The 121,990-nt window shown below is 37.3% G+C and overlaps 7 protein-coding genes, 1 long non-coding RNA gene and 2 pseudogenes across 11 annotated transcripts; 6 read left to right on the top strand and 4 right to left on the bottom strand.

Annotated features, from left to right (window-relative positions):
* Window positions 1–911: 911 nt before the first annotated feature.
* LOC116305141 (uncharacterized) lies at window positions 912–27,122 on the top strand. Its single transcript, XM_031714985.2, has 14 exons — window positions 912–1,124; window positions 5,386–6,481; window positions 6,822–6,913; window positions 7,392–7,514; window positions 8,570–8,718; window positions 9,296–9,416; window positions 9,613–9,846; window positions 10,444–10,719; window positions 11,226–11,411; window positions 11,930–12,277; window positions 12,524–12,644; window positions 12,928–12,993; window positions 13,463–13,655; window positions 24,333–27,122. The coding sequence occupies exons 1-14, from the start codon at window positions 1,071–1,073 to the stop codon at window positions 25,099–25,101; spliced, it is 3,828 nt and encodes a 1,275-aa protein (XP_031570845.1). The 5' UTR covers window positions 912–1,070; the 3' UTR covers window positions 25,102–27,122.
* A 952-nt stretch (window positions 27,123–28,074) lies between these two features.
* Window positions 28,075–34,658, bottom strand: LOC116305138 (succinate--CoA ligase [GDP-forming] subunit beta, mitochondrial). The gene is made up of 11 exons (XM_031714974.2): window positions 34,558–34,658; window positions 33,789–33,936; window positions 33,438–33,537; window positions 32,925–33,015; window positions 32,318–32,470; window positions 32,096–32,185; window positions 31,714–31,810; window positions 31,135–31,296; window positions 30,491–30,633; window positions 30,159–30,279; window positions 28,075–29,473 (listed from the first exon to the last, which is right to left on the bottom strand). The coding sequence occupies exons 1-11, from the start codon at window positions 34,645–34,647 to the stop codon at window positions 29,361–29,363; spliced, it is 1,308 nt and encodes a 435-aa protein (XP_031570834.1). The 5' UTR covers window positions 34,648–34,658; the 3' UTR covers window positions 28,075–29,360.
* Window positions 34,659–34,727: 69 nt separating this feature from the next.
* On the top strand, window positions 34,728–38,262 carry LOC116305135 (transmembrane protein 243). Its single transcript, XM_031714971.2, has 4 exons — window positions 34,728–35,142; window positions 35,745–35,795; window positions 36,614–36,712; window positions 37,658–38,262. Exons 1-4 carry the CDS (start codon window positions 35,092–35,094, stop codon window positions 37,772–37,774), a joined length of 318 nt encoding a protein of 105 aa, XP_031570831.2. The 5' UTR covers window positions 34,728–35,091; the 3' UTR covers window positions 37,775–38,262.
* A 1,450-nt stretch (window positions 38,263–39,712) lies between these two features.
* On the bottom strand, window positions 39,713–53,810 carry LOC116305136 (uncharacterized). Its single transcript, XM_031714972.2, has 15 exons — window positions 53,694–53,810; window positions 53,268–53,499; window positions 52,793–52,917; window positions 51,427–51,667; window positions 47,069–47,145; window positions 46,482–46,560; window positions 46,099–46,320; window positions 44,986–45,139; window positions 44,676–44,750; window positions 44,272–44,340; window positions 44,119–44,198; window positions 43,858–44,022; window positions 43,053–43,327; window positions 41,781–42,192; window positions 39,713–41,494 (listed from the first exon to the last, which is right to left on the bottom strand). The coding sequence occupies exons 2-15, from the start codon at window positions 53,446–53,448 to the stop codon at window positions 40,791–40,793; spliced, it is 2,859 nt and encodes a 952-aa protein (XP_031570832.2). The 5' UTR covers window positions 53,449–53,499; window positions 53,694–53,810; the 3' UTR covers window positions 39,713–40,790.
* On the bottom strand, window positions 47,706–50,238 carry LOC116305137 (cytochrome P450 10-like). The gene has a single exon (XM_031714973.2). The coding sequence runs from the start codon at window positions 50,025–50,027 to the stop codon at window positions 48,393–48,395; it is 1,635 nt and encodes a 544-aa protein (XP_031570833.1). The 5' UTR covers window positions 50,028–50,238; the 3' UTR covers window positions 47,706–48,392.
* A 2,097-nt stretch (window positions 53,811–55,907) lies between the features above and the next one.
* Window positions 55,908–57,743, bottom strand: LOC148908871 (uncharacterized; annotated as a pseudogene).
* A 140-nt stretch (window positions 57,744–57,883) lies between these two features.
* LOC116305142 (uncharacterized) lies at window positions 57,884–95,892 on the top strand. 3 transcript variants are annotated; one of them, XM_089035577.1, is made up of 45 exons: window positions 57,884–58,087; window positions 58,180–58,209; window positions 59,119–59,235; window positions 59,720–59,818; window positions 65,905–66,141; window positions 67,591–67,686; window positions 68,381–68,447; window positions 68,550–68,656; window positions 69,270–69,356; window positions 69,429–69,487; window positions 69,921–70,061; window positions 70,719–70,781; window positions 71,248–71,353; window positions 71,965–72,051; window positions 72,852–72,934; window positions 73,898–73,991; window positions 74,458–74,511; window positions 75,088–75,189; window positions 75,689–75,817; window positions 76,581–76,715; window positions 76,826–76,954; window positions 77,435–77,569; window positions 81,787–81,885; window positions 82,380–82,469; window positions 83,524–83,583; window positions 83,978–84,085; window positions 84,334–84,381; window positions 84,971–85,030; window positions 85,375–85,422; window positions 85,966–86,055; window positions 86,288–86,371; window positions 86,899–86,961; window positions 87,420–87,527; window positions 87,857–87,946; window positions 88,409–88,461; window positions 88,665–88,734; window positions 89,001–89,096; window positions 89,303–89,392; window positions 89,832–90,036; window positions 90,624–90,678; window positions 90,979–91,099; window positions 91,459–91,557; window positions 92,270–92,289; window positions 93,085–93,196; window positions 94,821–95,892. In XM_089035577.1, the coding sequence occupies exons 1-45, from the start codon at window positions 58,037–58,039 to the stop codon at window positions 94,854–94,856; spliced, it is 4,113 nt and encodes a 1,370-aa protein (XP_088891703.1). In that variant the 5' UTR covers window positions 57,884–58,036; the 3' UTR covers window positions 94,857–95,892. The 3 variants fall into 3 exon arrangements, with proteins under 3 accessions (XP_088891703.1, XP_088891704.1, XP_088891705.1); XM_089035578.1 differs by lacking the exon at window positions 58,180–58,209; XM_089035579.1 differs by lacking the exon at window positions 59,720–59,818.
* An 809-nt stretch (window positions 95,893–96,701) lies between these two features.
* Window positions 96,702–107,676, top strand: LOC116303081 (uncharacterized). Its single transcript, XM_031712531.2, has 16 exons — window positions 96,702–97,296; window positions 97,549–97,614; window positions 98,226–98,321; window positions 99,028–99,260; window positions 99,805–99,886; window positions 100,473–100,649; window positions 101,053–101,406; window positions 102,513–102,624; window positions 103,710–103,781; window positions 104,213–104,284; window positions 104,539–104,619; window positions 105,297–105,356; window positions 105,884–105,961; window positions 106,543–106,614; window positions 107,264–107,329; window positions 107,593–107,676. Exons 2-16 carry the CDS (start codon window positions 97,551–97,553, stop codon window positions 107,672–107,674), a joined length of 1,701 nt encoding a protein of 566 aa, XP_031568391.2. The 5' UTR covers window positions 96,702–97,296; window positions 97,549–97,550; the 3' UTR covers window positions 107,675–107,676.
* A 1,029-nt stretch (window positions 107,677–108,705) lies between these two features.
* LOC148908870 (uncharacterized) lies at window positions 108,706–110,882 on the top strand. Its single transcript, XR_016120842.1, has 5 exons — window positions 108,706–108,710; window positions 108,977–109,045; window positions 109,680–109,751; window positions 110,315–110,386; window positions 110,810–110,882. It is a non-coding gene; the product is annotated as an uncharacterized LOC148908870 (long non-coding RNA).
* An 87-nt stretch (window positions 110,883–110,969) lies between these two features.
* On the top strand, window positions 110,970–115,936 carry LOC148908869 (uncharacterized; annotated as a pseudogene). The gene is made up of 7 exons (XR_016120757.1): window positions 110,970–111,035; window positions 111,866–111,940; window positions 112,471–112,649; window positions 113,409–113,549; window positions 113,651–113,946; window positions 114,165–115,463; window positions 115,588–115,936. The product of XR_016120757.1 is annotated as an uncharacterized LOC148908869 (transcript).
* Window positions 115,937–121,990: the final 6,054 nt, after the last annotated feature.

Below are 121,990 nucleotides of genomic sequence, written 5' to 3'. Positions count from 1 at the left end.
TGATTTAAGAGTGTTTTCTTAATTTTCAGTTGACTACAGAACAGTAGAAAGCTACTATAGTACTAGACTGCGTAGCCAGGCGTTCCCTGTGGGTTTTGGGGAAAAAACACGTTTTATCGGGGAGCAGGAACCATGATTAATAGAAAAAAGATGATGATGATGAAATGACAATGATTTCTCAAGCTCTCAAGCAAAAAAAAAAAAAAAAAAAAAAAAACTTTTAACGGGGCGCAGGAACCGTGATTAGTAGAAAAGTTTCCCCCTTCGACCCTTTGTGACTTGCGATGTTCTTTTATGAAAAAACATAAAGGGTTTTAATGGATAAATCAAGGTTTGCAATCTCGTACCCAGATCCTGCGTTTCTTCTGGCCTGCGGCGAAGAACGAGGCTCTGGCATAATCCATTTTCATTTAAGACCAGGATTTCTTGGACTTCCGGTATAAGAGCGCATACGTTAAAAGACTTGCCAAAAATTAAAAAAATATGTTCTCGATTTCATCGGAAGTAAACACAGACCTCTGTTTGAAAGCAGGTTTGAAAGCATGATTTTCATTGATTATGTTTCACTTTCAGAAAACTGCGCATGCGCCAAAAATGAATTATGCCAGAGCCCTCGTTCTTTGCTGTAGGCCGAAAGAAACGCAGGCTCTGGGTCATATTTATGCGAGATTGGGTTAGTCAGTCGACCTATTTGGCCGATTTCCATATCTATGAGATAAATACGTGAATTCAATTCAGCATAAGCCAGGTCAGATTGACGGTAAGAAGCGAAAAAAGAATAATGAATAGAAACTGATGGAAGAGGAAATTTAAAATGATTGTGAAAGAATTTTTGTCAAATTAAATTTCCGAAAGAAAAATATAAAAGGGGCTACCTGTGTACTCTCTAGCGCTCCCTTTGCGCATGCTCAAGAGGGCCAGCTGGAAAACATCTCGTTGGCTTCTCAGTTCTATGGAAACAGCGCCAGTAGAAGCAATAGAAATGAAGTATGGCTTCGTCGTATTCTAAAGGAACATCTAAAACTTAATCTCAATCTACAACGGTCTTCTGTAGACCTTGCCAAAGACATATGGGTTTAAAGGAGATTATTCTGGAGAAAAATGTCAGCTTAGAAGAAGCAAAGGTGAGCGTAAACGACTGTAATACATGTTGCTATAGTTTACATTTTGCTAAATAAAGTCCAGATATTGTGAGATAGTGATCGAGTAAAGGAAGGGAACACTACTAACCAGGATCGACCTTTGTTGCTATTTATAATGTAGTAGTGCTGATGAGTTGGTGCAGTCGGGAGCGAGTTTTATCGTCAAAATCGGCGATAATATTCTCGATCTGCGCAATGTTAATTCTTGCGAGTTTTTTTTCGGCCAACCTCCTGTTGTTTTTCGTAATCGCTGTCAAGTTAGTACCGATCGGTCCTCAGCTCTATTAATTCGGGCTGGAAAATGCTTAGTCTAACTATTAAAGTACTTAGAGTAGTATACAGACCGCTTCAGAACTTTTCAATGATTCCCATTAAAAAGGTTTTCGATCGATTTTTGAACCATTAACTTTCTGGAGAGGCAGGGCTTATTTGAGGCGATAGTGATTTTCCCCCGTTAGATCCAAATCCCTACTTTCTCCAATTTCATTTGATCCCTTCTTGACACTAGGAATGCTTGGGGCTGTTTATAAATCAACCAATGTTTTTTTTAATACCATTTCTTCACCGACTAAAAAGACCAAAATCTATAACTTAATTATCAATTTTGTGTACGATTGGCGTAACCATGACGAACTCCACTAACAAATAAGGCTTACGCCAACTTTATTTTGCTGTATTTGCTTTCTACAGCGAGTACTTTTTATGGAATTCCTCATATTTATAACTTAGATGAAAGTACCAAATCTTAGCTACTGTATGGATCGGAAACTTGGTTTAGCGTTAATCCCCTTGACTTTCTTATATTCGTTGTTGTTTGTTTACTACACGAAAGGAAAAGTTGCCCGTGTTTCATCTTCCCGAATGTTTACTTTTGAGTGGTATCTAGACTGACCCATAGGAACAATGTATATATTATCAGCTTATAATTTGTATTTCTGCTGTTCCTGTGGTCATGAAATCATAGGAAAAGATATTTCACTATGTGAGGTATAATTACATTTAGAAAAATATGGCTAAGTTTGTTTTGATTAGAAAATCACCATGTTTTCTTAAGCTTAATCCTGAAGAAACATGTTTAGAGTTTATGAACTCAAAATTCAAAAATAAATGCTATATTTTCTTAGAAAATACGTCCCTTCATCTTACTTCTCCATATCAAAATCCTGATTGATTATATACTGTAGTAATGGGGTATGATTTACATTTCTTTTAGTGCAAAATGAATTGATGGGACCATAAAGCCATTACAACACAGTTGACTCAAAAGGTGTTACAGCTAGATCAGCATTCTTTCCTTTAATTAGAAAATAAATGAATTTTCAAATACATCTTTTTGTTAAAATTCATATTATTCAAAAGTAACGGGAACGTGCTCCATCAAGAAGTTTGTTCCATTTTTGTCATTTCTTCAAATCATATAAATAATAATAATAATGGCTATTTATAAGGTGCCTATCCAGATATGCTCTAGAGGCTTAGGAAGTTTAATAATAATGATAGAGAAAAGAGAGAGAGAGAGAAAGAGAAATAACAATAGATAAAATGAAATAAAAACAAACTTACACATTAGTAATGAAATCAAAAGATGCAGTATTACATCCTACTTGTACATTCAGTATTGTCGTAATCCATACGTCGGTGTTGCTAAAATCCATTAACCTTTTTAATATAAAGAAACAGGTGAATTGCTTTAATGGCATAGCAAAACTCAAACGCCAGCATCTGCTTTATTCTGCTATATTCTTTTGTGCCTTGTTGGGAAAAACATATTCATTTTGGCCAGATTTAATTGAGTTTTGAATTTAAAAAAAAAAAAAAGAAACAAATATTTAATATTTTCCCAAAAAAACAACTTACTACTGTTAGTGGGTTAAAACCATAGGGATATTTAGGTTGAAAAAAATATAAGCCATATATATTTATAAAAATCATTTTCATGTTACTGAGAGCAGGAATAAGTTAGTAATCTGTGGATTCCAGGGTATGAAATAGTTGAATTTATATGTATAATCAAATATCTGATGAATGCTTTTTTTCTCAATTCACAAATTACCGCCATATTTGCATAATTTCTTTACGAGCTAACACTACAAGCTAACTTTTTAATTGTAAAAATACTCTTCAATTTTGTTGTACTTAAATGATATATTTCCCGCTTTAAAGTAATAAATTGTTTCAAAGTTCTAGCCTTTGTGAAACAGAAAGCTAAAAAGCAGGTGTTGCTTTGGGTATATACATTTTATAAAGTAAAATATTTGACAGTAAAGTGACAGAAAATCTATTTTCTTGTGAAATGAAATTTGTCCAACTTGACAATGGTTTTATAACATGCCTTTATAACTAACACAATAGATAATCTGGTCTGATCTGATCTGGGAAGACAAGTGGCCTAGTGGTGAAAGCACTCACATATTTTCTCCTGAGCTTTGAGGGGTTTTCTCTCTGTTTTCCAAGTTTTTTCCCCTCCATAAAAATCAACCCCTCAATTTAAACTGGAATCCAGTGGAAGTAGAGTCGCTTTGTGGAATCCACTGTTAATTCCCATTATTTATTATTTGTTATTAAACCTATTAACTTTGAAGACTACTGATTTGCCAAATGAAATGCCAGCTCATTGTGTATAGTAACTTTTATACAAAATTTTAATTCTTTAAAAAAATTAGGTGCTCAAACCAATATCACACTCTGTCAATCTTAACTGGAAAATAAATAATATTTTGACCAATCTGCAACTTGATCAAAATTGAAGATTGTTTGTTTTGTGAGTAAGCTGATTATCACCTAACCTTATGTAAATATATATTTGTCTTTCTTGATATTTAGCCACTGGATACTATTACTGAAACAAAACAAAACAAAACAAAAGGACATAAAAAAAGCAAAAAAAAAAAACATAACAAAAAAAATAAATAATCAAAGCAAAACAAAACAAAGGCAAAAGAAAGAAAGAAGAAAGCATGGATATACCTTTTTGTATTGTTCAATACTATGCAAGTTTATTGACATTTTCAAACCTGAACTCAAAACATTTTTATTTTCTAACTAAAGAATTATTTTACTCTTTTGTACTTTATTTATTACTAGTATTATTATTTCTGAACATTCTACTGTAAAAGCATTGAGACCTCCCTTAAATGCATTCAAGAAAGTTTATATCATCATAATTCTCCTTTGTTATTGATCAAGTATGACATTTATGCCTTATATATTATCATTGTACAATCTAAATGTAAATTTTGAAATAATCAATCAACATGAGTTTATGCTACTATCTACAGAGGAAATTTTTTCAGACCTCCCCCCACTTCTCCCATAAATTTCAATTTTCTTCCAACTCTGTAATTTTGTGGAGGTACAGGGTGTATACAATTCTGGAACTACGCATTGAACATTTAAGGATTTAAAAAAAGAACATGTTGATGCTTTGGCTATAACTACTAATGATAGCATTCATGTTAATGATGACGAAAGTTACTTACATGTATAGCTTTAAAAAAAATGCATACCATAAATTGATGTTCATTACATGTGCATGTACATAGCTGAATAGTGACTTAGCTGAATAGTAAATTCTCAAATGTTTATGGCTCAAGATAATAAAATGTTAATAGAGAAATATTTTTTGTTTTTGTTCATTTATAAATTTACCACTGCACATAAAATTTAAGAATGTGATTCTCTTTTTTCTTGGGATATTTTCCTTTTATTACTTCAATTCAAGTTGCTCTGGTGATTATTGGACAAGGGACTATAAATTTTAGGTTTAAATGACTATAATTAGGCAATGTTTTGAAGTAAACAATGTTGTTGCTAGGATACAATTTGTTACAATATTGGCTGTCTGGTAGTATATGTATTTTGTATCTTTTATGGTTGTTTGCTGTAGTTTAAAAAAAAAAAAAAAAATCTACAAAGCTTTTCGCTGTTGTATCACAGCATGGGACAATCACAACAGAGCTAGGCTCCAAACTAAGTGAAAGCCCAAAGATTGAATTAGAATTTAGAAGTTGATTTTTGAGGAGGGAGGAAAACCGGAGAACCCGGAGGAAAACCCTCGAAGCACAGGAGAGAACCAACAAACAACTCTACTCACATACGACATCGAGATCGGCAGGACTCGAACTTGGGCCGCATTAGTGAGAGGCGGCGAATTAGCAGCGCACGCCACCGGTGCTTCCCTTTAGTTGTGTCATAAATAATTCCTTATGGATAATTGATAAGAATATGTTTTTTTTTCTTTCAGAAACTACTTGAAGAAAATTCTTCATCAGAAAAGTTGCAATTACGAAACTGCACAAAATTAACCTATGATGATATAGTCTCTCTTATTGAACTTATAAACCCAGAATTGACTGCACTTTCTATAAACAGCTGTAAATATTTTAATGATGAATTGTTGGACAAAATTGTGGATCACTGTACCAGACTGTCTTGCGTCACATTTAATGGAAATTTTAAAGACATAACAAATGTAGGAATTGGAAACTTGACAAAGAAGTGTCATGAGCTAAAGTCATTATCAGTTTTATCTTGTGAAAGTGATGATGCTGATGACAATGATGGAGAATGGACAATTGATGATGGTTTACTATCTGCAATTATTGACACAAGAGAAATATCTTTAGAACACTTCGGGCTATCTGGCTTCAACAATATTACGTCTGATGGACTAAGAAAATTTATCAAGCATATTTCTGGATCTTTAATCTCCCTTGACCTAAGTGAACTTCCAGCAATAACAGATAAATTATTACATGATATTGCTAAGTTATGTCCCAAATTGACAAGTATTAATTTTGGATACTGCAATCTTAAAGACAAAGAAATTGAAAGCTTTTGTTCCAAATGTACATTACTACAATCAATAGATTTATGTGGTTGCAATGAATTGACCGACAAATCTGTGTTTTCATTGTCAAAACATTGTCATTCTTTGAAGATTATAAAATTAGGCTGGTGTCTGAAGATAACAGAAAAATCATTAGAAGCTCTTTCGACAAACTGTCTTCATCTTGAACATATAGATATTCGACACTGTTCAGTAAAACACATACCTTACGACTTTGTAAAACTGTCTTTTTTAAAAGAACTTCTCGTAGAGGGCTGCACTGGACTTAAATGTCCTTCATTGGAAGTGACAATGAAAGGAGTTTCAGCTACTAAACAGTTTTTAGAAGACAGTAATCTACATTGTATGTGCAGATTGGCATTTATAGGGGATGAGGGAAGTGGTAAAAGTAGCTTATCTCTATGTGTAGTAAGTTCTTCTTTGGCTGTTGCTGATTCTAGTACAGAAGGGGTTAATGTTTCTAGATGGAGACCGTTTTCTGGGAAAGAAGGTAGGTCTCTTTTGATTGATAAGCAAGAAAAGTGTATAAGTAACCCCTATTTGCATGTACTTTATTTGTTTTATGGTACGCAGAAAAAAAAATTGTGTCCAATAGTAACGATGAATCTATGTCCCAGTCAAAGCTAAGAAAAACGATAAATTTTACCCTTAATCGATTAGGCACTTACAGATATTAAAGTGAATACTCTATCTCTTCATTCAGAGATTTAATATTTCAATTGGCATCTTACTTCTTATTCCTCTTAAGAAAACAATACTTTCAATTTCGTTTTTTCTTATTTATGCAATTTGGTTTATTCTAACCTGCAATTTTTTTTAAACATAAAAAGATGAAGCAGTAGACAAAGACACGCTTGGAATGCCTGTGAATGATGAATGCAAAGACTTAACAATAGAAGTTTGGGATTGTGGAGGCCGAAAGGTTTGAACCTATTTTATGCGTTTTTATTGAAACCTAAATTACTTACAACAAAGACTAAACTCTAAAAGATTCTTACAGTAAAACTAAGAAAACTGAGAACACCTAAAATATGCCTGAAATGTGAAACGTGTTTTGACCAATCTCATGTAAAAATAAATTCATATCTAATTATTGTCCTATGTAATTCAGGTCAGAACACGATGTTTAACATTCGAGACATATTTTCACGGTTTTCTTAGTTTGAGGTGTAAGATCTAGAGGAATGTTAAAAGAAATTATAAAAGACGATGTTGCTCTGCCAAAAAAGAACGTTGTTCAACGTCAAATTCATAAAATGGAAAATAAAAATACAGTTCACTTCAATAACATTTTATTTAATTTGCCAGTCTAGCACGGCAATTCTACCACTTATTCAGTTCTATGTAAGAATGGACTGTATAATTTTGTAATTCCACTTTGCAATTTTTATTTCTTACAGTGCATCCAAGGTCTTCATCCACTATTTTTTACAGATCAAACACTATACGTCCTAACGTTTGATATAAACAATCCAATGGAAATCAAAAATATGCCAAACTGGCTGTTCTTGGTTCAGACCAAGGTGTGTGCAAGTATTTTTTAATGTTGATATCTATTTTTTTGTTAATACTCTATTGTAAGCTTATTCATTGAATCTTTCGTAAATACGATTTTTATTTGTGCCGGTCTTCGTCATTTATAGCCATTATTTTGATATCTATGGTTTCTTTTTTCGTATCTAATGTCTACTGACATTCTCATGAACTAAACTAATTTTGGAATCCAGTAACTTTCGAAGCATATATATTAGGAATAATGTGCGAACTTAATTGTCACTTGTTGACATGTAGTCAGAATATTAGTTTTCGTTGAGAAAAAGCCTTCTGTCGTTTTCGCAAGTCTTTTTTTTTAAAGGAAGATAAGATAAGTGCACTAATGTCCGTCTGTCATTTCACTTCATGCTGGAGTGTTTTATACGAGCAGTAACTTGGAAGTATTGTCTAAAAAAATAGTTTTTATAAAAGAAAATAAGCTTATTAAGCATACATATTACCTTCATTCCTTTTTGAATGGGTGGACCTTCTTTTTTCCATCTTTTGAAACCAAATGAATCAGTTTTGTTGACAAGTCCTGCTGGACGATTTTTCGAGGTAAATCATGTCTACTTCCTCCTCCAGAGAATAATCCTTTTTACCGTAACTAATTCCTTAACAATAAAGACTAAAATCTTAATAAAAAACTATTTGAAAACTTTATCGTTGAAGAGTGAATGAAAAAATCAAGGACAGACAAATGGCTTTCCTTTTTTTCCTGATTGACAGCTCTCGCCATGGCAACTAACTTTTTGAAGGGCATGTCCGAGGTTTAGCGCATGCGTATTTGGTCGGAAGCACGAACGCGTACGCGTCCTTTGGCGCCAAAATGAAAGTTTTCTATATTTTAGAGTTTTTCCTTTTCCAAACACTTCATTTGAGGCTAAAATATACCCCCTAATCGTATGTGATGCTTGTTAGTTTAGCTATTTTTTCACGTAAAAAGCCGTTTAACGAAAGCCCTCCCGAAGTCCAAGAAACTCTATTTGTTTTAGGAGTGCCAATGATTTATTTCTATTATTGTCATTTTGTTCTTTATATTTAGACCCCAGGTTGTCCGTTGATAGTCGTTGGAACGCATGCCGATGGATCCAGTACAGACTTTTCGGAGATTAGCAAGCAGGTATTAAATACCCTTAAAAATGCCGAAGAAGAGCATTATCTTGAAGTAAGAGCCGAACTTGACGTACTAAAGTAAGTACCGATTCCGGCAAATTAAATAAAATTTATTATCATATGACCCGAATCTGCCCAGGTGCGCGCCTATAAAAAAACCTTAAAAAACCTTCGGGAAAATGGCGTGAGCAGGGCCTTACGAATGCGTACGGCCCTGCTCGAGTCCGCGCGCTTTCTCTTTTTTAGATTTTATTTACTACTTCTTCCTTTATTTTATTTTATTTTTTATTTTTCGTGAGGGTCATATGATAAAATGCTTGTTGTATATTGACTGAGTTAGGTCGGGCCGTACGGGAAAATATTTGGCTCTCGTAATCAGGAATCGCATGCTAAAAATACCTTAGCCTTGCGCGCGGAGCTAAAAATAGATTTTCAAAAAACTTTCATGGTTACAGACTCATATATGGAAGATGTGCTCTCTTACTTAATATTCTCTTGCTCTCGGTCATTTGTACGGCATCACCTCGAGCCAAATATTTTCCAGTACGGCCCTCCCGCTCAGTCAATAAGTACATAGTACTCGTATACTCCATCACTAAGATATGTCAGGAAGATAAAGAAATTAAAAGTCAGAGTATGTTTTTTTTACTCAAAGGACAACAGGCAAACGAGAAGACTCCTTTATTTGTGCACGAATACAAAAATTGGAACAGTTGCTGAATTGCAGACCGCGATTACCTGACAAAGTATTGTATGTCAGTTCTATAAAGGGAAAGGTAAGGATATGCCAAATTGTTTATATTTAGAGAGCACATCCCTCCCCAGATATTGGTTTTTATCCCACAGAAAATACCAACACTTTAAAATTTTAACTGGATGCGGATGCGGAGCACCTACCTCGTTGACTATAAATCCATTTAACTTTGGATAATTTTTCCAGTTTACTGAATTTGATATTTTTTTTCTCTACAGGGAATAAGCGAGGTGCAAAATGAAATCTTCCGCCATCTTCTAGATCCATCATTATTTCCACACCTGACGGAAAAGATCAATATCAACTTGACTTACCTTTACTCAGAGGTTCTGAGACTCAGACAAGAGAAAATTGTTGTGATTCCTTGGGATCAGTATTTGAAATTGGCTTCGGAGTCTGGGATCACAGATCCAGAAGAAGTGCAAAGTGCAACAGCAGTATTAGAATGCAGAGTAAGTTTACCCTGACTCAACAAATTCAAAGCTACCATTGATTGCCTTGATAAATTATCAAATTTCTCTAAAATTTATTTACAGATACTAAAACACCCCCTCCCCGTCCTCAATGTTGTTTCGCCTAACGATTGGTTGCATATGAGCATTCGTTTATTTAACATTGCTAGGGGGATTGGGGTTGGAGGAAAAAAGTTTCTTTCTGTTTGAATAGACCCTTTTCGAATTCCAAATTACCGCTGTGTTTCTTGATTACAGACTCGTTTGCAAAGGGTTAGCCTCGAGTTTGTGCAAAATATTCACATGTTCCAGTCAAGGTCCGTCGAGTTTCAAAATGTTTGTATTGTTGAAATTGTGCATTCTTTACTTTTCTGTTGGTATTTGTGAATATTTAAACACTGATACGAGGTTAACCCTGTGCAAATGAGTCTGTGATCAAGGAACACAGCGGTAATTTGGAATTCGAAACTGGTCTATTGGACTTCCTGGGTTGTCCAGTTCTCGAGGTTTTTTTTTGCCTATTATAGGCGCGAAATGATTTGCGGCCGGTTTTGAACAGTGTTCAAATGAAATACTTATTCACAACTCTTATTCCAGGGCTGTATCACAGTATTCAGAATTCCAGCACGTACTCAGGATCTTGGCCCAACTCGAACAGTGTGTGTTAACCCAAGTGTCTTATTGGATTGTTTGGCATGTATGCATAACGAAACGGAACCACGGGAATTCGTACCACGGTTTATTAAGGCGGGGTTCCTCGAAAGATTCTGGCCTACCAATACCAAGCCTAATGACTGGACACTACGTTCGGCCATAGATGATATCGTGTCAAAGGGACTCATCAGAGAGGCTGTTATACCGCTGTGTTTTCAGGTTAGAAAACATAAATTAATTAATAAAATAATTAATCATTAATCATACACGCTATATGACGGAATATGAGTACACCACCTTCCAGTCTACACCATCTATACCAGACTGAGGGTATATAAGTACACCCGACCTTCCAGTCTCCTCCATCGTCTGATGAAAACTTGCAGTAGCAGTCGAAACGTCTTTTTTTAGCGGTCCAACCAAACTGCCACAATCGTGAGACAAATGAATATTAAATATAATCTTTGAGTTCTATCATAATATCCGAAGACCGACGGCTAACTGCGTTACTCGCAGTCACCGTGTAACATTCCTCGATCTTAAAACTTTTTTCAAACAATTTTTTGCTTCAAGTATTACCATGTAGCAGGGCTTACTGTGGTTTTGTCCTGGCTTGGGAAACTGCGTGGGACCTCCAGAATGATATCAGACACTGCATGAACATGACTATGACATTCATTTATTATATACACTATTATATACATTATTATATACACGTTATTCAGGCAATGCACTTGGAAGAAGAAGAGATGCTCAAGATCTTAGCCTTTTGTCGTAACATCGGGGTGCTTGTTGAAGGTGCACCTAAAGGTAGTTACGAGGTGGAATTGGTACTTGCCTACTACAAAAACCTTTCTGTCTTTAAAAGATATTTTCTTCCTCTTCAAAACAAATTGCCAGCTGACACCAAGGTTAGTACGCTATCGATATAGAGGTTTATAACTTAACTGTTATAAATCTCGTGTTCTGATTGGTTGGGAGCGTGTGCTTTATAAGAACACATAGCACGGGCACGCACTTTCAGTTGCGTTATTCCTATCTAAAATAACGGCTATTGTAATTTGTATTTTATAAAAGGAATAAAAAAAATTTGCTTGCTGTGCTGTATAGAGTTCTAAAAGACTTGGGGATTGGCAGAACACTCGAGAAGTGTCGAGAAGCACTCCACTACGCGTCGTGCTTCTAACACTTCTCTAATGTTCTGCAAACCCTCGCGTTCTTTATAACTGCGTACTGCACGCGCGCGCGTTTTCTATTTCTTCATTAAAAAAATTCCACATAATTCTATTTCTTCACTTTAGTACGCACTTATAGCAATTAAAATGCATTTTCTTTTCATTCGCTGGGGTTTAAGACATGCATGTTAGTCTCTCGACGTATTTTTTTAAACCGGAAATGGATTTTTAAGTCGCTTTTCTGACGTCCACAGACACCAGAAGTATGGCCCAGCGGTGTACCAGAGGGACACATTCAGGTAGGCTGGAGATTTAAATTCCCGGATGAAGTATCTTCCAACTGCTCTACCTTGATAATAGCCGCCTGTCGGAATTATAAGATGAGCAGCGACATCTACTGTTACTGTCAACGTTGTCTGGTGCTCAAGGTTGGTGACGTCATGGTCAAGATATCACGTGATGGGTCATACTTGGATATGATTGGTCGATGTAAGATATTGCATGGCAGCAAGCAGGCTCTCAATATGACTTGGTTTATCCTGGCACAGTTTTTTTACGTCACAGATACTCTTCTGTTAAACTACTCTGGACTCAGCCCGGAGGTAAGCCTTCCATATGCCTATAAAAAAAACAATCTAACTTTGGAAATGAATAGTAGAGTTGTGGTGGTGCACTTTCCCGCACCTCTGCGGTCTCAGTTTTGACATCTAAATCTGGTGCCATGTGTGAGCAGAGGTCTCTCTCTTAATTCTACTTGATTGTACTTTTCAGCGGGTTTTCTTGAGTCAGGGTGTGCAAGAGGCAATAAGCAACACATTCTAATCTAAAATTCTGATCGCTTGTTTTAGATAATGGTCCCTTTATATGGATGCAGTCGACCCAAGCACAAGTCGTTGTTCGAACTGGTCAAGGATTATAACGTCCAACCGAGTCATCTGGCCAACTATCGGTGGTTTCTACCTCCCGGAGGTTAGTTTTGGGTACATATATACGATTATAACATGCCCTATTTTTAAAAGTAAAAGCATAACTCACACTTGCAGAAAGGATATATAGGCATATCATCATACGTATAGCTGGTCTTTGAGATGTAAGAACATAAGATGTAACGCAAATTTTTAAATTTTTTGCTCTCGCCCCTGTTTTTACGCGGCCATAACGAAAGAGACCATAACCAAACCGACCGAACAAACGTATCCCGAAAAACCACTTGCTGCGTAGGCTAATCTGGTTTATGTGTTAAATGTATTAGGGCTCGATGCAGAAGAACATACACAGATTCCTTCCGATACGAGCACCTGGCTGGCAACTATTGCAAGTAAGTCTTGTGTACTTCTATTTTTCATCTTTATTTACTCTTTTGCTTTTTTGTTTCCTCCCTCTCTCTATTTCCACTGACCCATCTATCCCTTTCATATATCAGTCTATATTCATACATCCCTCTAACCAATCTATTTATCTATCCCATCTCATCCAACCTTACCTCCTCTCTTCAATCCATCTACCCATCCTTATCCTTTTACACATCTCTCCCTCCACATTCATACTTCCCTTTCACCCATCTATTTTTCCCATCCTCTCATCCCTCCTTCCCTCATGCCCTCCTCTCTTCAATCTTCCCATCCTTTTGTCACACATTCCTGCCTTTCTTTGAGTTTCATACATCCCTCTTACCCATCTATGAATCCCATCCTTTTATTCCATCTTTTCTACCTTGCTTTTCCTCATTCACACATTCGTTAACATTTGATACGAATAATCTGACGTCATGCATTTTTCCTTTAAAGAGAAATCCACACTGTTCATCAGTTACCAAAGCGACCACCAAGATGAGGTAAAACTACTTCGTGTGAGCCTCGAGCATTCAGGATTCAATTGTGTAGGAGAATGGACACTGGTTGGTCAAGGCCAAGAATTGACAGAGAAACGACGGCAAAGCATTATGGGATCCTCGTTGTTGCTGGCATTTGTTACTCCTGAGTAAGTACCAGGCAATAATCCTGGGGTTTATTATTTAGAACATTTTAAATTGGTTTATAATCATCATTATTGCACGCATGCCAAACTACTGTGTAATGAGGACATCATACGAAGGACGTGTGTGGAGCACGTGGGGGGCACAATGCTAGGTATTTGTTTTGAAAGGACGAAACTCGACTTCCTTGTTTAAAAAACATCTATGTGGAGGGAGAGAGAGAGAGAGAGAGAGAGAGAGAGAGAGTGTGTGTGGAAGGGGGGGGGGGGGGGGGCAAAAGAGGATGGGGATGGACATTTTATGCGTTTTTTCCCCTCTTTCTTTTTCTATTCCTCTAAATTACGATCCCATGGAAAAAATACATAGAGAAAGATATGATTTCACATCAATATATCATAAGACGATGATCTTCTGTCACTTTATCGAATTATATGATCATTCTACTCCCTTTTCTAAGCTAAGAGGTACATCTTACAATATTAATAATCTGGGGGCTCAAGGACAGCTGTTGTGTTGCTTGCCGGCCCCCTTCCTTCACTAACAAAAACCAAATCAATAACCTTCCTTTAGCTTCAGAACAAACATCAATTGAACATTAATTGACGAGAGACTTAAAAAAAACTCCTACAAATTTGTTTCCTTACCCTTCTGTTGCCGCTAGTGGTTATCTTTAGGTAAATGTTTCCTTAGCAACAGCAAACATATAGATTTATTCATAATATTGAATCGGTTTTGCTAAGCTTAAAGGATTATCTCATCGGTGTTTTATTTAACAAACGGTTTCTTAGAGAAAACACAGACAAATCTTTTATTATGCTGTTTTTCTGTTTCTGGATTTGAATAGAGTGCAACTTGACTATATTTTTTTCGTGAAATAGCACAAAAACTAAATACCACTAAGTACATCTATTTTTTCCCAATTGTTTCAAATTTTTGTACTAATGTTTTGTAATAATTAGTCTTCGCTATTTTCGGGTATATGTTTTGCACTATACTAAAATTCCGGCCTAAAATCTTTATAATAAGCTATTATTTCTACGCGTAAAAGCCGTAAAAACTTTACTATATATATTTTTCTATTGCCTATAATTTTATTAAGTACTACACGGCGAACCAAATAGATCGGAAACCATTTTATTTATTAAATAATATATTTATATTTTAGATATTTAGTGACCTTAGATAAATGCTTTTAAAAACCGGTTTACTACTTTTGTTTTAGTTTTGAATTAAAAACTTATCACCGTTGTCTGCCAGTGATAACATTTATGCGAAACCCCTCAAAAGGAAGTAAAAATAATCGCCATACCAAATGTTCATGGTAAACTGAAAATTTTAGATGAATTACTACAGACACATTTTCTATTAACTTAGAATCCCAGGGGGTCATTTCCAAACGACGCTGATTGGCTAGCGTTTGTAGGCGGATGTTGCAAAAATGATGTCAAAAATTACCGTATCTTATTTCTTGCTTGGAGTTGCCTTTCGCGTCTTCTTCAGTGGATTGATTCACATTCTACCTGGGTCTTTTGCGTTTGAAAAATAACAGTTATTTCGCCCTCTGGTAGGTACTTTATTCGTATAGAATTTAAATACTATAATTCGTAGAGTAGAGACATTAATTTGAGCTAAAATTTTGAGTGAATCTAGCGTTGAAAGTTCAGTAACATTTTGGCTTAGTGCCGATATTCTCAGTCTTCAGTTCTACACACAGAATTTATGTTTTATTCGCTTTGGGGAAAAAATCGTGTCTGGATTTGAGTACATGTTTCGAAGCGTTTTAGCCAGCTGTTTCATGTGCCAAAGGCCGAATAGAGTTACTCGTTTGTAATATTCAGTACTTATTAACTCACAAGTACATGTGGCTTTATAGTCGATGTTGGCATATTTTCCCGAGAAAGGTCTGGATTGATTAAATTTTCAGTTTGGTTTCTGTTTACTCTTTACAATAAAAGAGGAAAATGTCAGCAATTACTGCAGATAATAATTGCGAGTATTTGCTTAGGATGTTTGTGTTGATACGCTACTGTAGTTAGGGAAGACTTGTTTTGTTTGGATGACATAAACATTGTCTTTAGACTATGTTTTGGGTTTTTTTTTTTTTTTTTTGATACTTTTGTTGCTAGCATTACTGCATATTTCCAATTGAATGTCATGTCATGAAAAAATGTTATGACTGAAGTATCAACATCGATTATTTCCACCATATCTAAATTTGATTTCAAGCTTTGCGCGCTCGTCCGACACCCGCTCTCTCTCTAATTTTCGTCATCCGCTACACTCGGTTCATTTCTTACAGTTTTTCTTGTTATTTTTTTTACCTCAGTTTTTTATACCTTTGAATTTCGAATTATATTGACAAAAAATGGTTTTGTATTTTTCCACTAATAGCTTTTCTAGCTTACATTTGAACATAGTTAACTATGATTTTAAGGGTTAAAGTTAGTTAAATCCAGGAACAATATGAGCTACAACATAATTAGCGTGTAGAAAAAAAGTGTGATGGACACTATTGTGAAGCAAATCATTGTATAAACTTAATTCAATAGGAGGGCAATAAGGCAGCTTTCGTTATACTTCATCATTGCAAATACATAAGCCAGTGACGCTACTGCAACACGAGGACTAACTAACTTTTCTTAGTTTGGTGCTGTGAAATAAAAAGTATCCGCAGAACCAAAATGCATTGTCCTCTCGTTGTTTTGAAGCTGCTTTGACAGAGTGACTATAAAAACTGCTAAGTCGCAAGTTTATTTCCAAGTCGAGAAAGCCGAATGAGATTTCAATGGATTAAAATTAATACAAAAATTGGCCGGTAATGAATTAAGCTACTTTAGATTGACGTCAAATGCGCAATTATGCATAATAACAGACATAAAGCGTCGTTTAGACTTCAGGCCTACTGAGCTAGACTTCCATAGTTTTATCTCCAACGCTTATAAGTATTTCTATAAAATTTGTCCTTTTGCCCTTTCCGCGTCTCCGTCTGCCTCATTTTTTCTGACTCGTTGTGCTTGTTGTTTTTTACGAGGTTTTTTTTCTTAATATGTTTTACCCGGTGTAATCAATCGAATGATTTGAAAATCGAGTACCACATGATTGTATTCAATTGCATTCGGCCATCGAACGAAATCGAATGCTAAAAAAATTGTGAACTCGATTGCATTCGATTTCATTCGAACGTAAGCGAATGTGCGGTTGTGTTCGATTGACTCCAATCGGTCTTAAATTACAATCGATCGTAATCGAAACTTCGATTGTGTTTGATTGGCTCCAATTTTTATGCGAATTCGATTTCATTTGATTGCCAATTACAATCGAATTCTATCATTTGATTGGATTCGAAGGTTTTGTTCGATGGATTACTACGGGATTTTATAACCATGATGCTCGGTAAGGGGGCTCTTCTGTGAAGTTTACCCCATACGCGATACCACTACATGTTGTTAATAGACAAGTATTGATTTTAGTCATTATTCGTCTCTGAGTTTTTTTCAGTTATTATTATTAACCCTACGGCAATCATTTAAGCTAGATCGTTTCTTTCCGGAATTCTCTTCAACAGCCGCCTTCAGTCATCAGTCAGTCGCTCAGGGGGCTAATAAATGGTCAATGCTCTAAGCGTAGGATAAATAAAATATATGTTGTTTTTATTTTACGAGTACTGATCACGGCTGCAGAGTCTCAGACAAAGTAATTCTAGGCTGTAAATTTGTTCCGCGAAAATCAGCCAGAGGCTTATGAGACTGAAAGGTGTTCTCGCTGCTTTAAACCTCGCTCACCGCTGTTTTGAGGTACCTAGGTCTTCATTAATCCATCATTTTCTAGCCTTATACTACGCGCATGAGTGCTAACTCGACCCAGTTTTTTTTCTCAACCTAGGAATGGCTAATAAGGTTGCAAACTAAGAAAAGTGTATGGCTATGATGGTATACGAGGAGAATTATGAAACTGAAGAACAAATTGTACTGTCAGAGTACGAAATAGATGACATAATTTGAACCAATCATGAACAGACTGTACAGCTTGCGAGATCCCTATTCAGTTAAAAAATTCTTGGGTCACGGTCAGGGTAAGGCATGTGTATCACATGATGGCACCGCCAGTGCGTTTTGCACAGCCATATGAAATTGTTTTATTCAATCATTGGTTTGTCGTTATAGTTCAACCAAATGATAACAAACCCGACTCGTTATTGACTGAGACCTTGAGGGTATGCCAATATATTCAATTATTACAAGGTGCTCTATCCCTGATGCTTGCATTAGACAGATAATATTCTAGATTGTCTGATCACCTGCCTTGAAGTAGGCCAGACCACCACCTCATTCGGCTGATCAATATTCATTCAATAAGCTCATTTATAATCACCCACGTACATTCCCTTGTTTTCATTTTGCGAACTCATTTCAGTAAGGTTGCGATGAATAAAACTTTACTATTGAAAAAGCAAGGGAAAATTCGAAGGTTTTTGATAAAGGCTATTAGTAACCCAGACTGCCTTGCGGCCACTTATTTCAATTTTCCAAATGGCGGCGTGTGTTTTGTAGAATAAATAAACCAAAGTTGAAGTCAATCTTAAGGTCAAAGAATAGAATACCTACCTATTTCAAAAAACGTCAAGAGAATAGCAAAAAAGTTAATATCTTAATATGCCACCTTCGCGTGATTTTATACAATAAACATTCAGTCTCCCACAATTCAAATCGGTCTCTGGTTTCCAATCTCCGACCGACAACGGTTTTTGAAAAGGGGTGTATCTTTATTGTTTTATGCAGGATCATAAATTTTCATTTGGTTTTGACGTTGTCACAAATCAACATGGCGGTCACACTGGATCGAATCATAGTTAGAATTAAGTGAACAAAATTATAAATTATGAAGTTCACAAATTCAAATCACTTGATCGATATTCAGTCCTTCAAATATTTGATTTATGTTTTCCTGCATCCATCACTTGACATTGAATTAGATTGCTTTACATTTTGTCCACTTAAGTTTCTTTTTTGTGCCGTAAAATTTTAGTTTGAACTTCAGTAAAAAAGCTGAATCTTTGTTCCTTTTTTGGGCTTCTTCTTTAAGCTTTCAGTTTCACGACTTCCTACACTTAGGATTAATTTTTTTGAGAAGCTCAGCTTTTTTCTATCGAAACGAATCTGAATATTGGCCTTTGTCGTAAGCAAAGAGTTCTATATTTGCTGCAAACAAATTGGTGACGTCTTCTCACGGTATGCAAGGGCATGTTAACAGTGAGACTGGATAGGCTGAGAGTAAGAAGATTAAGTATGTATGACAAACATTTTTCTTAACTACCCTACTTGCAGCACATAAAGCACAAGAATCAATTTAGTTAATATACATAATTGTTTTCGGTGTCAGCTTTTTGAGGATATACACGTATACTAGATTTCCGGTAGCGTTTTTGATCGAATGTCAAGGCAATCAAGCTCATTTTTGGTTCGTGTTCAAGAAAGATATTTGCGAAAACCGTTGCAGCCCACAAAGGTGAAGTGACACGATTCGCAACCTCGATTTTCTCGCGTGTAACTTGTACGGTTATAAGTTTTAACAATATTTTGTTGCGGTATTTTGCTGGTTCGTAAACGACCTTCAAAACTCACAACTTTGCTGCCATCGATTTTGTTTTGCTGCGCGCGCCATTTTACAAGAGGCCCCACTTTTAGCGCAATAGTGTTGCGCAAAAAATCGTCTCGTGTAAAGACGCACGCAATGTTTAAAAGAAAAGATCAAATTAAAAATTAGCGTGCAAGCGTATTGCAAGAGTAGTGACCGGTACCTCTTGCCTAACTGGCAGCGAACTTCCAACTAATCCATAAAAACACCTGAGGCTTTTGGAATACAAAACCTTTGTAGTTAGTACACTGCACATTTGAACAAACCAATGTCAATTAATATCACATCAAAAAGTCCTATCATCAATTTCGAAAATCCAATTTTTCTTGTTTATTTTTTTTCATTATCTGTTCTAATTTCTTCTGTCAAAATATTTGACATATTTTTTTCTCTTATATGAGTCTCGAATATTTAAGCCTTGCAGCCGACTCGTCTGAAACATCTGTGCAAAATTTCATTACAGCTGTAAGCGTGTGAAACGGAGTTTCTAAGACCTTAAAACCATGGCAAATACTCGGCTACAAATTACATGTTATCTTCAGATAGTTTGCAAACATATTAAAAAAAAAAGGCTTTTGTATAGTTCCTGATTTATATATTCAATGTATATATTTTTCCAAATTTTTGAAAATTTTTATTCTTATTTTGAGATGTTTTAATCGCGCCGTTGATGCGTTTGACACTTCTATTCAAATACTCATTCTTAGCTGCGTTTCTCAACAGAGTGACTATCTTTGCTTATATATCGTTCCATTTTTGCGTTTTATTCAGTGTTTCTCACAAATTTCACATGTTCTTCACAAATTTAGTAAATTTATCAATTTTACATTTCATCATATCATTGTTATGTAATCGGAAAGTTAAACAGGTTTCTTCAAAAAAATTTCCTACTTTTCTCCTGTATAAAGTTCCCCTGAACAAAATTAATTTTGCTTACTAGAATAAGTATTTGTTTTTATGGTATCGCATGAAATTTTATTAGAAGCCCACAAGTCTACACTTTTCCGACAGCTTTATTGCGAAATTAACTCTCCGCGCGCTTCCAGATAAGGTCGATTCACTTGGAGCTTTTAAATCTTTCTACTAATGGCTTTTTATTCCTCCTCTTTTTTTCCTTTAACCCACAATTTCCCTTGATTTAAAACATTTGAGCTTGAAAGCGCTTTCATCAGAGCTGTCATCAGCGTAATTAAGGTCCTTGAAAGCTGCCAATCACTTCGAATGACACGCCTCCTTTGTGACGTCATTCTTAGTTTTTCAGCTGTTTCGCAGCCGAAGATTTATTGTCGCATAGAAACAGGCATTAGAGCGCTGTATCCAAGATAATAAACAAACCGATTGGAATATTTATAACGAAGATAACTACAAGTCTATGAGGAGTTTCACCTGAATATCAAGGAAATTTGAACGCTGTGAACTGGACTTGTCCGCAAAGGAGAAAACCTAGCATCGATAAACCAGCCCTAAGGTAAACAAGTCAGGATTTTTTCCAGTCTTTTTTTAAATTTTACCCCAAGAGTTTCTTTATTTCAATAAACCCAGGTCGGTTTGATCGAAGAGAAGTGTGGACAGGTCTTTGTAAAAGTGCAAAAAGATTCAAAGTATCAAATGAACGTAATAATTATTCGTAATCTAACGTGGATTCCTACTAAAGGTTTCTTTAATTTTTAGTTTTTGATCGATAAAAGAGAACCCTGGAGCCGTTTTCATCTTAACGGGATTATATTTATCAGATAGCCGAGACATATTCCAAAAAGCTAATCGCAATCTCAAAATTGGAATGAGAAATATAGAAACAAGAACTGAAAAGCAAAATATATTTTGATTTCTCTCAAGCTATTGATGGTATTAACTGTTTAGTTTTATGAATTTATCTTTTTCAGTTTCCTTTCTTTCGAGCATGCTTATCAAAGTATATGGATTACTTGAATAATCACACTTAACTTTTAGTCGTCAGTCCAGTCCAAGCTGCAATTCAGTAATTCGTTTTATAGTTTCGAAGTTTTTTCTGATGTAAAGAGAGATTCTGTATGCCAATAGTGAATCGTCCGACAGAGAAGTACACTAAATCTCGTGGAAAAGAAGAAAAAGAAGAAAAAGAAAAAGAAAAAGAATATGAGTTAAATTTGTTTTTACCAAATTCGTAAACACCATTTTGATCCATTCACATACGCTAAAATTCATTCATATACGAAAAAATACATTTGAGTTACCGTTAAAGTACAAAAAAAAAAAATATATACGAACTAAGCCATTCATATAGTTTCAATTTAACTCTAAAATCTTAACGAATATTATAGTCGACATTGAAATTTTAGGTCAGTCCACAATTTATAATTTAAAAAATAAAATAAAATAAATGAATAAAATAAATGTAAAATAAATTTAAATGTAGTATTTTCAATTTAGATGAAAGAAAACGGTGTTTTAAAGAATTTTCTGGATATCGTTTGTAATTTATTTACATCAGTTGTCACAATATTCATCAACCATTGAAAGTGTTTTCAAATACAAAGTTTCCATCTCAAACGCTGTCAATATGCAAACTCCAAAAATTACCATATAACTTGTTTATGTAGTAAGACCAAGGCAAAATGTGATTCAATAGAAAATACAATGGGCAAAAAATTTCTAAAAATATAGGTCAATATATAATTTCAAGCCGGCCGGTACTAAATGCTTCTTGATTTTACATCCGATGTTCCTGAATTTTCCTGTTTTCTTTCAAATAGAAAAGAAAACAAAATTATATATAGCTTTGTTTACAAATTTGTCGATGTTGTGCTGAAAATAGAGTTAGTTTATTAATATATCTTCGTTTCGTAACTTACACACGTTATATCATGAACATTTCCTGCTATATCGTGGGCAAGAAATAGAACGCAAACTAATAAGAACACAAAGCTACTTGTTCAAGATGTTTTAACAATTATATTTGGAGTTAAAAGAAACCAGCAATCTATTCGCAGTAGTAATTTAAATTAAAAAAAAAATTAATGTTAAATGTTTAATGATGAAAGTATAGTTTATAAACGAGTGCCATCTTTTAATGTAATAGGAATAATAAGATGTAGATGCTTGTGGGCGCATTTCTAGCCTCAATGCGCCTTACATGAGTGACAGTCTAAATACAAGAAGAGATAACTAGCTAAAAACTAGTGTGAGCTGCATCGGTCTTTCTAATGAAACAGTAATGATAAAAGGGTAAATTTTACACCGTGAAAAGATGAAAAAACTTACTGACGTTTCGAACGCTAGTCCTTCGTCGGAGTAAAAGAGGAAGAGGCGGTAGAAAGGAAGAAAGGACTAGCTTCCTAAACGTCAGTAAGTTTTTTTCGTCTTTTCACGGTATAAAATTTACCCTTTTATCCAGTCTAAACACAGTTATATACATTGCGTAACTTATTCAACTAAAATATTTCTTAAATAAAAATGTCTTAAGCTTGGTTTGGAATCCTGCCCGGCACATTTTCTTCTCTTTGAATATGGTCTGGGAGAGAGTTCCATAATTGGGGCTCCATAAATATCATCTAAAGCACTAACTTTTAACTTTATATATTATAAATTTTAGCAACATTTCACAGAACATTGTCCAAAGAACATTTTTTAATGTCTTTTAGCTATAAGTTATCTTTAAAAAAAACTACCCGAGCTTTTGATTCTTTTAACTACAAGAGACTGCTTCGTTTCCGATGATACTTGTGGCGTCTTGGCCTCTCATAAGTATGCTTGAACTTTATTTCCATGAACCACCATCTTAGATTTTCCGAGTAATTAGTTATCAATCAATCTTATTTTCTCTCGATCAAGGCCATTATTTATTTGTATTTGAGTCAAACTAGGACGCCATTATTTAAGTTGATTGAAAACCTTAAGCCCCGTATACACTGGCGATTTTTGCAGCGATTTTTGCTGCGATTTTTATGGCAATTTTCGGAAATATGAAATCTTTTGTCTCATCCTTCAAAAGAGACATTCGTCTATGAAAATCTTGGTATCCTGAAAAATTATTTACAAGTAAATTCTCTACCATTATTTATTATGGACAAAATCGCAGAAAAGTCGCAGCAAAAATCGCCGCAAAAATCGCTAGTGTAAACGGGGCTTTAAATGGCTGACTCAGCAAATTGTTCTTTAAAGACTGTTATGCATAATACTTGACTCTAAAGTCACGAAGCGCAGTCCTTTTCAGGATGTTTTTCTGTAGTATGATGTGATTGATAGCATCGTCTACGTCTCATACTTAACCATGTTGATACATAGACTTTTTAGTACGTGACATTTCGAACTTTGTTTTGCCAGTATAAACGCTCGTGATTAACATCGTGACATATTGTTTCCTTTCTTTCTGATTGCATCATTCAAAAGTAGACGTAGAACAGGCATTAGTTTTCCATTTGTAAAGGACATGTTTTGATAGTAGGATGTAAAGATAGGAATAGGACTTGTTTGACGTTTTTTCATATTGAATTTACGCTGGACTTTTCATTCCTTGTCATCTTTGCCATGTTTCTTTCTTTCGCTATTTATTTAATATTTTGTTCTTCCTTTCCTTTCCTTTCCTTTCCTTTCCTTTCCTTTCCTTTCCTCTCTTCTTTCTTTTTTCTCTTCTCTTCTTTTTTCATCTCAGTCTTGTTTTTGCCTTGTTTTTTATTCTTTCCTTCCCTTTCCTTCCCTTCCCTTCCCTTCCCTTCTCTAATATCTTGTTTTCTCTTCTATTCTCTATTCTTCCAGACTTTTCTCTTGTCTGGTCATGTTTTTTCTTGTCTTCTCATTTTGTCTTCCCTTCCCTTCCTTTTGTAATATCTTGTTTTCTCTTCTGTTGTCTTCCAGACTTGTCTTCTTTAATGTATTCTCCTGTCTTGTGTTGTCTTTTTTTTTTTTGTCTTCTCAGTTTTCTTCTCTTTTTTTTCTCTTCGCTTTCCCGCCCCCCCCCTCCGTGCTCCTCTTTTTTTCCAGTAGCCGTATTGCAATCTTTCAACTATGGGAAAACCATGTAAACGTAAAAGTGTACCCCTAATGTTGAGCTTCTTTTTGTTTGTCCCCAGTTACTTGAAATGGTCACGTGCCCAGCAGGACATCAATCTTGCTCTTGAGAATCACAAGCCAGTAATTGCGTTACTGTTCGACAAGACCAGCTGGCCCGTCGACAACGAGCTTGAAACTAAACTTAAGAGTCACGCGATCTGTTTGGATTTTGACGCTGGTTTTGGTGAAGCGCTTTCACACCAGTACGACCAAGCACAACTAACAAAGCTTGTCACGCAGTGTAACGGTATATTATACGGTACAGGAGATATACACCCACCGGAGCCTCCAGTTAGCCCCGATAACACCTTCCATATTCAAAACGAGAGCAATCTTAGAATTCTTCATCGACAGTCTTCGCCTACAAATCATAAAGAAGACACCAGAAAGACAAGCTTAATAAATCACGAGAAATCCAAGGAACTAGAAAAACGGGCTGAAATATTAAGCTTCTCGAAGCCTCACATAGCCGACATTGTGGAGCCCGAAGAAAGCGAAGAGACTCAGGTCCAGCGCATGGCAGCTAGTGCAGTTGCAGCCGCTGTTGCTGGAGCGACGGCGCAGCATATTTCAAAAGCGGACAATTCTCCTGAAGCAGTGAAAGCGGCTGCTGCAGCTGCTGAAGTCGCTCAGGCTGTTGTGGACGGTAATAGCGATGCTGCTGCTAAAGCCGTGGTCAAAGTTGCTAAAATCGTCGAAGAAATCTCGAAAAATCAATCACACTCAAAGCATATGTCGAATGGCTCAGTATCAACTCCTCCGCGGAGCTCAACATGTAATATACTATAATCAAGAGCCAGTAAAACACGCCGTCTTATTGTTAAAAAATTTCCAGGATGTATTACGTAAATCAGTTCTTATTCTCCGATATATATTGGACTGCTGTATAAAATATTCCAAGACCCGGACATATACACATCGTATAACGGTTATTAAAGATTGAGAAAGGCTATCGACGCGACTAACATTTTAAAAAATGGAATCAAAATTACTTTTAGTTTTGAAAATGAATACTTTTTACTTTTATCATACTGGAAAAAGATGACGCATGCGCAATTCAGCGAATTATCATCACATGATTGAAAATTGCTTCAAGTACTAGGGAGGCATTCCATTCAACTCCTGAAAAAGTCTAGTAAAAGGCTACGTCTTGATTATTGCAAGCTTCACGGCTTAGATGGAATCACTAGTATTTGAGGTAATACTGTTGATATTCTTATACATTAAGTGAATAGTTTGGCTTCGCAAAGAGAAACGCATTTAGATAATCTTACAGCATAACGAAAACTCTCTATTTACGAGAGTCACGTGATTTCCCCGCCTTTTGGCCTGAATGAAATACACTTATTTCAATAAAGTTAGTCAACTGAGAAGCTATAAAGCTGAGGCCGACAAGGATTATGGGTAGATTCATTTTACATGTTCAATCGCTTGATAACTGTTTATAGACTTACGAATCTTTTACCGGTTATAGTCTCACCTCTTCTGAGCATCATCGAGCTGCAGTTTGTATTAATAAAGCTTTGTATATATATGCTTTTTTGATATGAAAAGTTTCCTATGATGCTCAGTGATCTCAGCTTTCTAGGTTTTTGGTGACTAACTTTATTGAAATAAGTTTATATAACAAAAAACCGACATTGAAGGGGCATACGGAGATAGGAAACAAGTCATCCAAGATCTAAGAATAGCTGGAATGAATGTTGTTTCTTATTACTCATTAATACAAAGGTTAGTGTTGAGAAAATTATTGTTGTTTGTAGTCGACGAAAGCATTTAAAAAATCTCCATTAATTGTGTTTAGATATACCCACAGTTCCTTTCGGTCGTGCAATCACCGATCATCATTCGCCCTTTCTCTCCTTCAAACCCCTTCTGAAATAGCTGTATGTAACAGAATGGCTAAGATTAATTGACGTCTGGGTGTTTAATTCCGCCAATCAAAAACATATACTAAAATGCCTTGTATTTTTAAATATTTTTAGGATGCATTTTTATTTTTCGACTAGTTTATTAACTTTTATTTGGGCGAGAAATTGACCACGTGACCCTTTGTCTATTGCATATCTTAGAATAACCCCTAATATACATATTTTCGTTTTCCTCATTATGTTGGTCACAAACAGCTTTTTAATCAAATCAATCAGTTTGCCAGTATTTTGTATGGCAGCGATTTGAAAAGGCACTTGTTGATAGATAGTTTTGGATAGCATATTATATCAGACGTCGTATGACCTCATGCACACATGCATACATTAATTTTAGCCAATCTAATTTGACATAACTAGCTTTCATGTAAATCTGATTATTGTCGCGGATGCAGAAAAAGACCATTTTTCGAACAAAAAACCTTAGGTTTATATTTTGAAAACAAACCTGCATTCATACTTTTGATTTTGGTAAATTCGACCACTTTTCCGCACAACGGTGGGAAATGATTTGAATGCGCGGCTTATGTGAAAATCAACGTTTGACCTGAGCCTTACTCGTACAAAGTTATTTGCTACACATAATTGGTAAGGGCGTATAACAGCGCCTTTTTAAGTTTCTCATCCCCTTCTTCTTTCTCAAGTCCTTTCTCCAATGGAGTACTATACTTATAACTATAAATGCCTAAGTAATACAGCTATGTTTACCAATTCTTGCAGCGCCTTATCAGTTCGGTTACAATTGACCAAAATGAACATAAAATATGAACTAATATATTTATAATAATCACAACTCTGTTCTTCCATTCCTAATGGCATACATAATATCATATGAAATGTTAGATGTACATTTTTAGAAAATAAATCAAGATCTTAAGAAGAGGTATTTGCTTGTTACTAAAGGATATAATTTTGACAAATGTGATCTATGAGTCAAGCTCCAGGGCTACTAACTCTCGTTACTACATTATGTAGGCCCCGTTATAACCCCCCACCCCCACCCCCACCCCCTATCGCCTTACTCTTGCAAATGAAAAATATATTTTTGTTTGTCTTCGATGTGACTGGGATATTGAATATCCGGATATATAAAATAACAGTTGCAACAACAATTTTTATTTACACGAAACATATACATAGATAAATTGAATAAGTTATAAATATTGTGGGGGGGGGGGGGGGGGGGGGGGGGGGGGGGGGAGGGAGACATGCAAGAGAACAAACTCAGAGGTTAAACAAGCTCTTACTTCCTTAAAACGAAAGTGAGTAATATTTACATAAGCGTAAGATGTAACTTATAAATCTCGCGTTCTGATGGGTTGGGAGCGCGTGCTTTATGAGAGCACACAGCAAGTGCGCGCACTTTCAGTTGCGTCAGTTCCTATGATATTGTAATTTGTATTTTATAAAAGAATTAAAAAACTTGCTTGCTGTGCTGTGTGCAGTTATAAAGCACTTGGGGATTGACAGAACACTCGAGAAGCACTCCGCTACACGTCATGCTTCTCTGTGTTTCGCCAACCCCCGCGTACATTATAACTGCACACTGTTTTCTATTTCTTCTATAAGATGTAAGATGCCAGTACCAATTGTTTCAAGACCTTAACATGTAAAACCAAGGGAGCCACTGCAAATTTGTTGTTTTGATCAGTCTTTTCATCATTTAGGCTTTATTAAGGACATCATTTCTGTTTGTTTTGCTCATCGCTAGTTTTGTTCTCAGCGCTATTGGATATGTTTATTATTTAGTGAATGAATATTATTATTATCATTGCCATATGCAACTTTATATGTACATCGATTACTAAGATAACATTTAAAACTAACAAAAGAATAAAATACTTATCACACCTTTTATTTTCATTCATATGATTGACAATACAAAAAAGTAGCATTTCTTAATTTCTATCTTATTAATTTCATCTTAGTTAAATGTCATATTGATAACGCTTTCCCATGATCTCCTGGCTACACTGTCCAAAAAAATCGAGTTTTAAATGAAAAGGGACTAATAATAATAAAAAAAAAAAAACAAACAAAAAAAACGAAAACAAGAAATAAAAACAAAACAAAAAACAGAAAACAGAAAAACTAAACAAATAGCTTGTTTAAATCAAATTGTAAAATATACTAGTACTTTGCTGTCCACACAGCTAAAAGTTTCAGAACAAAATTGCTACAATTTACAATGGGCACTGTGAAGTGCAAAGATCTATAAATGTATGGCAAATTTTGAGCCAAAGTAGTCAAAATAAAAGAATTGAAGATAAGTTCCAAGCATTCATTAATAATTTCGCCTTCATTTATAAAAAAGTACTGTTCACTACGAATTATACAGTAATTCAGTGAACTTGTTTTATATACCAGTTTAAACAAAGTTATTCGAATTCAAGCTAAAACAGACCTAAAGTATGGAATCAAGGAAGGTAGCTCTTCATACTTCTCTGGTAAAGAAAACTCCAGGCATGACAAGTTTCCTTATATTATGTAGTTCCAGACAATATCCATACCCTCACCACGGAGGAAATCTGTAAAAGGACCCCCCTACCCCCAGGAACTTCCAATTTTCTTCCATGCAAACTCTGTAATTTTGTTCTTTCTCTAACCCCCCTCTCCCCAGAATTTCCAATTTTTTCCCTTGGTGGGTATGGATATTTTCTGGAACTACACATTTTGGCTTTAAAAAAATACATAACATTTCTGATAAAAAGCTTGAGTTGTCCAAATCCATTCATTCCATACCCAAGGTACTAATGGAGAAGTCACATGTTTTGATGCCACTCCCCTACCAAATTCCCAGTTCTTCTCAAGGATATTGTAACTGTATTTCTTTAAACCAAATTAGTTTCAAATATTTTCTTTTGTTTTGCCTCAAACAAATAAGTTTCAATATTATTATCTGGTCGTACTAGCTTGAAATTGAAACTACATACTACATTAAAAACCCCATGGCCTGGTTGTATGAAGGGTGGATAGCTCTATCCAATAGATAAATCCTTATCCAGTGGATAAGTCCATGCTCTTATCCAATAAATTTATCCACTGGGTAAGATTTACAGTATCCATTGGATAGTACTTATCCACCCTTTGTACAACTGGGAACAGAAGGCTAATAATCTTCTAATCACTGAGGCTGACTACAGCCTTGATGGCAGCATCATCCATATCATGAGCAGAAATCAATGGCAAACCACTTTCTTCTAGAAGATGTTGGGCTTTATCGACATTATTACCTGAATATTTAAGATAAAAACAAATTAAACATCAGCAACAATGTTTTTGAGACTAAAGAAGTAGAGTGGAAGAAAACCAAAGAATGCAAGACCAGCAGGGAGACCCTGCAGTGAGTTTATTAGGAATTTTCTAATGCCATATTTAACTATTGATAAAAGCCATCATTTTTTCCTATGATAAATTGGCTGAAATGCAATCAGCCATCACAATTGGAGCAGCAGCATCAATAGCAGCAGGACCACACAACAACAGCAGCAGCAACAGCAGCAGCAGCAACAACAACAGCAAAAACAACAGCAGCAGGACCACACAACAACAGCAGCAACAACAACAGCAGCAGCAGGATCACACAACAACAGCAGCAGCAGGACCACACAACAACAGCAGCAACAACAACAGCAGCAACAACAACAGCAGCAACAACAACAGCAGCAACAACAACAGCAGCAACAACAACAGCAGCAACAACAACAGCAGCAACAACAACAGCAGCAACAACAACAGCAGCAACAACAACAGCAGCAGCAGGATCACACAACAACAGCAGCAGCAGGACCACACAACAACAGCAGCAACAACAACAGCAGCAACAACAACAGCAGAACTAGCATTGGCAGATAAATCAGCAATGACAACAGGCGATTTATGGATATCATTTTTCAATACCAAACAGTCAGTTCTTACCTTCTAATCGAACTACTATTGGGACATCAAGTTTGAGCTTCTCATAGGCAGATACAATACCACTGGCAACTACAGCACAGTCAACAATACCAGCAAATATGTTTACTAGAATCACTCGAACCTGAAATGAAAATTTCCAAAACTGCATCACTGCCTTGGGATTCAGATGTTCAATCTCATTCTGGGGATCTGATGTTGGGTTCTGTTTTGGGTCACTCTTTATGCCTTAAATTTGCCAAATTATATGTTTTAATGGCTTGCAATCATTGCTAAGAAAAAACACACAAAAGAAAAGACATGGGATACCATCTAATATATTATGCAGTACACACCCTTGGGTCCTGGCTAACGATCTTGAATGCATGCAGCACTCCTTCTTCCTGGACGCCACCACCAAGATCAAGGAAATTAGATGGTTCACCTTTATGTAACTTTATAATGTCCATAGTTGCCATAGCAAGGCCAGCACCATTCACTTAAAACAGAAGTTCAAATAAGTAGTAAATTATTAATAGCATTTTTCATGGTTGATAAAAAATAAAGACATTGGTAAAGTGGTACTGGAGGCTAATTGGTGTCATTTTGCATCCAACTTCAAAACACTGGAAAAGTGTGATCGAAATGCAGACAAACATTGCAAATAAAGGCTTCAATTACATGGACAAGATAATAATAATAATAATAATAATAATAATAATTTAATATTTATAAGAAGAAAGAAGAAGAATATCAGTCGAAAAACCAGTTCTTTCATGAAATGGAAACAACAAGACCACAAAACATCGTTGCAGCATTTTAGCATGTGTGCTGGGCTTGGCTTGTCCTCATTTCAATCCCATGGTACACAATTGCAACGTCATCCATGGATTTCAAACACTATTGATTTCGACCCAGTCCTCCAACATGAAACTTGGGAATTTAAAAATATAACTCAGAGTCTTTAAAGAGGTTTAAATAACCCAAAACAGCTCATTACCTAAGCACGCAATGTTGCCATCCATTCCAATGTAGTTCAGGTCATGTTCTGCTGCTTGTACTTCACGTGGATCAGTTTCTGTGTTGTCTTCAAGAGCAAAGATGCCTTTTTGTCTAAACCTTGCATTGTCATCAAAGTTGAACTTGGCATCAAAGCACACCACTAGAAGATAGACAAATCAAAATCAAAATATCTAGCAGATTGATCATACGTATCCCGAGGTCTTGAATATACGGACCAAGGGCACAGTTTTTCCCTATCCGGATTGACTATAGGACTGTAAATAACTTATTTATTCTTTCCCCATATTTTTTACTTGTTTTTGTAATCGTTCTGTTTTGTTGTTTAGCGGCAAAGGATACCGGACCGTGAGTGCTGACTGATACTGACAAAATACCACCCACTCAAACAGCCTATCAGAACGCACGATTTTTTAGGATACCAGACCGGGAAAAAAATGTAAAGCTTGGTGCTTAACGAACTAAATGAATTACATGTATTGTGCTAGCATTGCTCATAAAACAACTCTATCAAGATAAATAATTATTATTTATTTATTATTTATTTTATTCCTGGTACCTTTTCCATCTGGAGTCAGTCCAAAAGGATTTATTTCTACTTGGGTTGCATCCACTTTAAGAAATAACTTGTAAAGCTTCTTGATTTGTTGAGCTGCCTATAGAAAATAGGGGAAAAAATAGTCTAGTATTGAAAGTCCATCATTATTAAGTTTACTGACAAGTTCTTATAACCACTACCACCACCACCACCACCACCACCACCACCACCACCACCACCACCACCACCACCACCACCACCACCACCACCACCACCACCACCACACTCCCACCTTTGCCGTCACTGCAGTCATTGCTGCCAACACCACCACCACTATATTACCAGCCACCTCTACCAACGATCATCACCACTAATAACAATAACAACAATGGGAAAGAAATACCTGTTCTTGTAAATTACCAGTGAATTCCAATTTGCCAGCCAACCATCTAGCATCTTTTTCAGACAATCCCTTCACAATGTCCACAGGAACCTTTGAAACATAAATTTATAAATCTTGTTAGCTCTATTACATGTACCATTATCATCATTAATGTCTTTATAATATACCATTTCTGTAAATTTTTTATACAGTCATGTATATTTCATTGGTATATCTAAGTACCTTGTATATGTATTCAGGCGTTTCCTTGGCAACCTCCTCAATATCCATTCCTCCTTTTGGGCTGCCGACTATTACTGGGCCATTAAAGTCTCTGTCCATCAGTATGGCAAGATAAGTCTCTTTGTCGATATCATATGCTTCTGCCACCATTACCTATTGGGATAACATCATGGAATATTGCATGAAAATATCATACTATGGAAATCATTAGCACCCATTCGTTTTTGTTTCAGTGCAACAGCTATCAAAATTTGTCATGTGATATCTTTTTTATGAGCTGCACAGAAATTTGATTTTTTGCTGCCTTCAATCAAAAATAATCAGTCGGTATCTTTCATATTTAAGACTTGTTGCAGTGAAAAACCCATTTCACGACAAGCTGTTGAAATGTCTGAGTTCACAGAATATTAAAAACTGCAGTAAAAGTTGACGCGTTCATGGTTCAAGTGTCCCCACTGTAACAAATGAGAACATTCTTGCTACCCAAAGTAGTTCAAGTAACACAAGATTTTATGCTGAATCTAGACTTGTGTTCCCCTCCCCTTCCTCCTCCCATTGAAATATCTGAGTTCACAGAATATTCTACAGTATTAAGTAAGTTCATTACCTTTCTCACTGGCACACCCTCCTCTGTCGTTTGCTTTGTGACCAGGTTGTATCCAAACATTTGTTTTGTTAGCTCTCCAACCTTCTCTGGGCTAAAAAAAAAAAAAAAAATATGCATAATTAAAACTTAGAAGCAATCAAGTTTATTACCTATCATTTGTGTAAAGGTCTTTGGTTCTGCAAAATGGGGATTGGACATCAGGCCAATTTAAGAGCTCTGACATTCAAGATGATATATATTTTTTTCATTCCACCTATCAATATTGCAAATAAAAAAGCTAGTGAGCCCCCTTAATGAGCTTTTGAATTTGAATTGGATATTAATATTCAGTTTATAATCCTTCTGGGTGTGAGAGTAACTTTTTTAACCCTTTTGGGTTTTCTCTCTTGCACTTCTTAATCTTTTTTTTTTTTGTATTCTTCATGCGAAACATAAAAACCTTCAAAACCTTTGTTCTTGGGAAAAAATAAAGAACATATTTGTATACAAAAAAATCTTTAAACATGTGCTTACTCTCTAGTTAAGTGTACTCCACCCTTGAGACCACTATTGAATGTTCCTTTGCCTCTACCTCCTGCAAGGATCTGAGCTTTCACCACATATTCAGCAGCATCTATATTCCAACATGATATCATTAAAAGATGAATGACTACTAAAGGCCAGTAGGTACTACAGTAGCACTGTTGTATCGAAAAAAGGGAAATAGGCTATTACCATAACCAAGTTAATCATTAGAGTAGGTTCTCATGTACCTTTATTTGATTGATGGTAGTCTATTTATTACTATCAATAACGTGGGTAGCAATGAAACAGTGCTAATCTTTTTCTAAACTAGGAAAGATTACATTGTAACTACAAGCATACTTAGTTCTTTAGATAGCTTGACAGATTCTTCAGCATTCTCACTGACTATGAATCGTTGAACATTAAGTCCATTATCTTGCATGATCTTCTTGCTTTGATATTCATGAAGATTCAGCCATCTCACTGGAAGAACACTCACAGGTGAAATCTACAAAGATTATATTGATGGTTACCATGGAAACTGTCATCCTTATACCTATTAACCCCACAAGTTAATATTGAGGTTATATGAAATCAATATGTGTAGCTATAACATACATTATTTGGTGGTTTTCAACCATTCCCAAGAGGATCAAAAGACAATGGTGGCCATGCTGGTTGACATATGTAAAAAAAGGACCTTATGAGAAGTCTTTTGCTATAAAAATACACCAGATGACGTAACGTGAAAACAAAGGATAACGATATACTTTTACAAAATATCAAAATACCTCTTCCCCCCTCCCCCCACATACAAAGCCCAAGGGGGCTGGTGTTGGGCATCATTGTGTACATAAATACACAAGTCAACAGCTAGCTTGATGCTGATTATGTATAAATCTTTGATGATCTTTAAACCTAAACATTAGCCTTAATTATCTTGATACTTTTTTGAAGGACCCAGCACAATCGCAAATAATACAACTCTTTAAACAATATCCGAGTAGAGTTATGAGAATATTTCCACATCACAATATGGATGCCACGTTTACACAAAATGCAAATAAAAAACAGCTGATTTCCAAATCGTATTACGACTGTTGGATTTCTAAGTTATATAGCGTCATACCTGCTTCGATCGGAGAATAGAATTCCTAAAAATTCCCGAGAAATTTCGGTATAAAGAAGGTAAACCAGAAACACGCGACAAAGCCGCCATCTTGGATTCGAAGACAGAAGTCTAATGCGCATGAGTAAGGGATCAATCAGCTGGATAGCGACATCGCGGGTTCAGGTATCAAAATGCAAGTTGGTGCACAAAACACATGACTTGATCATAGAAAAAGTTTTCGAAACATCAAGGAAATTCCCTACTGATTACAAAAATACTCCTAATTTACAAGCCTACCTGGGTCTTAAACCTTCGTTATACCAGCTTGCTAAGTTAAAGGACTATTCGAGGTGTTTTTAAGGAGTTTTGGATGCAAGGATTTGTCTGTACACCTCCCGAGATGTGATGATAATTTTGCTCCTGGGGATTGCTATATTTTGTCATGTTTGTATTTGCATCGTTTTAAAAAACTGAAAGAACAAATCAAGATTAACTCTTAGAGGATTGAATCCTAGACATCATTGGGAAGGCTTAACTTTTATTAAAGTAACAATGTACGATGCTGGGACAGATACCCCATTATTTGGAGACACGCGACCAAGGGTAGGTTTCGAACAACTTTAGCTTAACTTTCTGTTATATTAACATCAATAACTAGTATTCGTTTAATTTAATGGCTCTTTTCTTGGTGTTGAAAGGCACTTGAGGCATAAAGACAATGAAACAATAGCCAAGGATATAAATGAATTGTGGAGCTAAACAACACGTACAAATAAACAAAAACCCAGAAAATAAAGCTTGCTATGTACATCAAGAGAGACCTGATTTTTTATCGAGTGAATGCAAAGCTTACATCGTAACACTTGAAAATTAAATTTAAAATGTCAAGTCCTTGTTTTGAAATTTATATCATAATGATTGCAAGTTTTCTTGATTTAGAAGAAGATCTAAAAATGATACTTTCATTGATTACATACATGCGTACCAAAAAAAAAGTCACGTGATGTTTGCCTTTCATTTTTGTCTTTTTATTATCATTGTACAATTCGAAGGTACAACAACCTTTAAATATTTAAATTTATCATATGAGACAAGATTTTGTTTATTAAGCATTAAGTATTTATGAATATATCTTTATGATATTGCAGAAATCTTTAGTAATCCAGGCATTAAATAGCATCACATTTGTATTGTTTTTGATTCAGGATCGTTTTTTAAGCTATCTACTTGGAGGATTCACATGCATATTGGTATTAGTAAGTATAAGATATATTCTGGTTATCATTAAAGGTAGTGGGAGCTAGTTCAGTGTGTTTCGCTGGTGTTTTGTTACATGACCATTCCATCTTTCATTTCCTTCTCATCCTTTTGTATTCACTTCTCTTTTATATTTACTTCATCAGTTCACATCCTTTCTTTACATACCTTCCCTTGCTCTGCATCCCCTTTGTTCACTCCACTATACAGCTGAGGGCTTGAAATAATGGATGATCATTAGACAATGTCTGCTCAGTTAGAACTTGTCTGGTTAAAACCTTTCCTGGTCAGTCAATGAACCCTTCTTAAATGTATCTTGAATGTGAGGTTAACATGGAAATGCCACAAATTCCATCGAGAAAAAGTGTGATTTCTTTTATATTTTCAACCCTGTAGCTTCTCATCCACGATACTTTTGAGAAGGGTCTATTTGACCAGTAACATTGAGCAAGAAACAAGGTTTGACCGAGCTATTAAACTTATTTGGCCGGTAATCATGATCAGTGACTGACTGGCAATTATTTTACCCCTGTTGTCATTGCTATGCATTGATCGACACGACAGTGAGTCACAAAAGAGAAATCAGCTAGCAGTACACTGATGCCAGTCTGAGTAAATAAAGGTATGGATCAATTTATTTGATTGACGGCAGTATATTGCCCGATTTCCCTGTCTTGATCAGTGTGTAGGGATAAAAACAGTAGTAACCCCTGCTATACGTCAATTAAAAAACTTGTTTTGCTCGTAGTGGTCTGTCAGGCCTAATCATTTCATCGTTATTATTTTTGATCTCAGTAATTGTGTTAATCTTTTTCAGTTTACCTTCATAAGTTCCTTATTTCCTTGGCCTCCGCCATTCAAAAAAATCTTTCTAGCCATCGCCATCATCTTTGTTTGTATAGGAGAATTAGTTTTAGTAAGTATATGATAGATTTTTCTTGATTTTGTTGTTACAGTATATGGTGCAGTTACGTAAACCCACAGATGTACATAATACAGTATTTACGAATTTTTTTATGCCAGCTGCGTCCCCCCAGATATGTACATCTTTGGTATTTGTAATCTCTGTAATCCATGGTCATTGGTAATTGCAAATAATAGGGGAAAATCGTTTTTCTACCAACCTTAGTTATGCCATTTCTCGAAAAACTAAAATAGCACTGAACATTATTTCTTACTCCTCCAAAGGTAGAGAAATGGGGTTCGTTTGGACCATTAAACCACTCCTAGCAATGGGCCTAGTGCCTTGTAGGAACCCTGGGAAATAAGGATTTATAGTATTAAGTGTTTACATTGCACGGAATATATCAAAGATCATGCATGTGAAGGTTTTCATCAAGTATTTCTTGCCTCACAATTAGGTTCAAACCCTGTCATGAACACTGGCATATTTTTCTCAGGAATACTTTCCAACCATTACTGTGTTGCATGTAACCTTACTAGCAAATAGTTGCTATATACCTTTATAAAATAACTGTTATGAATGTCGCATTCTGATTGGTTTGGAGCATGTGCTCTTTGAGAGCATATTGCATGCATGCGCACTTTCCGTTGCGTCATTCCTATCTATTGTAATTTTTATTTTATAAAAAAAATAAAAAACTTGCTTGCTGTGTTGTGTGCAGTCATAAAGCACTTGGGGATTGGCAGAACACTCGAGAAGTGTCCAGAAGCACTCCGCTAAGCTCCGTGCCTCTCCTAACACTTCTCTCGTGTTCTGCCAACCTGTGTGCTTTATGACAGCACACAGCACGCGCACGCGTTTTCTATTTCTTCAGTAACTTTACCAGTGAGTAGTAACTACTTTTTTTTTTTATTTTGTACCATGCAATACAATTAATATATTTTTGTCTTTTTACAGATATTTTGGTACAAAAGAGGAGATTTGGACCCTAAATTTCGTAAACTCATACTTTTCAATTGCCTTTCATTAATCATACTATGCTTATCTGCTAATCTCTTTTACTATCCAAAATAGCCAGCCTTTATAGTTAACATTATATAAACATAATCCAACATTAGTATGATTTTAGACTTGAATATCAGAGAAAAGATGAAATTTAGAATAAAAAAAACGCTTTAGACACTCTTCTGCTCTGGCTAACTTTGGAAAACCTCTAAATCCCTGCCCAAGCAGTAGTTATTGCCTACGAATCACTGGTTGCTTAACCAATCACAGCATATGAAACTCTCATAATCACCGCCCGAGCAGTGGTTATCGGCTAAGAATCACTGGTTGCTTAACCAATCACAGCATGTGAAACTCTTATAATCACTGCCCAAGCAGTGGTTATTGCTAAGAATCACTGGTTGCTTAACCAATCACAGCATGTGAAACTCTTATAATCACCGCCCGAGCAGTGGTTATCGGCTAAGAATCACTGGTTGCTTAACCAATCACAGCATGTGAAACTCTATATTCAAGTTTAAAATTATATTCAAAATAAATATCCATTAACAAAGAAAGGATTCATTAAGGCAGGAAAAACAATGGGTTAGGGTCATGATATTATATTTACCTTTGAAGGAGAGTTATCGATTTTGTGATAGTCCAAATTAATTTTTCGACCCCCCCCCCCCCCCCTCGACCCCCCTCCACCTCTATAAAAAAACTGCTGTCAGCTTATCCAACCACACTTTTCCTCCTATAAAAAATGAAATCTTCACAATGAAGCTAGAGTTTAGATATTCATATTATTATATAGATAGAGTCTAAAATAAAACAAATAGTATATTTTCTACTTAACTTTTAAAATCTTAGACCCTGAGTTAGCTGACTTTATAGCTGGCTATGCCTCTAATCATTAGAGTGGTTTAAAACTTACTATAGCAAATGTTGTAGCCTGCCTACAAGTCTGAAATGTTTAGTTCCAGAAAATCTCCGTATCCAACCCATGGAGGAAATTGGAAATTCTGGAGGGGAGGGAAGTCACAGAAAAAACAAAATTCATACTTTGTATGGAAGAATATTGGACTTTCTGGGGTTAGTGGGGCTTTTTACAAATTTCCCTCATGGGGGGTATGGATATTTTTCGGAACCACACAATACCGTAGGGGAAAGGAAAGCAGGTCTAAAATAATGGCTGCTCAATGGCCAGACTTAGACCAATCTGCATTATGATCATTGGACCCGGGGGGGTTCTCCACCAGAATTTGGCAAGGGGTGTTCCGCTGGAGTTCTGAAAGGGGTACCCTGTTTATGACAAAAAAAACCAAATTTGTAGACCCTGTTTCATGACAAAAGATATAATTTATTGCACTGAGTTCCTGTTTCAATCATCATGTGTATCGTTTTTTTACAACCATAATAACCAGTTTCGGTCAATACGAAAGTAGAAACCCTGAATATGACAGGAAACTTGGGAAGAACTTGGAACTTGAGTGAAATTGCATACCCTGTTTATGACAAGAAGCTTGAAAAATCATCCCCTGTTCGGATCATCCCCGTATAGTCCATATATGGGAGTACCCCCCCGGGCTATTTGACACCATTTCAGGTATGGCTATGCTTTTTTAGTCAAATCTAACTAGTGGTCTATCAATGCTGCGTTCTGATTGTGTAGGTCCAGAAATTATCCTCAGCTCGCATGGTTATGTACACTGTAGCTATTGATTGGTTCAAGGATGTGCCATGTTTTTTTGGCCACATCTGAATCAATTCTAGCTCACTTGCACTTCCTAGATAAATAGAAGAATATAGCACAACCAAGCCAAAAACGTTTTCAAAACAAAACAAAAAATCAGTAAAAAATTTTGAGTTTCCTAAAGTGCTCAAAATACAGAGATTTTACATCACTAACAGTTAGTAATAAGTCATAATTAATAATTTTTAAATAACATTGAATTAGTTGAATTATATTTTTTGGGTTTTATCAAAAACTACCTATAGATCCAATTAAATCAATACACAAAAGGGTTTTGGTTTTCTTTGATCTTTAATTAATGTTATATTCATTTCATTCACCAAAAGATAAGAAACAAATGCTTTGCCCCTTTTAATAACACCAATGAATAATTAGACAAATTGAATTGAACTGGAGTTGAAGTCAATAATCCATTTTACAGTTCCATTCAGTGACCACAAATAATAGTTCCTAGCCGTGGCTGGAGTTTCTGCCCATAGGAAAACTACAGTTTATCATGCATGGTAACTCCAGCCTCCACTGGGAACTATTATTTGTGGACACTGAATGGAACTGTAAAATGGAATATTGGCCACCAGATTTCAATGATGGCGCAAGACTAACAGACTGTTTTGTATGATACTATACTTGTATCTAGTAAACATCTCAAGCTTGGGCAATAGTTTTTCATATTAGATGACAAGCTATTGAAACCAGCGTTTATTTGACGTGTATATATATGTCAACGAACATCAAGCCTTGATTTACCCTTTTTTAAACCAATTTGGGGGTATTGTATGTCTCCAAGGTGTATTTGCCCCAAGCATTCAACTTAGTATTTGAACTGCTCACAAATGTAATGAGTTCACATAGTTGGGAAATAAAGTTGTATATAATGTGACAGGCATCTTCGAAAAACACAAATGTTGAGCATCAAAGCACCAGTGTCTTTGCAGATAATATGGTTATCCATGGCATTCGTCTTCAACTATGACACAATCGTCTCCATCTTGCCCCATCATCCTCAAAGAATCAGGTATGCAATATCACCAGTTTCTTTGTCAATAACATCGTCATGCATGGTATTCTTGTTTGAATATGACAGAGTGTCCTTCATCTTCCTCCATTGTCAAAGATAATTCTGATGTGCTCAGAGTATGCTTTTTACCAATTTCAGTATCATCATTTACAATGGCATTCCTCTTACACTATGACATAGTCTTCTTCTCTATCTTAAGGTATGCTTTTACCAGTATCACTGATTAGCATCAATCCACGGCAATCCCCTTGCAATATGGCATAGCCTTCGTAATCTTGTTCCATCATGAAGCATTCTGTCCTATCTATCAGTGGTATTGGCATATAACATCATCATCCATGACATTCCTCTTCAACTATGACACAGTGTTCCCCATCTTGTCCCATCATCATCAATGAATCAGATGTACTTAAGGTTGCCATAGTAACCACTTGACCAGCGTGACTGAAGTCGGGGTGAATAGAGGTAACGCAAGCAGAAACGTCAGAAGACATGACAATGTCGTTACTACTTGAAGAAGGTAATGTTAACTCTACTGCATCGTCTGCTTGTGACTGGAGAAATTGCTCAGGGAGATCTGCTTGTGGAACTAAATCACTAGCTGATAGGTTTGGATTGCTGCTTGTCAGTCCATGCGAAACTTGCCGAGAGTCCAATTCATCATTGCCAACACCATGTATTGTATGATGGGACAAAGTGGTTGCACTTTGTAAAGAATGATGTACAAGCTCAGTGGAATTGCTGTGCGACCTCCTGAAGTTATTGGCGGTGGTTTGTGAAACGTCTGAGATTTGGAAGGAATGAGCAGTAGAACTTCCGATTGACTGAGTGTCAGTATTTGATTTTTGCAAAGCATGATGGGAGACTTGGGGGGAACTCGTTGATGTGCTGGTTGAGAAAGCTGCTGTGGAATACGTAGCGATTAAAGAAGAAAGGTTGGACACTTGTAGTATTCTTCCTTCAGGTAGTTGTTGACCACTCACAGCGGTGGCGCACAGTTCTGTACCATCAAGTGATTGTGCAATAGCTGCTGGACCTGTAAAGCAAAGGGTATTAGCAAATCTACATAGCTTCAACTTTATCAAGCCCTGAAACAACCTCTAACGACTGATCAAAACCACAGATCAAAACCACAGGCAAACTCACAGATCGAATAGTTGCGTGCGCAATAGCCTTGGGGGAGAAAGGAAAACTGGAACACCGAGAGAGAAACCGAACTCAGATCAGGAAGTCACCCTACAAACTCTAGCCGCACGCGATAATCAATCAGAAATGAGAGATGACCGTGCTAGTGCATGTGATAATTTCACCAAGCTAAGTACCTTGCTGATATTGTGTTGTATTAATAGGCCGATCTGTAGTATTCGTACTGATGTCCTCAGTATTCTGGGTTGTTAGTGAGTTGTCTGCAATACCGACCAGAACAGCACCATGATTGATCTCTTCAGAATTCGATTCGTGGCTGTTAGCACTGTCAATGAGTGTCCCTGTTGGATGGCTGGTAATGTTGACTTGGTTGGTTATTTGTGTTTGAAGTTGTTGTTGATCATTAGGCTGGTTCATGGAGACAGGGACTTCATGTTGTATTAAATGATGGGTAGCCTCCACAGGTCCAGAGATGTCTGTCTGTACGATGGCTTGAGCCAGTTCCGGGTTTACTTCTGGTAAGCAGCGTACTGAATGATGAGGATGAAGGACGGCCGTCATGACAACACCTTGAGGAGAGATTTGAACCTGGAAAAAAGGGAGCATGAGTTTTGCACAATTCACCATTTTTGCGCTAGCTGTCACGTGGTACAAATTGTATTGGATTGTGTTACGGTCGCCAAAAGATTCGGGCATGGTTCAAAACAATGTCCGAACTTTTTGGTGACACAATCCAATACAATTAATGACCACATTCTCGAACATTCTCGTTGAATTACCGTACAAATGTGCTGAAACTCTTGAATAGTTTATCGACTTTATTTGACTTGATTCGTGGATGCTTATCCTATAGTGTAATAGTGTCACCCTTTTTTAAAATATTTTTCCAAAAATCCTCTTGAGAGAGCTAAATCAATATGAATCAAATTCTTAAATTGTACATTTGTACGACAATTCATTTTAGAAAATTGCAAGGCACTACAAAAAAGATTAATTGTTTCCAAACCGGAGGCTTGGTCATGCTCATTCTAAAAACCTTGATTGCCATGGTATAAGACAACACATTTGTGAGACACAACAGACCCTTATCACGCTAGCGTAACATTAAAAGATTTTGATTTATCGGAAAAACGAGTCTACTTTTCTACTACTTTTCTACTACAAATTTGTCACATCGTAAAGATTGCCCTTCAAATGACATAGATATCAACTTTTAAAACTAAGAATTTTTTAATCCTCGTTCTTCGCCGCAGGCCAGAAGAAACGCAGGCTCTCGGTACGAGATTGCCTGATAACGAGCTTGTTAGCGCATGAGATGCGTTAGTGCCATACAGTTCTTTAAAAAAATGCTTAGATTAGAAATGCTTAGAATATTCATATGTTTATCAGTTTAAGAGTCTATTGACTAAGCATCATTAACCAAGCCATTCCAATATTTCTCTACTCACCTGTTCACCATGTACTGCACCAGTATCTACTTGACTTGTGTCATGGTGTCTTACTACTTCAATAGTGGGTTGCTGTATGATATATGTCTGTGCAGTAATCGAGGAAGGCTGCATGGAGTGAATTATATATGACGGCTGGAGCTGGTTGGCCTGAGTATTAAACACCCCATCGGGAGATGAAACGTTGTTGAGTTGTAAAACCTCGTACCTTCCGGGATTCGTCATTGCGTGTGTGGAATTATCGTCTTTTGTTACAATGGATCCATCACTATTCACTGAAATTATCAACAAACAATAGGTTGACTGAAGTCAGTAGTGTAGTTAGAGTCCCTGAGTTATAAGGCAGGGCACGCGTTTTTAGCACGGACGTTCCCGCCAAATCCACAAGAAGTTCACCAACATCGGAAGTCCCAAAATGATTTTTCTGTTATCTCAACTTGGAACAAAACATTTTTTAGCCACTTCAACTATGTTTGACAACTTAAAAAAAAAAAAAAAAAAATGGAAGCTTGAATATAACTGTCGTTCTACTCCAACCGTGAACTCTCGAGTTTATTTTATTTTTCATTTGTGTAATTATGCTTTTTTTTCTCTCCTTCATCATTTCATCTCATCGCTTTTATAGACTTTCAATACATGTAACTCAAATTCTATTTTTTTTAATTCGTTATCTGATAGGTTGACAAACTCGAGTATTCACGGTTAGAGTAGAACGACAGAAAAGGGGAAAGAATGTTGGGCGTTTGCCATCTCTACGCTATTGTTCATAGTATTGATTGAGAATGGGCCAAGGAATGAATCTCACCTGTTATAGTATGGGGAATATTAGCATTGTGTGCATTGGATCTTTCAAGATTTCTAAGCACTGATCCATATCCTTGTGGAAGCCTGTTCTTGTACCGTGATTCTTGTCTTTCTATTTTGGACTGTAACGTATCTACATAGTGAAGGTGCAAGTATCCTACTATATCTGGAATAGAGATCGAGAGAAACAACTTGGTCAATACTTAGAGGAATTATATAGAGCAAATTTTCGACAAAACAATGTTTGACGTACGCCACTTACCTCTAAAGCTCATATCATTCGCTGGAATATGTTTTTTCATTGCCCACCATTTGCTGCGAAGCCACTGCGGCGATCGGACACTGGGAATGGAAAATATTACTTAAGTGAAGGACAGTTTACGGGTAAAGAAATGATGCTCCTATTCTTATTTACCTTGTCCAGTTTGTCATCAAAGTTTTCCAATCAATGAGATTTTCGTTTTCGACATCTAATTCGTAAATCCTGGAAAGAGTGATAGAATGGAATTGGTTTGTTTAATATTAAAACCCACTTGGGAAACAACTCAATGGCTTTCATTGGGAATTGGACATTCGAACCTCTCTTTTTTTCTTAAAAAAAACGAGATTAAGAAGGAAACTTCGAAACGACTAATAGATGGATAGAAGAAGAAAGACGGGTCGGGAGGAAGGAAGGAATGGCGAGAGGAAGGAAGGAATGGCGAGAGGAAGGAATGAAGTAAGCAAGCAAGGAAGGAGGGAAGGGAAGGAAGAAAGGAAGGGAGAGAGAAGGGAAAACGGGGAGGGAAAGAGATATATATACATAATCGTACTTCATACCTGTTAATGAGTTTTATCTCGTCTTGTTTTGTCCACTCCTTGCCTCCTTTTTCTTTCCAATTCAAGTAATTTAACCTGGAAAAAATTCCGATACCAAAGGATTTGATGACATGAAGATTAAATCAAGTAAGATTACAATATTTAGAATATTTGCACTGGTGCTTTGAATTAGATTAGTTTTACAGACATTATAATAAATACTTTTCCTTTAGTATTTTCTTTTCGTTTTCATTTCTTTTTTTTTTTTTTTTTTTTTTTTTTTTTTTTTTTTTTTTTTTTTGAATATTATAGACTGAGTATCCTGACTAACCATTTCGACCTGCATTGCTTTTCTGATCGTGTTTCGACTTTTTCCGCCACAAGGGCCCATGAAATCCCAGTAGTGACAACATCTCCTGCTTGCGTCCCACTTAATTCATGTACCGCATTAGATAGACGTTCTTCTTCTTCTGCCGTCCATTTGCCTGTGAGATGGCAAGGAAAGGAAACAAACTTTAATCCTGTTAATTACAGCTGATTGGTCTTTATGATATCTATCCTGGCTTCACAGAAGATGCCATGCCTTGCACTCTAACTATACTTGTACAAAGCATCAATAAGCAATACTCTACCTGATCATAGTTAATGGAGCGGAATGGTTGGGAAACCTATTGTTCTAGGTTTTTGTTTGACTTTATCCATTGTTATATGACGTTGACCGTGCATAGAGAAGGAAAAATGGTTCTGTACTTTGTTTATGCTATTAGGGAATATAGAATTTTTTCCGTAAAAAATTGTTTTAGAATATTTATTATTTGTTAATTAATCCTATGTGACATTATTAATCGTTTATCGAAAAGGAAATTGCCTTTTTTCATGATTTCTTACTTATCATCTAGTAACTTAACTGTATCTGCGTGGAAATATTTATCCGCATGGTTTGTGGTCCTCGGATAAAAGTTTTCACTTTAAAAATGTTAAAAAATGAAAATAATAAGGAAATGCGTATTTTCAGCCATACTTGCTTTGGTTCGTCGTGCACGGTCAGTAGGGGTTTTGCGCCTTCAAAGTCGGTCTTCCCTGTGGATGAGTTGACTTTACTGACAATGTTTTGAATAAAATCTCTAATGAACAGTACCCCAAAGAGAAACTATTTACACTTCCGGTTGACGTCGCCGTCATAGATTTTGAAAATCTTAAAGTCCCGAGTATCACGTGATGGTACGGTTCAACCTCAAATGCAAAACAATACCTTTATTCTATGAAGTTTCCAAATCATTCAACTCCATTAACCATGAGCTGATTGACCTAATCTCTATTAGTGGCTTATACCTATCCTTTACAGAAGAGGCACTCCTCCCCCATAGGGATGCCAATAGTTGTGCAATCCTGAATACCCTCCCCAAACTATAGTCATATAATGCATCAACGTGCAACAATGTACCTGCTTGACAGTTCTCTTTCAGAAGTCTGTATCTATCCTTTACAGAAGATGCACTCCTCCCCATAGCGACGCCAATAGTTGCCCAATCGTTACCATATTTCTCCTTCAGTGACTTGAGTTGCTTGACTTCTTCAGGTGAGTATTTGCCAATGTAGTTACGTCGATCGTACATTCGAAGAACTCGACGATAGATAGCAAATAATGGGCGCTTTATTCCTTTAGCTGAAAATAACAAATTCAGTTGGTTTCACTATAAACCTTAACATCTGCGTGTGGGAAAAAAGACGTAATGTTAGAGAGGATGAAATATTTCTTACAAATCCCTTTGGAGGAAAAAAGTGGTATCAAATAGAGGACCTAGATTTTGCTTTGATATAATTTACCTATAGTCCTGTAAAAGTCCTTTCTGTCGTCTTTAGACATGTCGAAAATGATGATATTTGGATCTGCAATATTGTTGTCCTGGAAGGAAAACTTCATAGTTTAGCCTTTTCGAAATTTTTTTGTTTTTTTGTTAGCGTTTAGTAGCTTTCAATGTAAGAAAAATTTGCTTGACCTCCACTACTTCTCATTTACAATTTTGCAATTTTGTAAATTTTAGGAATCACGTATGCCATTTGCTGCATGTGATCTATTAAAAGCTTCCAGCTGAGTTGATCACGTTCTCTGAAAGGAATTATGGGTCAACTATTTTCATTAAGCATTTTCCGAGCATTTTCTGAGTCTACAATATGTAGACTTCTCTTGAGTAATTGAAAAAAAAAAAAAAAAAAACCGCCATAAGTTCGACACGATCAACTAAAAGAACGAAGAACTCGTATTTCTTAGGTTATTGTGACTGAACACGATGATGAATCCTCAATTGTGATTGGCTGACTTTGAGTTTGCTCTGAAGGTCAACTCAGCTGGTTTAAACGGGTTGCGACTTAGGGAACTGGGACTGCTGGGGCTTAATTTATCAAAGCCTTACTTTACAGTAATTGATGATATTTTCTTTCAGGATATCGTTCTCTTCTTTGGACCACATTCCTTGTCTCCATTTTACACCTGCAAGAAAAATTTTTAAAGGTGAGCGTTTTTCCTAGCCTACATAAAACCGAAATGGAGGAAGAGTGAGCTTTTGTTGGCCTGTGGATGACAATGGTTGAGATGGATGGGTGAAAAAATAACCGAAAAATGACCGAAGTAAACTACTTTAAAGTTTGAATCTATAATACCGTTGTTTCTTCTGAATTTAATTTAATTTTATCCGAGCATTCTAAAAATAGTTTTTCAAGCAGTGAAACAACAAGATGGACGAAATTTATGACATGCGTACAGCCAGCGTAAACATAGTGGAAATCACATGCAGCGAGCGAGCTAAAAAAAATTACAAAAAAAAAAAAAAAAAAAAGGTTCTCAAATTCTTTTCTAGCAAAGTCAACAAAACCACGGGCACTCTAAGATGTCATATATTCGTTAGAGGTATACAGTATATGGTTTTAATTTTTCAACGAAAAAAGTAAGAGGTTGCTTTCCAGATGCAACAGAGGCGCGCGAAAGTTTAATTTTTGGGCGGGTTCAGGTGAGAAAAATGATACAATGAAAAGTGAAATGGTCACGAAAAATCGATTTGAATACAGTATTTTAATACATTTAACAAAATTCTCCTGAAAGATTTGCTTCTAAGAACTAATACAAAATAAAATATAATGATAGGAAAATAGAAAGAAAGTTTTACAGCAAAACTTGCACTTTTGCAACACATTTTGTATGAATAATTATAGAGTTATACATATATAGTGATACAAATATAATGAGGTAAAAACGAGGAATATAAGGGGCGATTCAGTTGATTTTTTTTTTTTTTTTTGATTTACAAGGCCTTCCCGTTCATTTGACGTCTTTCACTTTACAGACACACGTTGAGTGAACTGCAAATACGATGTGTGGGTAACATCTTACTTCATATGTTTATGTTACAAAACCCTTTCAATTTTCGTTTCCCTTTATACTAGCTCATTCCTCACTAGATAAGTCAGATACATGCACGCCTGACTAACTGACTAATGATTGGTTCACCTGCCCATTAAACTTGATGTCTTACGCCTTACAAACATGATCCATCAACTGCAAATACGATGATAATCTATCTTCCTTCCAGTTTTTCTTAAACCCTTTTATCTTATTCATGCAAGTTCAACTTTTTTTGCTAAATGCACGAGTAATGGGTGCTGTATAATGAGTGTGGAAGGTGCTTTGTTAAAATTATATAACAGACCCAAGTATTTTTCATTTCTTTATGAGCTCGTATTCTAAGTGTTCCTCTTGATAAATTTGACTCTCACTGGGCGATCAGGGACAATGGCGCCTTGAGCTTCAGGTTCAACATCATCAGCATGAGGATACAACACCTGGTAATCTCGTACTATCCTAGTCAACAAAAGGTGCATCTCCAGTTCTGCAATCCGTCTTCCTGCGCACATTCGTTTACCAAAACCAAAAGGCAATGAAGCGAATGACTGGGGAACTCCAGGAGTGTGGTTATCAGTGTCTCTTAACCATCTCTCAGGGATGAATTTAGTTGCATCATTAAAAGAACTCTCATCACGACTCATGTAGTAGTAAAGTGCATTAACGTGGGTGCCAGCTGGGACGTGGTATCCCATCAACACCTGGTCTTCTTGCAACACTCGCACCAGAGTTGGAAGTACCGGGTACAATCGTAGAGTTTCCTTGATACACGCCTTGACGTACGGCATATTGGCCAAGGTGTCCACAGATGGGAGCTCCCCGGGTTGCAGCACAGAAGTGATTTCTTGATACAAAACTTCTTGCTTCTCAAGGTTCTTGCCAAGCATGTACAAAGCCCACAGAATGGTATTTGACGTTGTCTCAACTCCTGCAAACATCAGATCTATAACACTTGCAGTTATATCTTCTCTGGAGAGCTTTCCGTTTGCGATCAAGAACTCAAAAAAGCCAGCACCTTGATCTTCCAAATTTCCTGTGGGGTTTTCTTCAGTTAACTTGCCTTCTTGCCCCAGATCTCTTATTTTCTCATCAATAAAGACTTCAGCATACTTGTACATATTTTCAAAAGACTCTATAAAACGTTTATAAGAGTTCGTCTTGAAGTATTTATATAATGAAGCTGGTAAAAGGCTGACCGGGAAAACAGAAGTAAGAAAGCCATGAACAGCCTGGATGAGGTTTTGTGCGTTTTCATTTGTCTCGTCTTCAAGGCAACCCAACCTCTTCTCAAAGAGAAAATAACACACAGACTCGAAGGACCATTTAAAAAGTTCCTTGTTGAGATTCTTTACCTCGTTCTCAAATTCAGTGCCGACATTTTCCTCCTTGACCTTCTCGAATCGCACCATGAAGTCTGACACGACATCGTTAAACATGGGTGAATAGGAGACCAATTCTTTTGGTCTTAGTATTTTCTTACTTATCACACTCCTGTGTCGATACCAGTCATGGCCATCAGCAAAGAACACTCCTTTAGTTTTCTTTTCACCTTCTAAGAAGTTGCCAACAACCGGCATTTCAATACGTCTTGGGTACTTTGGTTCCAGTTGAAAGAGCTTGTGTGCTTCATTTGGGTCGGCGAGTTGAACAACAGGAGTCGTAAACCCAGGAACATGGAACTTTGATATTTTTCCATATTCTTTCACTCCTTCGAATTGCATATCGAGAATGTACTTAGCTAAGGGTCGTCTGCCTTTTTTTAACATAAAATTCAACATGGTTCCAAAAATTGGCACTCTTGGAGGAGTTGGTATCTCTTCGAAGTTCTTGACAGGATTTTCATTCTTGTTAAGAACTGTGGACGAAGCTTCAACTGTGCTTGAGTTTCGAATATGTAAAAAAGAGGTAACAAAACGGCTCTCGAGGTAAAATGGGCGATTAAAGCGACGAATGGCGAAGGAAACGTAACTCGACATGTTTAGCAAGATGGCGAATCCGTCTCCAACAAGACTTAATGAACTGAATATTATATTAGAAAACTAACAAACAACAATAGGATTGCGTTATTTACGCAATTATCACGAACATACAAGTTTTTCAAAACCTTGAAGGTTAAAAAATAAATAAATGAATGAAAATTCAAAAACAAAATTATAAGATTATCATAGGCAATATGGTAAGGAGGAAAAATAATCTAAATTTTTGGAAACGCTTTGTTATTTATGTACTGGTTACTGTAGCTTGTCATCGATCATCAATAGCGTTCGGCTTACGTCAATGATGTACTTAACGAGTACTTTTATAGGAATAAGTCACGCAATAAACTGCACTAATACGGATCATCGATGCACCGTCTTACAGTAAGAATGATGTTGTACATCATAACCTAACAACACCAAAACCTGCAATTTGTCATAAAGCATCGATTTTTAATGAAACTCACAAACGTAGCTCACATGTGGCGTCCTTGATGAGGAATTGCACTCATGCATAACGCCCTTTTTAAGGGCTTTTGAAAAACCGATATGTAAGAATATAGGCACCTAAATTTAGGTATCACACTAAAATCTATATACCCTTTTAATGAATCCCACAATGCCTTATATTCCGTGTTTGACGTCAGAATAAATTTGACGCGGAAAAAAAAACTTGACGTCACACTCGAAAAACAAAGCATTGTGGAATTTATTAAAAGGAACTATATATTAAAAACAAAAACAAAAAAAAAACAAAAAACAAAAACAAAAAAAACAAAAACAAAACAGAAACAAAAACGAAAAACAAAACAAACAAAAAACCACACAAAAGACACACACACACACACACAAAAACAGAAAAAATGTTCTACAAGGAAATGAAAAAAGTAATAAATTCATGGTATCTTCTCCATCTCTGTCGAACATAGGACCATAGGCTTTGGGGAAAGTTATTCAAACCACACTACAGCACTTTTCTGACTCTGCTTTCTCTCCATTTTTAACATTGTGAAGTAAAAGTAACTGAAGACAATAAGAGAGCATTTAAATTTTAGGAGGGGGAGGGGGCCAGAGGAATTAGGAGCATCAAATATTTACAAGTGAAAAAAGGGGGGTCACTACTATTTTCTGGTGATAACTTTGAATTTTTCCAATTTTTACAGTTAGGTATTGGGAGTCATTTTAAAATTTCAAAAACTAAGCCAGATGGGCTAGCAAATTGGGCACATATGTTAACAGCAATTCCTCTGAGTAAGGACATTCTAAAAATATATATACTCCCTAAAAACACAGCTTGTCTAAGGGAGGCTTGAATAGATTTTATATAATAACACAGGGATCCCATCTTATTATAGAGTGCATGCTAAAAACATGTTCAAGTACTGTCAATAAACTTTACCTTTTCCCTGTAAGCTGTCCTTGTCTTCTTTAGTAGTAAACCAAGCTTGATTAACACCATCTTCGCGACTCTCAACCAGAGAAGAATTGGGTAGAAGTGTTGGTTCATGGCTTATTTGTCCAGTGATCGAAGACAGAGCTTGAGAGATGCTGAGGGGATCAACTTGGCATGTTTGAGATATAGATGATATAACTTGTTCCTGGGTTAAGCCTGATGATTCCAGTGAATTAGATGAATCTTCCTGTATTAGAGGAATTAGAAAAGAGTTAGGTACCATGAACTTCATATTTTTTCTATAGGTATAGGTAGATCCAGTAATCTTTTTTAGCAGGAAAGTGCATATATAGGAGGTAAAAACATTTTTGTATAAGTTTTTTGTATTTCATAACAAGATTCTGTGTTATATATTTGGGGGAGCTGGGGTTCCAATCCCCACCCCCCCCTATATGATCTGAATGGTGAAGCTTCATATTCATATATAATATCAATCTAGAATTTGAACAAGTGTTACAAGTAAACTGTGATCCAGTTTCAAATTGGAAAACAGGCTCTGGGCATATAAAATCCCACATACAACTTGATCATTCAATAGTGTGATAAGTTTTGTGGAGGCAGAATTTGCAACCACCATGTTTTTTTTCATTTTCAGAATTATTTTCAGATTTCATTTTCTCAAACAAACAAAAAAATCATGCAGTTTGAATAAACTATTTTATTAGTATATGTAATAGGACTCTAATGCTAAATTCCGAGGACTGACAAAATTGGATGAGGCCGTAGGCCGAGTCCAATTTGGCAGTCTGAGGAATTTTTCGAGTCTAATTATTTCTTGATTGGGGAGCATGAAATCCCATTACCTATTAATTATATAGCTGCCTAATTAATCACATATCAACAAGACCTGTCCAATTAAGAAAATAATTGGACAGTTACCTATATGGGATTAATGAGAAGCTGTATAATAATAATAATAATAATAATCATCATCATTATTAATATTACAAAAATATTTAATAAGAAAAATAACCAAAATAGTCATCCGATCTACCTATTATATTTTTTGCAGCAGAAATAAGGAATGGCTCGATCCAGAACTCTTAAAGCATTAGACCCCCCTGGCTCTTTGAATTGTTTTTTTTTCTTTTTCTTTCTCATATTTTATTCTTATCACATTTTTTTTATCTTTATAAATGTTATATATATATATTTTTTTTCTCAGCTTTCTCGTTCCGAAGTATGTATATGTGGAAGTACGTGTCCAAGTAGTCAATTGTAAATTACCTAATGATAGTGAGATTTACAATTTTTAAAGATATAAAAATGAAATAAAGTTTCCATTAAATTAATTGGACAATTTTTTTATTACCAGATCTTGAACAGCATTGTATCCTTCACTTCCTTGCTCTTCAATGTGAGCACTCTTAGCTTCAGATCCTTCAATATGCATTAGGTCTTCATGTTTTCGCTTAACACCACCACCACCATCTACACCTAAGAAAATGAATATATCATGTTTTCTTCTGAGTAGCAAGAGCATTCAGTATTGGTCTCCTATAAAAAATCTCTATGAAATTCTAGGTATAAATAGCAGCAATATAAAAATGGAAAAATAAACTTTTTAGAAATAAAAAAGGTGTTCAGAGAATAATTATATAGATTGTATATATTTTTGTAAATATTTTACGAGGATTGAAAATTAAAACCCTAGCTCAAACGCGTGGAGCTTAAAAGTCCTTAGTATCTTTCACTATAGTGGTATAAATATCATGTAAATATAAAAATATCAAACATAAATATTCGAAAAATAATTTGACTGCTGAAATAAGTTTACATAAGCTTACCTAGGTCGGACAGTGAACTATTAACATGCTCTTGTGAAAATTCTGAATCAAATTCCAAATCGTTTTCGATCTCTTCCTGATCCGGGTCGATCTCTTTCGTATCAACCATACAAGGACCTTCCCCAGGTATACTTTCGACTGCCATCTCAGATTCCTCGCAGTTTTTCTTAGCTGAGTCCATTCTTAGTCCTTAGATCTCTGTCCTGGACCTGTGAGTTATCCACTTCCTGTCCTAAAAACAAAAACAAATTCGAATTTCGAGCTCTACGTACGGGAACTTGAGTCTTGGTGAATGAACCAAAGCCCCGAATGTAGAAAACCCCGGACGTAGACACCGATCGACAGCCACTATTCAATGGTCGGCTCTCTTCATCCTCGATTTTCCACCTCTAAAACACCCCAAAAAACTAAAGAAATGACACATACCTCTTTTTTAAGTATTGGTATAACGAAGAATGAAATAAAAATAAAAATTTCGCCAATCATATAGATTTTTTTAGAGACATTATTTCAGCCATGCTCGATATTTTTTTTGTAAGAGGTAAAGCCGCTTTGTTAAGGGCTAGGACCCCCCGAAGATATTTTGAGCGGAAGTCCAAAAGTCACGTGTCAATTTTTCAATATTTTCTTTATTTTCTCTCTCTTACTAGTAATAATCTAAATTACTAAAGTAAAAACGTTGAAAAAGTCTTATATAGCCTGACTTGTATATTCAGTTGATTTGAAAAAATATGTTCTGCTGGTATTGCTTTGTTTTTTATCATAGCGCCTCACCTGCCTTGGCCAATTGATCCTTTTTTTTCAGTTCAGTTCAGTTCCATCGCCATTTCCAATCTTTTACCTCGCAACGAAAACAATGACAAATGACAACGCCAAAAACTCTTCAAGAAAAATCAGAAACAAAAAGGAAACTAAATCCGTTGCTCAGAAACTTTTCAAACTCTTGGGTAGACAGGGATCGGCCAAACAGATTATGAAAGTGTGAAAAGAAAAAGAAAAAAAAACCAAACATTCAGTATAATGCCTATATTAATTATCTATTCAATGATAACTGAAGAGAATAAAAAGAAGAATTTGGCAAATATAAATTTCATCAGGTCACCCATCTAAGCAGCAATCTCCCTTAAACGTTATTGACTCATTGTGTTTCCACTCGGCCACGATTTCAGGAAATTAGCATGAACAATAAAGAAAACAATCGACTGGATAGACTAGATTATTTTTCCACTTCAAATCAACGTGCCAGTGTTTGGCAGGTTGTGCAAGGGATTAGCTCATAGATATGGTCTGGGGGCCGGCTAGTCTCTCCCCTGATGTTTCGGATAGAACACAGTCCTGCGTAATCCATACACCCAAGGGCAGAGGGACTTAATTGCCGTCAGGTCCGAGGTCCATACGACGCCTCATCGGATGTCTCGGGGATATGGCATGAAGGCACTATATATTTTTTTCTTCTGCACTTAGGAATTAATTATCTACTTAAAGTTGGTAGACGTGGGTTCGATTCCCATCGTATTAAGAGACGTACTTATTTTTTTCTTTTTGTTCTTTTCACTCGGCCTTAGATTTTTCTTGCATATTTTTTATTTTTTTATTTTCTATAAAGATTTTTATTAATAATTCAAGCAAACAGCGTTCTTTTTTTCAATAGAAAGGGTGTCTACTTTTTTTGTTTACATTCAGCATTAAAAATACTTTTATCTTACAACCCTGCCGTATGGGGCTCTTCCGTGAAGTTCCCTCCCGACGCATCACTACGACACGAGTGAAAAGCGTCTGCGCATGCTCTAGTCTGCGTAGCGGCCCAAAGGGAAGGGAAGGAAGGGGATTGGAACTGGGAAAAGAAGGAAGAGGAGGGGAGGGGGAGTAGGGAGAGGAGGGAGGAGAGGGAGAATGGGGAGAGGAGGGAGGAGAGGGGTAGTGGTGAATCCGCATGCAAATTATTCAAAACATATGTAAATTTGACTTTCAAACATGCCTTATAAATTGGACTTCACAAAATGCTAAAACCTAGTGTCCATGCTTGACTTAAGGGTAATTCTTTCATATCGTGTTTGTTAATACAGTATCTTGGTCTGACAATTGCATACTCGCGATTTTTTTTGTTTACTTGGAGAAGACAAACATTTATTTTCTCACTCAAACTCTTCAAAATTCTTAGAAAACGTGCTGAAGTACACGCATGCGCAAACGTTTTTCCCTGGTGTCCAACACTACCACTACATTTTATAACTGAACCATCACTCAACTCACATGTTGATATTTACGGACTCAAGTATGTCAAGGCCTGGGTTGAAGGCCATTTCTGGCTAGAACCAACTCTGGTTAATACTGCACCATATATTATATAAATTGAAGAGTGCTTCATGATTCTCAATCGGTTAATTAACCGTTGAAATATATTCTATTGATGATTTAAAATGGATTAATTAATATGATTATCATTCAGTGTTATTTTTGTTATTGTTGCGGGCCGGGTTAGAACTCAGTCTTACAACAGTAAAGCTTTTTTGTCAGAAAGACATTTCAGTTAAAGTTTTTTAGGCTAATACAATCAATACTAATCAATAATATAGTTATGAAAGCATTAAAACTATATTTGTTTAACCACAGCTATGACCATTTCATTAGACGGTGTTATCAGTTGTTTTGGCAGTACAATCCATGATGAACTGATGCTGAATTAGTTGGACAAGGGACACAGGTATTATTGTAGATCGAGATTCTGTAACGATTCCCAGAGCAACAGCCAAGTACTGAAGCACACGGGGCAATCGAATTCTTCTTGTCTAGTATAACCTGCTGTAAATTCAGTCGCAGCCTAACTTTCCCTCTTATTAGCAGCGTTGTTGCGGGCGATGGTGATTCCCACTACAACATTCGCCAGCCTTGTTGAACTCTGACACTCAGACTCCAAGTAGAAAGGATGGTAGGGAGGAGACTATGTCTTTCCCTTCTATAATAAGACTTGCTGCAAATTTTAGGAAGGTTCCTGCAAAGACTGTAAGGATTTTCAATTGCTGGCGGGCAGCTTGTGTAGCCTTCTTCGTAGACGTTCATAAACTTGTTGTCTTCTTGTGGAAGGATGTACGCCACCTCTGCTTGTGGAGACAGTAGACTACTTGCAATGGAGGCAATTCTGACTACAGTGGTAGTAAACTCTCTTTGTGCTCCTGTTTTGTAATATTTTAAAGGTAGGAATATTTCAAAGTTTTCTACAAAAGGAATAGCCTTTTCTCCCTCCAAAAACCAACGGTTTTCTAAAAGCCATTTAGTTTGTGATGGTAGCCTAAACGATATTGTTGCTCCTTTGGACAAGGCTGGCATGTCAATAAAGCCAGTGGTTCCTGGAAATTGAGCACGTGTCAGTGCCGGGGGATGTATAGACTTCTCTCTCCATTTGTATGATGGCTGTCTTGTCTTTATAATTGATCAAGGCATCAAGATATTTGGTCTCGAAGAGACCATGATTCCTTTGGGAGCATGCGCCAACAGTTTGTTCTCCATATCGTCTATATTCCAAGAAGTCGCAGTACAGGGATACCGTTCTTTGGAATTTGCTTTGCATCATAAAAAACCCAACCATCAGTTGCTTGGCACTGACAATATCAGTCCCTTGGCTGAAGCTCTTAGAAAGTCTTTTTGCCATATTTCCACGAGCCACAGCAGCAACAGCGTCTATCAATTGAAACTGGAAGTCAAACATTTCCACTCGCAGAATGAAAAATTGGGATAAGCGCGCTTCTAGTCTCCCACACGAAAGATCGATATCATGTTTGTGTAATGAACCAGAAATCCCGGCAGAATCAAAGACATCACATACGACATTTTTGAACGCTGACCAAAGAGCATCGTTTTTCGCCAAAGTATTTCTTGAGAGTTCTCTGTTCGGTTGGAAAGAATCATACTCTTTTATAAGCTGGCCAGCAGCATCGTCAACATCATCCACTAACTGTCCATTTTTCATACTGTTAATCACCGTTTCAATAGTGTGGCTAATTTTTCTCTTACTTCCAAGAAATGCATTGGCCACAGTCCATGTATCATTTTTTAGCTCAGTTAAAGTTGAAACCAGTTCCTTTCCCGGTTTTTGAGTTGTCGCATTGATGCTAGTAACTTCTGCAGTTAGATGATGGATGGTTTCAATTTTAGGGCCATCGAAAAGGAGCTTGAGAGGATTTGTGTTTGATGCGAGAGCGATTGCTAGCCGAGTAGATTTTTCTGTTAGCTCTCCAGTCGAAACATTTAGTTGTTTCATGTGCTTAAAAGCATCAGTAATATCTTTATTTATGTTCTTAAAAAGTTTAGTGAGCTCCTCTTTGAAATCTTTAAACTTATCTAGGATGAACTTTCTATCGGCATCAGCTATTTTCTCTAAGCATCAAGGCCCTGGAAATACTTTGAAATTCCTGGAATAGAAGTTTGCAAATTTGTATCAAACTTCCTCATGGTGCCAATTAGCTTAAAATACTGCATCGTATGACGATCTCTATTAACTCTGAAAAAACTGAAAAAGGAGTAAAAAATCTAAAAAAAGTGAAAATGATATCTAGCTTTACAGCCCCTTTCGTCCATACCTTACCACAGGTTACCCACCACTCAATTACGTATGAACAAGTCGATTGGGCGCCATCTTTGTTGGTACCAAATTTGAGTTATAGTATGAGTCGTTCAGCGTGTTAGTCAGGACCGTTATGCAACAAAAAAAACAAGCTTTATAGTTGTTTATTGAACTTCAAAGCTTAAATTTAGCTGCATTTGGTATCAAGATGTTCAAACGTTTGTTCAAGAAAGAGGCAGGGGCTGCAAAACCTGAGGAGGTAAGTTGGAAAATGTTGCTTTTTATCGTTGCATATCGTGTTGATTTATTTATGCATCTTTTTCTAAATCTTTTGACTAATTACTTTTGCAGTCGTCTCATTCGATGCCCGATGAAGCATCGGTTAGTTTATTCATTCATTTTTTTCTTACTTTTTTTCTTTATTTGTATAACTTTTTAAAGTAAGCTTAATTCTTTAATTGAGACTTCATATATTAATATGAAGCACTTTAATAGTGAAAAAATATTATTATAGATCAAAAGATTATATTCTTTAACCCTGGTATTTCAGAATTGCTCGTGTTTAATTACTAATTTGTGGGTGTTAAAATAAATTGTATTTTTGTCATAAGCTCTAATACTTTTAATGTTTATTCAGTCAAGCATGAAGAAACGCTCAATTGAAATGAATAATCATTAAGCTTTTTTGTCATCCTCCCAAAAATATGATATTATTTCAAGATTCTATTCGAAGATTGAATGACAACTTCATTTTTGTTGATTTTATAGTTTGAGAAAGTCATCTAAGTGGAGTTGTTCTAGTTGATTCATATATTTCAGTTGTCTTCAGATAGGCCCTTTTTACACACCGCTCTACTCTTTTGCTGGACATACATAACTTACTGATTTATTAGTTTTAATTTAGTATGACAAACACGTTAAGTTTGACAGGGATTATTTGCAGCATAATGGAACACTGCATTGGTTGCCAAACCAAATTATGCATAAAATATGTAATATAATTGCTTCTTCATTAGTTAAGAGAGGTTTGAACTGTTATGCATATGAATAGACTACATATAGGATATCTATTTAAGATTCTTGGGTTGGTTTTGCATAATATTAGAGACCTTACAATTCATGACAGGAGCGAGCATGGTGATGCTGATGGTTGACACAAGCACACTTCATAGAGAGCTGCCTTTCTCGCCAGCATTTGGATAGCACCAACCCTCCAGTCATGAATCTTAAGGTCATAATCGATAGGATTGGGACTGTAATTGTCTGAAAATGTTGTTTTGTTATTGATAGGGATTCATTTGTCCATTGTGTATGGTGGCATTTGAGTCTCCTGATGCTCTTCAGATTCACTTTGTTATGGCTCACAGTGAAGGTGGAGGTCCAACAGAAGAATCACCTGAAACCAAGGTATAGTATGATGCATGATCAGCCAATCATTAGGTGTTAGTGCAGGGCTCCCATTTCCCATCTTGCAGTGCCTCAAGAAATGGTATTATGTTTTATATAAGTACAGTTAAGTAATGTTGAGTAATGTTTTTTATAAGTGTGCCCAACCAACAGACCTCCTCGGCTCTGGAGCGCTCGAGTAATGTTGTTCCATTTCAGACCACGTGTCATTCTCTTCAGAATATTATTCTTTGTTTGAAATTGTATCCATATTCATGTGCCTTCCCATGTGCAACCAAGTGCAAACCTTAAACAAAGAAATTATACTCTAGGGAATGACACGTGGTCTGCAATGGGAAAACATTACGTCAGAGCCGAGGAGGTCTACTGTACCAGCAAAGCCAATATTCAGTTTTATTTTTCTTAATTCATTCATTCATTCATTAACTTCACAATTAACTTCTAACCCATAATGATTATCATTCTGTTTATTTATTCTTGTTAGGGTTTTGTTTGTCCCATGTGCAGTAAGACCTTTAATACATCTGCTGAGCTGGAATCTCATTTTGATACTGACCATAATCCAGATGAAGGTGTTATTGCTGTAAGTCACTAACAAAATAATATATTATTAACACATTTCACTACTGTATATAACATTGCAAATCTAAAGCTGTCAGAATACATCTATTGCTAGTTTCCAATCATTCCCAAGAGAATAATAATTATGATAAAAAAAGACACTGCGGCAAGGTTGGATGATATAATTTAAGAGGCTCATTTATGAATCTTATTCATCCAACATGGCGGTTGTGAAAACCTTCAATTCTCGGTTTTCACGTGACGTCACGAGCGGATTAAAACTTAGTGTCCGCCATATTGGTGCACAGGAAGCTCATTAGCATATGTCAAATCACACACGTGCGCTTATGTTTTGATTCGAATTATGCGATGTCCGAGGATTTACTCGTCGATATTTCAAAAAACGAAACCCAAGAACAGAAAAGAATTGAAGATACCTCTTCAATTGTCTTATCTGAATACGCCAAAAAGCTTGAAAATCACATTCGAACGAGATATTTAAAAAAAATCGAAGGTATTGGAGTCGACCCCGCGTGTTTACAAGGCGAGAAGTTAGATGCAGAATGTCTGCCACCGATCGAAGCCACCGATCTTCTCTCTTATCTTGTGCTGGAAACCAGCTTCTATACTTTAAGGCAGTTCAAGGCTTTCAAGAGTCTAGAGAGTTACAATCAAATGGTATCGGGCTTCATAACGAGCGTTCAAGGAAAAGCCATTGGAAATAAGTTCGTGGTGTTAGGAAAAGTTCGTCATTCGCAGCGAATGAATGAACCGCCAATACCAATTTGGATTATCGCTAATGGAGAAGGAACGATAATATCTGCCCACTGCCTTGGTTGCAAAGCAGGTCTAGCAGAGTGCTGCTCTCATGTAGGGAGCGTACTGTTCTATATTGAGGCGTGGAATCGTATACATGGAAAGTTGGCCTGCACAGAAGTGAAATGTACGTGGCTACTCCCAACTTACGTAAACGAAGTACCGTACGCTCAAGTTGAAGACATCAATTTTAAATCAGCTCGAAAGTTGAAAGATGAATTAGACGTTAAAATTGATGGTGTACAACCTTCGACTAGCACTCCGGTAGGGAAAACGAAGTCCGTCCCAAATGTCACCCCTACAGAAACGGATATGAAAACCTTCTTTGCAAAACTAAATGAGAGCCAAAAAAAGCCTGTCATTCTTTCTCTAGTGGCTCCTTATGCTGATCAATTTGTACTAAAAAGTCGGCGTGTTCTAACGATACCATCCCTTTACAATCATGAGAATCTGAAGCTGAACTACCCAGAGCTGTTACAAAAGTGCTGCAAAGTCGAACTATCTCTTTCTGATTCCGAGATAGAATTAATAGAACAGGAAACAAGGGATCAATCAAAAGGAACTGCGTTTTTTAAACATAGAGCTGGTCGTGTTGGGGCTTCAATGAGTTATTCTGTTGCCAATACAAATCCTGACCAACCATCTATCTCACCTATTAAAAACATTTGCTATCCACAGTTGTTTAGTGTGCAATCTAAAGCAATCAATCATGGAATCAAAAATGAAGGCAAAGCCATAGAGACTTACAACCATCTCATGTCTGCAAACCACAAAGATTTTGTACTGATAAAGTGTGGAGTTTTCATTGATAAGCAACATCCCTGGATGCATGCAACACCTGATTTCCTCTGTTCCTGCTCCTGTTGTGGTGATGGGTGTGGAGAAGTAAAGTGCCCTTACATTATTGAAAACTGGGACTTTGAAAGTTATGTGCTTAAGAAAAGTTCTTGCCTAGAGAAAGTGAATGGAATATTTCGACTAAAGAGAAAGCACCAGTATTATTACCAAGTGCAGCAACAATTGTCTATAACTGGTCGCCAATTTTGTGACTTTGTCGTGTGTGCATTCAGCGAAAACAAACCTCAAGTCTTCATTGAAAGAATTCTCCCAGAAACAAGTCACTGGGAAGCTATCGTTCCCAAAGTTACAAAAGTATGGCAGACATGCATACTACCTGAGATTCTTGCTCGATGGTATACAAGAAAACAGCACTTACCTGAAATAAAACCAGCAAACAAGTCCTCTGGTATTTGTTACTGTGGAATGCCTTCTCAAGGAAGAACTATTCACTGCAGTAACCCAAAGTGCCTAATAAAGGAATTTCACCAGACATGTTTGCATTTATCAGATTCAGTCCCTGATGTTTGGTACTGTCCTAACTGCCGCTTGCTAGCAGAATTTCAATGCAAAAAGCCAAGAAAAGCATCAAAGCCAAGTTCTACTAAGTGCACACATAATGATCAAGCTTTGAAACTGGACAGTATTTGTGTATGTGGCTCATCACCAATGATGAATGAAAGGCTTCTCAAATGTCACAGTGAAAATTGCCAAAATGGAAAGTTTTTCCATCTCCAGTGTCTGGACTATAAAAGAATGCCTAACAATAGTCAAACTACGTGGGTGTGCAGCAATTGCAAGGTGTCTCAAGCAGCCAAAGTAACTGCATCTAGTTCTATTGGTCCTACCACTTGTTCTTCTTCTTCAAAAGCCAACACTGTTAGTGCTGCATCAACAAGCCAATTAAAATGTGAAAACAGTATTCCACAAATGCAAGCAGCTAAATTGGACAAAAAGGAAAGTACAATCATTGGTAATAATGCTAGTGCTGTATCTACTAGTTATTCATCAATTATTGATTCCAGTGATGATGAATCGGATGTCAAAATAACACAAGTGACTAAAGGGGTTTTAGACAAGAGGGCTTCCCTTGGTAGCCTCAATGACAGTCATTTTGACATCATTAATTCACCTACTGGATGGCTGGACTGTACAATAATTCAGAAAGCACAAGTACATCTACAGAAAGTCAATCCTCTGATAGAGAGCTTTCAAAAAACAACCCTTGGCCCCATTAGGAACTTTGATGTTGTCACTTCAGAATTTGTTCAAATATTACATACAGGACATATGCACTGGGTCTGTATAAGCTCTATTGGATGTAGACCAGGCATGGTCAACCTTATGATAGTCTCTACCATGATATCATTGCCAAAGAGGTTGAAGAACAGGTAGAGAGTTTAATGGCAGACAGCTATGTAGGCATAGAAAATGTAACAGTCCAGCAACAACTGAATGGGAGTGACTGTGGAATCTTTGCCATAGCATTTGCTACGTGTCTGGTTTATGGTTTCAGCCCACGAGACTTTACATTTGACATACCCAAAATGCGCCCACATCTGGCTCAGTGTTTGGAAATTGGTAAAATTACAATGTTTCCATCAGTTTAGAATATGTGTTTAGAACACGCTAGTGTTCACTAGCCATCATCTACTCTTTATTTGAAACAGTAATGTTGTTTTAGAAGAGCAAATGCATTAATACCATGAAAGAAATACAAAGTTGTTAATAATCATAGTAGCTATTTAGCAAATAACAGTTGGTTTCGATCCACTAGAATATTCATTACACAAAAACATATCTATACACCTATTTCATTTAAGAAAGGTTGTCATCGCTAAAGGAGAAAGGTGATAGGTTATTCATAGTTCCAACAATCACTTGTTTTTTTTTTGTTTTTTTTTAATGAGTTTTGAGATATCCAGTGTTGTTTGTAGCCTGAAAGAACTTTAAAGGCTTTGATTATTTGCGTTTATTTTCATATATTACACCTTCGAATCGACTATTGCCTTTGGCAGTGACAACTGTTTTTTTGAAATAGGTGATACAAAAGACCACTATATTCTATTGTGCTTTAAATGCAACAAAATAGTAGTAAATTTGAGAATTAATAATAAACAATTAAGATACACTAGTTTTCATCAGCAATGTCCAAAAATAAAATAGCTACTCTGACAGGAACAAAGCAGAAAAATATTTCTTGTGTCACCAATACATTATGACATTTTGAATACAAGAATATCCTGGTATTTCATTTTTATCTTTATAAATAAATTCAAATTCTCAAATTTTGGTAATAATTAGTATGTTTATAATCTAGTCAAATGGAATGATTGGTGGACAAAGGTTAACAAGACCAGAACACACCCTTAAAATGATATCAATGACTGGTACCTGTTCCTTATTGCTCATGAGAAAGTCAGTGCTCAGTGTCCCTTTCAGAATTGTGTACTTGCACCTCAGCAAACCGATTACCCTCTCCACATGAATTCTGACATTTGCAATTCCTCGGGTGTTCTCAACATCGATGGGGTCCAGCTGGCTCTTCCCCTTAGTAAACGCTGGTATAACAAGCTCTGCTCTCTTGAATGCCACACTTTCATGAACTGTAAATCCCCTGTCGGCCATTACTAGATCACCAGGCACAAGTTTATTTAAAATACCACAGTTTTCAGTGAGGAGCTTATCAGATGTTCTGCCACCCCAGGCCTTTGATACAAAGGAAATGGTGCCTTGTGGAGTGATTCCAATTAATACCTTTACAGTGTTGTGGTGTTTGTAGGAGCTGAAGGTCTGGGCTCTTGCCAGCAGGTTGGTAGGCCTTTCTATGAAGACCTCAAAACAATCAATAATCACTGTTGTCTTCTTTCCAAACGAAAACTCGAAGCATTGAGGCATTGTTCTCCATAGTTCATCCCGCTCAGGCCAATATATTAGTTGAGAGAGTCGTATGTCCATGATTGTTATCCAGGTAAAAAATATCCTGGAGACAGTTGGTGCAGACACTTCAAAACGGTATGCAAGATCCAAGTATGGCACATTAAGTCGGAGTTTCATCAAGACCATGACAAGTTCCTGGAACTTCGTTAAGCTCAACGACTTTCTTGCCACATGAGGGGCTACATGTTCATATACAGCTTGTAAAATAGTAGCTGAAGGCAATCCAGTGTAAAATAGTACCTTCCCATCTTCCAGCATATCTTCGCGATCGAAAGGGGCTTTCTTTGGCTGAGAAAACATATAATCTAACTCCTCAGTTTGTGTGCTTGACTCGGTCATTTCTGGATTAACTTCGTTTGTTTGTGTGCTAGAGTCAGTGATCTTACAAAGTTCCTCCAGCTTCGAAGTAATCCCGTCCAATAAATCGCCATCTTGGCAGTGCAACTTTGATTTATCACTCGCTGATTGAAGGTCATTTGCGATCTGGCTGATTTCCTCAGTTAAAGAAGGAGAGTCAAAAGAAATATTGTCGATTGTAGCGCCTTCTTCATCCAGTTTCGCTACCTTTGCAGCTGACTCGAACAATGCTCTTTCCTGTTGTCTCTTCCTTCTCACTTTTGCACGTTCACTTCGCGCGGCTTGAAGATCAGAGTTTTTCTCACTTACTACTGTTTTGTTGTGTCCCAAATTTAATGTAGGCACCCAATCGACGTTAAACTTATCCCAATTGGCAGCAGGTTTTCCAGAAACGAAGTGACGGCTGCAAATTCTCCCACTGTTGATGATTTCTTCGGATAACCCAACCCTACTAATGGCGGCCAACCACTTTCTACGTCGTTCAATCGACAGCTCTTCTGCCTCCTCTCCTTGACTTTTTCTAACCGATGGAACACGAAAGAGGGAAATTCCCTTATCACGAACACTCCTGGTATGACAATTTACCATTAAACAAAGAACCATTATAGAAAATGTGCTGAAAATATTGACTTTTAGTCGCTCGATTGTGATGAATCTCTTTTGTTTACACTATGTTGTGCACCAATATGGCGGTTAGCAACCGTTGTCATGCACCAAGTCACGTGGGTGAAAACCGAGAATAAACAATAAACATTGTTGTATGTAAATGGAGACTTCCTATATTAAGAGGTCATATGGCCCTACCCCCTTAAACCGAGCAGTTGTATTCAATTAACATCTCATTAAAGTCCTCAAAATGACAGACAAAGGAAAGTTTGCAAAGGGATTCTGGTAGAGTGCGTACAATATATCCTTGAAAAAAATAACTAGCAAAATTCCACAAATTAGTACAATTATTTTGTAGGTCACGGTCTACTGAACTTATTGATTTGTGCAAAGTTCAAAGTTTTTCATGGATACTGTATATGGTATAATATGTACTCTAGACTAGTGGTAGTAAATGCTAAAATCCAAATATTGGCTTAAATGCCAATGATATTTCAGTCAAAGTAATTTTTGGAACTAAAATGTAAGGAATTGTGTAATTTAAATTTGTAGCCATCAAAAGCATCAGAAGTGCAAGCAGAAGCGATGGATATACCTCCACAGCCGCACAGCACTACGAAGATATGGAATGAAGATCAAGGCTCACTAATCTCCTTTGATAATGAAATGCCCATGAGAAAAGAATCAGAGGTGTCTCTTTTGTCCCATCAAATCAAAGACCTTGAAGAAAAGACACAAGATATTCTAAATTTACAACAGGATTTAAATGATGTTAATGCATCTCTCAAGGTTAGAACAGATTTTGAATTCCTCAATGTATCAGATGTGTTGCATGTCTAAAGTTCTGCAAAAATATTACAAGTTGCGGTCGTTGTCTCTAGCATTATAGTAAGTTATTGTGTAAAGAATGTGAACCCAAAATTGGCGTCAAGCTCAGAGTAGGGGTAGGTTGCTTGTAGGGTGTTGGTCATTTGTCGCTAGGTTGATATTAGTAGTTGGTTTGTATGGTGTTGGCAGGTTGTCAGTTGTGTGTTTGTCAGTTGTTGGTAGTTGAATGTTGTAGGTTGTAAGTTGTCAGTAGGGTGTTGGTAGGCTGTTAATAGGTTGTCTGTAGGTTATTGGTACAAGGTTGTCAGTAGGGTGTTGGTAGGTTGTCAGTAGGGTGTTGGTATGTAGATTGTCAGTAGGGTGTCTGGTAGATTGTCAGTAGGGTGTTTGTAGGTGGCCAGTAAGGTGTTGGTAGGTGGCCAGTAAGATGTTGGTAGGTTGTCAGTAGGGTGTTGGTAGGTTGTCAGTAGGGTGTTGGTAGGTTGTCAGTAGGGTGTTTGTAGGTGGCCAGTAAGGTGTTGGTAGGTTGTCAGTAAGGTGTTTGTAGGTGGCCAGTAAGGTGTTGGTAGGTGGTTAGTAGGGTGTTGGTAGGTTGTCAGTAGGGTGTTGGTAGGTTGTCAGTAGGGTGTTTGTAGGTGGCCAGTAAGGTGTTGGTACGTTGTCAGTAAGGTGTTTGTAGGGTGTCAGTAGGGTGTTGGTAGGTTGTCAGTAGGGTATTTGTAGGCGGCCAGTAAGGTGTTGGTAGGTTGTCAGTAAGGTGTTGGTAGGGTGTCAGTAGGGTGTTGGTAGGTTGTCAGTAGGGTGTTTGTAGGTGGCCAGTAAGGTGTTGGTAAGTGACCAGTAAGGTGTTGTTAGGTTGTCATTAGGGTGTTGGTAGGATGTCAGTAGGGTGTTTGTAGGTGGCCAGTAAGGTGTTGGTAGGTTGTCAGTAAGGTGTTTGTAGGGTGTCAGTAGGGTGTTGGTAGGTTGTCAGTAGGGTATTTGTAGGGGGCCAGTAAGGTGTTGGTAGGTTGTCAGTAAGGTGTTTGTAGGGTGTCAGTAGGGTGTTGTTAGGTTGTCATTAGGGTGTTGGTAGGATGTCAGTAGGGTGTTTGTAGGTGGCCAGTAAGGTGTTGGTACGTTGTCAGTAAGGTGTTTGTAGGGTGTCAGTAGGGTGTTGGTAGGTTGTCAGTAGGGTGTTTGTAGGTGGCCAGTAAGGTGTTTGTAGGTGGCCAGTAAGGTGTTGGTAGGTCGTTTATTGGTTGTCTGTAGGTTGTTGTTAGGTTGTCAGTAAGATGCATTCATAGGTTGCTGGTAGGTTACTAGTACTAAGGTTGTTGGTAGGTTGTTGCTCTGTTATCGTTAGGTCAACTGTTGATAGAGTACTATTGCCAAAAAAAATATTTAAGAAAGTCCTTAAATTATTTCCAGGAAGAAAAGTGGTATTCTGCAGCATTGAAAGAAGAGGTCGAAAAAATCATGAAAGAGAACAATGAACTGCAGCAGAAATGTCAACAGCATGAAAAGGTGAATATTGATTTTTGGACCTGATTGTATTATTCTGTCGCATTCCTTTTTATGTGACTATGTAATATATAGTTAATCTTAGTGTATTATACAGAGAATATTACATGGGCGCGCGGAGATACGAATTTTATGTTTGGGTGTTCAATTGATATCTCACGAGTGAGCGCAGCAAACGAGTGAGACATCTAAATTGAACACAAGAAGATAAAATTCGTATCTCCAAACGGCCATGTAATGTTCTGTTTATCATATGATATCATGAAGATATCAATGAAACTTAAATGAAACAAAAGCTCAGAAATTCTTTATTAAAATATGTTACTATGTCAACAGCGATATCTTCACGTGTGAAAGATATGGTATCTTCCACTGGTGAAAGATATCAAGTTTTTGACACTGGAGAAAACTTGGTATTTCATCGATATCTATGTAATACATTTTATTATTCCCAACTGTAGGATCAATCATCTAAGTTTTCTTTTGAGAAACTACTCGCCTGAGGCCATTTTAAAGGCTGGGTTGCAATTTCTTTTTATAACTTACAGCACAATGCACACATTTTGATGTGAAACTGGCTGGTTTTACCAAATGGCAACACTTTTGCATGTTGCGCTGTAAAAGTTCTGGTGCCCTTGCTGTGTCAAAATTACTAAAGATATTTTCAGAAAAAGTGAATTAAACATCTTTTATTCAGGAAAAAGAAGAAATGGAAGAAACCTTTTCGAAGAAATTAATGGAAGAGAAAGAGAATAATGTGAAATGTAAGATTTATTATTTAGTTTGTAATTTCTATGATTTAGTGACAATGATTTGTATGAAACATTTGAAAAATATTATGTGTTATCAAAAAAATGTTTTAACAGCAATGGCAGAGTTTGCACAACTGAAAGTGGAGTTAGCTAAAGCTGTAGAAGAACGCACAGGCACTGCAAGTGAACAGAAGAGCACAGCTTTGAGAGAATCTCAACTGGTTTGTGTTAACTGCAGTAATTACAATTGGGATAGAATGGGATAGGATGGGATGGGAAGGGAGGGAATGGGATGGGATGGGATGGAAGAGTATGAAATGGTATTGGATGGGAGGTAATACCATAGGTTGGGTTGGGATGGGAAGAGTTGGAGGGGTAGACACGAATGAAAAACGTCTGCGCATGCTCTGAATCCGTATGCAAATTAGTCAAATCATGAGTAAATTTGACTTTCAAACATGCCTGATAAATTGGACTTCACAAAATGCCAAAACTTAGTGTCCATGCTTGAAACTTAAGGCTAATTCTTTCATATTGTGTTAATTAATACAGTATCGTGGTCTAACAAAACTATACTTGAGAAACTGTTTGTATGCTTGGAGAAAACAAACATTACTATTCCCACTCGAACTCTTCAAAATTCTTAGAAAATGTGCTGAAATGCATGCATGTACGAACGTTTTTCTCTAGTGTCGGAGGGGTATGGATATGGGTATGGGTTGGGATAGGATGGGATGGGATGGAATGGGGGGTAGAGGGGTAAGTTGTAATCTCCACAATTTCTAAAACATTAGCACAACTCCACCCTACTCTAAAACATTTTCCCCCTTACAGGCAATGGAAAATGCTGGTCTAAAGGCAAAACTAGAGGAAGAGAAGGCATGGCGCACTTCATATGAAGAGGAGATCAGTAGACTCAAAGTAGGTGTATGATTAAGTAAGATGTATATTAGTTAGGAATTAACCTGTATGTGCATGTGTTCATCATTTTAGGAACAGTTGGAGGACAGGACCAAGTTGAATGAAAATCTTGAAAACCAGCTATCCCAAAGGTAGTGTAAGCTCCTACTGATATAGAACCTTAATACAGAGAATACCAAGGAGTCTGTGGTATTCTGTGCAATTATGGAGGACTTCAATGATACGGCAGCCATCTTTTTGGTGGGGGCAAAACAAAACAAAGATGACAGAAAATATATAGGGTTTCATGTGTTTGTCTTTCTTTTATGGGTAAAGGTGATCAATGTGTCCTCTTAATTCGTCTTTCTTTGTATTCTCTTGTGGTGAGCTGTTAATATCAATTAACATTAATACTGTAAGAAAGCCTGGACACCTTGAAAGCCTGAAAGCCTTTTCCACCTGGACACCCCATAATATCTTTCAATCAAATATGGCCGCCATAAAGTCAAAGGACATGTAGTCTATTGAGCAACGAGTGATCAAATCTGAGTATTCTCTCATTATTTTTCCATGTCTTCTTTACAGACCCTCGGGTACTGAAGTAGTTGATCTTCAAAACGAGATCTCTTCCCTACAACAACATATATCAGCTCTGAGATCAGAGAAAGATGAAGAACAAAAACAATGGCAGGACAAGTATAACACCTCCTTACAACAGATCAACAAGTAAGTTTATTGTAGCTTTCTTTGATTTCTATTCTGGGGGGGGGGGGGGGGGGTTGTGGAGAACTCTTGAATTGTCTACTCGCATGTGATGGCACTTCCTACACCACCCTTTTTTTAATTATTTTTTAAACAACTTTATTGGCTTTATGAAATGTGTTTTTGTCACTCGGTAATGATCTATATGTTAAGTGTATGCTACATCGAGTGTATAAGCAGATTAAAAAATCTGCCTCAGTTGGGTTCTCGCCGGACTCAAGCCACTGACCTCTCGTTTGCTAGACGAGATCTCAACTGCTCGGCCACTGAGGCTTTAAGGGAGAACGGTCGTGTTAGATCTATATTTTAATCAAATCCGCGTGTGATCTTTTACCCAACACGAGACGGGACAAACATAGTTCGGAACCCTCTCAGAATATCCGTTAATCAACGGAATTTTTATCAAACGGAATTTTTATCAACTTTATTGGCCTTTAAAACTTCTCAACAATAGCAAACAATAATAGCAAACGAACTAAAGAGAAAAAAGAGAAAAGAAGAAGGAAGTGAGTAAGGAAAACTAGGGGCCTTTAAAGGAAACTGTCATGAATAAAATTAATCCAACTCTCATGTAGCTGAAATACCTGTAAATGCTAAAGGTGTGATGTAAATGACCTTCAGTTTGCAGATTAAAGTCAAGGAGCTGGAAGTTGAAAAGACTTCGAAAATGGAACAAATAGAAAGGTACTATAAAATAGTTTCCTATACTTTCACATAATGTTGAACTCTATTTAAGATTTGACTGGGAAAAAAGTATTTATAAAAAACACTATAGATTCGCTTTTGATACATCGGTTCACTGGTCACACTGCAGAAGTGCTCTTCCTGTTTTAAATGCAATTCACCATTTTCCATACATTGATTCACTGGTTAAACACAAAGCATTCAGTCAAGGTTGCAAGGTTCAAAATTGAATAATCTTTTGAAAGTACCTTGGCACCTCGCTTGAGCGCTTTGTGTTTGACCAGTGAACCAATGTATGGAAATTGGTGAATCTTCAATTTGAACCTTTCAGCCTCGATTGACTGCTTCCTTTTTGGCCACTAGATAAGTTTACTTATGGAAAGTTAGGAATCCATGCTAATACCAACTAAGTTATCTATATAATATTCTTTCATTTATGTAGTAAAATTGTTGTCATGTTTTTAAGTCTCCAGACTGCCATCTCTGCATCAACAGACAGCAGAAAACAAACGCAGAGCCAAGCACAAGAACAGCAACAACAAATCATTTCTTTGCAGCATGACTTGAACAAGGTATTGTATTGTCTATCCAAATTGATGGACATGGCAACCAGTACACTATAGACCTCTTTGTTATTTGTTATGCACATGGGAAGCACTGGTTGCGTGCGCTGCCAATGCGCCGCCTCTCACCAATGCGGCCCGGGTTTGAGTCCTGCCAATCTTGATGTCCTATGTGAGTAGAGTTGTTTGTTGGTTCTCTCCTTTGCTTCTAGGGTTTTTCTCCGGGTTCTCCGGTTTTCCTCCCTCCTCAAAAATCAACTTCTAAATTCTAATTCGATCTTTGGGCTTCCACCTAGTTTGGAGCCTACCTCTGTTGTGATTGTCCCACGCTGTGATACAACAGCGAAAGCTTTGTAGATTTTTTTTTTAGATTTCACTGACCATGTGATCCCAATCTTGGGATTTGATTCTTTCATGTGTAAATATTCAACATGTCATAAAAGAACCATTCTCTAGGGAATGTAACGTGATCTGAAATAGGCATTTTGCATTTAAAGCCAAGATGATCTATTATCTTTTGATCAGAAGCTTTGTAGCGGTTGTCACACCCATGCTATGCATCATGGGACTTTTTGAGGCAAAAGGTAGTTGGTTTTTAACTGCATTCATGTTTATTGCAGGCACAAGTTTTGCTGAAAGAGAAGGACACGTTTATTGAATACCTGCAAAAACAACAAGAGGAAATGAAGAATAAACTGCAAGCAGAGGTACAACAATCGTTCTCCCTTACCCTCTCCCCCTGTTGATTGTAGACTACCAGCAGTCCCTCTATTGCCTTTGGTCACTGTCCATCTGTCTGTGCGTGTCGATTGGCAGAGGAAGATTGGTTGCAAGTCAAAAGTCCCTTTCCTTTCGTCCTACCCTCCCCAGCCCTCTCCCCAGGGACTTTTGACTCGTAACCAATCTTCCTCGGTCAATCGACATGGACAGACAGACGGGCAGTGACCACTCCCCCAGGGACTTTTGACTCGTAACCAATCTTCCTCGGTCAATCGACATGGACAGACAGACGGGCAGTGACCACTCCCCCAGGGACTTTTGACTCGTAACCAATCTTCCTTGGCCAATCGACATGGACAGACAGACGGACAGTGATCACTCCCCCAGGGACTTTTGACTCGTAACCAATCTTTTTCGGCCAATCGACATGGACAGACAGACGGACCGTGACCAATGGAAATAGAGGACTGCTCGCAGTCTATGTTGATTGCGTTGCACTATGCAACTTGTCTCGCAATTTTGTTTAGCCAAAACAGTAGTAGACCTCTTTATTTTATAATATTTTCCCAATTAAGACCATGTGTCATTTTATTGAGAATAAGATTCCTTGTTCCAGTTTTACAGTATCAATATCCATGTTTCTACTCATGTGCAACCGTTAAACAAAGAAATGATACTCTAGGGAATGAAATGGAAAAAAAAAAACAAACAAACAAACATTGCACCCAAGGTAAAGAGGTCTATTGAGATCACCTTCGCGTAAAATATCATCTTCACCATATTCCAGGTAACAGAAAAGGACGAAGCAAAACAACAAATAAGAAACCTTCAAAACCAACTAGAAGAAACCCAAAGACAGCTGAAAAACAGGTGAGGAAAATATAGAATAGATTAGGAAACCCTTGCAAAGAAAAGACACAAAGTCGATGATTTCCTTTGTTAACCTCGTATCTAAGATAATCGTGAAAGGAGTGGTGATAACTAGTAGAGTACTAGTGTAAACTGCGTCGGTGTTTCTGAATAAAACAGCAGGATCTTGTGGATAAATTGAAACACCGTAAAGGCCGGTTTAGACGGCACGATTTTCGCCTACAACTATCGTATACAACACGCTCGCGTCTGTCGTAGGCGAGTTGTAGGCTTGATTTACACGCTACGACTCGAGTTGTTGTAGGATGGCGCGAGCGCGTTGTATACGATAATTGTAGGCAAAAATCGTGCCGTCTAAACCGGCCTTAAAAAGCTTTGTGAAACTGACGTTTCGGACTTTAGTCCTTCGTCGGAGTAATCGTGAAAGGGGTCTATTATGATCGTGCAAAGATTGTTTTGTCTGTGAGTAAAAAAGAAAATATTACAAACTAAAGTTATTGATGTGACTTCACCAAGGCGAACAAAGGGGTCAACTTAACTCCAATTGAGAACTTCCGTCTTTCTTGCTATAAATTCCTTTCCAATAATAAAAAAGACTTCATAGTTTTTGGAGGATAAATGAAGATGACTTTAGTCACTGAAGGACATTTGCGATGTTTGATACAATACGAGACATGCATTGAAGATTTCAAGTCTATTATTGAAAAAGTCATAAAATATTCAGATGTTATGGTTACCAATAAGTGTGCTTCTTGAAGTTACTTTTAATTTATTGCAATAGTCAATCTTAAAGCTCTTGGTCTTTCCCAAAACTCTCAGCCCAGCTAAGTGTAGTTCTTCTAGAACATATTTCTTCTATTAATAGTTTCAATCCATTGGAAATTATCAATCATTCCAAACAGTTTTTGGAAATTTGGTACTGAGTTTGATAGTTATAGTTGTTACGTTCTATGTCTTCTTCAGAGACGCCAGGCTTAAAGAATTGGAAGCAAATTTAACTCAAAAGAAAGAAGACGCGGAGAGACTACAGACAGAGAGAACTGACCTTATTGCCAAGGTAAGTGATCATAAGGTAAATGTAGTGGAACCTCTATTAAGCGGACACCCTTACTTTAACGGACATCAAGTCAGTGCACGGTTTTAAATGTCTTCCTATATATATTTATGGCACTCAATTCAACGAACACTTGCACGGCTTCCAAATGTTCTTCCCATATATTTACAGGAAAACAAACCTCTATAAAGCGGGCACTCTTCAATCAACGAACACCTGCACGGCTTCCAAATGTACTTCCCATATATTTACAGGAAAACAAACCTCACACAACACGGGTTCCAAATAGTACGAACCTCTATAAAGCGGACATCCTCTATTAAACGGAGGTTGTTATTTCCCGAAAGTTATTGTAACATTTTTTCTTTTCATGCAACCTCCTAGAGCCCCTGTGGCTTGCTTATGTTCTCTGTACTGAAGGTACCTACTGACATTCTTCTATTATTCCACGTATTTTTCATCTTGTTAGATCGAAGCTGGAGAAGGTACAGAAACTGCCATCAAGCAAATCAAACAGGAAAAGGTACTAAAATAAATAATAAAGGATTTGTCAGAGTGAAATGCGTAATACGTCGAAGCACTAAAAAGGTTTCTTCACATTGTGATTGTATGACAGAAGCGCACGTGTATACATTCAATTCAAAAAATGTTATCGACCAACTCAAGCCTACGCGACTGGACCGAAAGGAACTCTGGGTAGTGATTAAATTTATCTGACTAGTTATGCCTGGTTTATAGCACGAACCTTCGTAGGCGAGCGGGAATTGTTGAAGGAGACGTTTTTTTAATGCCCGCATATTTTCGGAATTGTGAACTGAATCATAACTACTTTGTTTTTCTTTCCCTAAACCAAAAGACATGCATTTGATGGATTGTTTCTCGCCATTATTATCTTATTTCTAGCGGGAACAATTCAATTCAAAACGAATATTTAACCGCTTCAGTGATTTTTACCCATATTCCTTTCGGTCCAGTCGCGTAGGCTTGAGCCGGTCGACGACAACGTTTATTGAATTGACTGTATGCGACAAGGGCTATTATAATTCAGTCTTACATATTAATGAAAAATTTTTCATGAAGTAGTTTTTTTTTGATACAGGAACAATTGGAAAGCCGATTGAGTGATGCTGAAGAGACCTTACAAACACAGACCAAAGAGCATTCCTTGAAAATTGAAGACATGCATCGCCAGCAAAACCAGGTAAAGATTTCAAACATAAAATACTAAAAAAGACAAGAAATCCTGCACTTCTGTGTGAGATGGATCAAAAAATATGTTTTCAAAAAATTTAATGCAGTCCAGGCTCACTCTCTTTGGTTTGATTGACAAGGTCTTCGCATTAACGTGCTTTTGATCCCATTTTGACCAGGCACGTGGGCCTGAAAAATTGTTAGCCAATCAGAATCAAGAAAATTTGAAAAACTACAGCCGTCACTTTTCCTCTTGAAATAATGGCCACCAAAAGAAAAAAATAGCGTTAATAAGATGGTGATAACAATGACACAATAACTAATGAGTTATATATTTTTATTGCAATGGCTGGCATTTCTCATGGCTATGATATTGACCACTTTAGAAACGAGCAAAAGACTGGGGCGAGTTTTTAATATTAATGTTATGAAGAAAAAGCTATTTTTATTTGAGAAAGCATCTCCAGATTAAGATATAAGAAAACTGATTTTATATTAATCCTCTCAAGGTTGAAGACGAGCTAGCAAAATCAAAGGAACAGATATCAAGGCTAAAAGGACTGTGTGAAGAATCCAAGCAAGAGCTGGAAAAAGAGAGACAAAAAAGTGAACAACTTGCAAACGACCTACGAGAAAAGGTAGATTCTGTGATTCTGATAAGTAAACCTTTTTCTCCACCTTATACTGCGATTTCAAACTGCGCTTTATCTCTGCTCCAAACTACTTGTGGTTTCATTTGAAGTCATTTCCTGTCTCGTGTGGAGCAGATATTAGGATCCAAAGACTTTTATCGGTTGATTAAAATTCAGCAATTTCAACTATTCATGTATGTCTTCAGAAGGGAAGGCGTTCAAAGAGGGCTATTTTCATACACTGGTTCATTGGTCAAATGCGAATCACGCAATCGAGGGTTGCGGTGTAGTAACAACCAGCTTAGCGGTGAACTCGGCGCTTAAGCGCATGAGAGCACAAAATGACTGGCCCTAAGCATTTTTGGACCTTGAAAGAACAAAGAAAACATGGCGGCAAAGTGAAATTGTTTTTATTCGTCCTTTCCATACTTCTGCTTCTTGTAGACACGTGTATTATGTTTTATGGAAGTCAAAAAAACAAAACAAAAACAAAAAAACAACAACAACAAACAAACAAACAAAACAAAAACAAAAAAATCAAAAACAAAAACAAAACAAAAAAAAAAAAAGGCAAAAGTTGGGTAGCCTGGGAATGAGGGTCGGAGGCGAAACAGCTAAACACGCTGTGATTGGCGTAAACAAAATTTACCGCTCAGCTGGAAAGGTTTCTTCAAATTCAAGTCTTACAAGTCTCGACCAAGAGCGTTATCTTTTGCCAGTAAACTGATGTATGGAAAATGGCCAACATATTATTTTAATTTTTTTGTAGAGCGAGGCATTGGTGGCTATAGAAGCTGCAAAGGCGGCAGAGAAGTCAGTTTTGGACAACCAGTTAAGAACATCCCAAGAATCGCTCCAAGAGAAGCTATCAGAGCTGACCGCCCTTCAGCATCAACACGCTCGAGTATGTCAGCAGTCTTCTTTAAAGCTTTATGCGTATCGATGCACGCGCATCAGCAAATAGAGATAACCTTATGAAAGATGGCAGAAAAATTGACAAATGTATTATTTTAGGTCAAAGAAGAACTGTCTGCAACGCTAACCGTGCAGGCCAAACTGGAGTCCGAAGTTCAGTCTTCTGTCATAGAACTTGAAAACAGATCTAAAAAATGTTCACAGTTAGAAAATGAGATGCAACAGAAGGTAATGTTCACTGATCGGCGAAAGTCGTTAAGTTTCTCCCTGAAATCTGCGAAAAAAGTTATATCATTTGCAGGGGAATAAGAATCTTATAACATCTTTGGTTGGGTTGGATGTTGGTATTAGGGACCGTTTATTTTTTACGGGCTTGGGGAGGGGAGGGGGGGGGGCGTGGGGATTTTGTGAATTGTAGGTAAAAAAAAATAGGACTTCTTTACCTAATTTTTTTTTAGGTGGCCTCATATTAGTATTCTCTTCCATTCTTGGATGGTTTTTCACTCCAGGTTGTTCGGTTTTTGAGTGGGTGGAGGGAGTGGGGGGGGGGGGGGGGGGGCGAGGTGATGGCGTAAAATGCGCAACGTCTCCTTCCATTTTGGTCAGCGGTTACAAACGTCATGGAAGTTAATATGTTGCATAACTTTTTTAGTCAAACCTTTTCACAAATTCTGCTCAATACTGTATTGCTGGGTCTTGTTTCCCCAGGCATTAAATATTACACATCTAGAATCATCAAAAGCAGATGATCGAAAGAACTTTGAGAAACAGATCAGCGATTTAAAGAAATCCCTCAACGACAAAGAGAAAATGTTATCCTCAGTCCAGACTGAATTGCACAAGGTTTGTTCCATTTATTCTTGCTGTTATTCTTTCCCATTTAATTTTACACCCATTTATTTTTCACACATTTTCTGTCATCTTCAGTGGCCATTTTTTAAATATAGACGGTTGGTAATAATATTTGTATCAAAGCTAGAAAACATACCTGGTTTGTTAACTTTAAAAAATATCTATATTATCCCAATCAGTTTTTTTCGGGTATCGTTTGTCTAAACAGAGATTCCAAAAACTAAACAAAAAAAACAAAAACACGTTTAAATGTTCATACTTGCCAGGAATCGCTTTACTCGACCGATAAGGCTGCGTTCATAATGTATGGCAGGGGGGGGGAATTTGAAATTTCAAACCCTGAGATCGTAACCCATTGGAACGTCTATGATTCTTTTCTCACAAATGTAAGTCATGACCAATATAGGTTTAATAATCTACGCAGAAACCTTGTCACACCGACAACTAGGATTGGTGGTCAACAACATACTTTATTGGAGGATTATTGCAGTCTTCCACATCGCAATTTTCAAGACTTTATTTCAGGTTTTGCTCATACATGGTCGACTTTGAATACTAATGAGCAATGGAACAGTGAACAATACCTCCCCATTCCAACAAGAATTACAGCACGGCCCAGGAATATGAACATGTATTATAAACGACCCAAGCAGAACAATTTGATTACAATTGCACGTACACCTATGGTTCCGTCTTTCAAACCAAGTTCAGCGATGCATTTCAGCTTATTAAATACAAGATCACTTAAAAACAAAGCATCACTCGTGCATGATTACGTTGTTGACCGCAAAGTAGATATCATGGCTTTAACAGAAACCTGGCTTTCTCCCGGGAACATCGACGAAATGGAAATAAACGAGATTGTGCCCGATGGTTATGCATTTCTACATGTCCCGAGAGAAACACGTGGCGGTGGAGTTGCTGTTGTCTATAGAAAGTCTTTGCATCTAAAGCACAATAACAAGAATCTGAAGTTTCAATCGTTTGAGCATATGGATTTAACCGTGAAATCAGTATCAAAGTCTATACGAATAATTGTTTTATATCGGCCTCCACGGTCAAAAGGAAATAACTTAAATGAATCCATCTTTTTCAGCGAATTCTCAACTCTACTTGAAGAACTTGTACCTGACCGTGGTAGTGGAAATGTCCTCATCGCAGGGGATTTCAATTTTCATGTGAATGATGAAAATAATGTTTCAGCTAAGAAGTTCCTTGATCTTATCACATCATTTGACTACAAAAACCATGTGCGTACCGCTACTCACAAGAAGGGCCATACCCTGGACCTGCTTCTAACTAGATCCGAGGACAAATTTGTATCGAATATTGATGTGATTGACCCTGTCATCTCTGATCATTCTGCGGTGAACTGCAAACTGTTACTTGCTAAACCAACACATATAAGGAAGCAAGTGATTTTCAGAAACATAAAATCGATAAATCTTGATTCGTTTCGTGATGATCTAAAAAATGCTGGTTTCCCTGAAGCATCCAGTACATCTAATCTTGTTGAGTCTTATGAAAGCACACTGTCTACACTACTGGACGCCTATGCACCAGTTAAAAGCAAGATGATAACACAGCGTCCTCCTACTCCCTGGTATACTCCTGAGATTCAAGAACAGAAGATCATAAAGAGACGCCTGGAACGTCGATGGAGGACCTCAAGACTTACAGTGGACCGAGAGCGCTATACCCAACAATGTGTTGTCGTAAATAGGCTTATCTGCACAGCAAAGACCAACTTTTACAAAGACATGATAAGTGACTGTGGGTCCGACCAAGGAGAACTTTTCAAGAAAATAGAGAGAATGTTTAAAGGGACAGCAGAAAGAAAATATCCTTCATGTAATTCATCTGAAGAACTTCCAAATAAGTTTGCAGATTTTTTCGACAACAAAATAAATGCCATCAGAAAGGTTTTGTTAACAAAATCTACGAATCAAACAAGTCTTGATAATACAGAGACAATCTCACTATCGAGTAAAGCCAAGCTTAAATCGTTTACACCAACGACTACGGAGGAACTATCTGTGCTTATAAAGAAAATAGCTAAGAAGTCATGCATCCTTGATCCAATTCCTGCAAAGATACTGATGGAATGCTTCACTGATCTCTTACCATTTATCACCAGAATAATTAACAGCTCTCTGGAGACAGCTACTGTACCTGTTAATTTGAAATGTGCTGTTCTTGACCCACGACTTAAGAAGGACACCCTCAGCACTGATGAATTTTCAAACTTTCGTCCAATTTCAAATTTAAAATTTGTATCTAAATGTATAGAGAAGGTAGTAGCAAGTCAGCTAGAACAGCATGTCACAAGAAACAGGCTAGATGAGCCCCTGCAATCCGCGTATAAAAAGTACCACAGTACTGAGACAGCGTTGGTGAAGGTCCAAAATGATATCTTACGAGCTATCGATAACAAGAACTCAGTGATCTTGGTGCTTCTTGACCTCTCTGCTGCCTTTGATACGATAGACCATGAAATTTTACTGTGCAGGCTCTCTTCCAGATACGGAATTGCTGACAAGGCTTATAAATGGTTCAAATCGTATCTTACTGATAGAATACTTACAGTTCATGTCTTGGGTGGTCAGTCTACTGAACGTATCTTACAATCTGGTATTCCACAAGGAAGTATTTTAGGGCCAGTGCTTTTCTCGCTGTATATAGCACCACTTGGAGATCTCATGAGATCATTAGGCATTGACTTTCATCTTTATGCCGATGATACGCAGCTATATATTTCTTTTAAAACGTCTGACCCAGGTGAACTGATTACAGCAAAGTCAAAGATTGAAACTTGTGTTCGCACATTGGATAAGTGGATGACTGCGAATAAGCTAAAGTTAAACAGCGAAAAGACGGAGATATTGGTGCTATCTGCTCGACATCGCCCCCCTCCAACTCTAACCTCTACTGCTGTATGCGATGATGTTATCATTCCATCCTCAAAGGCGAGGAACATTGGGGCTATCATGGACTCTAACTTAACTATGGAGGCGCATGTAACAACCATCTGTAAATCTGGCTTCTATTATTTAAGGAAAATCAGCAAGATAAGGAAATATCTCAGCTTTAAATCTGCAGAGATATTAGTACACGCTCTGGTTACGTCTCGATTGGATTTTGGAAATGCACTGTTACATGGACTACCAAACACTCTGCTAGAGCGAATTCAGAAGGTTCAAAATGCAGCAGCACGAGTAGTTACCCTAACAAAGAAAAGAGACCATATAACACCTATAATGTTCAAGCTACATTGGCTGCCGATCAAGGAAAGAATTAAGTATAAGATACTGCTAATTACTTATAAGGCTTTAGCTGGATTAGCACCACAGTATATTACTGATCTTTTAGAAGTTTACACACCTAGGCGTACTCTAAGATCAGCATCAGATAAGAAATTAGTAGTTCCAATTTATAACTTAGAATCGTATGGCAAACGCTCATTTTCTATCTCTGCGCCTATATTATGGAATGACCTGCCACAGAATATAAGACTATGCCAATCTTTAGAATGCTTTAAGTCTAAATTGAAAACGCATCTGTTTAAATCGGTATATAGCGATTTTATTTAAGCCACGTCAAAAACTAGAGCACTTTTTGATTATTTATATATTTTTAGGAATTATTTAGGGATATTACTGCAATTTTATTAATATTTTATTAAGTAATTTTAAGGTACTTTAGCTCTTGATTTAATTTTTCTTTTTTAGGTCTAGTATTTTTTACGATAATTTAGTTTTGACTTTATTGTAAAGCGCCACTGGACATTTATGGAAGAGGCGCTATATAAGAAATATTTATTATTATTATTATTAATGTCCAGAATAATTCTTAACACCCCCCCCCCCCCCCCCCCTTAAAGTTATGCAAAAAAATACGATTCTCCCCTAGCTTCTTCCAAAAATTGTGCATCCCCCCCATTTTTCTGATAAAAATTTGCCCATCCCCCCTTTTTCCTACCAAAATTTCCCGATCCCCCCTCAATTTCACCTGCCCCCCCCCCCCCCCCCCCTAACCTTTGCCATACATTATGAACGCAGCCTAAATTTTATATGACAATATGACAGGCATGCTTTGATCACTTACGTACTTGTCAGGACTAGAATTCAAAAATCCTAGCTCTTGCAATCCCTGGGAAGGAACAAATCCATGCTTTAATTTGTTTTTAACTTTTAATCCGTCTCTTTTAGGGTCGAGAAGCGTCTTCTTTGCAAATCAAAGGCTTAGAAACTCAACAAGAACAGTTAACTGTGGCTTTATCCACGGCGCAGAAACAGCTCGAGGATAAGGTAAATGAAAGGGTTTCATATGTGTGGAAAACAATACGACGAATTCGTACTGTAGTCCTATATATGCAGTATTTTACCGTAACGGTAACTACGTGTTGCGATTGCATGGATTAATAGAAGGCATTGGGAAGCCATTTCGATGTTACGGCATGTCTTACTGTGTACGTGATGTAAGTCATTATATGTTTCCCACTGATATTAAAATCACCAAAAACATGATGTAGGACGATTAACGAGGACGAGTTTTTTGCGCGTTGATTAAATGTATGCCACGAGTCCACATTTAACGCAACGTAGTTCGAAGTAAGTTGAAAGCTTACTGGTAAATCCGATAATTGTTTTTGTGTAGCGTGTCATTCGACCGCTAGGTTATACGCAGTGATGGATTGCTGTTCAAACTCGAAGGTTTGGTTTAGTGTTGAAATCCACTAATGTAAAATAAGTATAAATTTCTTTCAACTAGAAAATGATGTAGTGTCAATTTCTTAATGTAGGATGCAAAACTAGCTGGATTGGAGAAGGACCTTGATAGAGTAAAGGAAGAAAAAACCAATTTGGAAGGACAGCTTGCCATGGTAACACAGGTAAGAAACATTGCAGAGTTCTTCCACCACTGGACACTATTTCTGCTGCTAACGAACTCATTAAAGTTTCTGAACATGCAAGGAACATTGGTGTAGTTTTCGATAGGACTCTAAGTTTAGCTAAACAAGTTACTGCAGTTTGCCAGTCTGCTTTTTACCATATTAGGAACATAGCACGCGTTAGAAGGTATTTAAGCTATGACACCACAAAAATCCTAGTTCATGCATTTGTGACTTCGAAGATAGATCATTGTAATTCTTTATTGTTTGGCTTACCCAAACACCTTGTGCAACGCTTACAACATGCTCTTAATGCTGCCGCTAGGCTTATTGGTCTTTCACGCAAATCAGATCATATTACACCAGTATTGATGGAGCTGCATTGGCTCCCAGTTGAACAGCGTATAAAGTATAAGATCCTTCTTTTTGTCTTTAAGGCAGTGAATGGTATTGCGCCAACTTATCTTAGTGATTTAGTGTGTCCTTACGTTCCATCTCGCACATTGCGTTCATCTGCCAAGGGATTGCTCAGGGTACCCAAGTTTAAGCTTAAGACCTATGGCGCTAGGGCATTCTCCATTTGTGGGCCTGTGTTATGGAATACTCTTCCCCAAGATATTAGATTATGTTCAAGTTTGGATAGCTTTAAGAAAAAGCTAAAAACATTTTTATATAAAGAGGCTTGTTGTTAGTTTTTAAGATTAGTTATTCATTTTATATATATTTATAATTACTAGATTATTATATTTTTATAGAATGTAGTCATTAAGATAGTTTAGTAGTTAGATTTTTGATTATTTGATATTTCAGTAATTATTTATATTTGTTATATTGTTTGTAAAGCGCTTTGAACATAGGTAAAAGCGCTATAGAAATAAAGTTATTATTATTAGTTATTATTTATCACCGCGCAAGTATTGAAATGGACGAACGATTTGGGGGCGCTGTATTCCTCCGGGACGCGTTGGGGCTTGGAATACTGGACACAAGAAACACATGTTTTAAATCTTTTTTTATGAACCAGATTTCATAGTAATCATTTTTATTTTTTAAGTCTTTGCAAGAAAAGAGCGCTGAGTATACGACGGAGACGAGTCGATTAAATGACGAAATTGTAAGTACCTTAGACCTAGGGCAAACGTCGAGCTTTCCATGCACCGAACTCATTAAAAACAATGGATATCAGGTGATAATGAGGCGGCATTCTTTGATGTAATTAAGTTCGGTGCATGGAAAGTTCGACGTTTGCCATAGGCCTCCTTCGTGTTTCATATCTGATCTGTAGAGGTCACGTGATGGCAGCCATGACAAAATAGCAACAATTGGTCTAATCTGATTTGCATGAGAAAAATTTCATTTTTCCAGGTTATGTTTACCAGGTTAGAAAGAATCTATTGTTGTGCCTCCTGTCATGGCTGCCATCAAGTGCAAAGCCTCTATGCTATAGAAACCAGTAGACTGTAAAATGATAGGAGGGAAAAAATACATTATTTCATATTTCTTCCAAGAAATCGTTGAGGACCCAAAGCGCTGAGAAAGAAGAAAGCAGCAAACAAGAGCTTTCAAATTTAATGGGAATTCTAAAGAACGTAAAAGAAAAGCTTGAAGAAACAAAGGTAACACTCACTTATGGTAACCTAGCCTGTCAAGCTGGACTATGGGGTCTTGTGATGAGTAGTCCATTCCCTTTCTCACCAGTCCCCCAACTCCGACTCCCCTTTCCCTCAAATCCTCGTTTCCAGACCCCTTGTTCCTAGACACGAGGCCTCTGTGACTGTTTACTGATAGGGTGGTAGAACAGTTAAAGGCCGCCAACATTGTCTTGTACAGCGTTATAGAAACGTTGCTATTTTTTCCTTTTTAGACAAGGTATGAAGAAAAAGAAGCTGAAGTTAAGAATCAACAAGAACAAGTAAGGATTGTCTTTAGTTGTTTATATTTTTCTTAGATATAGAGGATATTACATGGGCGCGCGGAGATACGAATTTTATCTTCGAGTGTTCAATTGATATCTCACGAGTGAGCGTAGAAATAGAGAAAAATAGATATTTCATTTGTAATTATGTAATAAATTGAATTATAGCATTTAAAGAAGAGTGTTATTTTACTAGTTACACGATAGTTTTGGGTGGCAAAACCATGGAATATCTCACAATGCACTTGATTTTCTCGCATATATTGGTTGAATTTTACGAAGAAAAATACAAGTGGGATATTCCATGGTTTGCCACATCGGAAAACTATTTTATTCAAACCATTGAAAACACGTTGGCCGCAATGTCTGATGGAAAGGAACAGTGGGATGTTGCTGAATACACAACTGGTTCCTTGAAATCTGATTGGCTGTATTTTCGGAGGTGTGGGATAAATAATACATATGTGCAACATGAGCCCTTGTTGAAAAATCACGGGTCTTTGTTAATTTTTTGACCTAAGGGTTTTCTTCCGCCTTCTAAATTTTCTGCTGAACACAATGTTTTGTTTGTTTGGCATGTACCTAGATCATCCAGTTGAGTAATGATCTTAGTGAATCACAAGAAGCGATGCTAGAACTGGGCGAGGTAAGGACTTTAGGGATCGTTTATTCTTTACGGGCATGGGGAGGCTGTTGGGATTTAAGGGGTTCGGTGGGATTTGAGTAAAGTGGGGGGGGGGGGGGGGGGGGGGGGGGGGAGGGGGGCACCACAAAAATAATTAGATTATTAGAAATAGGGGCTACGTAAAAAAGTCTGGTTGGGAAGGGACATACATTTTTTACATACAATTCACAAAATCCCACCCCCCCCCCACCCCTCCTTCTCCCCTCAATACCCTTAAAAATGAATGGTCCCCTATCTACAAATCGTTTTAACACACATTAATACATGTAAGACTGACCCAGTTGTGTCTTCATATCTATGTGTAGTCACATCTTACTACGGCAAAAGCAATGGAAGCAGACTTCAGTAGCAAGGTTAGTACACGACAGTACATTTGTCTCTATGACCATTGGTCTGTTTATGTTGATGTTGTTGGTGGTGGAGTTGTGGGGGGAGTGGGTGGTGGTCGTTGGACATCGTTGGTCATGGGTCTTTTTGTTTGTGCTTTTTTTTTGTGCGGTTGAGGCGGAAAGGGGGGGTCGATGGACTTCCATCATTTTTCTGATCGACTTTGATAGTCTTTTTTGCTTTTGAATGTGGATTGAGCAAAAGTATTTTGTGTGTCTGTTTTGTTATTTTTGTGTGTTTGGTTGTATAGTGGTGGGGCGGATGGAAGGGGAGTTGATAATCTTGGTCTTTTTGTTTGACCTGTCAGTGGTGGTGATGGTTGATTTTATTTTTCATGTGAGAAGGGCTAAGGGTATGATGGGCATGAGGGGGAGGGGTAGGGGGCGATGAATGTTGTTCTTCCTCTGGTGTTTCTTTGATAAGGGATTTCAACGGTAGTTCTCTGTATTTTGGGTAGAGATTAGAAGTATAATACTCAATGACCAACACACTCTTTGATATGTTACTAGATCACGGAGAAAGAGAAGATTGTCACTGAAATGCAAGGGCGTTTGGACCAGAAGGACGAAAAGTTGACTGAACTACAAAGAAAAATCGAGGTATTTTACGACACCATATTTGAAAAAATAATCTCTGACTCACTCAAAAAACAAAAAAAAAACGAAAAAAACAAAAAAAAAACAGAAGGGAAAAAAAAAAACAAAAAACAAAGAAACAAAACAAAAAGACAAAACAAAACAAAAAACAAAACAAAACAAAACAAAACAAAAAACAAAACAAAAAACAAAAACAAAACAAAAGGCAAAGACGGACACTTTTTTTCCCTTCTAGGTACTTGAAGCTGAACTCCAAAAACAATGTGAAAGTTGTAAAAACTACGAATCTCAGTTGTGTAAAACACAGACATCGTTAAAGGTAAAATGTCCGTGGGTATTTGGTATTGGTGATAATGATCCATTCATCGATTATTTCGTCCATCCCACCACATAACATCGATCCTTCCGTCTTCCATGTTTTCAATATGTCCGTCTTCCATGTTTTCCATGTCTTCCATGTTTTCACTTATCTAGTGATCTATTTAATTCTGTATGAAGTATCTATCCCATCCCATTGAGCCTACCGTCTTCCATGATCTCAAGATGTCATTCACTTATCTAGTTATCTATTTATTTCTGTATGAAGTATCTATACCATCCCATTGAGCCTACCGTCTTCCATGATCTCAAGACGTCGTTCACTTATCTAGTTATCTATTTATTTCTGTATGAAGTATCTATACCATCCCATTGAGCCTACTGTCTTCCAAGATCTCAAGATGTCATTCACTTATCTAGTTATCTATTTATTTGTGTTTGAAGTATCTATACCATCCCATTAAGCCTACCGTCTTCCAAGATCTCAAGACGTCGTTTACTTATCTAGTTATCTATTTATTTGTGTAGGGAGAACAAGAAAAAGTCCTTGCTTTCGAATCCCAACAACGAATCTTGGCAACAGAAATAAGGGTACAGAACCAATATTGACATTGACTATGATGATGTTGGTGTTGTGATGATGATGCTGATGATGACGATGAGGTTGTCCATGACGACGACGACGATGATGATGATTAGGAAGAGGAGGAGGAGGAGGAAGAGGAGGAAAAGGATGAGGGTGTTGTCGATGATGATGACGATAAAATCATCTCTCTCACCAAATATAGCATTGTTGCTTCAATGATGAACGCTGTCACTTAGAAACACTACCATTCATTGTTCTACCCACACAACTATATGCGTTGATTTTTGGTTTTATTTTTTTTGGAGTATGTAAAAAAGTCGTTTTATGCTATGAATTTTCCCCAGGAATTGCAGAATCAGATCAATTCATTTTCTTGCCACACAACATAAAAAACGTTGATTTTTTTTAATATTTTATTTCTTCTGGAGTGCGTAAAAATCCTTGTGCTATCAATTTTACCCAGGATTTGCAGACTCAGATCAGTTCAGGCGAGGAGGAGCTGTCACTTGTAAGAATAAAGTCAGAGGAAACAGAGTCAAGTCTGAGACAAACTGTTGAACAACTGAATGAGGTATAGTATGAAAGACCATGAAGGATTAGGGCCACTATCAGAATATCGCCTTGAACCAATCACAGCACGCGATAACACTGTTTGTCCAATCAGAATTTTAGAACGTTAAAGCCAAGATCACAGTCACGGCACGAAACGCTCAGGGGCTGATCCAATGACATGGCGCGAGATTACTGTTCATCCAATCAGAATGCTTCTAAGACGGCGGCGTCACGGTCACGCCGCAACTCATTCTCATGAACCTCCTTTAGATCCCCCGCGACATTCGTACCATTTATTTGCCATTTGCCATTTTTGTTTAAAAAAGGTGCGTTCTTTTTTTTTACCAGGTTAAAATAGGTCTAGAAACTAAAGTTATGAACTTGGAAAATTACCTCAAGTCTGAAAAAGATCGAGCAGATGCATTAACAAAACGAAAGGTATAGCTAGTGAAATAGGAAAACATGATTTCGCAGTACATTTCTAACAAGCAAATAAAAAAAAAACAACCTTAAACAGAACGGTCTAAAAAAGCTTGCAACTGTACTGACATACCGGACGTGAGTAGGTCGCCCTTTCATTTTACTCAAACAAAGGACTATCTTTCGAAACGTAAACGTCAAGTAAAGTTGCAAGCTTTAAAAATGTGTTTAAGTTTTAAGTTTCCTTCTTACTCACTTGTTGTCTTCAACACACCTTCGCAGTCCCAACTAGTTTACCACTAGTCAATATATGTGCATTTTTACTTAATTGTTCCTTGTATTATTTATGACACTTGGCCCCAAAATGGAAAAGTCATTTCTGGCGAGTCTTGGATCATCACGATCAGTTTAATAAAATAATATTTTTAGAGATTTTCGTTCTATATTTCTATCTAAACTGAACTCCGACTGTTTCCACAGGAATCACTAGAAGAAGGAATAGCAAAATTGAATAATTCCCTGACAGAAGTAAGGTAAGTATATCAAACAAATAACACCAACGAACAAACAAACAAAAAACTAACAAAAAAACTAAAAAAAACTAACAAAACAACAACAAAAGTAAGGGAAAAAAAAAAAAAAAAAAAAAAGGAGAAAAACCAAAAACAACAGTAACAAAATTTCTTTTACATTAAAATCGCAATGACAATATTAAAGATTACGTCCACTTTTTCAGGGAAAGTTTGGAGGGTCAAGTAACTGAACTACGAAAAACCTTGGAAGACGAAAGAAAACAAAAAGAAAAGGTAATAGATTAACTAAGTCGATAATGTTTGTCCATGCTTGATTTACTGCGGTTTTCCATATTCTGCGAACTCGGACATTTCAACGGCTTGTTGTGAAATTTGGTTTATACAGCCGCCAGTCAGTGACCAACATAAAAGGTACCGACTGATTATTTTTGATTGACGGCAGCGAAAAAACAGATTTCAGCGTGCAGCTCGCAACTACCGAGTTTGCAGAATATGGAAAACCGCAGTAACCGTGTTTGGTTTACCTCTCCTTCTTGTAGGAATCCGAGGAAGCAAACGAGAAACAGCAGTTACTGATTACACAGAAACTTGATTTAGAAAATAGATTAACAGGTGTTCAACAGGATCTTGATAAGGTATTGTACCAAGGCAGTAATTACGGAAAGTGTTGTTGCTGCTGCTGTTGTTATTGCTGTTGTTGTTGCTTTGCTTTCTGTTTCTTCTTCTTGGCCATACTGCTCCTGCTGTTGTTCATGTCATTGTTGCCACTGCTACTGTTGCCTTTAACTGTTCCTGTTTTTATTGCTCTCATGCTTTTACATTGCTATATTATTTTTTCCAGTCTCGAGAAGAACACGAAGAAACGAAGGAAGTTGCTAAACGAGTGCAAATGGTACTGAACGAAGAAAAAACAGCTCTGCAGACAAAACTGGTACGTCTGGTAATAGTGCATATACTCTCTTTCTGGGTTTCACTTGACGTCATTTCCTGTCCCGTGTGGGATGCTTCATCAGCTTATTCGCAAGTTTTCAATGAAATTCTTACTGGTTGACAGCACATGCGGGCTAGTGTTTGACCACCATTTTGCGCAGATAATGAGATCCAAAGGCTTTTGTCAGCTGATTGAAACTCAGCAATTATTTATCTAACAGCTTACCTTTGTATGTGACGTCACAACATTTCTCGGAAGAAAAAGAAATTGAGATGCGCTCATATCTATTGTTGATAATTTATTCGCTCCTTGAAATAAAAATGTGCATTGCAGTTTATTTGTTTTGCTATTAAAACGGCAACCTTTGGCAAGTGAAGATGCAAGCCTCATTATTTATCCTATCATGAGCCCATGGTTTATTGGTCTATTTAATCAATAGGCAAATGAGATTGAAGAGAAAAAAGAGATCCAAGACAAGGGTGAACAGAAAGAGGCTCTTTTGAATATTCAGTTGGCTTCGCTGACTGAAAACTTAACAGCTGCAAGAGCAGAGGCTGAAGCAAGCGAAAACAAGGCACGACAAAACCAAGAAAAATTACTTGAAGAGGAAAAGAAAAACGAAGCTCTCAGAGGTGATAATGCAGGTAAGTCTTTAAGAAAGTAGCACCAATAATTCTTAGTTTCATGAAATGCGGACCTTAGTCGTTTTCGTTTTCCTAATTTCAGACCACTTTTTGTTTTCTTCGAGTAAATCGTTGTGAAGTGAATCCATGCCCCATACCAAACAATGCTGTTGGGACATTTAAAAATATTTGTTCTTTTCACACTAAAAAACATGACTTTTCGAAGCGTTTTAGTCTTTCCTTGAAAACGAGAATGGAGGCATTTTTAAGACGAATTGTTGTGGACAGTGAATCGAGGCTTTTGAAAGTGGTTACGTCATTTACACCGTCACGTCTGTTTTCCACATGCGCAGATAACGATATAGAAGTTTTGCACTATCACGTGCAAACGTCCTTAATACAACTTGCGATGCCTGTGGTTAGATGGCAGAACAATAAAATCCCTTTGCTCTTGGGAATTGAATTTTTTCTCATGTAAAACGATTGTATTATTCCTGCAAAACCTGTATTGAATCATTTCCAATCCCCTTATAAAGCTTCGACTAAATTAATAAAAATATATATTTGGTAGAGTTTGCATTATGTGAGAATGTTGCTTTTATCTTCAGTCTTAGACGCCACCATTCAAAACAATCTAGATGAGAGAAGAAAACTCTTGGAGAGGTAAGTTGCTTTTTGATGTTATAACGGATTAAAGGAATTATAAATTGCAACATCGTTCATTTATCCATTTTATTGTTTTGCCCAAGTTTGATTTCAAGTTCAATCCAAATATTTTCATTTCAGGAAATTTTCCTTGTTTTTTTTAAAGAAATTCGTATATTATTTTTTATTTAAATTCTTTTTTGTTTGTTTGTTTGTATTTTGAAAACAATTTATTGATTTCATAATTCTGTCTACATATAAGATTGAACGTATATGAATATTATTCTTCCTTCCTTCCTTCCTTCATTTAACCTACAGATGTATTGCAAGTGAAGAAGATGTAGAGAAGATTAAGAAGGAACTGATAGCGGCAAGGAAAAAATTCGAAGACTCCCAGGCAGCAATGGTCGAACTCACCCAAGAAAATCAAAATCTACAGGTAATATCAATCAGCTGAATGAATCTCAAAAAAAAAAGCAATACCCTACCTACAATATGGTATCAATAAGTTAAATGAATCTTAGGAATCTCATTACCAACCCACAATTCTTCGTTTGCACATAGCGTCATAGCCGCCATCTTGGATGAATAAAACAATGAAATCTTATGGTATATTATGCAACATGGCCACCGTGTCTTTTCTTATTTCACTCCCCTGGGAATGATTGAAAGCCAGCAATAACAAGCAAAGCCTGCTCGTCATTTGCTATCAACCAGAATCTATTCTATTGCTTGGTATTAATCACCAGAATGAATCTCGCAAATCTCATTACCGACACAAATTTGTGCTTTTTTTAGATTATGAACAATCAAATGACTACACGTCGGTGGGAGGTTGACGAAGATGTTGCTAATTGTAACAGCTGTGATAAAGCTTTCTCCATTACCGTAAGAAAGGTGAGACAGAACCAAAGAATCCTTAAAAAACCTCCGAAACAACCTGGGCTGATCTAAGTCAGGCACTGCTACCTCACAGATCGAATCCTGAAACAACCTCTGGGCTGATCTAAGTCAGGGCGCGGCTAACTCACAGATCGAACCCTGAAACAACATCTGGGCTGATCTAAGTCAGGGCACGGCTAACTTACAGATCGAACCCTGAAACAACCTCTGGGTTGATCAAAGTCAGAGCATGGCCAACTTACAGATCGAACCCTGAAACAACCTCTGGGCTGATCTAAGTCAGAGCACGGCTAACTCACGGGGGAAAAACTACCTCTGGGCTGATCAAAGTCAGGGCATGGCTAACTTACAGATCGAACCCTGAAACAACCTCTGTGTTGATCAAAGTCAGCGCATAGCCAACTCTCAGATCGAACCCTGAAACCACCTCTTGGCTGATCTAAGTCAGGGCACGGCTAACTCACAGATTGAACCCTGAAACAACCTCTTGGCTGATTTAAGTCAGGGCACGGCTAACTAACAGATCGATCCCTGAAACAACCTCTGGACTGATCTAAGTCAGGCGACGTCTAATTCACAGATGAAATTGGAATATAGCGTCATGAGTTTTTTGGAGGGGGAGGGGGGAGGGGGGATGGGGATTTCTTTTCAAGTGAACTAGAAAGTGTTTTTAAGATATTTCAATAAATACTTTTCTCTTTTTTAGCACCATTGTCGTAATTGCGGGTAAGTCTCCAATGATCTGAGCTGATAACAGAGATGGTGATTATGAGATACGATGGTGTTGTTGTTGTTGCTGGTGATAGTATCAATGATGTTAGATGTGGTGTTCGTGATTGTTGATGATTATAACTGATGATAGTGGTGGTTATGTAGTCGTCACGATGATCGTGACGGTGATGATGGCAATGCTAGATCGTGATGATGGTGGTGCGGGCGCAGGTGATAATAATGATGATGATGATGATGGTAATGATGATGATGATGATGGTAATGATGATGATGGGTAATGATGATGATAGTGCCAACGGTGATGAAGGCGATTGATGGTGATAATAGGCTTAATGATGACGGTGACGGTGGTGATGGTGATGCAGTTGATGCTAGTCATAATGATAATGATTGTGATGATGGCCGTAATGATGATGATGATGATGCTGGTGATGATAGTCGTAATGATGATGGTGATGCTGGTCATGATGAGATTGATGCTGATGATGATGGTCAATGATGATGGTGATGATGTTAATGATGGTGATGCTGGTCATGATAACATTGATGCTGGTGATGATGGTCATAATGATGATGATGATGGTGATGATAGTCATGATAATAATGATGGTGATGCTGGTCATGATGATATTGATGCTGGTGATGATGGTCATAATGATGATGGTGATGATGATGATGCTGGTCATGATGGTCGTCAAGTTGACGAGACTGGTGATACTAAAGATGATTTACTATACTATTTAAATGTTAGGTATACCCCATGCCTTTTTGGTTTGTTTGATGTTTCAGTTTGATCTTCTGCAATGAATGTACAAGCAAGACAGCCACCATAGCATCCAGTAAGAAACCAGTTCGTGTATGCGGAACATGTTACAATGAAGTAACCAGCGGTTCAATCAAGGTTAGTAGCACTGGTAACGAGCACTGGGGACTGTTTTAGGAAGCGCCATTGTTTTGCAGTATGGCGGAATACATAGCAAGCTCTTTGAAAAACGGGCCCAAACAAACATAAATTTAGTTTAAAAATTAAACCTCTTAAAGGAAAAAAAGGAATTCCCTAAAACAGTCTAAATCAGGATTCAGTGCACGTTCTACTGACTACCAGTTTTCCGCGCAACTTTGAAAAGTCTAATATAGATTCATGCCTGTGCACTGTTAAAGCGCGATTAAACGTAACATTTTTCGTGTGTCCGGAGTGTTTACAGAGGGCAACGAAGGCGCAATCGTTGCCAAAAGTAGAAACGAATTCTAGTTTTTGCAACAATTGCTGCAACTTTTCTAGCAATATTTTTTTAATTGCTCTTAATGCAACTTGTGTCGCAACTATTTTGCGAGAGGTTGCCGAGAAAATTGCTTGGTGTAATCACGCCTATGATTCCAGAGTTTTTAAAAGACAAATTGTTTCTTATTTTCTTAGGTCCGAAGTCGGAAATATTAGTGGTAACCTTAGCAGTAGGAGCGACTATCATTTTAATGGTAGCTAGTTATTCAGAAATAAGCGGCAAAACTCCAAGAAACATTAGTAACGGTGGTATTAAAAAAACAAACTAAGGGACCAAAGAAGTTTTTTGGAAGCGTGGAAATGTGTAATTGAGGGAAGCGCATTATTTTCTGTGGGAGGGAGGGGGAAGGAGGTTGGAGAAAAGAGAAATACTGTATATCGTAGAAAGCGCGGAGGAGGGGGGGGGGGGGGGGGGGGGGATGGGCGAAGACAGCAAAAGCACTCCCTATCATCTTTTAAAAGTATTAGCGCCACTCTCGGTTTCTCCCACACATTTATCCATGCGAGAGCACTATACTCGTTCCCATAGTAACTATCCCATAATGCAATAAGGTTGACGACGTTGTACTTTGCAAGAACTAGCTGTTGTACCTTTGTCATGCTGTACCAAGGTTATTTTCACGAGGATGAAAACCTTTCTCTATGCCCGCACGCGTAAACCCATCTTGAACCACTTGAATGTCACTTCCTTGAGTCCTTTTTTATCTCCGGTTTAAATCCCTCGGCAAAACCTAACACGTTAAATTCCAATTCAATGTGTTAGTTAGCCGTGCCCTAACTTCGATGAGCCCAAAGGTTATTTCGGTTTATCAATAAAAAATGTTAAGGTTTTTTGAAGGCTACGCGGGGAATTAAAAAAAAAATCAAGATGGCGGCCGCGTGAGAAAGGTCGATTGTTCAGTACTATAAAGCTCTATCGAGGGAAAATAGAACTGAGAGAAGTAATCTCTGGTATCCATGCTTATAACCATCATAACCCTGTTTGATGCTATTTTTAGAATCACAGTTTGCCATCTTTTTTCGATGAAATAAATGAAAACATGAGCAAACAGAGTAGAGTGCGCGCATTACACGCGTGCAGTAAAACAAACGATCAAATGAATTATTCTAAAAATAGCATTAAAGAGTGCTCATGATGGGGCACGGGACTCCTCCTATTAGTTCATTTTCTCTTTGTTACATGGAGTTGATTAATTATATTGTTTGTTTTTTGTTTTTTGTTTTTTGTTTTGTTTTGTTCTAGAAATATCAACTACAGCCTAACCAAGGATTTCCTTGAGAGACGACTTCAATATCCACCAACATTCTAATTCACATCAACCGTAAAACACAAAATGATTACAATGATCATTCCCATTAGGCAATATAGTACCTGCCAACATCTTTAGATCAAATTAGAATCATTTTACCACGTATCCTTGCATGCTTTTTAAAAGACACCGTAGTGTACAATCGTGTATGTTGGTCAGGATCGGAAAGCAGGAGTTCCCAAATATGGTTCGTAGCATTCATAGAAATCGGCGTTCTTTACTCAGTTCGTGTTTCTGACGTTGGGTTGTAAGGCCTTTATCATGGTGTCATTTTAATACTATTACCAGCCAGAATGCTTTGTGAATTTCTTTCTATTTTTAAGCGTTGGCTTTAGTGGTTTATGACACTGTTATGCAAACACCGGGAAGAGCTTGTTGGTTGCGCCCCCAAATTCACGTAGACAAACTTAAGCATTTTAGGCATTAGGCATCTTCATGAATGCCAGGAGATCTCTCTCGCAATTTATATTCTTTGTCACCCATGGCACAAGTAAAGAAAGAGTAAAATGAACACGCTTCTAGCTATAAGTTAAAAAAAAAAAACTACCAACCTCCCGTAACACTGCAATATAACAACTATACAATAGAGTGCATATACCATATATCCGTGAAAAAGTGAACTAACAAGGTCGTACAAATTAGTGCACAGTTTTGTTGGTCTACGGTCTACTGAGGTCTACTGAACTTACTAATTTGTGCGGCGATTTTTTACAAGGTTTTTCGCGGATATATGGTGTGCACTCTAATCAATTCATATACTAAAGAACTCTATTTTTCTGCTAGACTTTTAAATTTCTACTAATAGTACTATAAATATATTTCTATAAAGCTTTAGGATAGGTACTTATACCTGAAAGATCAGTAGGTACCTCGGCGCTAACTCAATACCAATGACCGTTAGTATTTTAAGATAAAAATGACTATATAGAGGCCATTATATTATCAGGTATTAGGGGAAAAAACGTATTTTAAAAATAAAATAACCGTTAAGGTATCAAAAGAAAATATATTTTATTAACTTTTATTATTTAGCGCGCTAAAAAACTAAGGACTACCCAGCTGATCTGCATGATACAGTGATGTAGAAATGACGTTACTGCAGACTCGTACCCAGCCGTCATTTGTTTCACGACCTCCAAAAATTGACCAGCAAAAAATAATAACATGCTCTCCATTGCAACACAATATGAAACTCTTTTTTTTGTGCATGTGTCACTGTTATCAAGTGGCCGTTTTTTCTTTTTTCTTTTGGTAGCCTGGAAATCAATAATTTCAAGAGCAAAAGTGAAACCTCAGATTTGCAACTTGTCTAGATTCTGATTGGCTAACACTCTTCCTCGGCTAGACAGTGTTACGTTTTCATTTAGACTTTGGATTGACGTCATATTTCACTTTTTCTCAAATGCAAACAAAAGTATCTTGGAATCTACTTTAAGAATGGATTTAGCATGGCACAACGTAGGTTGTTGGGGCTGTCGCCTAAATAAATAAAATATTGTGGATCGTGTATGAGGCGGAAGAGAAAGTAAATATCGATCTTCTGTTTTCATTCTAATTTTATTCAACTTCATTTTACATCGTAACCCCCCACAGTTAAATCTATTTGTTCTTGAGCATAAGGTGAGCATTTTGAAGCATAAGGTAGTCATTACCTTATGTAAATGTCGCTACGGGACCGTAATTCGTCGTGGGCAAGTTTAAGAAGAAAGATGCCAACTTGCCTTTTTTCCCTTCTTTCTTTTTATTTATTTATTTATTTATTATTTATTTATTTATATTAATTAATTAAATATTTTGTTTGTTTTCTTAATTCCTCGCTTGCTTGTTATTTGTTGGGTTGCTCTTTCATTCGTTTCGTATTTTTGTTTCACAATTGAGGAAATGAGAAATACCTCCCAAGGTCATGGATATCGTGGTGGAAAAGTAATCGTCTTCCACTGTAATCTTCCTTATACTACGCACTAGAAATCCTGAACTGAAATCAAAATCCTTAGACAATGGGCCAACGTTTACAACATACACAAGGACTGCAGTGGATGAATTTTACGACAACTTATCAAGTTGTTTGATATCCCATCTCATACCTTGTGTCAAAACCGCTATAGATTTAAGGATACAAATTCTAATGGAAAAGGTAAAACTAATTTGTTATTGTAAAAAAAATGTTCTTATATACTATCAGCGTGGTATGGCAGATTGTATTAGGTACTTGCTCCCGGCGCCTTTGAGATAGGGGAATTGTATTTGCTCCGATTCTAATTGCCAAGAAAAAAAACCCTATTAGTGCACACCATCTGTTATAGCTTTTGTTATTTAAGCAATAACTTATTTGAGAAAAAATTCAACCACCTCATTTTTCCTTGCACGTTGGATGAAGTTGTGGTTGTTTGGAAGGCCTTTTTTAAAATGGTGAGTCAAAAATTCTGTCGAACTGTAACATTTTTCTGCATGGGAATGCTAAGAGAAAGGATGGAGAAGGTGGAGTTGATTCATTGATGTATACAGTATGTGTAAAGAGGATAACTTGAAAACGATTTTGCGAAGCTTTGCCACTTTTAGAGGACTCCGTCCTGCATTCCATTAGTTTGATCTAGAAAGTTCCATTATTACTTATCCATGTATCTGAAAACTCTCTATCTTTTTTTTTTCTTTTTTTTCTAGAAATGTTGTTGATAAGTATACAGATGCTGGTGCAAAAATTCTTGGTCTTTTTGTTTCTCCTTGAAGGTAAGAAGAAAAACCAAAAAAAGGACCGTCTTGCGAATACCAAAGTTCACGCTTTTGTTTGTTCGCGTCATTGCGGTAAATTAAAACAAGTGTCTTTTGTTGAATCACAAATAAGAGAGAAAACAATGACATTAATGCAGTAGGATAATTTAAAATTGACTTCTTTAAGAGGTTTCTCTTGGTGTATATAAATCCTATTTTACCTATAAAAGTGACGAACCTTGAAGAAAAGACACGTTTGAGTTATTGATGCATGAAGTGGTTTCTCTTGATGTCTATATATAAATCCTATTTTACCTATAAAAGTGATGAACCTTGAAGAAAAGACACGTTTGAGTTATTGATGCATGAAGTGGTTTCTCTTGATGTCTATTTATAAATCCTATTTTACCTATAAAAGTGATGAACCTTGGAGAAAAGACATGTTTAAGTTGTTGATGAAGTGGTTTCTCTTGATGTATATAGAAAGCCTTCTTTACCTATGAGTTGAAACAGAGTTCAGGCTTGATCTAGAATTTTGAAACAACTCGAGGAAAATGAAGAGCGGCATTGCTGTGATTTTTGTAAATGTTTATAAAAATGCGAGGCCCTAACCATAAGTTATTTTGAAGGAGTGTCTATGCTGTCTTGCTCATTTGATGATGGGTTGTGTGGATGGCAACACCCAGAAAATGCTTCCAAGAGATGGCTCCTAAACAAAGGAATAAGTATGTATCATTCTTCTGACATCAAAATAATAATCAATCATCTGAGCTCAATAAACAGGGTTCACTCCAGCGCCTGTGATGAGCCTTGGAGAAATCCAATGTTAATTCTATTTCCCATTCCCGATGACCTAAACCCTGGTTTTAGCAATGAACCCTGAGGAAATCCCATGCTGGTGATTCTTTTTGCAGTTCCCAGGGACTTAGGCATTTAAATTTCTGTGCCAGTGATGAACCTTGGACATATCCAATATTGTTTATATTTCTCATTCCCTGTGTCCAAATCCCTGTTCCTAGTGTTTAAAAACATTGAAGAAATTCACTTTTGGTTATTATATTCTCTATTCTTAGTTTCTAGCTTGCAGTCCCAGTGATGAACCTTAGGGAACACCTGTGTTTCTGTTTTTATATCCCAATGACATAAATATCAATTCCAGCCATAAACCTTAACTTGAAGAAGTCCCATATTTATGATTATATTGTTCATGCATTCTCAACCTTTTTCCTAGTCCCAGTACACGAAACCCCTTTTTTTAAAGTTCAAAAATGCGATCAAAACATTATTGTTAACAAGTGTTGTTTCCCAAAAAAATAATAAGCAGTGTATTTTTCACTAGGTACATATCAAACTGAGAAATTATTCACTTCATTAATTTTTGCATTACAATAGCTTTTTGAAATAGCTTTTTTTTTTTAAATTCAATTTCAGGTCAGCACATTGCAACTCCCTACAGTGAGCCGAACTCACTTCCTTTTTCCGTAAAGTTAATTTATCCCAACTTCACGGGGTACGGAGTTTTGTCCTTTTCCTATGCAATGGAGGGTAGCATTACGTTATTAGTTAAGGTCGGAGAAAAGACAATTGTTAAGTTCGCTTCGAAACACCACATCAGATACGTTTGGCAATGGATTACAGTTCCTATCAATTCAAGCAACAATGAGGTTAGATATTTTGTATCAAATATATGAAGACCTTGCCGGCCTTCAAGATTTATCGATTCCTCTAAATAGCCCCCGGGATTATTAAAGTCACGACAACTCGATAGCAAGTTAGCAACAGATAAAATGATTATTATATATGCTAATTATTGTTAAATGTCCCCAACAAGATGACAAAATATATTATGACATATCGTATCATTGCTTTGTTTTAATCAAAGAAGGGAATTTCGCCCTCGCTAGATTATGACGTATTTCCAGCTAACACATTCAGAACTTCTGAAATATTTGTTTTTTCATTTGATGTCATTTCCTGCATGAAAATTGGGGGGTTGAAAATTGGCATTTTTCGACCTCGTTTGATACCCGGCCACCAAAAAAAACCCAGCTAGCTCCATAAATCCAAATCTGCCCCCCCCCCCCCCCCCCCCACCCCCAATCCCCAACTTTATAGCCAGTCGATTAGACGCCTAAACAGTGGGAATAGTGTGTGCCTTCTTTCATGCATTCTAATATTTTATTTGTCTGTCTCTTTGTTGTTTTCTAGGTTGTCCTCGAAGCATCAAAGCCATTTATGACCGCAACAGAACAAACCGCAGTTGATGACATAGTTTTCTTTGAAAAAGAAGGTGAGTTCTGAACCTCATTGGTTCTTTTACGTCCCTCAGATGCAGGGTGAGGTAGTGTGGAGAGACGGCACCATCATTTGACGTGGGCATCCGAGTAATGTGCATGGAGATCGAATGCTCTGTAGATGTTGTTTGAAAGACAACCTTTTCTAAGTTATTTTTAGAGCCTGAGTGTTGGCCCTGTCATGGAATTGAACTCACGACCTCGATTTCCCACACGAAAGAACGATCCTCAACCAGCTGAGCGACCGGGTCAAACGTTGCGGTTAACTATTACTCCTTTACGTAAATGATATTAGATTGTAAGAGTATAGGGCTGTAAGCAACGTAAGCCGAACGCTCTATCTATTAGCTTACTGTGTATGGGTCAGAGTGTCTGTACTTGTAAATGTTACCAATGCTTTATTCTCCAATTGAAACAATTAAACCTTTAGACAAAAAAAAATCCTGTCGTGAAGAAAAAGTAAGACTGGCACGTCTTTATAGAAATGCTTTTCCTTTTGGACCCGGAAGTCGCTTTTCCCAATAAATTGACGTCGCACTTATTAAAACGCTATATTAATATTTGCTTAACTTTGACTTACAGCTCCAAGATGCACACCACTCACAGCTCCTATCAACGGTACGATAAACTGCACTTCTAGCAACTATGTCAACAGCATTTGTAAATTTGAGTGTCAGGGTTCAAATCTCGTGGTTGGACCTTTGGAAAGAAAATGTCTCCCTACAGGAGTTTGGTCTGAATACCAACCATCTTGCGAGTGTAAGTACGATTAAGATTATACTAAAATATACCTATGATATATATACTTATGGAAGCAGGATTGGCTTAGAGCGCTCGACTCTCACCCATTTGACCCGGGTTCGCGGATTCCTGGACTCGCACGGTGTCATGTGAAGAGAGTTTCCAAAGTTGGTTCTCTGCTGTGCTTGAAAAGTATACTTATTTTCCTGGGTACGTTTTTCCTCCCTCCGCAAAATTCAAATTCCAATTCGATCAAGGAACGAGGGCCTAAGGTTTGTTGGCCACTGACTATTAAGTGATACCCGGCCCGCAAAACAAGAACTACTCTTTTTGGTAAAGATTTCTTCTTTGTTATTAGAAACATCAAAGTCTTTAGAATTTCAATACCAAAATCCATCTACCGTGTGTTTTATGCTTTCAGTTCCCCAGATTCGTCTGACCAGTCCACAGGGGAACCTTAGCTCTAAGGCCGGTGTTGTAGAGTTACTCTTTAATGGTACCTGGGCCCCTGTATGTACACACCTGACCAATGAGGGTCGGCGCCAGTACACCAACATAGCATCTTTGACGTGCCGAAGCCTAGGATATAGCAACATTGGGATCAACATTCCTTCAGTACCAATGGATCGACTTGTTGACTCCTGGACAAATTTGGCTGTTGGTAGAGAATGTACTCAGGAGGATAAGTCGTTGTCACAGTGTAGAGGGCTTCAGATCAAAAGATATGCTTGTTCGAGTGACTACTTATTCTTTATTACATGTTTTAGTCCGCAGTGTAAGTTGCTAGAGGAGTTGATATATTTCATGAAAAGTAATAAGTAAGATATGCATTAAATTAGTTACAAAATAGTTTTGTGCCAGTGGCCTTCCATGGAATGTCCCATTAGTGTGCTTTTATTTAATGATTTTGAATCTTAGAGCCTGGACACTTGCAAATCGAGCAATCTGATTGGATAGATCGCATCGCGGACTGGTCTAGATTCTCCGGTATTAACCGGTCCGATCGCATATTAATCTTACGGCGAAAATATTTTGTCTTTTTCAATGAAAAGTGGTCATATATAATAAAACTCTTATCAACCGAGCTTGGTCAGTCTGTACGGGATAATCTTGAACTCGGTATGGAAATTCGAGAACAATGTCCGAACTTTTGGTGACCGTAACACAATCTAAAACAATTCATACCCCGTGACGGCTAGCGCCGAAAAGGTGAGTTGAGTTTGTATACTTATTGGAAGTCACTTTTCTATATTGGACTGTTATCGAACAGACCGTGCGTTATTTGGCTGCAAAGTTTGTATTATTTCTGATGACATGTGACTATGTTCGATATGAGTATAGTCCAAAGAATAGTCATTTCGGATTGTCTTTTACCATGCGATGATCTCCTCATCGTTTGTCGCTTTAATGAATACAATAGTGTGACCGGCTGAATATACGATTTGCACTAACAGGTCACGTGTCCCTACCTCCCCCTTAAAACGAGCAGTTGTGTGAAAACGAACTGGCAAAGCCTACCATCCAGAAAAATCCTTATAAAATATTTGATTTTATATTTAACGCCATTTCTCCGCGATCCTTTCTCGCTTGTCACGAGCTAAAACTCCGCTAGCCTTCTAATATCGAGGTCCCCTTTTCATTTCTGATGTTTATTTTGACATAACTGCTCGTTTTTCTGGAGGTAGGTCACGTGTTCCTTTTGGTGCAAGTAGTCTAGTTCGTGAAAGATTTCACCAGTATCTTATCCCAGAATCCCTAACTATTTCATTGGTTATATAGTGACAAATATCAATTTTTAATCGAAAAAAGTTTCTATTGGTCAATTGGATGCCTAACATTTCAATGGGTTTTCTCGAATAACTACTGATTTTTGTGTAACAGGTCCAAGGAACTGTCAGTGTAGTTTTGGAGCCATCAGTGAATATACAGTAGGCTGTGCATCACCAGCTAGTGTGGATACTCTTAAATTGCTACCACATTATACCATCAATTTGTGAGTGTATGGCAGCTGTTCCAGAGTTGTGCATGTAGAAATGCGTTGCATTATGAAGCTGTTTTAAAGGACCTTCATCAATCACTTAGCATTTTATGCACCAAGAACCGAAATAAATTTGAAAATTAACACGATAATTCAAGTTTTCTATCACGTTTTTTTCTCTTTTTACTTTATATCAGCAAGAAAAAATACGCAATATAAATGATAAAGCGTCCCCTAAAACAGCTCCATCCATGATGCAAAGCGTTCTGCACTGACTCCCAAATCAGGTGATTTTTCTTGCCTCAGCCAGAAGTAATTAGCCAATCAGGGAACATAATGTTCGTAGCTCGTTATTACCTAGATTCCGTGCTTGCGGCTCGATTAACAATGGCTTCTACTCGAAAATCAAAGGAAAAAACTCATCCTTAGAAAGTTTAACCAAATATATTTTAGAAATAGCATATTTCGTCGTTTTGGTGAAAAATGTTACGTTTTTACGAGATAACTGAAAAAGTACTTTGAAATTTCCGCTGTGACAAACAACGCATTGCGCGCCTAGATTCCAAATTACCTTGGAAACAGCTAAAACGTCATTCTATGGACAGCGTTTTTGCGCATGTGTAAAATTTTTCCATTTCATTTCCTTGAGCATTCGCGCGTTTCACGAGCCATTTATCATTCTCTTGAGGATTATTACTTTGTTTACTAGTATTTTTTCTCTTGGCATACTGAGCGGTGTCCTCCTCATTTTATAACTGAAACTAATCTTACAGAAGCCACTAGAATATTAAATTTTGGAAATTTCAATTAGGAAAAGGAAAAGAAAGGGGCAGGGAAAAAAAAAAAAAAAAAAAAAAAGAAACAAATGTGCCAATTAAGGAGGCTCTTAACCGCAATAGAGGTTTTGCACCATCACGTGACGACAGCCATGTTAGATGGCAGGAACAATACAGGTTTCACGTACATAAGAATGGATTCAATTCCCAAGCGCAAAGGGATTTTATTGTTCTGCCATCCAACCACAGGCAGTCCAAGCTGGATTAGGGCGCCGGCAAATGATGGTGTGCAAAACCGCAATTCATAATAGTATTATCTAACAGGGTGACGTTTGGTATCAACATGACAGACTTGAAAGAGGATTCACTTAAACACCTGCGACTGCTAAAAATATTGTAAGTACCTGTTCGTTTATACCCTTTTGCCGTTTCTCTGGTCGTTGGAAAGTGACGGAGAACTCATCCGGTTGAGAGTAAATTTTAGACTGAAAGGTAATTCCCGAAGAACCGGACGATCACATCCAGTCCTCATTATAAGAGCCTGGGTTCAAACCTTTCACTTTATTTAATCCTCTCCCTTATCTGATGTCAGTCACCACCAACAGCAGTCTTTCTGAAGACTACTCTCTCCCGGACCATCAAACTCAACACTCATCATATGATCCTTGGTTCAAAGCTTTTACTGTATTCATTCCGGTCTCTATTACCTGATGTCAGTCAGCACCACCAGTAGTCTTCACTCATCTTGCCGTTGTCTCGGTCTGTATTTTTACCAAAACAGTGACGTTTGTATAAGGTTTTTTAAATTTTTGATTCTAATGTCACAGGATGCTTAGAAAAACAGATATCAAGAAAGTTAATTCGAACATTTTCAAGCAGCAAAAAGGACTAAAAAAGCTGTAAGTTTTTTTAAATCTCTCAATTTTATCGAACCTTGAAACAACCTCTAGTCCCCTGCAAGGCAGGGCATATCGTGGGCTGATATATAGTTTCTTATATTTTTGTGCGTTAACTATATCGCTTTGAAATGAAGTTTTGATTTGAACGAATAATGTTTCCTTTAAGAGGTAGTTGTAGCAGTCCCACTAAATACCTCGATAACATTACTTGGACGTGGCTAATATAATTTAAGTTTATTTTCACTCTGTTTCAGTGATTTAAGAGAAAATAAGATCACCAGTTTGAATGATTTGAATCTTGAAGCTTTGATGCATGCAAAAATGGGAGACATACTGTACGTAAGGACATGATGATCTTTCATGTTTAACCCATGCCACATCGTAGATCCCCAGTAGTTCCTCGTGGTCCCGTGCAGTGCGCATGGTTATTTATATATAATAATTTTTTTATATATATTTATATAACATTCTCGTATGATGTTATACTGTTTTACCATTGCAATCTAAAACGCTATCGTACTCTTCTATTCTGTCCTATATTTCCCTTCATCTACATTCTCACTGGCACTTGCCTATCCTTTTGCTGGCTGTCCCTTGTATGGTGCTTTCCTTGATATCTCCGATGTTTTCCAATTTAAAAAGGGGTTTTGGCCCCAAGAACTCCCCTATGAATTTGCATTTACATACGGCATCAGTTTTCATCATTAATTACAGCTAGCTGCCGGTTTGACAGACCAGTCATTTGCTTTTCAAACATGATGTACAGTTAAGTGACATCAATATTCGTTTTCACAATAAGAGGAGAAACAGATAAAGCTGACCGAGCGCGCGCTCTTTCCGTTGGTTGTTTTGATCAATACAAATGAGAAATCTTTATCGTTTTTGGTATTGCAAAAAACAAGTACGCCTCGTGGATCCACACTATTTTGACAATGTGATGACGCAATTTATCGTCAATAATTAAGAAGACAGACACATAAAAACTGATTTCAATTTGTTAATTTTATCGTAGAAAACTAGACAAGCCGTCGTTCTCATCTTATATTAGGCGGCATTACGAGAGCGTGCTCCTGTAGGTACCATCCTAAATTAATAAGCCAGTAATTATTATAGAAAACAACGGACTAAAAAATGACATCGAATGGTGTGATCCAGAATATCCTCACTCATGCTGGAGTTGTATAGACAGTAAGATATGGGTGAGGGGAATCCAAGGGTAACGGATAGTTAACAATCCGAATAGTGTACGACCAAAGATCGAATGAGCTTTTGACTTGTAGACCATAAGGGCGAGAGGTCTAATTGTTTTCTCATATTCCTAACAATCGGTCAAATAAATTGAAACGACAATTTTGAAATAAGGTTGACAAAACGTTTTTTGGGGGCTACTCCAACACCTGCAGCTAGTAGCTAAGCCAATCAGTGGTGTGGTGTGGTGTGGTGTGGTGTGGTGTGGTGTGGTGTGGTGTGGTGTGGTGTGGTGTGGTGTGGTGTGGTGTGGTGTGGTGTGTGATTTTTAAATAAATTCAATCAGATACAATATTTATCCCAATATTTTCAGTTCATTCCTAATTTATAACTTTTCGCTTTTACATGCAGTAACTTGGATCTACAGAATAACCGCATAACTAATATTACCAAAGAGGCGACAAAAGGAATAGAGTTTGTGTACGTCTTGTAAGTGTCACCAACCATAACATTATTCCTTCATATATTACTGCTTACATCTTAAAAAATAAAAGGGTTTCACGTACATACGTCACCCACAGTCTAACTGAAGTTGTTACAGGGATATTTTTTTTATCAGTGATCAGTGCGACGGAAACACGACAGTACAGGTTACTCCCGGACTAGACCATCCGTCTCCAATTATCTTGTGTTAGGGTTATTTTGTTTTATTTTATTAATTGATTTTTTTTTTTGATTTTGTTAAACGCCACCATAATGACCTATAGAGAATAGGTCGTTCTTCCGTTTCCATCTTTTCTCGTGATAAGAAGAGATAACTAGCTAAAAACTAGTGTGAGCTGCGTCGGTGTTTCTAATGAAACAGCAATGATAAAAGGGCAAATTTTACACCGTGAAAAGATGAAAAACATGAAAAAACTTACTGACGTTTCGGACGCTAGTCCTTCGTCGGAGTAAAAGAGCAGTCTTTTAGAGTTTTTTCATCTTTTCACGGTGTAAAATTTACCCTTTTATCATTACTATTTCTTTCTTTTCTTTTCTTTTTTTTTTTTTTTTTTTTCGTGTATTAGAAATCTTGAAAATAATCGCATTTCGTACGTCGAAGATGACTCGTTTGGTAACTTTTTCAAGATAGCACTTATGTAAGTGTAATGGAGGATATATTTCAGTTCTATCGGATTTAAGTTTCGGACTCATTAAATCGCATTTTCAAATGGCCGTTTGTGCTGTAGCATAGCCATAGGCATACCCTTTGCAAATAGCTTTTCATGTCTCAGGTCAGGTGATCTCGTTTTGACAGCCCATCAAAAACTAGCCAATCATCGCGCAGGAAGAAATGTGATCAGGCGGTCCATGAAAAAAAACATGGCGCTCGAAGTCAGAAAAGATTACTCTAAATCTTTGCTTCCCTAGCTACGTTATGGACTAGCAATACATTTAAAATCCTACCTTTTCTTATAACGAATACCTATGGGTCAAATGGTGCGTTGTGGCTTCAATTCTTTTATGAAATTATTGTGAAATGATAGCTTTTTGTTCGTCGATAAACAACTGAAACTAGGACCGCCTGATCATCTACAACAATCCTTCGCGCGTTCCCCGAGATCACCTGACACAGATAGCAAATCATAAAGTGTAAGTAATAACTAAGATAAACTGTAGTGCATTAAGGGTCGAAAGCTCTCATCAGCAAGCATGGGCTGGTCTAAAGGAATTCGACGGCGAACGCCCCTCTATTTTTATAAGAGCTCCGTATCGACAATAACATTTCAAAAATATTTTATATTACAGAAATCTCGCTCAGAACAGGATATCATATCTTCCCGAAAACTTTGCAACGAAGGATGTTATGTCTTTGTAAGTCAAAAACGTTCAAATAAAGCCAAAAAAAATATCTAAATATTGTTTTTAAATACTAGCCAGTACTATTTTGAAGAAAGAAATCTTACTATGAGAATGCAAGAAAAACTTCAACGTTTTTGTTTTTGTAACTCGAAAATCGTTGTTTGTCCACGTGATGTCACAAGCAAAAGCTATGTTAACCTTTTATGTATTTCACTGACCTCGTAGCCTCTATGTAATCGCCACCATATCATCATTCCTGAGTTCTATTTCAACAGAGATCTGCGTTATAACCAAATCAAGCATATTTCTCTTGGTTCGTTTAATGGTGCAGCCCCATACGTTTTTATGGAACTGTAAGAGCGTACTATAATTTAATAAATAAGCCATTAGGATAGTCTACAAAAGGGTCATGACCCCATACGAGGCAGAACTAATTTATTATATAGACATTAGTGTTTTACTTGGAAATACGCCACTATTATCTTTCATACGAACTACATCCGGGACCTCGGTGAATAATTAGCAATTATTCGCCGAAGGCGAAGGAAATATCGGTGGATATTTACCGAGACGCGAGTCTTCGAGAGGCGAGCTAAATATTCTCCATATTCACTTCGCCTTCGGCGAATAATTGCTAATTAGCATACCAACTTGTGTACAGAGTAACTTATTTTTATTTTTAACTTTATTTTCAGCTAACCTTTTCTTTTGTCTTTTGATTGTTTGTTTTTGTTTCCTTGCCTACCTTGCTCTCATTGGTTTCTTTTGTCTTATTCTATCATATATACACTCCTTTCTACCACTTCTTTCTCTTTTACTCCGACGAAGGACTAGCGTCCGAAACGTCAGTAAGTTTTTTCATCTTTTCACGGTGTATAATTTACCTTTTCATCATTACTGTTTCATTAGAAACACCGACGCAGCTCACACTAGTTTTTAGCTAGTTATATCTTTTTATCAACTTATTTTTATATACAATAATTCAATAAAAACAAACAAACAGAAACTTTTAGTTCGCGTGACAAATTCACGCATAACTTTTAGCAAAACTTTTAGGCCATACTTTGTTGCCTTTTTAGTATTGATAGGAATGATATTAATTTCTTTTTTTCAATTTCCTCATCGGAAATTGTAGCAAAACGATTGCCGGCAGATGCCATCTTGTTGCCGACTCAATATTCCGAGATTCAGAGGTGAATATCGTACAATATTCACCTCCAATTAACCAATGAGCGCGCGCGTTCTTAGGAAATACACAAGTTGGCATATGCTAATTTTCCATATCCTCAATGGTGAAGATATCGTTGACGTCTTTCCCAATGTTTTTCAGTTTTTGCTCGTAAATGTGTCTATATGATAAAAAGAAAATTACACTTTGGCTTGAAGATATGAAGTATCTTGTCGTATAAAAAATATTTAGCTCTTTAGTTCAAATTTGCTGCACTCACTCGAGGAATATTTTTACCACTCGAAGATAAACTTCATATCTTCGCGCCTCCATGTAATATCCTCTATGTATAATGACAAGGCGTATCTAGAGGGAGGTCTAGGGTGTCCTTGACCCCCTTTCCAGCTTGGAGCTAGTTACTATAGCAAAAGGTGCGTGTTTTACATGTTGTGCTAAATTTCGTCATGCTCATTTATATTCTTATCTTAAAGATTTCTAGGCCAAAATCTGATAGGGAATATCTCTTCAATGTTCTATGGCTTATCTGATCTCATGTTGCTGTAAGTAACTTGAAGCTCAATTATATTATGTATAAGGCATAACACAGAAGTAAACCCTGTCATGGCAATGTATATTTTTATCTTCTTTGAAAATATTTTTTCGAGTGGGGTACCAGCTTAAAACTTAATAAATCTATCAACAAAACTTAGCCTGATCAATGTAGGGATTTTCATTAGGTTAATTTTTGGGACAGCGCGATTCATAGTTGGTAGGGAGTGCGTGTAGTCTAGTTTAATTTATTAAAATTCGTCACACTGAGTACATTTACAATTAGGCACACGCACACGCCCACGGCAAAGGAATAGAATAATTTGTTTCTACATGGCGTAACACTAACACTGCCCCAATGGACTAATTCGACGATACGGCGGCCATCTTGGATTGCAATGCATTATGGGGTGTCCAGGGGGCATTCTGCATTCTGCAATGCATTATGGGGTGTCCAGGGGGCAAATAAAGCTTTGTTACAAAAATGAAATCGATTGATATGAACAGCTCACCACGAGATAATACAACAAAAGATGATTTAAGACAACACATCGATCACCTTTACCTATCGAAGTATCGTCGAAGCAGTCCATTGACATTCAACTTCCTAAAGTGTACTAAACATGTCTGCTTCCATCTGATTAGTGATCTAGGAGGCAACAGGATAAACAGGATCGACAAACACGTTTTTAAGTATTTGAGACGATTACAATCACTGTAAGAATCATAACTGAAAACCTTAGTCATGACACAACATTCAACACAGGACCTTGGTTATTTTACCACTCACTATCGTTAATTATCCAATATTCAGCCATTGCTCATTGCCTATTTACGATTTGCTTTTTGCAATTGGTCATTGACCACTGACTATTGGGTAACGACCCTTAACTACTTGGCTATTGACAACTGATTTATCATTATTTGGCACGCCATTGGCCATTGATCATTGACCATATGTTATCAACCTTGACTATTGGCTATAGAGTGTAGGTGCATGTTACGTCATTGCCGCCATCTCGGTTGACGATAACAAAGCTTTCCTCATTAGCTTCTCTTGTTAGATCAACCAAGATGGCTGCTGTTTCATTGTTATTCATATCTCAAGGGATTTTGAGTCACCTGGTTGCACACACTCTATTGTCAAACATTTATTATTTGGCAGCATTGGCCATCGATCATCGACCATTGAGTTTTCAATGTTCAGATTACCTATTTAACTGATAACTGACCTAGAATAGCATTATCATTATAATTATCTTTCACCTATCTGTGACTAGATCTGCTTCAAGAACAAACCTTTATGAAATTGAAGATATGGCGTTTCAACATCAGCGCTATTTATATAATTTGTATGTGCGAAATTTCTATTTTAAAGAATCAAACTGTTTAACACCCACTACTTATATCACACTAACCAACCTTGTTTATTTACTATTTCTGTACCACGTCCTTACTACTTTAGCCGCCATTTTTTAACAGGTTGGATTAAAACTAGAGTAAAGGCATTTAACTCGTGAAATACAAAATGTCAGTCAACGTGTAATAGGAAAGGAATTAAGGCCTACCAATTCGATTAGTCTGATATCTACTTCACGGGTCTAAAGTGAATTTAATTGGCCAGGGAAAGAATAGTCAACGTATCACATAGCAGTAGACTACGAAAGCCGAGAAGGGACTTCAGACTTCAGAGAGAAAAATTTCAGAAATAATAATTTCAGAGATAATAATTTCAGAGATAATAATTACAGTTACATTTTGCCCTATATTTTTAGGTTTTTAGATGGGAATAAATTGACAAAAATAACCAGGCTTACGTTCTTTGGCATCAACCTATGGCATTTGTGAGTACGAGAAATTATTAAGCGACCAGAACAACCACATTTTTAATATTCCAATTAACATATAATGTTTTGTTTGTACTTGTAGAAGTATCTCAAATAATCCTTTGGAAGTCATTGAAAGTGGTGCATTGATTGACAATACGAATTTAATTGTAGTGTATGTTTTTGTCTTTATTCTTTTCTTTTAAATCAATTTTAGAAAACTCATTAATAATTCATGAAGAAAACACAATAGAAATCATGACCACGAAGGAGGTTTTATATCTGATATAGATTTGTCTTCATTTGCATAAACTTTAACTTGGATTTTCTCTATCAAACTTGGTTTATTTCCTAAAGAATTCGGTACAATACGAAAACATACATCATGAGTTTTTTAAGCCGTTTAATAAACTCGCAGATCGTGTTTTATCGGGTCTAAAACCACTCGGCTACGCCTCGTGTTTTATACCCGATAAAATACTCCTGCTCGTTTATTAAACAGTACTTCTTGTATGCATTATCATTGGGGTGCACGTGGCTTCGTATAGCTTCCATCTTGGTTGAGTTTATTACAGTCAAAATGGCCCAACCCCACCCCCCTAGGTTCCATCAATGGTTTCGTATTCGAATATTGAAATTCTTATTCTATCCCAGAATTCGAATAATGAAATCATAAATGGAACCTAGGGGTAAGCTTGAGCAAGGTCAAAACCTTTGTCAAGCAACCAATAGAGGTTTTGCACCACCACGTGACGGCAGCCATGTTAGATGGCAGGAACAATACAATCGTTTTACATAAGAAAGAATTCAATTCCTAAAAGCAGAGGGATTTTATTGTTCTGCCATCTAACCACAGGGAGCCCAAGCAGTATTATGGGATGGGCACGTGATAGTGAAATAACCTCTATATAGTCAACCAAAATAGCGCTTATGACGTCACAAGGACTCCAAGTATTAGGTTAACTGATGATTCAATGTTGATTGTTTTTTTCATGGTTACATTAGTTACCTAATTGGAACAAATCTCCACACCCTTGATATTGGAACGACCTTCCCTACGAATCAAATGACAATTTCTTTGTAAGTTGTGAAAATTTTGGAGGTTAATGAATGATCTGGTAGAGGTGGTATCAGGAAGAAATAAGAGTAATGAAGAATATAATTACATGCTACGATTAGTCGGACCGATTCTCCGGTCTGCCAATATCGCGCGCATGCCAGAACTTCAACAATCGGCCCGTCACGAAAAAGTCTGTTGCATAGCAACAGATTTTGTGAATCGGGCCAATTCAATCCGATAGAAATCGGATTGAATCTGGTAATAAACTACACGTACGACTTGCACTCCCGATAGATACTGGCAGACCGGCGAATCGGGCCGACAAATCGTAGCATCTAAATCCGCCTTAAAAGAAAAATTAGCTAATAGTTTTAAAGGCCCATATACACGGTAGGCGATTTTTTCTCGCCAAACGACCGCGCACCTCATACTAGCGACTCGTATTGCTCTGTATAAATTGGCCAAACAACTTGCTTTCGACTTCGAACTAGCAGCTAAAACTTTGAAGCAAACGATTTCTCACCATGAGTAAATGTTCTTCTGTTCAAAGTGCACCAAGCGAAACGTTTGTGGACATGCTAATATATCCACCTGCGTCGGACTTTCTTCGGAGCACGGGATACCTCTGTAAACAGCCCAATAACTGGTATGCCCTCTGCAGACCCTGTCCTCAAGGGGAATACAAACTTACTTTCCTCAACGAGTATGGCTGTAAGAAATGCCCTGCAGGTACGTATTCTGCACAAGTAATTAAGGGTGGTGTAGGTGTGGTGTACTTCCTCTCACTTCTGTTGTCTCGGCTCATATTTCTAGACTTGGGATCGCATGTGAAAAAAAGACTTTATTGGTTATGTAGATTTTCCTACAGATAATACATTTATCATGTCAAGTTCCTTCAAGGTCACACTGTGTGTTTATTTCCATAATTATATACAAAAACAATTATTTAAGGAAACCTTAACTTATTTTGATATATTTTATGAAAGATTCTCGAAATCTGAATTTAGAATTTTGCGTTTTTCACGCGACATCATGGCGTTCATAATTCTTGTCCAAGTTTATGTCATTTTTTTCCAGTATACAAAATGTATAATAAAGCAATTATTGAATTCGGTTATCGTTCGGCTTCGGCAGATAACACAACCTCAGTCTTGATAATTTACGATATCGTGCTCAACCTCATCCAATAATTGCTTATGATTTGTACCTTTTATGGGTAAAAGGTGATCGCGCCCACCTGGACTTGAACCACCTTATAGGAGTCATTTTCAAAGTTTACGGCGAGTATCCCAACCCTTCTGCGAGTGAGCCCCTCCCAGGCTTAGATGATGAGTTAAAGTCAGAATAAGAGTGCGCGCACTATTTATGTTTTCGGTGTGTGGGACTCTTTTGGGGGGATTTTATCGATTTCGTGTCAGGATTTTGAGGGCTAGAATGATTTATGAATTTCTACTAAATTCGATAAATTGTCGGTTTTTTATTAATTAGGTGGCTTTTATCAAGACGATATTGCGCACGTTGGTGAGATCGTTCATGGCCTTGGGTGCAAACAATGCCCTTTGGGAACGTTTGTTAGTATCGCAAATGCTCCAGGAAGAGTTGAATCTTCCTGTTTAGCATGTCCCAGAGGTAAGAGCAACGACCGGTTCTAGTTTTTACTGAAGAATGGCTTTGTCAATTTCTGAGGCTCGAGATTATCATTTTTTACACACATTTTTGTTTAAACAAAGGTACAAACCTCAAACGATTAGCTGGGTTCAGAGCGTGTCCCTGTTTAGACAACTTTTATCGTTTGGATCGCTTCGGTGCTTGTAAAGAATGCCCCATTGGTTATCAATGCACCAATGAGACGATTAACCTACATCCGGGGTTTTATTGGATATGGAGCCAAGACACCGAGAAAGACAACTATCTGACATTTGCTGAAAAACTACAAACAGAAAACAAAGACCATGATTTAGATTGGAGAGCATTCAATGGAACTCTGCCGACTGCTTATGTCTGTCCTTTTCCAAGTTCATGCAAGGTGAGTGAAAAGAAAATTCGTCTTTAATCTTGTTCTAATCCTATAAGGTCCGAGTGTGGCATGCACTCTTGGAATGTCCACTGGACATCCACATGATTGATCGCGTTTCAGAATTCTGAGGTGACCAACAGCATCTCGCTGTGTAATTGCTATAGTGTTTTCTTTCAGTTTAGTAAATATTTATAGCTCATGAACTGGTATTTATCTTGAATTAATAGGGAGGATTTGTTGTAAACTGTTCCAATGGCTACGAGGGAATTCTTTGCGCTCTCTGCTCCAAAGGTTTCTATAAAACGTACTCTGGTTGTAGCAAGTGTCCATCTCTCTTAGTAATCGTGTTTCAGTTCACTGCCGTCTTCACAGTTCTGGCAATTATCACCTTTGTGATTGTCAAAGACAAAAAAGCCAGAAGTGAACGCTCTGCGACGGATACAATCTTCAGCAGTCTTAAGATAATGATCGGGTTTTACCAAGTTACAAGTGGTACACTACGAGCTTACTCATACATCCAATGGCCTACAGGCATTAACAAAGCTGATGAAGTTTGCAGATGTAGTGCAGCTGAACATCTTCAAACTTGTTCCAATAGAATGTCTGAGTCACTCCATCAAGATCACACCGTACGTTGGTCTTGTGACCTATGTTTCTCTAGACGTATTGGTCATATTGCTTGCCGTGGGATACCTGCATGCGACGAAATTCTTCTTAAAAATGAAGAACTTCAACCAGGAAGAAAGGAATAAAAAGCTTTTTGCCTGTAAAGCGAACTGTTACCGTGCAGTGTTTCTTTATCTGTTTGTTACCTATCCAGCAACATGTGAGAAGGTGTTCCAAGTTCTTCCATTTGGATGCACTAAGGTCTGTGACAACCAACAAACATGTAACTGGTACCTACGATCAGATTACTCTGTCCAGTGCTACACATCAGTCTACAACAGGTACGCTCTTTTGGCTTTCTTTGCTCTGCTCATCCCCGTCTTGTTTCCAGTGGTCACTGTTATCATGCTGTGGAAGTACTGTAGGAACAAAGAGGGCGTTGAAGTTGGACAGAAAAAAACTAAAATAAACCTCGCAGGCAGCAAGAAAACGAAGTGGGGTTCAATCAAGAAGTATTTCAAGAAGAATCGAAACGAGATTTCGTTAGGTATGAGGTTTATCTACGAAAACTACAGTGACCACTGCTGGTATTGGGAAGTCATTGAGTTGGTCCGAAAGGTTCTTTTGACGTCGGTGTTGATTTATTCTGGTCAAAGTGGTCGCTTCTTTCTTGGAGTAGCAGCATCATTGTCTGGTATCTATGCCGTCATATTTGCCAATTCTAAACCGGTTCCATACCTGTTTGAACACTGGCTTCATCTCGGGTCTTTAGCTTGCCACAATGGCTAACCAATCGATGGCATTGTTGCTAAAGATCCCAGAAGAAAGTCTGTCATCGTTGGTTAACGTGGAAGATGACACCGTCGGTGTGTCTTTGATGCTGGTGTTTGCAAATGTTTTTGTTCTTGTCATGATTGCAGGTAAGGTATCATAAAATTAAAATGAATAGAGGTGTACACAGAAGTTTCTGTGTTGGCTGAGAGAAAGAGCAAAAACCTAATATTATGAGTCATGATATGTTGACCTCTTATTCTTTTCTTGCAGTTCGTTATTTCTATGGAATATTCCTTTCACTTAAAGAATTCAGGAAAAACCCCAAATGCAGTGTTGGTTGTATCATGACGCTACTGCAAGTCGTAACCATTGGCGATGGGCAAGAACGTCCAGTGTCTACCAAAAGAGACAACTACCGTCGATCAGAGAAAATCGATCGTCGTCTATCAGAGAAAACTGCAAGAATAGCTTGTACAACAACCCAGGAATAACTAAGCAGTTTCAAATCGTCAAAATATAAGAAGTTGTATTTACAAACGAGAAGCATCAAGATAACGTATATTAAAGCAAATTTGGCTGTCGACTCGAAAGTTTTTACTATTTCGACAGCCACGCACACTCAAACATGATTGTTTTTATTTGATTGGTTTATTTTAATTCAATTGTATATTTGTATCTCTGTTCTGTATATTTCAATATTGTAAATAAGTGTGTGAATAAATAAGAGTCTAAAAGTCTAAAGTCAATTCGCCATGTTCTAAACGAGCCGGGATCTGGGTTTGAGTTACGAACGCAAAGCATCTATGGATTGCTTGAAGGGACAGAGTCGCCATGTTTACAAACTTTAAGCAGTTGGAATGTTGAGATGTCTCACTATAGTTCCTGTGTTCCTGGCTGTACAAATAGTTTCAGAAGCGCTTCTCATTTACACTACTACAGGATACCGAAAGATGAGGCTGTTAGAAAATCCTATAAAGTTATTTTGAAGAATGATAGCCTGAAATGGAACTCAACAAGTACACGGATCTGCTCAGAACATTTTGAAGGTGGCATGGTGAGAAACTAAGCCGCACTCATTTGCCATCGATATTCCCCTGGACAAAGCCAGAAACCAAAAGAAGAGAACTTAAAAGAGTCAGCTTCGATAAAATTAAAGAAATCGAAAACAAGAAAACAGGAAAAAATCATCTTTATAAGTTTTTCGTTTCCACCTAGTTTCTGGGACTTGAGTACGCATGCAATCACTTTTTTTCGCATGTTTTAATTTTTCAATTTAGTAAAACACAAGCAAACATCGGATTTATTAATGTATAAATCTTCTTGAAATTGCTATTTTCCAATCTTGTATTTCTTAAAGTGCTAGTCTTGCAAAAATATATTAATGACGCAAATAAAATCCCCGATTTTGTATATGCTCAAATAGGTTATAATGTTCGCCAATAAACAATAATTGGTTCAAAAAAGAAACTTTTCCCGTCTGAATTCTACTTCCGAAAATTGTTAAAAGCTCGTCCGCCATTTCTATGAGCAGCATGTTTTCTCGTTGCATTTTAATTTATGTGTGACGTCATATGCGCAACTGGCATCCTTCTTATCCACACTGCCTCTACAGCATTCTCTGTAAGAAGGCATGACTTGGTTTAAGGCTTGTTTTTAAATCAAAAATAGTCGAAATTTGGTTGCAATTACACATTGTGAAAAGCCGCGAATTTTGAAGGGTGGCGCGTATGACGTTACTTCCTTCGAATCACTAAAAGTTGCCAGTAGCGCAATCGCTTAATGGCGGACTCAAACGGCCAAACTTTACCGGCTAAATGCAACATCTTCCCAGTCTCGTATCGAAAAATAATTTGGACAGTAAGCTATATTACATATCTAATTTTATATGGTACAATTTCCATGGACGGGTGTCATTTTCGTAAGACTAGCACTTTAAAAGAGATATGTCAGGTATTTAGCCCATGAATCCTTTCAGTTAGCAAACAGCAACAATTATAGCTGCATCAGATCAGTATATCAACTACAAACTGCAAACCTATTTTTAGTAGTTTATTGATATGCATCACATCATTAACAGCTCGAGCTTAAGAATTCTTACGAACAATCTTTATAAACTTCTCATTGTGTTGAATTTAGGTATAGCCATGTTTAGTTATTTGACCCTATGTTGCCAAAAATAACCATGTCGCCTGGAATGTAAACCTCGGTGAGACGGAAGGCATTTCTGTTGGGGAAGACAACTTGGGTAATGGCAAACACCGATATGCTACGAAAGTTGAACTTTTTAAAACCTTGAACTGCTTGTTTTACTCTAGAAGTAATCTTATCTCTACAATATTCGTAATCCCAGTCGGTGAAAAAAGCCTCGTACCAAGGTGTCCCTTCGTTGCTTGCTGAGCCAGACCCTTCCTCTGTGTATGTTATCGTCAGGTCACTGTCAATGCTCGGCGTGAAATACTTATTGTATTTAACAGAAAATGTCGCTGTATCCCATTCAACCCAATCGTGTAAACCTCGAAAATCTGACTCGAGATACGGAATACTAACGTCGAAGTTAGTGTTTACCCAATTCACTTGAATCTTTTGACCCTTGTTGACAGGCTTAGCTTGGAAGGAGTTTCCAGGAATTCTGAAGTTTAAAGTGGCCGATTCATGACTTCTGTCAAAGTCTATTAATATGTCGGGTATTTCATAATATGAACCACTTTTGCCTACTAAATAAACCGACTTCTGAGATTCACTTGTGGACTTTCCAGAAACAACTTTTGTAGATAAATCAAAATTGAAATAGTTTTCAATGTCTTTCTTGATAATATCGTTGAAGATGATTCTGTTACTGATGAACAAAGCAGCTTCAAAACCTGTTGGGATAATTTGCTGGTCGATTGATAACGGATCGTTAAAGTCCCGTTGAGTCTGTTCGTGGGCAGTCGAACCGGTTGAGCTTGTTCTAAAGAAGATGAATAGTGTCCCGAGGCTAGGGTTTTCTGGTCTCCCAAAACCTCCTGTCGCCAGGTAGAAGTTTGTAGGCACAAGACTTGCTGGTGTTAGCTGATTTTCATAGGTAATTTTTGCTACTTCGAAATTTGCCGATTTCAATTTGTTGTTGAAAAATTTGTTGATCTGGTTTACCATTGCAACGTTAGTATCTTCGTTCTCTATATCCAATCCAATAAAACCAAAAACTTCTTTACTTAAATCTAAGACAACTCTAGAATCTTCAGAAGTCCCTGTTAGGGATCCGCTTATTTTCAAGAGATCCATTGTGCCAGAGACTACAGTGTCATCACTTACTGTTAGGGTGTTGTTAAAATGATAAACCGTTTTAGCTCTTTTGTTTGTCTCCCAGCCTTCGAGAAGCGCACTTTTGATTTTGATCTTCAGTGTTGCTCTATTTTGATTGTTGGGAATAAATTGTATCTTTGGTGCACCAACGTCCATTATCAGCTTGTTTTCAAGCTTAAATCCTGGTGCATCAACAGAGACGCACCTTTTTGTCACAATGCGTTTGACAAAATCAGCGTTGGTTTGATCATCATACTGTTTTTGCCAAAGCTCATTTACACGTTTGGCATTCACTGCCATTATGGCGTCCCATTCACGAACCAATGAGCGGCCATCCATTTTGTCAATAAGATTCTCTTTACTGCCTAAAACATCATCCGAGAGCTTTCCGTCGAAAGATCGATCATTCGAGCTTAATGGAGGGGGATGAAATATGACTCTGAGGTAAAGCCTGATCCTAAGAGTAGTAAGAGCTGTGCTGAAGCGAATTCCTTTATTGGTAGTAACCTTTGGTATACGAAACACCCAGTTATCAAATGGAGTGATTCTTATAAATTTGTTTGCAAATTCTTCCGATGGATTTCCAATGGTTTCTCCACTTTTGATATTATACACAGTGCGATATTCCGTTGGAAAAGTGGAATAGCTTTTTGGATTGCGATCGAGATCTCTGTCTTGAAACCATTCTCCAGACGCCGTGGCTTGAATGTAGGCGGTGTTATCTGCTGACTTTAGAATATTGTCTGCACGCACTTCCATTCTTATGATACGAACACGCACGTACTCATGGAATGGAAGAGAACTGAGTGGAATGGAAATTTTGTATCCGTCCTTGGACAACAAATCTTTGACACATACACCGGTGATATTGTATTCAATGGGCTTCTTGAGGTCTTTAGGAAGAGATGGAAAGTTTTCTAACGCAGAAATAGAAGACTGTATCTGGTTTACTGCTGTCTGATGGATGGCCATGGTGTCGAATCGTTCTATCAAAGTGGCCTCTTGAAGGTAGTGGTATTGTAACGCAGCGTCCATAACTACAAACGTTTGGACCAGTTGTGAACGAACCTGGTTCTCTTTCATTTTGATGATATTACCAAGCTCGAAGAGATCGGTAATTTTTGCATCGTTATCGGAGAGGTCTTTTTGAGTTAGTTTGCTCTTGAGTTCTCGAAGGCGACCGGTCTGTCTCTTGGCCAAATCCCTTTCCATTTCGATTTGGATTTGTTTGTACTTGATGTTGGCAATGTTTGCAGCGATGCGGATATATTTTCTTCCTCTTGCAGATAAGCGTTTTGAAGCAAGTTGATAGTCAAGAGCCTCTCCAGCTACCGCTTCAGGGAGAAAGCTCTCCGTACTCAAGTAAGAGCCAACTCGACTGTCAAAATCATTCCATTCCATTTCGGTGGGGAATGTATCTACATCGATCTGCATATTTGGCATGTTTTCCAGAGCTCTGTTTATGGTGCCAATGTCATTCCTCATGTTAATACCAAGATCATACAACTTGTTCACTTGTTCAATAATCGTCATAACATTCTTCACCTTTTCTACAACTCTGACAATACCCTGTAATTCATCGCCAACATTTGTGAACCCAACCCCTCCAGCGAATAAGGATCCCACAACCTGAACAACGGTTAAAGCTGTTGATACAAATTGCTCTGTTTGATACTTGTCTAATGCGCTTGTGAGTTTTTCAGCAGCATCATTAATTTCACCGTGTATTTTAATGATCTCATCCATTAAAGCGTTTGCTCGTCCTTGTTCTCGGTCTATGCGGTCTCTTTCCAAATCGTGTAATTTTTGTTGAGTGTCAGCTATGTCATCTTGATATTTTGCATTAACTTCAGTTTGTTCAATCAAGAATGAACCTATGCTTTTCACGTTTTTGTTCAGCTCATTTAGGGATTTTGTCACAGTCTCCGTTTGCTTGCGCCGATTTATTTCTCTGGCGACTTCTCCAAATTTCGTTTCGTAATTGGAAACCGTAGTTAAAAGGTTTTCGTACAGCTCTTTGTACTCTGGGAAGCTCAGTTTGGGAACAATAAGCCTTGATTTGGAGTATTCTGTTAACTGTGTCTTGCTTATCAGCAACGCACGGCCGAGTATCATTTCAAGATCAGCTGAAAAATGGGTCGAATTATCGGCACTTTTCACGAGCGTATCTGTAATCCAGTTTAGAGTTTCGCTTGCTGTGTTGAGGGACTTTTCACTGGTGCGTACGGTTAGAATGGTTTGAACACTTGCCACAGCCAACTCAAAGCCGTTTACTAAACTTCCACGGAGCCAGTTTCCTTCGTGTGATTGTTTTGTAGTGTCGTACAATTCAGGCTCTGTTTGTCTGTCTGGGTACAAAAGCTTCTTACTGTTATCTGTCTTCACCGTGTACATGTCTTGCAAGTCTGGGTCTCTTACAGTTACGTAGACAAGTTTATTGGCGTAAGTGTGGTGTGTACCCTGATTGGCTTGACTCACCTTCAAGATTCCAAGAAATTCTTTTGAAATGATCTTGATGACAGGATCGGATTTTCCGTGGGATCCAACAATGATCTCCGGAACATTATTGCCAGAGGATAACGCTACGAATTGTCTGCATACAAGATAAATCTTCTGAGATCCGGGTAGTTTTAACTTGGCAGTTTGACTGATTTCCAAAACATCTGCAAAGATGAATAAATGGGTGACGTATTCTGGATCTAAAACAAAGAAATCGTCCAACCTGAAGGTCATACGAGTTATGGTGACGTAGTTTGTGGCTGTAGAGGTGACAAGATCGGGATTAAAAGCGTCATAAAGATCTCGAACGCGATCATCTAGGATTTTAGGAAAGTGTGGAGAGCTTGCTGGTCCAAATTTCTGGAAAATGGTAGCTGACAATACAGAATACCACTTTAACTTTGAAGATGATTCTGTCTCTATAAGTTTGTTAACAATTGGCTTGACGAAAATCTTCAATGGAATAGTTTTGGTTAGATTATCCATCATTTTAAAACCATTTGGAGTTGCAGCAAACATGAAGATACTTTGATCGATCATGTAGACATTGTCCTTTAAATTGGCTCTGATGTTATCCAAAGCAGATTCGCCACTTGCAGACAAAATCTTTCCAGCTTTTCGACAATATCCCCTGCTTTCTTGAGTTAATTTCTGCGTAAACACGCGAAAAGAGAAACCCCCAGGACCAAAGTTACTATTAGGATCTTTGAAGTCAAAATGTCTCAAAATGGCCTCTCCCTTTTTTTTGTCGTAGACGAATACCTGGTAAATCATGTCACCCATCTCGTACCCGGAAACGTAATGCGTACCATATTCTGCAAACAATTTGGTTATCTGGTCGCTGGTGGATTTAGAAGAGAAAGCGGATGTCGTCAGTTCTGAAAAATCA

The sequence above is a fragment of the Actinia tenebrosa genome, unplaced genomic scaffold (assembly GCF_029948245.1).
Source record: "Actinia tenebrosa isolate PJP-AT-01 unplaced genomic scaffold, QUT_ActTen_1.0 PGA_scaffold3__52_contigs__length_22856419, whole genome shotgun sequence".
NCBI lineage: Eukaryota > Metazoa > Cnidaria > Anthozoa > Actiniaria > Actiniidae > Actinia > Actinia tenebrosa.
Note: the sequence above shows the minus strand (reverse complement) of the source record. Positions and strands in the feature narration are given on the sequence as shown.

Excerpts from the sequence above, each read along its gene's own strand:
- LOC116305141 (XM_031714985.2), top strand. The coding sequence starts at position 1,071 with ATGGGTTTAAAGGAGATTATTCTGGAGAAAAATGTCAGCTTAGAAGAA. Across the intron at positions 12,645-12,927 it reads GTGGTTTCTACCTCCCGGAG|GGCTCGATGCAGAAGAACAT; the intron begins GTTAGTTTTGGG and ends TAAATGTATTAG. Across the intron at positions 12,994-13,462 it reads CTGGCTGGCAACTATTGCAA|AGAAATCCACACTGTTCATC; the intron begins GTAAGTCTTGTG and ends TTTCCTTTAAAG.
- LOC116305138 (XM_031714974.2), bottom strand. The coding sequence starts at position 34,647 with ATGGCGGCTTTGTCGCGTGTTTCTGGTTTACCTTCTTTATACCGAAAT. Across the intron at positions 33,937-34,557 it reads CTATTCTCCGATCGAAGCAG|ATTTCACCTGTGAGTGTTCT; the intron begins GTATGACGCTAT and ends TAATCTTTGTAG. Across the intron at positions 33,016-33,437 it reads GGAGTACACTTAACTAGAGA|CCCAGAGAAGGTTGGAGAGC; the intron begins GTAAGCACATGT and ends TTTTTTTTTTAG.
- LOC116305135 (XM_031714971.2), top strand. The coding sequence starts at position 35,092 with ATGTACGATGCTGGGACAGATACCCCATTATTTGGAGACACGCGACCA. Across the intron at positions 35,143-35,744 it reads TTGGAGACACGCGACCAAGG|GATCGTTTTTTAAGCTATCT; the intron begins GTAGGTTTCGAA and ends TTTTTGATTCAG. Across the intron at positions 36,713-37,657 it reads GTATAGGAGAATTAGTTTTA|ATATTTTGGTACAAAAGAGG; the intron begins GTAAGTATATGA and ends GTCTTTTTACAG.
- LOC116305137 (XM_031714973.2), bottom strand. The coding sequence starts at position 50,027 with ATGTCGAGTTACGTTTCCTTCGCCATTCGTCGCTTTAATCGCCCATTT.
- LOC116305136 (XM_031714972.2), bottom strand. The coding sequence starts at position 53,448 with ATGGACTCAGCTAAGAAAAACTGCGAGGAATCTGAGATGGCAGTCGAA. Across the intron at positions 46,561-47,068 it reads ATATCATCAATTACTGTAAA|GACAACAATATTGCAGATCC; the intron begins GTAAGGCTTTGA and ends TTTTCCTTCCAG. Across the intron at positions 45,140-46,098 it reads GAAAGAGAACTGTCAAGCAG|GCAAATGGACGGCAGAAGAA; the intron begins GTACATTGTTGC and ends GCCATCTCACAG.
- LOC116305142 (XM_089035577.1), top strand. The coding sequence starts at position 58,037 with ATGTTCAAACGTTTGTTCAAGAAAGAGGCAGGGGCTGCAAAACCTGAG. Across the intron at positions 68,448-68,549 it reads GAAAGAGAATAATGTGAAAT|CAATGGCAGAGTTTGCACAA; the intron begins GTAAGATTTATT and ends ATGTTTTAACAG. Across the intron at positions 83,584-83,977 it reads GTCGATTAAATGACGAAATT|AAATCGTTGAGGACCCAAAG; the intron begins GTAAGTACCTTA and ends ATTTCTTCCAAG.
- LOC116303081 (XM_031712531.2), top strand. The coding sequence starts at position 97,551 with ATGTTGTTGATAAGTATACAGATGCTGGTGCAAAAATTCTTGGTCTTT. Across the intron at positions 99,887-100,472 it reads AGTTTTCTTTGAAAAAGAAG|CTCCAAGATGCACACCACTC; the intron begins GTGAGTTCTGAA and ends TTTGACTTACAG. Across the intron at positions 104,285-104,538 it reads CAAAAAGGACTAAAAAAGCT|TGATTTAAGAGAAAATAAGA; the intron begins GTAAGTTTTTTT and ends ACTCTGTTTCAG.